At 42.2% G+C, this 137,705-nt stretch overlaps 6 protein-coding genes across 7 annotated transcripts in view; all 6 read left to right on the top strand.

Annotated features, from left to right (window-relative positions):
- gemin7 (gem (nuclear organelle) associated protein 7) overlaps nucleotides 1–110 on the top strand; it is a 4,579-nt gene extending 4,469 nt beyond the window's left edge. The window contains exon 2 of the mRNA XM_084558975.1: nucleotides 1–110. This exon is cut by the window's left edge and continues 2,056 nt beyond it. The gene's annotated coding sequence lies outside the window, so the exon portion shown is untranslated.
- A 29,578-nt stretch (nucleotides 111–29,688) lies between these two features.
- bmp16 (bone morphogenetic protein 16) lies at nucleotides 29,689–38,857 on the top strand. The gene is made up of 3 exons (XM_084559151.1): nucleotides 29,689–30,152; nucleotides 35,089–35,456; nucleotides 36,182–38,857. Exons 2-3 carry the CDS (start codon nucleotides 35,096–35,098, stop codon nucleotides 37,216–37,218), a joined length of 1,398 nt encoding a protein of 465 aa, XP_084415277.1. The 5' UTR covers nucleotides 29,689–30,152; nucleotides 35,089–35,095; the 3' UTR covers nucleotides 37,219–38,857.
- Nucleotides 38,858–61,450: 22,593 nt separating this feature from the next.
- LOC311498717 (histone H2A-like) lies at nucleotides 61,451–62,144 on the top strand. Its single transcript, XM_084559426.1, has 2 exons — nucleotides 61,451–61,508; nucleotides 61,674–62,144. Exon 2 carries the CDS (start codon nucleotides 61,681–61,683, stop codon nucleotides 62,095–62,097), a length of 417 nt encoding a protein of 138 aa, XP_084415552.1. The 5' UTR covers nucleotides 61,451–61,508; nucleotides 61,674–61,680; the 3' UTR covers nucleotides 62,098–62,144.
- Nucleotides 62,145–62,263: 119 nt separating this feature from the next.
- ppp1r37 (protein phosphatase 1, regulatory subunit 37) lies at nucleotides 62,264–109,854 on the top strand. The gene is made up of 13 exons (XM_084559421.1): nucleotides 62,264–64,701; nucleotides 86,046–86,143; nucleotides 92,405–92,450; nucleotides 92,623–92,723; nucleotides 96,009–96,128; nucleotides 98,088–98,238; nucleotides 98,350–98,505; nucleotides 99,727–99,839; nucleotides 102,732–102,873; nucleotides 102,981–103,147; nucleotides 103,764–105,450; nucleotides 105,560–105,640; nucleotides 107,878–109,854. Exons 1-12 carry the CDS (start codon nucleotides 63,945–63,947, stop codon nucleotides 105,634–105,636), a joined length of 3,615 nt encoding a protein of 1,204 aa, XP_084415547.1. The 5' UTR covers nucleotides 62,264–63,944; the 3' UTR covers nucleotides 105,637–105,640; nucleotides 107,878–109,854.
- A 14,644-nt stretch (nucleotides 109,855–124,498) lies between these two features.
- LOC311498864 (uncharacterized protein) lies at nucleotides 124,499–127,778 on the top strand (the record flags this gene model as incomplete). Its single annotated transcript, XM_084559632.1, has 5 exons — nucleotides 124,499–125,171; nucleotides 125,739–126,026; nucleotides 126,152–126,396; nucleotides 126,553–126,740; nucleotides 127,460–127,778. The coding sequence occupies exons 1-5, from the start codon at nucleotides 124,505–124,507 to the stop codon at nucleotides 127,776–127,778; spliced, it is 1,707 nt and encodes a 568-aa protein (XP_084415758.1). The 5' UTR covers nucleotides 124,499–124,504.
- A 2,813-nt stretch (nucleotides 127,779–130,591) lies between these two features.
- On the top strand, nucleotides 130,592–133,407 carry mrpl28 (mitochondrial ribosomal protein L28). Of its 2 annotated transcripts, none has more exons than XM_084558336.1 (6): nucleotides 130,592–130,726; nucleotides 131,176–131,489; nucleotides 131,631–131,783; nucleotides 131,859–131,993; nucleotides 132,103–132,192; nucleotides 132,914–133,407. In XM_084558336.1, exons 2-6 carry the CDS (start codon nucleotides 131,205–131,207, stop codon nucleotides 133,007–133,009), a joined length of 759 nt encoding a protein of 252 aa, XP_084414462.1. In that variant the 5' UTR covers nucleotides 130,592–130,726; nucleotides 131,176–131,204; the 3' UTR covers nucleotides 133,010–133,407. The 2 variants fall into 2 exon arrangements, with proteins under 2 accessions (XP_084414462.1, XP_084414463.1); XM_084558337.1 differs by having other exon boundaries at nucleotides 132,106–132,192.
- Nucleotides 133,408–137,705: the final 4,298 nt, after the last annotated feature.

Genomic DNA, 137,705 nt, shown 5'->3' on the forward strand with positions numbered 1-137,705 from the left:
AATACGTACATAAATTACTCACTAAATACAGTCAAAGCCAATAAAGGCACCAAAAGTGAATATTTACAATAGATGCATGTGTTTATCGATGTTTCATAAACAGATATTTCTCATAATTTGCGTCTGTATTTATTTGCCTTCATTTTAATTTAGAATATCTTGTTCATTTCTACATTACTTATATTTATAAATGTATTTATTTCTGTATTACTTTTCCTAATTAACCCAAATGTACTTAATTTATTCCATTTCTTTGCCTTCCTCATTATCCAGTTGAGTGGGACTAAACAAACAAAGCGGTTTATGTCGCATTTATAGTCTATTCATTTATTTGATCTTGGAAAGTTGGATCCTCTATAGATCAAATGTACAATCAGCTCATATCTCCTGAAAGTTTCAGCAAAAGCCGACACCGAGCACAGATATGATGGCAGCCAAGACATTAGTTATTTAAATCCTTGGTCGTAAATACAAAACACAAGAACAAGATTCATCATTGTTTAGCACCAGCCTCATCGTGAGGAGGGAGGGGGAGGAGGGGGGGGGGGGGGGCATCAATACTATTTAATCTTCCTAAAAGGTGTATTTTGCGAGTTCCCAATAAGTCATTTTATTTGAGTGCCATTAGGCGGTCGTGCTGTGCCTGTGTCTCTGTTTGTACCTGAATTATCTGACCACTCAGTAGAGACAGTCATCAATGAGGCAGTGACTCATCCACTCCCTCTCTCCCTCTTTCTCTCTCACCCTCCCTAATCCGAAATATGACTGAAACCTCGTATGACGTCATCGGGCCTGTGTGATTCAATCAGGAAGCCCTCAAGGACAACCAATGTTAATTTCATATTCACAGGCCTGCTGCTCTATGACCAGCAGCTCCTCAGCTCTCACTCTCACCTCTGTGATGACTGTCCGTAATGACTGCAGCAACACGTACCATGCACAAACATGCCTTTCCATTTTCTGGTCATTTATGCTTCTTTGCACACACACACACACACACACACACACACACACACACACACACACACACTCCCATACATCGTATAAACACATAATATATTGCACTGGGACGCTTATGCACAACGTAAATTGTTTATTGTTGATTACATGCATAGAAAACATTTAATGAAGAAATGTACACCAATCAGGCATAACATTATGACCACCTTCCTAATATTGTGTAGGTCTCCCTTGTGCCTCTAAAACAGTTGTGACTCATCAGAGAATGGACATGGGCCTTTTGAAGGTGTCCTGTGGTGTCTGGCAACATAATGTTGTTAGTGGGGGGCGTAGGGTCCTATGGTTTATGGGGAGGGGCCTCTTGATCATTTGGGGATCGAGTGAATTTGGAGGCCAAGTCAACACCTTGTGCTGTTTTTCATGTTTTTTTGAGTTGTTCCTAAAACATTTTTGTGTGTGTGCCTGTGTCAGGCTGCATCCTGCTGGGGATGGCTGCTGCCATCAAGGAGTGTCATTGCTAAGCGGTCGGGATGCCTGGTCTGGTCTAGGTGGGTGGTAACATCCACACGAATGAATGCCAGGTCCAAAAGTTTCCCAGCAGAACACTGAATTGTCACAAGATGGTCAATGTTACTTACTTCTCCTGTCAGTGGTTTTAATGTTGTGGCTGATCGGTGTATATCCAGAAAATATCAACAAATCGCACGACTTTGAAGAGGACATCCAAGACAAAGGAAGAAAGAAAAAGATATGTATTCGATATGTATTCAGTATTTTATTGCATTCACAGGTACACGGCTCATGGTCTGACTGCAAAGGGTTTGAAGGGCCCCCTACGTCCCTCGCGTTTAATTCACATTTCTCACTGGGTGGCATGTCAGCCTTTTCTATAATTTTACAAGCTGCAGTTTCTGTTCTCTGTAGTTTTACTTCAGTTTCTAACAAGCAAGTTTCCATACCTCCTGACCATGTTTCAAAATGAAACCAGATGTCATATGTGTGCTCTCTAACTCCAAAATAATTTAACTTCAAGCATACAATCGGAAATTTGGTCTGTATTTTTAACCACTGACTGTAAAATCTACAGTAGAAAAACAGATAATAGGAATCATGTATCAGGTCAGTATATCATATATGCTAGAGCCTATAGTACTGACTGGGTTTATGATGTATGTATGTATGTAAGTATGATGCCAGATTGCTCTTATTTCACTGCATCCACTATCTTTAAAGTTGCCAGTCATTATGTTTTTATATTAACTATGGATGAAATGACAATACAGAACATGAAATGGGTCGCTGCTATTGCTAAGCTCTTCTAACACTTGCATTGCCAACAGATCTTTGGAGCATTTTAGCTTCTTTAAGCTCATTGTTCTGGTTTTCCAATATGCAACTTACTGATTTAATTCATTTATCAGTGTCATGTTCCTCATGGAGCGACACAGTGACGAGGTGGTTAGCACTGATCCCTCACAACGAGAAGGTCCTGGGTTTGAATCCATGGGCGGACTGGGCCTTTCTGTGTGGAGTTTGCATGTTCTCACTGTGTCTGCGTGGGTTCTCTCCGGGTACTCCAGCTTCCTCCCACCGTCCAAAGACATGCTCATTAGGTTAATTGGTGATTCTAAATTGCAAGCGTAGGTGTGCATGTTGTTATAGACTGAAAATGTGTTACTGTGTTATCAGGGAATGGCACCCCGGAACCTTTATTAATTAACCCAGTGACCCCCAGGAATGTTTAGAAGTGTACCCCTCCCGGTTGATACGCTGCTACCTGTGTGATGCTACCTGTTTTTATGAGTGCTGTTGCAGACGAAGTAAAGTCCGTTAAGCCGTTCGAAGAGTGCGTGCATTATTAACCATCCAAGGTTATAACACTGGCGACGAGGATTAAAGTCGATTTAGGTCGAAGAAGAAGTTTTCCGTGTAGTTAAAATCATGGCGACTGTTGGTTCACTTAGTGAATATGTCGAGTCAGACGGGGACTGGATTGAATACGTCGAGAGACTGGAGCACTTTTTCCTGGCAAATGACATTACAGAAGAGGAGAAGAAACGCTCCATCCTCCTCAGTGTGTGCGGGGCAAAGACGTATAAATTGATACGCAACCTGGCCACGCCGCGGAGCCCAGGAGGTATTGGATTTAGGGAGCTGGTGAAGATGGTACAGGACCACCACAACCCGAAGCCATCTGTAATTGTTCAGCGTTTCAAGTTCCATACGCATGCCCGCAGGCCAGGAGTTTCGGTGGCGGCGTTTGTGGCGGAGCTGAGGCAGTTATCACAGCACTGTGAGTTTGGAGCGGCCCTGGATGACATGCTACGCGACAGGTTAGTCTGCGGCATCGGTGATGACGGTATGCAGCGCCGGTTGTTGGGAGAGGCCACACTCACGTTCAAGAAGGCGCTAGAGATTGCACAGGCAATGGAAACAGCGGCAAATAATACTAAAGACATTCAACAAGCTAACGGGAGTGTGCAGCCACGCGCCGTTCATCGGGTGTTCAAAGAGACAGGCAAGCCATCAAAGTCAGTTGAATGTTACCGGTGCGGAGGTGCACATTTTGCTAATGACTGTAGCTTTAAAGACGCCGTATGTCATAACTGTAAGAAAAAGGGGCACATTGCAAGGAAGTGCAGAGCTGCTAAAAATAAACAGAAAAAGGAGTGGGGGAAGTCAAAGCCCAAAATGAACACACATCACCTGCAGAGTGAGGAGGCTGAGGAGCAGGTTTCCTTTAACATGTTCAACCTCATCGACCTCAGTGAGCCCCGGGCTGAGCCCATCACGGCAACATTGCACATAAATGGAAAGGGGCTGGAGATGGAGGTGGACACGGGAGCCTCAGCATCAGTCATAAGTCAAGCTACATACCTCAACTTGTGGCGCTCGGAGGAGGCGCCTGCACTCAAAGAAGCTAACGTCAGACTGAGAACTTATACGGGTGAGTGCATTCCACTTCTTGGATCTATAGAAGTTAACCTTGTGTACCAAGGGCAGGAGGCTGCAGCTAGACTGTTTGTGGTTAAGGGGGAGGGGCCGAGTTTGCTGGGTCGGGACATCCTGAAGAAAGTTCGCCTGAACTGGGGGGAAATCAAGCACATGAGAGTGATTGAAGACATCCTAGGGAAGTACGCAGATGTTTTTAAAGATGAGCTGGGGACCCTTCGTGGCACAACTGTGAAACTATGTGTAGACCCCAGAGCACAACCACGTTTCTTCAGACCCCGCCCAGTGCCATATGCTATGAAAGCCAAGGTGGAGGCAGAGCTGGTGAGACTCCAGCAGCTAGGTGTCATTGAGCCTATTGAGTTTTCAGACTGGGCAGCCCCAATTGTGCCGGTTTTGAAAGAGGATGGTGAGGTGCGCATCTGTGGGGACTACAAACTGACAGCAAACCAGGCCTCACAGCTTGATACCTACCCTCTGCCACGTGTGGAGGACCTGTTTGCCACTCTGGCAGGTGGAAAAACGTTCACGAAACTGGACATGAGTCATGCATACCAGCAGCTGCTGTTGGACGAGGAATCCAAACAGTACGTCACCATCAACACCCACAAGGGGTTGTTCAGGTACAACCGCCTGGTATTCGGCGTCGCATCCAGCCCTGCTATCTTTCAACGCACCATGGACAATCTGCTCCAAAACATTCCCCATGTGGCAGTCTATCTGGATGACATTTTGGTCACAGGTAGAACAGAGGAGGAGCATCTGAGTAACTTGGACCAGGTGTTGAAGAGGATGGCAGAAGCCGGGCTGCGGCTGAAGAGCAGTAAGTGTGTTTTCCAAGCACCAAGTGTCACCTACCTGGGCCACAGGATTTCGGCTCAGGGTCTGTCCCCTGTGGAAGAGAAGGTGAGGGCAGTGAAGGAGGCTCCAAGCCCAAAGAATGTGGCAGAACTCAGATCGTTCTTAGGCTTGGTGAACTATTATGGCAAATTCTTACCTGACCTCTCCACTGTTCTAGCCCCCCTCTATCAGCTACTACACAAAGACAGCTCATGGAAATGGCAACAAGCCCAAGAGACAGCATTTCAGCAGGTAAAAGGACTGTTACATTCTGATCGACTGCTGGTGCACTTTGATCCGGACAGGGACGTCATCCTGTCCTGTGATGCGTCGCCCTATGGTGTGGGGGCGGTCCTTTCGCACCAGATGGAGGATGGCTCTGAAAAGCCAATTGGATATGTGTCGCGCACCCTCACAGCAGCCGAAAAAGGATACTCACAGTTAGAGAAAGAGGGACTAGCTGTGGTTTTTGCTGTAAAACGGTTTCACCAGTACCTGTATGGTCGTTCCTTTACCATTTACACAGACCATAAGCCCCTTATGGGTCTGTTCAGTGAGTCAAAAGGCATTCCACCCATGGCTTCAGCGAGAGTACAGCGCTGGGCATTAACCCTCTCAGCGTATCAGTACCGAATCGTGTACAAGGCAGGTAGTGAAAATGCCAATGCTGATGCCTTTAGCCGACTCCCTCTTCCTGACACACCCAATCAAACCTTCCTGCCCCCAGAGACTGTGTTCATGTTAGACAGGCTGTCTAACACTCCAGTGACATCAAAACAAGTCAAAATGTGGACTGAGAGAGACCCAGTGTTATCTCAAGTTAAGAGATGGGTGATGCAGGGCTGGCCAGCAGCGGTTGAGCAGGAGGTGTTTAAGCCCTACTTCAAGCGTCAGCTGGAGCTAAGCGTCCAGGATGGCTGTCTCCTCTGGGGAGCCAGAGTGATTGTTCCACCCCCAGGGCAGGCTCGGGTGTTGGACGAGCTGCATGACGCCCACCCTGGAGTGTCCCGGATGAAGAGCCTTGCCAGGTCATTTGTGTGGTGGCCGGGGATGGACAGCACTCTAGAAAAAAAGGTAAAGGCATGTGTACAATGTCAAAGTAACCAAAAGATGCCAGCACCTGCTCCGCTCCACCCATGGGAGTGGCCTGGTCGTCCGTGGTCGAGGCTCCACCTGGATTTTGCAGGTCCATTTGTTGGTCACATGTTCCTGGTGCTGGTAGATGCGCATTCTAAGTGGCTGGATGCACACATCATGTCAAACATTACTGCTTCAGTCACCACAGAGAAGCTCAGGAGCATCTTTGCTACTCACGGGTTGCCAGATACAGTTGTGACAGACAATGGGCCCACTTTCACCAGTGAGTTGTTCCAGGAGTTCATGGAGAAAAATGGTATCCGACATGTCCGCACAGCTCCATATCATCCAGCCTCCAATGGCTTAGCAGAACGAGCTGTGGAGACCCTGAAAGATGGTCTACGAAAGATGTCGGGACAGACACTGGAAACTAAGCTCTCCCGTTTCTTGTTCCAATACCGGATCACTCCACACACAACCACGGGTATATCCCCTGCAGAGATGTTAATGGGGAGGAAGCCCAAATCTAATCTGGATCTGCTCCACCCAGACGTTGGAGCGAGAGTTGTTCGGTCGCAGGAAGAGCAGAAAGGGAGGCGAGACCGACATGCTAAAGAGAGGCTTTTTAAGCCTGGAGACTGTGTGTATGTCAAGAACTTTTCCCACGGTCCACCCTGGCTGCCAGGAGTCATTTGCCGCCAGACGGGACCGGTGTCTTTCATGGTGGACTTGTGTAATGGACGGCAGATCCGCAGGCACCAGGATCACCTGCGGGTTCGCCATAGAGCTGGAGGAGAGAGGCCTCAGAGTGTTGCACACAAGGACAGTGTGGGCAGCTCTACGGCTGTTTTGGAGGTGCCAGTAGCACCACAGGACACTGATGGACTGTCTGTGCCCACTGATGGACTGTCTGTGCCCACTGATGGACTGTCTGTGCCCACTGATGGTCTGTCTGTGCAAAGTGAGGCTGTACAAGTTACCCAACCTGTCGGTAGTCCAAGCCCAGCTCGGAGTACACAACCTGATACAGAGCCTGTGTGTTCCACAGTTGGACTGAGGAGATCTAAAAGGCAGCACAAGCCTCCAGATAGACTGACATGTTGAGCTGTACAAAAGCTAGACAAGGTGTGAAATGTTCAGCTAGTAAAGAGCAAAGCACTTGGAGGTTTGTCGTTTGAGATTGTTAAATTGTTATTTTAAAAATGTTGTGTTATGCAGGTCAAAGACACAATTCTGTAAGGTAGCAATATGACAGAAGATATTTTAGTTTACATGAGTTTTGAAAAGGGGACCTGAACTGCTCAGTCTGGTTTGTTTAATTATATTGCATGTTTTCACTTAAAGGGGGAGAAGTGTTATAGACTGAAAATGTGTTACTGTGTTATCAGGGAATGGCACCCCGGAACCTTTATTAATTAACCCAGTGACCCCCAGGAATGTTTAGAAGTGTACCCCTCCCGGTTGATACGCTGCTACCTGTGTGATGCTACCTGTTTTTATGAGTGCTGTTGCAGACGAAGTAAAGTCCGTTAAGCCGTTCGAAGAGTGCGTGCATTATTAACCATCCAAGGTTATAACACATGTGAGTGTGAATGGTTGTCTGTTTCTCTGTGTTAGCCCTGCGATGGACTGGCCAGGGTGTACCCCGCCTCTCGCCCGATGACAGCTGGGATAGGCTCCAGCAGACCCCCGCAACCCTTAACAGGAATAAGCAGTTACAGAAGATGAATGAATGTTCATCATGCAGCTGGTCTCAGATGAAAAAAAAATATTGTTTTTAATAAGTCAAAAATCAGGCCAATGAATGTTTAATATTAATTAGATCAGTCTGTTTTAAAGTTATATTGTCAGTACTGTCTGTAAAATGAAGGTTGCAGAACAGAAATTACAGTAATTAACTACTGACAGGGGATTTTTAATTGTATATAATTTTTGCCTTCCTTGTGGCTTCACAAATCTAAAGAGGAATTACACGGGTAATATATGAAGTTTAATTCTTCTATAGAATTAAACTTGCAAACATGCATTGAGACAGCACTGCGCGGGGACACGCTGTCTCAATGTTATCTTCTCTTACTGTTTCTCTTTCCTGACAGTCTGCTTCTCCCTGATTTCAGTGGAAAAACATTCCTGCCTCTTCATATGCTTGTGTGCCTGTGTGTGTGTGTGTGTGTGTGTGTGTGTGTGTGTCAGTGCGTCAGTCATGATGGTACAAGGAATCTGCCCCGTGTAACACCACCGGCCAACAGGAAGCACATTCCGCTCCTTCCTGTTTGTGGCCCTCTCTCACTTCCTGGCAAGTGTCTGATAACTCACAAAACCACTTAATCACCCCTTTGCCCAAAAACTCCTGCCAGCAGACAAAAATAATTGGGCGGTGACCTCATGACTGTGTATTTTTAGCGCGTTTCATTATGGACAGAAGAGGAGACGATGATTCACATGTTAGCGCTCATCATTATGGAACAACTCGCTGAATAAAGTTGATCTGACATCTATTAATACACATGGTAATTATGAATAGCTTACATATCTCTGTGCTGTGGCACGAAGAACTCAAGAAGGCCGCATGAATGTGACACAGCCAGGCGATGAGTCAATGAAACGGCCTCTGTTCTACTCATTGACTCTGTGTGTCAAGTCATTTCATCTTTACAATAATATTTTTTTACACATGTCTCATTCTGTTAATTCCGAAACTGCTCTGGGTTCCATTTTCCTTTTTGCTCCTCCTGTTTTTCTTACTACGCCTCTTACTGTTACCAGGATGACTGTAAGGATGGCAATATTAGTTGGTTAGTGAATCAGGCTGCAAGACAAATATCTCACGGATGGCCATTCAGTTCTGTGCAGAAGGCCCCAAGAGGATGACTCATGTTTACTGGGTCAGCTGTTGCTCAGGTAGTAAAGCAGGCTCGCCATTAGATGCAAACGGCTTATTGGTTTAATCCCCAGCCCCTCCTGTCCACATGACTGGGTCCTGACTGGCGGTCAGGAACTGCTCCGTTGCAAACTGATTATGCTCCAGCCGGACCAGTCGGATCCTTTGGGCGGGCTTTATGTGGTGACGGACACAAGCAGCTACAGAACACGTGATCTGAGCGCCGTGGAGTTAAATTTGTTCACAACAAAATGTCTCTGATTGGTTGGACGTCAATCCAGTTGCATTCTTATTTTTCTCTATGTCACTTGAAACACACACAGTGTAATGAAATCCAAATACTAATCAAGTATGTCACTCTCTATTCACTATGTTCATACTTAGAGCCTTTTCATGAGGGTCCAAATTCTGATGAAACGGTGAAATTGATTGACGTAAATGTCTGAAATATCAATGAACTACTGCTACTTCAGAAAATTCTGTAAACTGTGTACATCAGAATACCGTACATACAGCACAGTCAGTCCTAGACACATATTTTCTGGTGATATTTGCTGTTGGCTGGAGGTGTTTTCAAAGCGGCCAGACGAGCAGACACAAAAGGAATGGCTGAGTCACAATCAGTCCCCAGGTTTGTTTGAGTTGCCACTGGGGGGAATGTTGGAGGAGCTCCAGCGATTGTGAGGGCCAGGCGCTGTGTGGCAGCCTCACTTCCCCAACTCAAGTGGCCAGGGAGATAAAGAGGCCAGCAGTGGAGTCTGCCAACAGGAGCCCACTGAGCAGCGCACATAAAATGGTCACAACAGTGTATTTCAAGCTACCAATTGTTTAAATCATAAACAGTTTTCATACAATTGTGACCTACTAAACACTTAATGGTATCAAAACATTGTTTCCTGCCTAAAACACTGCTCCTGCAACTGTTTCAAGTCAGTGAATGTCCAATTTGGATGGACATGGGAGCCGCGTACAAGATCAAGATGTTTCCACACCATCATATGGGGAAGGGGACACTTATGCACAACATAAGTCTAGACAGGAAGACATACGAGGAGGTGGGAGGAGAAGGGAAGTGCTAATTAGAGTGAGATTAAAGTTATCTTCATGTATCTGTCTGTAGGCTCCATCATGATCCACTCCCTTTCCCACAGGAGTAAACACAGGAAGATGCGGCTAATTAGTGTCTGTGATGCTGAGGACCGACTGATGTCAGAGGTGATTGGACAGATTCACAAGCGACAACCAGCCATCCCAACCAATCGGGCAGTGGCAGTGCTGACATTGGCTTTTTTTTCTCAGAAGAGTGAAAATGCAGCAGATGTTTATCTTTGAGATTTTATTTTCTGCACCTGCAAATGTCTGAAGGGTGAACTGACACAAATTGCGAGGTGGATTTTGCAAACATATCCCCGATCCCTGCAAAAAATAATCACGCTCTAATCGGCTTTTGGTGTTCTTTCGGTTTGGGTCGGTCAAATGTTAGCATGCTAACACGCTAAACTGACATGGCGTTCCTGACATTCCTAAAGAGAGTGGTTTAATGTGGGTGACCCCGACCATCGCCTTCTTGAATGAGAATGAGAAAAAGACCCAAAAGTTGCCACTTGTTGTGATTATGGTGAATATGGTATATACCGCCTAGCATTGTACGTTAAACATGCGTTCTCTGAGCATGTTGTCAAGCTAACGTTAGCATGGAAGCAATGCTACCTACGACACATCAGCCTCACGAATTCTCAATTTAGTTGAACGGTGCCTTAAATGTGATATACCAGTTATAAGACTCAAACATGTTCAGATCAACAGGTTCCATTAAAACTGACCAGCCGGTGTCAGCTGCTGAAGCATTTTAGTGCAACCACCCATTAATTACACAAAAGTAGGAAGCGCTCGTGCACTGTTTGAGAAGGGGTTTTCCTGCTAGAATTGGCTGCAGGCACAAAATCGATCCTGACTTCAGCTGTGTGTGTGTGCCCATTGTCAAATGAGATCAAATCATTACTATCGGCCTCTTATGTGGGAGAAGAAAAGAAAAGAAAAGCAAGCCACTCAGTGGAAATTCCTTTAGAGGTGTCTCAATGATCTTAAATGAGTACATTTCTATGTGCTTCGGGTGATTGTGAGGGAAGTTGGATGATGGTGTTTATAGAGCGGAGGTTTCCCTGGCTGAGGGGGTGGTTGTCTGGTACACAACTATTTAATCAGCAAGATTACATGCTTGTGAACGTTTTTCTTCCTGTAGTCATTAACTGAGTCTGTGGGTCTCTCAAGTGCTGCACTTAACAACAATTTTGTGTTGCGTAAGCCAGTAAATTAAAATAAAAAACTTAATGAAACATAACAATCAATCAATATTCTAATAATAATTAAATCAACTTATAGAAAATATTGTGTCACCATAATACCTGTGGGAGGACATGGAAAGTTCTATTTTGGATGCTTTAAATGCGTCACTTCTCACGACACTTGCATATTTTCACCTCTTTAGAAATCGGGTTAATGCCATTTCTAAGTACTTTTTCCACCCCTCCAACGCTCTCCTTCAGCCTTTCCTTTTCTCTTCCCTTTGCTCTTTTCTTGCCCTTATCCACCTCTGGAGTTTACCTGTTCCTTGCCTGGATTTAATACAACCCAGCCCACTCAACCTAAACAGCTTTAAGCACTTAAACTGAGTCATTTCACCTTCTCCGGCTTCTCTCCGTCTTGTTTTCCGTCTTCATCAAAATCGCCTTCCTACAGTGGGCGCAGAGGCTAAACTAATTGCTTATAATTTCACTTAGACACGCACTCACGTCCAACCCAACGCCTCACTTCTCCAGACGGCAATCTCAATCTCTGCCTCACTCGTTTCCTCCCTTCCTCTCCTCCTCTCGATCTTTTATTCTTTCCCCCAAGAGACATGATTTACTTGTGTCAGGGACAAGGACATCTGCCTATTAGCAAGTGGCACTGACGTAGGCATCACCATCCCCTCCTCCTTATTATCCCCTTCCTCATCCGCCTTCTTCTCCCGCTCCTCCTCCTCCTGCCTTACTCAAATTGGGGTCACCAACCTTCATCATGCGGGCTGGTGAATCATCAGTGGGGCTCTCGCCGCACCGGGAGGAGGGACTCTGCCCGTCCAGGATACTTCCGTCCTCCTTCCCAAATTACCAGGGTAACCCGACATTGTCTGCTCTCTACTGTCACACCACTCTGTCTCACAAAGAGAGGCATGAAGAAACAGAGGGAGAATATGAATGAGGGATGTGGTGATCAAGAGGAATGGGCGCTTGGGAGAAATACAGCGATGCCACGCCGTGTTTCTTTCTTCATCAAACAGCCGTTGTAGTTTGGTAATGTAGTCGTACCATTAGTCTGCAAAAACATTGAAAAGGAGCTTAAAGGGCTGGTTCACCCATTCATTCATTCATCTTCTGTAACCGCTTGTCCTGTGAAGGGTGAGAGGCGGGGTACACCCTGGACAGGTCGCCAGTCTATCACAGGGCTGGGTTGGTTCACCCAAATGTCAAAATATCGGATTAACTCCAGTGACCACCCATGATTCCTTAAACATATTGGACAATTCTGCCCCTTATGGCTGACAAGCAAAACAGGGGCCTTGGCAACTATGACCAAGTCATTGCAGTATAGCAAGTTGGTTTGGAGCATCTCTGCAATGACAACACTTGTGAGGTGCCCTGTTAACAGTGGGCCTAGGGTGACAAACGCTAGTCCTTCTGGTCTAAACTGACAGAAGGTCAACTATCGACACAGTCATGGAAAACTTCAATGATAGTTATGGAGGGAATGCATCCCAAAACACAGGGCATCACATCCAGCTGCAAATGGGATTGAGTAGTCAACAGAACAGTCATTCCCCGTGCTAAACTCTTCTGACCATTGAAATGTCATGTAGCAGGTGCATAAGTGTGTTTGCCTGGGGAAGAGATAGCACAGGATGCAATGTGGGCGGAAAACAAGCCAGTGAAGGAAGCATGATTTTCTGGGCAATCTTCTGTTAATATACATTGTACACTTCTTTCAGTATGTGCCACAGTGCACACACAAGAATTTCAAGGTGTTGCCCTCCCTATTCCCCATGATTTGAGCCTCTCGAGCAGATCTGCAGCAGCTTTAGATACCACAAGGCTTCATCGGATCTTTTCTTTTAGAGTCCGTGCCTTAGCAGGACTTAGGTACTTCGGCAGCACGTGGAGGACCATTACCACGTGACAGGAGGTCATAACGTTTCTAATCACGTACGTCCAGTGCCAGTGTTCAGTGCCAACAGTACATCTGGGAATAGGGGTGCCTGTGGTATCAGGAAAAAAAGGCATATTGTCTATTTGCCCAAAGTTTTGACATTAGATTGCTTTTTATTTCATCCTTGAAAGTTTTTCCTCCTTTTTCGGGAAGTTTCCATTAAAACTGTTATTCTCTCCCATATTTGTGCATCAGTGCTCAGTGGTTAGGAGGTTAGAGAGGATTTCAGTTACTTTGGTTGATCAGACCTCTGCTTAGGTTGAAGTTGGATGTACAATGGCGATATCACTTTATGTTTCAGTGGGGAAAGATAAATGTGTAATTTGTCCCAATTCATCAGATACAGCAAAATTAACAGAAAGAAAGAGATGTCTGTACGTGCCTGCACAGACCTTGGATTATTAGTTTCAAACACTCATATATTCCCAACTCTCACAAGATTTTTGTGTCTTTCCACATTAAGGCCACACTCCTACTTCCAGTGGCACTGAATGTCACCGGACATAAATCCACAAATAAGAATGCACCTCCTAAGAGCAATGGAGTGGCAAATCACATTTAATGTACGTGTAAAAAGTCATTCAGTCATTCTATATAATCCACACAAGATGCAGTGAGCTGTTTTAAGATCTGTTTATTACACCATATGGGCCAACTGCCTTTCTACTCAGCTGTCTCTGTGACTTTTGGTCTACTGACCTGCTGTAAAGAGAAACTATTAAATGTGCGAGTTTGACAGAGAAGCAGATGTAAAGACAGGATGTTTGCGGACGTGGTTTTCAGCACTTTGTGACAATTCCTGGGGCTGTGCAGTTTGTGTCCATGGTCTTTGTCTGGGAGAGCCGATGTACTACATATACATGTCTGTCTGCGTCCTTCCATGCTGCCACGTAATTACAGTACATACAGTACATGCATACGTGTGTGTGTGTGTATGTGTGTGGTCAGTAATAACAGGAAGCTGGCCCTCCATGTTGACACAAACCTGCCCGGTTGATTGGCCATTTGAAATAAATAAACAAGCAACCAAGTGACCTACTCAACCCACAAGCATGGAGTTCTCCATGAGACTAAAAATAAGAAACGCTGAGTGCTCCACGCCGTCAAACCCAAACAGGAACACCTGCAGCTCACCCCCCAACCCGGCCCGTCGTCATGACTACCAGCTGCGCTGCATGCAAACAGTTTATAGTGGGATAAGGATGGGTGGGAGAGATTTCGCAGATGCCAGAAGGCCTGGGAGAAGATAGCGGACGAGTCACAGCTGAACAGAAAAAAGAAAAAAATATAAAAAACAGCAGAGGTTGGAAGGAAGTCAAGGAGAGTGAAGAACGTGGAGAAAAGGAATCACGGAGATGGTGGAGTGGGTGACCAAAAAATAGATATTTTAATGAGAGAGGGGGGAAAAAAAGAGTCAGTCTGGGATGTGGTTTGAGTGGGAGTTGGTACTGGTTTTAGAATCAGCAGGTGGCTGTGGCGCACTGTGGCCACAAGGCTGACAGAAGGAATGCATATAAGAAAAACATTGATGTAAATCATGGCATAGTCTTTAGTCTGTGAGATGGGGAAGTGAGCGTTCAAGAAAGCACGTTATGTTTAATGTGTTAAAGCAATTAACAATGTCTACACTCTCAATGGCAATTGTCTGATCATAGCTTAGCAACCACAACAGCAAACCTGTTACTCTCTCTCAGTATACTGCTAGTAATGGGTGGAATGTATTTCCAAAACAGTTAGCAAACATGCATAAGTGTAAGGAATGGATTAAACAGTATGTTTAACTGCACACCTATGTAAAGATTATAGCTATCTGCATTATTTTGTGGTATCTAGGTCCGGACAGCGCTATTTATTTTCATTCAGGCCAAGCAGTAGCTTAGCATTAGCTTAAACTGGCTAACCAAATCTGATGAAACCATCTAGCAACAGCCAACAAAATGCAGGGATTGGCTAAATGTCTGGAAAAAATAAATGTTAGCAACAATATACGCAGGACTTAACAAACTCTCAGTAAATATTGTTTTTCACCTCATCCAAGTTGCCGATTTACAAACAAGGCTCCTGATCTCTGCCCGCTTGCGTATTTGCTGTCTGCTGTTACGGCGTACCCCAGCATACTGCACACCCTCAACAGCTTGGCTTGAAGTTGACGTTCAGACTCGTCACTTTCAGTTTACAATTTACAACGCTGTTGTTAACAAACATTTTTGTCATCTACGGATTATCTGAATTCAGGAAGTTTTTGTTTTCCAAATTATGGACATATTTCACGTCAATTCACCATTTCCGCCCAGTTAAACATGTTGACTGTTGTCTCTGTTGTCTGGGGGATGAATCGTTAACACTACATGTAACTATGTCAGCAATGGCTTTCATAGTGTGAGCTGTCTGATGATAGACCCCACCATACCAGGCATTGCTCTTGTATTCAGAGCTGCAAATGTAATTCACTGCCCTGAAAGAAGTTAAACAAGACAACTGTGTAACGGTTTGATTGCGTGGCAGTTGGTGTCTTCCAAATGCATTTAACATTACAGATGATTTTGTATCTATGGCTTGAAGCTCTGAGCTTTAATATGGGATGCTTCGTCTGACTTTGGGCTCTTCTGGGAGGTTAAAATGCCCTCAAAACATCTGCAGCACCTGCTCATATTCCTCTCTGAGACAGTGTGATAAAATGCATGTCTCCTTTCATACATAAAATGAAAACATAGACTCACAATTCATGAGAAGGTAGAACGGGACCCAGGACGGACCGGCTGCATCTGGAGTCTCTGTGTGTGTGTGTGAGAGAGATTACATGACTCGACATACATTTTGTTTTCTGCATACGTCTGCATTTAAATACACACAGAAACACATGTGCCAGGACATATGTTTGTTCTTTGTTGGAGAAGGGCATGCCTGTCTGCGTTTGTGTATTTCCCATGAAGAACATACTGTACATATGTGAGAGTGTTATTTATGCATCTCCTCTGTGTGTCTGAGAGTCTGCTAGCTCCAGATGTGCTGGGGTCAGAGGAGGGCTGGCCTCCACGCTCCAGATGCGTCCAGGTGTGGCCTGTTGTGTCACGCCATGCAGCGCAGACTCTCCTCAGACCCTGAAACAGGTTGTAGGGTCAGACACATTTTCTGTATAAGGAGAACAACATGTGAAATAAAAAAAATAAAAAAATAAATAAAACATGAACTTAGCTGGACCTCATGCGGACGCTCGGCTCTGTGGTGGCTTGTACAGAAGTGAATGAACATCTCCGGCTTGAATAAAGTAATCAACCGATTCATCTGTCTGTTAATATCTTTGGCAGGATTTGGCTGCCTGTCCACTCCGTGCAGCTGTGTCCGTTGATATCTTCAGCAAGGAGAACAGGACCGAGCTTAAGGACAGAGATCTGGCAATTTTACAACAGGAAAAGGGCACTCAAGTCTTACATTCTCTGGCACGGCTAACGGAGGCAGAGAAGGAACGAGAAGGCCCGAGAGATAGAAAGAAACATGGCCTTTTAAATAAAGATTTCACTGGGGAGAGATGTGAGACGAGGTACACGGAGGGATTGGTGTCGGTTAACTGTAACCAATCGGGCACCACAGGTTTTCAGCAGCAGAGAACATAAGGAGAAGGGGGAAGAAGGAAGATGTGCTCTGCTTGTTATCACTGTTTACTCAGATTCCTACTCGCAGATAGCATCAGCAAATAAGCTGCGGCCAAGTCGAACGTGCTGTTAGACCAAGCCAAAACTGACCTTTTGCCTCTGTGAACACATGCACACACATAACATATACACACACACACACACACGCTCACAAACACACACACAGCCGTGCTGTTCTCTGCATTCTGCTCAGTTATAAACACTGAGCAATAGTCGAGCCAAAGAAAAACAAGAGTCTCTCTGAATTGAAGAATACAAGCATGAGTTGTAGGAGTTTGGACTTAGACTTAGATAAACTTTATTGATCCACAAGGGAAATTGCCTGGTCACAGTAGCTTAGTTGCACACAAAACAAAAACACTCTTAAGAACCACAATTAAAAGATAGATTAAATAAAATAAAATGAAATATAAATAAAACATATTTTGTTTTTTTGAGCTTTTGGGGTCTTTACATGTGCAGATGATAAATATGAATCCTCAAATGTAGGTTTTAACCTCTGTAATGTGACATAACAGTTTAGTTAAAGGGTCATTTCAACTAAATAAAGTGCTTCACAGATGCTTGACATGCTCATAATAAAAGAACATGCACAAATCATTCATTCATTCATTCATTTTCTGTAATTCACTTGTCCTGTGAAGGGTTGCAGAGGGGCTGGAGCAGCCTATTGCAGGGCTAACACAGAGAGATAGACGATCATTCACACTCACATGTACACAATTAACCTAAAGAGCATGTCTTTGGACAGTGGGAGGAAGCCGGAGTACCCGGAGAGAACCCACGCAGACACAGGGAGAACATGCAAACGCCACACAGAAAGGCGTACCACCATGTACAAATCTAAATTGTAAAATAGGCATATAAAGTGAATCACCACTCAGTTATCATGTTTAGGACAGTTATGTAAATGATCTCATTCGTATGATAATGGTGAGTCATATCCGGAGTCCGCCCTCAACATGACATTTAGCATAGCACGATCCTGCAGAAACAGCTTCTGTCAGCCCTGACAGGCAGAGAAAGGGGGGTTTCTTGTTTCCTTTCCCTGGAAGAGGAAACACTTGATGTTTAGTTTTCTACTCATTATATCATCCACTCATCCTCTGTAATCAAGGCCGCCTGTGTTAAACTGTATAAGCGAAGTGTGTGCCAGCAGAGATTAATTCTTGCTTCTGTGTTGGCTGGCACCTGCTTTAAGAAATATACACGACTCTTTTTTTTTTTTTAAATACCAAGTCAACTGGTTCAGAAGCTCCATAAACAACAGGCCACTTACAATACCAGGCAGAGTTGAAAACTACACACTACACTAAGTAGTAGCACTATTTTCATTATTGTGATGAGTGATTGATTTCACTGTTTGTTTTTGTGTTGTGTATGGTCGATCCAGATTTTGTGCTCATGTGCAAAAATTGGACTGTTTCATGGATGACCAACTGTAATGCTGACCTCTAAAATGAATTTATACTGCATATAGGCATAAAGTTTACTACTAAAAGGTTGTTTAAAATAATTGAGGTTCAAGGTTCTCATATATTGACACACCATTTATTCATAGGCACATGTATTTTAACCCTTCATAGGGCACTCATTGAAATACTTGGAAATTCTAAACTTCAGCCCAAGAGTGTTATTGCAGGACATAGAAAGACTTTTTTTACTTTTGTGACATTTGTCAGGATTTTTTATTTTCATTTAAAACGAAAAAAAAATCTAGGTCAAAACAAGGTGGGTTCTCTCCGGGTACTCCGGCTTCCTCCCACCGTCCAAAGACATGCTGGTTAGGTTCATTGATGATTCTACATTGGCGATAGGTGTGAGTGTGAATGGTTGTCTGTCTCTCTGTGTAATCCCTGTGATAGACTGGAGACCTGTCCAAGGTGTACCACGCCTCTCGCCCGATGACAGCTGGGATAGGCTCCAGCCCCGCCTGCAACCCTTCATAGGAACATGCGGTTACAGAAGATAAATGAATGAATGAATGAAGTTACCAAATATGGTTCCTCGCCAATACCTTTGAAATGTTTTTGGGGTTCCTGTACTTTGAGATGTACTGTACTGGCTTCTGATTAACTTTGAGATTTGGCTGATCTTTACTTTAAATATTTTAACCGACTCATGATCTGCATGATCTACAACACTGTGTTTTAACAAGTGGGAATAATGCACGTAACAGTCACAATATGAGTGGATTTGTTTGTTTGCTACATGAAAAAACAGATCTACTGTGAAAGTATACACTTTAATCAAATGGGTGCTCTTCGTCCACAAACTGTAAACATCCACCGTAGAGCATCATCTAAACATAGCTCAATTCAAAAGATGCTAGAGATGACATAGTCTGCCTGGATGATGCTACTTTTCCAGTTTACACCAATTAAAAAAAAAAAGAAGCATTTTCAGTGATCTACCAGTCTGAATGAGTGTGTTATGACAGAGAGAGAGAGAGAGAGAGAGAGAGAGCAAAACTGAATTACTGAATGAATTTGTAACAGTAGTGCTAGTTTCCTGAGTAAGAGGGTGTTTGTCCTTGAGCAAGATAATGAATGCACACTAGCTTATATGATGCTCTCTCTCTCACACACACACACACAAACACACCCACACACTCCATCTCTGCCTCTTCCGTGACCTTGTCTTTAAATGTTCTGTGGTGGAGGAGTGTGACCACGAGACTTCCTGTTTCCATTTCCATTCATTCCTTATTTTATTTGTATTCACGGTTAGCTTGTGTTTGCTATCATTTTCGCATTTTTACTGGGTAAGCAATGATCATTTTCATTATTCCCGATTCAGTCCATAGCCTTCTGGACACGACAACATCTTTATTAAGGTTCTGTCTTTAAATTCCAGACAACTTTTTGAACGTACATTCGCTGGACAGACGGTGTAATTTAATACTAATTACAATTTATGTAATGATTGATTTATTACTGGAAACGCTCTGTGCGCCGAACCGTATCCGTCCCTCAAGACTAATCTGACATTTTTTTGTGTGTTTTCAGCTGACCTGCTGTGCGCTTACTAAATGATCTTCGGATATGCTAAGAAATAAATGGAATGATTTAATATGAAAAGCACCAGTTGAACATTAGGTCTAATTTCCACATACTTCCAAGAATAGTTTTAGACACAATGAGGAAATTATTCCAAGAGTTCAGGCCAGTAACATTATGTGTTATTTAAGTTTTGTTTTCATAGTCCAGTGTGACCAATACATAAATCCTTTAAATAAATATAAACACTTTTAAGTCACTTGTAAGTAAAGGAACTCTGGGTACAACTCACAGGGTTTTCAGACATTACAGGTAGGGGTTTGGCCCTATAGCTCTTTTGTGACCCTACACTTGGAGTTAGGTTATCTTAATATAAAAAGCATAACACATCACATTTTAGTATTCCCTGTAGCAATGAACTGGAGAAAATTAAAACAGTCTTACACAGATATGACTAAAATATCTAAAGAGAAAGCAAACAATATTTATTTTTTTTTCACACCAACAAAAACATACTTTGAAAAGGCACAGTTGTTCTACCGTGAAAACTACCTACATTCTTAAAGGGGAACTACTGTTTTTACAACCTGGACCTTATTTCTGGCTTAAAATACGATCATTTAATCACCCATATAACTTTTGTGTCATTTGGAGTCGTAGCGTATATCCATATAGTGGGACTGACTGGGGCACCAAAACGCAGCCTCTAAATAACGCATTATCTGTCGCGAAACTTGTTCATTTCACCAATATTTTGTTATGATATGCTAGTGCTATTCCCCGTTGAGTCCGGAGTTACCTGTTATCATTATCCGGGGTCTGTAGATTGACCTACAGACCCCGGATGATGTCTTCTGGCCTGGATGATGTCATCTCTGAGCGGTGCACACACCTTGCGCGGCTTGTTTACCCATAATTTGCTACTGTTAGGTCAATCTACAGACCCCGGATGATGATAACAGGTAACTCCGGACTCAAAGGGGAATAGCACTAGCGTACGAACAAATATTGGTGAAATGAACGAGTTTCGTGGCAGATAATGTGTTATTTAGAGGCTGTGTTTCGGTGCCCCAGTCACTCCCACTGTATGGATACACGCTGATCTAATTATCTCCCGACTGACTACAAATGACACAAAAGTTATATGGGTGAGTAAATGATCATATTTTATGCCAGAAATAAGGTCCGGTTTGTAAAAAAATAGTAGTTCCCCTTTAATTATTCATGTTTTTCCAGATTATTATTCACAAGCGCTATATTTTACAGCAATGTCAAAAGGTGTGGTGGCATTTTAAAGTCACTAGTTCAGTTTGTGCCGGCAAAAGATTTAATGAGATGCGTCCTGCTAACGATAGCAGTGATAGTCTTTGGAGTGACCCCTTTACGGATTTATAGTATTTGAGGAAATACAGTGAGTTAAAAACTGTTGTGAAAGCGCCGTCAGTGCACCCTCATGCTGAAGGCCCATTGAGGACAAAGACGCACTATTGTGAATGTGTAGCAGAAAACAAGTTTCAGGTTAAACAGGCAGGCAACTTCACAGCTGACACAGCACTTACTCTGGTCCCCGTGAGTACACCCCCAAAGCGTGAAGAAGATTGGATAAACAGTTGAAAAGCGAAGAGCAGACACAAACACCCACATACAGAGATTCCTTTCATTACAGCTGGATGAAAAGTACATATTATAAATAGCTTTAAATCTTAGGTTTGTGAGTGGTTGGGTTTAAAACTTCCCCTTTAACCGTCCCTGGAGTCTTTCTAGTGAAACGAAGAAGAATGGTTTGGTTTGGGTGACTCAGTGGGCAGCAGACGGGGTATGATGTGATGGCATGAGGAACACACACACACACACACACACACCCCCACACACACACACACACACATGCCTCTCTCCAGAAACACTGACCTCAGGACGAAAGAATGAAATCTTATCGCTGCAAAAACTCACTTTGGAATTCCTCTCTGGTGAATGAAAAAAGTCAGACCATGTTTGTGCGACTGTCTGTGTAAACTCTGTCAGTGTGTGTGTGTGTGTGTCCGTCTGTGTGTACATTCATGCAGGATGTGTGGCCATTTCACCGGAGTGGACTCTTTCATATGAACATCTAATGAAATCTAGTCTTCCTCTCCTTTCTCTGCTCCTCTCGTTCTGACATCCATTTGTCCTTGCTTGCACACAACACTCACAAATCATCCTGCTTTTTTTTTTTTCTTTTTTTTTGCAATGTCATTCCCCTCTAAAGCTCTCAACATCTAAAAACAGTGAAGAGTATGTAAGTATTTACTGGAAGAATCTGGTCAGGAATCTAAACACTTCATAGCATCTTGTTGTCGTGTCTCTTTACTCATGCATTTGATGCTTATTGGGTCTGTTCCAGCAGATATACACTACGTGTTTGTACGTGTTATAAGGGGGTTGTTCATGTCTACGCTACGAACTGTGTTTAACACTTAGACACTATTCGCATGCTTGTATTTTTCTGTTCCGTTATTGTCATTAGACTTTAATCAGTAATATTCCATTGTGCACAGATACCACTACAATGAAATGCAATGGAAAATTGATGTGCAAATATGTACCAATGGAGAGCATACAAAAAGACAAAAAAGCAAAATGCAAGCATCAATTACCGTATCTTGTCATGGTTTTGAATTTTGAGTATTTTCTGTGACCCTGTTTGGTTTCCCTTGTGTTTACCTGTGTTTTCCCCCCTTTGATTGCCGGATTGATTTCTCCTTGTGTGCTCCGCCCTCACTAGTTTCACCTGTGTCTTGTTATTTCCCTCCACCCATGTGTGTATAAATAACTCCGCCTTTCCCTTTGCTCTCTGTAAAGTTGTCTGTGATGTTAACCTTGTTTGTCCTCCACTCATGCTTCCTCGTGTTCTTGTCTCGGTTTCGGTCCTTATCTGTTTTGTTGACTTTTTGTTTACCCTGCACTCCCTACAGCGATTAAAGTTCTGGGTTCTGAGTTTGTATTAAAGTAATTGTGCTTCCTGGTTCCGCCTCCCTCTGTGCCTTGCACTTGGGTCCTTCCTCTCTTGCTGCTACACATCTGTGTTCAGTAATTTAAATGGAGTGTTTATACTATACTTCATTTACACTTCTTTTTATAAGTTTATGCCATATGGAAACCAATGAGTATCCACCTCTTAATAACAACAACGTATGTACCATGTAGTGTGAAAGAATATAGTTGAATTTGGTCAGAGTTGCATGGTTTTAGGTAAATATGGAGAAATGCGGGTGCAAACATGTCATTTCGAAGAATTTATTGTCTGAAAACCAATACACCAATGTAAGATATAAACACATAAAATATATGTTATAAAGAAGCATTTTTACTAGTTTGACCTTTGCTCCACATTAGAGTATCATCAGCATATAAGGAGATGTTATAGAAATGACAGGCTGGCATGTATCCGCTGGAAACCACAGATAAGACCTACTTTGGAAAAGATGAGTTGCCAAGTGGGTGGAAATATCCTGGACGTTAAGGAATGGGTTGTGATCTGGCACCGTTGTGTCGCTGAGTTTCTGGTAATTACACAAAACAGCCTCACATCTTCTTAGCAGTTGCATACGTGAAAACTGACACACATAATTGGGTGACAAATAAAAAAATTAACAGCTAGTGAAAGCAGTTCAAACACACTTGTACTTTCTTACCACTTCAGGTTGGGTTTCTCTGTACAGGACAACAGGAGAACTAAAGCAGTGCAACAAGCTGGGCTCCTTGAAAGACAACACACTCCTTACGTAAACATGAAGGGTTTATTCTAAGCCAACAAAAACACAAGATAATTATAAATGACGAAAACTTTATAATGAGTACTATATTCAGTTTATACTTAATCCTACACACTGGTCTTTTAAATGACAAATGGACACTTGATTATGTCTTGGATACCAGTTTTCTAGATGAGTCAGACTCTTAATATCAGGTGTTAGATGTCGCTCTAGTCGATTGCTTTAGTTTTATTATGGTGTTTAAGCTGTTTGCATTCCACCCCATGCATGGCTTTGACGCAATGAACCTGCCCTGCCTGATGTGTACAAAGATAACAACATTCTTTAAAACTGACAGATTAGTTAATAGAAGATAATCAGATTCATCAAGAGTAACATAATTTCATGTGAAGCTAAATGTACAGTAATCACAGAAATGACTCACCAGCTCTTCATGTTTGCCATTCAGGCTGTTTACTGCTGTGGCATCGATCACATTAAGCGTCCGAACATCCATCTTTGCATATTTCTGGGGCCGTGAAGCTTTACTCTCATGACTCACTCGGTTTCGTGCAGAGCTCTTCTCGGGAAAATTTGATTTTGGAAAAAGGCAACAGACGACCAAGTGATTAAGCCCCATTGTTTCCATAAGTTCTGTAAACAACACTTCACATTAGGTTGATGTTTATCAGTGTCACTTCACTGGTTACATTTTTTTTTACAGCCTCTTTCCAAGTCTGCGTCATGACGAGAGCTTTACTCACACATTCATTCATTTTTAACTCTTTCCACGTTTTACAGCAAAACAAGCGTCCTTTACATGCACGTTTATATTGCTTAAATAATTCAAGTTTCAGTGGCTTTGTTCATTTAAACTGAGACAGATTTGAACTTTTGATCAATGTCGGTTGTGCTGATATAATGACCTTAGGTCCAAACTACAGTGTTTTTTTGTTTTTGTTTTTCTATCACAACTGCTAACACCATCTTTTATGAAATCTGTTTTAAGTTCCCCTTTATTCTGTTTGGTGTGGTAACGTGTGGTGGGTGTTGTGAAGTCGTTTTTCATCATCAAGCTGTGATGTACTATGTATCAACTCTTGAAGCAACAGTTATAATCTTTTCAGCTTTAAATGGCTGTGGAAGTCCTTAAAAGGTCAGTATTGTTGGCAAACAGTTACAGATTCCTACATCCAGCAGACCACTAGCTTTCATAGCTGCAAAATATGACTAAATATGTTTTCTCCATTTAGCTGCTCTGTTAGCATTGTCTGGCTATGGAACTAAAATTATGCTGAGCTTCATTATTTAACATGCTTCTTAACATTTTACACAAACTGATCTGATTAATGTTTGCAAGTGAAACTGATCAGCATCATGATGGATGTGGTGTGAACACACAGAAACTGTCCATTAGATCAAGTGCAAACAGTTTGCTAGAAAAATGTTCTAGTGGTCTGTATTGCTCTTTTAAGGGTTAGTAACATGTTTAACCTACTTTAATATTAGAATGTGAAACTTTAGAAGTATTTTTTATTTTAAATGTAATCTTAAATACAGGTGTTATAGTGGATCTGAAAATGTGGTTGGAAACTTCCAGAAATTAGGACTACCATTAAAAGATGGTGAAAGTGCACATAGCTACAGGTGGAGAGTGGGAAGTCCCTAAGAATCCACCAATATATCTGGAAAATACTGAACTTAAAAGGCTGATGCTCACAGCAGTTTTTACAGTTGTTTCCCAGAAGCAGCTCAACAAATGTCTCTTGTTTTTGTTTTTGCCTGTTTGCTGAATAAAACCCTTCAGACTGTATCTCTGCCAGTATCCAAATGCTTTTTAGAGCACTTTGTGAAGCTGTTAAAGATTAATAATACGATTAATTATAATGTTGACGGGATGAGTTCATGCTCACTACTGTGCCCTTATCCGAGCGACTTCTACCCCATTAACGTCCATGCATTTGAGCCATTGCTGATGAAAAATAGCCACGTGTAGCTGGCAGCTTCAACTTGCTGACTTATGAGATTGTCATATGAACAGAAACTTCGATACCCAAAACATAAATATGTAAAGCAAACCTCCATCCATTTTCATACACTTTAATCTTCTGAAAAATGTGACAATTTAGAGGAACTGCTGGCGTAAAAATTGCCTCTACTGACAGATGTTAACCTTGGCTAAATTTAGATATTTTGACATTACATTAAGCCGCTTTCCTGGCAGCAACCCAAACTTTTCTTTATGCATCTCGCTCCATTTATTTCATAGACAGCCGTCCCCTCTTCAGCCTGCTTTCGATCCCATTGTGCAGTTTGAATGTGTATTTAAATAGAACTTCATTGGAATGATCAAACCTTAAAAGAAATGCTGTGTGCACCGTGAGATGTCGCCATGTGCCTAAAGGCATTTAATCCACGCAGAGCAGAAGAAGAACCCATTTAGAGGTTGCAGGTGCACATTTAATTCATGTAAATCAGTCGATCAAACTCACAACCTGAGCGCAGAGGCTGTAGGATTAATGGGCTTCATGCAGAGGGAATTGACACCATATACGTGATGACATGAGGACCGTTTTATTAATATCACCCTTATTACATGAAGTTAGAATGGCAATAACATCACAATCACAATGACAGATGACTCTGACACATAAGACTGGTTCTGCAGATGCACTCAACCATCGCATGAAAATAAAAATCCATTACCGTTATTATTTTAACACTTCTTTGTCTTTGAGTGACAATCAACGGTCAGCGCTGTGAAACGCTGGAGAAGCAGATGTTTAGTTGAGCAGAGATAATGTGGATGGTTGGATCATTTACTGACGGGATAAAGAGGCTCATAAATTCCCGCGTTATCAGCTTGGAAGTATTTAGTGCGCACACAAACACACACTTCAATGTGTGTGTGAGTGTGTGTGAGTGTGTGTGTGTGTTTGCTGCTACTATTGCACTGAGGCCCAGTTCCCTTTCTGTTCAGGCTTGCTGCCCTCCGTCCCACCGCCGCTGAATGACTGATGATCTCTTTGATCTATAACTTATTATGTGTGATACTGCTGAAAGAGAAAAATGGAGGAAAGAAGTAAGAGAGGAGGGAATAAATCCAAAAACCTTCCTCCTCCTCCTACTCCTCCGCCTCCTCTCCTGATGAGGCCTCGGTCTATGTGTCCATGGAGGGACGGAGCAGTATGGAGGTGGGAACGTTGGGATGCAGGACGGATGGACGGCTTGTTAAGAAGGCGGTGAGGTATTACTTTAAAGGTTTCTCTCCACCCCCGTCGGAAGTCAGCGGGACAGGCGGCCGACAGCTTTTCCAGAGGATGGGAAAGCTGGAGGCTGGGATCAGTGCTCATTTGGAGGAGCAAGGATCTCTGAAACCTCAATGTGTATTCACCCATTTTATAGAACTCCAGTGAACTTTCCATGTCTTAGTCCTTTTCTGTCCCCTTAAGTATTACTTTGAACGTTGAATAAGCATCTTAAAAGCAACAAAAGTATGTCATATATACTCTCTTTATATTCTTTTGTCATCTTATTCCACCTGAATGATGGTTACCACAGCTGAAACATTCAAACTAAGGGACTGCTGCGTTTAATCTGGATGTCTTCTGGATTATTTATAGCTACGGGCTTCCCCATTGGAAACTTAGGTTTAACTTATAGTTCTTAAGTTTGGTGGCTCAACATAAATTCGTAATGCTTGGCCCATCTGTGGGTCAGTGAGGTTTAAGAGTTTCTCCCTGGTGGTGCGTTCAAGGGTTTGTGAGATCGTGCTTTAATAGTGTCTTCTAATGTTTTCTTGCCGGGTTTGATCTCCAGGGCAACATCTACTTGCTCAAGGATATGAAGTTTCCTAAATACCAGATGAAGAGTTTGCCTGACGGCACCAACAATCGATAAGTATGATATTTGACAACGACTGTGACTGACAAATCTACTATTAGACTTCAATTTGATACTGTCTTTAAAGTCAACAACTGGACATAGGAAATCTAAAATAAACATAAAACTAAATATAAATTCATCAAGACCTGCAAGAAAATTAACTGGCAGAAAATGTGGAGACGGTGGGATGAAATGGAGGAGAGTCCAAGGGGATAAACGGATTGATAGTATGTCAGCTCAGGGACTTCACAGCTTCTCAGCTTCATTGCCAACCTTGTAATGAAACACAAGGACGGAGAGGAAGAAGAGAAGACGTTTGGGGAGGGTGGGTTTCAAACTGACAACAGTAAAAGCAGAAATACCTTTAAGGAGCCACGAGGTATTAGACTGGAGCAAGACCTGGTCGCTGTTCCTGAGCTTAAGTCAATTACTGGTAATTAAAGGACAGGCAGGGTCGTTGTAATAACCTAAAGTCAGACTTCTGGGTGTGGCTGACAACATTTCAGCTTGACCTTCACCTTCTAACCTCTAGCTCACTCATAGTAGAGGCAACATTTGGTTAAAGACACTCTCTCAGCAACTTTTATAACGGCGCAAGCTCAAGTCTGGAGTTGATCAGCTGCCGGATACAGGAGGGAACAGCTACCAAAGCACTGTCCAAAGTTCACAGTAGCTGCTACCAACACCTCTAAATCTTAGCGATTCACATATTTTATTTGTTTCAGAATCCACAGCAGTAACACAAACCGAAAAGTAAGTTGAAGTTGCAGGGAGCAATTGAGCTGCATGTTTCTACGTGTTTAGGCTGTGGTTTGGTGCATTAGCTGCTTCTTTCTATCTCTTACATTATAGTACTACAGCTTCATATATGAAGTGCAAACACGAGAGTGGGTTTGATCTTCTCATCTAACTCTCTGCAAGAAAGGCAACTAATGAAGATGTACACATGTCTGAGCCGTTGTGGCCCTGACAATAAAAAGAGCAGGTTTGAGTTATAATAGTGGGGTTGATGACCAAACAAAACTTCACTTGTATCTACAGTGAAACCCATCTAATGCCAAAAGAGACGATTTAAATTTTTAAATTTAACATTTTAAAAAACGGCATTGGAGAGGTCAAAGGTTAAGTACAGTTAGCACGTTTATGTTTATGTTTAGTTGCTTTAATCAAGGACTAACGAAGGACGTTTGATTGCATGATTTTAACGCCAGCTTAAGGTCAGTTCTGTAGGTCAGATGCTTTCCTTCCAGCTGCTGACAGCAGAAGAGGATGCATGAGAATTAACTTAATACATCACTCAAATTATTCAAATTTACTCTCTCACATTTCAAGGATTATTGTAATTGACAAACGTGTCCTGAATCAGATAAAAACCGCCACATTGTTAATGAAAAAAAAAAAAGGCCTAAACGCTAATGTGTGTGTGTGGCAAGAATAGATCGAGTGTGTGTTTGTGTGTAAAGTTGCACTGGGACAATTACTCAGCCTCGGGATGAATGAGGTAGATGAGTTTTTTTGTTTTTTTTCTGTGTTTGTACGAGAGTGGACTGGAAGAGCAAGCAGAGGGGACAGAGAGGCGGAGCAGAGGGACGTGGGCAAGTGATTCTCCAGATGAGATCTAATATGTGAGACGGTGCATCCTAAAGAGACGTTTTCTCATGGGCTCACCCCATGAATACAAATTCACCCCGCCACCCGCTCTGCTCTGCGCTGGAAGGACAGATGCACCTTGCCTCAACCCGTAGTGGAGAAGTACAGCCTGCTTTTTCCTTTTTCTTTTTTTTTTTTTTCTTTTAACGTTTACTTTCATCCAATCACGAAACTCAACTGTGGTGACTTCATGGCAGCTCTTATGACTCATCCATTCATACCTTTGTCTCGTAACCGAATCTGTTTGCTCTTATTCAGTGTGATGGGGTCTCGTATTTATAATGAGGGAGCGATTGTCTGCGAGAGTGTTGGCCGAAAAGTAAAATGTTGCCAATGAAACGCAGCAGGTGAGTTTGTTAAAGGAGGACACGGGGGAAATGATTAGGGTGCTCGTGTGTGTGTGCCGACCTCAGGGGGTTATCTCGGCCAGGTTGCTTGCATTGGTGTGTGTACAGGTGTGCTTTTGGTTTTGCTTTAGTGTGGCTGTATGAGAATTTCTACAAGTGTTTGTGTTTGTTTGTGTGAGCGTGTTAGCGAGGAAGAGAGAGATAACAGCCTCTAAATGTACTGGGGCCGGTCTTAGTGACATCACTATTCGAGAGGGTCTGAGTGGCCAGGAAAGTCAATTAGACTTAAACAGAGTTTACCAGCTGGACATTTAGTATAAGGGGAAAAGTATGCGTGTGTGTGTGTGTGGAGGTGTGTGTATGCGAGAGAGAGCAAGAAAGAGAGAGAGAGAGGAAAGGGGGAGGAGATACAAAAGGGAGGAACAGAGTGGAGAGGAAAGGAGAGAGACATAGTAAGGAGGTTTGGGAACAAGAGGGAGTTGTTGCGGGTGATACAGTACAGACAGACAAACACAACTCATTTTTCCTCCTGCAGCTTCCAGCCGCAGTGCCAGCCTGTTTAAAACAACCAGGAGTGGAAGTGCAGGCGACAGAGAAAGGGAGTTGCCTTCTAGCAGAGGTCAGGCAGGCAGGCAGGCAGAGGGGAAGCCGGTGGATGTTTTTAAGAGTTTGCTTATCTGACACTGACAACAGGATGAGAAGCTGAGCAAGGGAGCAGAGAGGGGAGAAAAACATGGAGCACGCACCATTACCTACAGTCCATTCACATAGGAGGCTTAGGAGAGACATGCGGCTCTGAGAGAGGTAAAAAGAGAGAGAGAGGTAAACTTTGTCCACTCTGCCCAAAGGAGCGGGAGCGAGAGCCGAGGGATCGTAACACTGGAGCTCAAGGATAAACCATGGACTCTGCATACATCCCACCACACCTGGACGTGAGTACTACATCCCTATCCCTCTTTCTCTCTCCCTCTCTCTCTCTCACACACACACACACGCACACATCTGCCTGTCAAGCCACAGGCCACAGGAACTGCACTGCTGAAACCATTAGTCACTCTGGGGAAAAACGCACACACACACACACACTCAGGCACATGCATACACCGCTGGCACACCGTATTGCTCAATCAAAATCTTGTCCGGTAAGCAACTTGTCAGAGAATAATGTGTCCATTATGAGTTCAAAGAGCATAACGTAACTCGCCACCGCTGCAACATACACAGTATGAATTGGCCCTCAGTGTTAACGCTCAGACGCTTTAATGTGAAAAGCAGAGGCGTGTTTTTGTTCTGTAATTCACATCGGTTCAGCTGTCAGACGCGCAAGCAGAGCCGTCTCAGGGCTTTCAGCAGTCACGGGTTAGATATGTCACTGTTTCCACTGATGCTATTGCTATAGCGCCCTGCCTCGGCGGGGCCTCCTGTTGACCACAATGCACTTGTGGCGCTGAGACCTCGGAGCATCCCGCGCTGAGGAAAAGACAGTTGTACATAGTGTTGATGCTCACGGTCGCACAGTCATATATGTTTGTGGACGTGACACCTGATCAGTCAGCAAGTTGTGGTTAAGCTGTGGAAGCAGGGAAGCGCTCAACTCAGTCCACACACACCGAGCCCATGTGTGTGTGTGTGTGTATTTAAATCTGTTTCCAGCTTGTCTCACAGTTTTACAACCCAACTCCTTCACACTTATACATATTGGCAGGTATTTACGCACAGGGCTGTTAGCATCTGTTTAAAGTGCTCTTAGTGTGGACACATGTTTTTGTCTGCGTATGGGTCTGGGTCATTATGCAGCTAATCAGTCCAGCTGGGATGAATTAGAGCGCTGTTCTAATAGAGTCTAATAAAACCACACGGCAGCCTACCTGGAATATTGTTCTAATGATTTCATCTGCTACGCCTCAGAACCACAGCTACACTTGCAACTGTTTTGGACATTTTTCACCGCACCCCCTAAATATATATATATATATATATATTTTAACTCCACAGCTCAAAGTCATGCATTAATGACTAGTTATGCATGTGCAGTATGGTGCAGTCATAACCTCACAGTTAATTATAGCTTGCATGCTTACTTTATACGTTACAGTGTAAGGGGCGCAGTGGAAAAAAGAGCAGCAGCGAATACAGATGTGTCCTCAGAAGTGTTCTCAGGTGTGCGCACCGTACGTCACATTCAGGTTCAGGAGGCCGCCCGACGTGACGTTCACTTCAAGTGTCTGCGTAATCTCAGAGCGCGAAAAAAAATAAAAAAAAAGAAGAAATGAACCCCGTGGCACGGATCGTGTTCTGAGAGAACGAGACGGCAGCACAGAAAGGAAAAAAAAAATGAGAGCTGGAGAGGGGGAGAGAATCAGGGAGAGTGAGAGGAGGAATTTGGGAAAAGAAACACAGGAAGAACAACAGGAAGGGAAAGCTGAGGGACCAGGCGTAACATGAAGACAGCGGCGGTGGATAAATCAGCCGGTTGCGGTGACACTCTGGCCCCCTGGCCCGGCAACAGTCTGCCGCACTCTTCCGCAAAAACACCATTCATTTGAGGCGGAGGAAAAAAAAAAGAGCAGCAGGAATAGGGGAGAAGGAAAGGGGGAGAGAGTGATAGGGAAATGGGAGGGTGATACAGAAAAGCACAAAAACAGATATTTTTGACAAGGAAGGAACCGGGGAGGGGAAGAAAGGAGAATATCGACAAGAGCGGAGGTCGAAATGAAAGAAGATGTGAAGAGAAAGCAGGCCCAGAGAATACTGTAAGACAACAAAGAGGACAAGGCAAAAGGCCAGAGTTCAAGGAATGCAAAGAGGAAGGAGGAAGGGGAAGGGGAGTTTGAAATAAACAGATAAAAAGAGAGGCATAGAGAGAGACCGATGTCAGAGGTCAGAGGTTTTAATCAGCGAGTTCAGAAAGACACGGGGCGCACCGGCAACGACACTCGTCTGCCACACGCCGGGGTCACGCTACTGTCTGCTCGGGAGTTCAGGTCACATCTAATATCTCTAATAGGCTGAGGCGCCTGTAAGTGCGGGAGGCGGGGGCCGGGGTGTACGCGGCCCGCTGAACTCCAAACCTTCATCTAACCTTATCCCTGACCCAGTCATTATACAGCTGCCCGACTTTAACCTCCTAGAGCATTTCATTAGTCCTTTTCCAAGTCAAAGAGGAAAAGAATAAAAATAAAAAAGTCAGATATAAAAGGAGGAAGCGGGGATGCAGTCGTAAACATGTCATTTTTTTTAAGACGGTGGAATGAGTCGACACTGGGATGGGTGGCACCCTTACGCACATGACACATAAAGATGCTAAATCGGGCCTGGATCCTCTTTGTCCGGGTTAAATTAGATAGAAACAGTCATATCACAGAAACCCACAGAGGGGCTGTATATGTCAGAGTGATGTAGGGCAAGATGTCCCGCGTCCCTTTCGTCTGCGTTTCCCTGCCTCAAACAGGCTGACACACCCTTATGTGCGACAACTGAACCTTTGTACCTCAGAGTCACCTGGGTGGTTTTGTAGGTGAGGAAAGTACAGGGGAGATGGGGTGTTGTTGTCCTTAATCTGCTTTACAAGCCTCCACAATATATGGGAGAGGCTGTCCCGCAGAGTGTCTAATCTCTAATTGTCCTCTGCTGCGTTGCCTCAGGTGTTCAACAACCCTGGGTGGGGCCGCTGGAGTTTAATGGATAGCTAGCAACAATCCCACGCTTGGAGGTGGCTCATTTTCCCAGGACTGCTCTTTGAACCACCAACCGTACGAGCAACACACATCCGCGTTATCAGGCACACATAAAAATATGCACACCTTCACACCTGTGACCTCCTTTTAAACCTTTTTCTGACAGTGTGGTAAGATTGGCTGTAATTACAGTGTCATTATATGCTCACTCGGCCGTAAACACCTCGGTTATCTCACTGTAGAAGGCCTGATCGATCCTCTGTCCCACAGGGAGATGAGATAAAGAGATAGAGGCGAGAACCGGGGAGATATGTGAGCGCTCGGACAAGGAAAAGGATAACGCCAGCCTTAAACTACTTCGATAGACAGAAATTCAGACGCACTTTCCCACTTTCCTAGGATGACAATACATCATGATTCGTCTCGGCTGTGTAGCAGCTTGAGTTCATTTGCAGTTCAGATTGTCTTGTCTGGTCGACAGGTTTTACGCCTTTGCTCTGACCCTTTAACGCCTCACCTCAGCCTCTTCAGGTCGCGAGGGCTGTTACCTTGCTGGTTTCTAATTACCCGCTCAGTTATTAACACCTGCACTAAAGAGACGTGGGGTGTTAGCCAGGTCGTGCCGGTGGCTGCGCGACCCCTGTCTTTGGTCATGTTCCCGCAGGGAGTTGAGCGGACATGGCATCTGCAGACTTTGGATTAGGGGGAGAACTGAGGGATCACATAATACAGCCAAGTTTGGACAACGCATGCAAATGGGAAGCTGCAAATAATCATCGCTCTTGAATAATCCATTCAGAGGATGTTTAGGTAACCTACAAATGTTCAAGAGGACCAAAACTCAAACCGCAGAAGTATATCTTTGTTTAATAAAATAACAGACTATTAGGCGAGGACAGATTGACCGCATTATGGCATTTATATTCCTGTTTCTGCACACAAACCACTAAAACCAGACCGTGTCAGTTTTCAACATACTGTAACTGTAAAACTCACCACGCATTGCAGACCCAAGTTCTACAGCATGTGCAGCAGCTATATGGCAGACACCTTTGCACACACTGGCAAAGACCGTGCAAAGGTATCTGACAAAAAATGATTACTGGCCGGGATCATATATTTTCATGATTCGTGGGAAATGTAACTTCAGTTCATAGGTTTTATCTCGGCTTTTACAGCCAAAGACACTTGCCACGTTTCATCCTCAATCCTCTAGAGAAGGTATGTTTATATTTCTTGTTGGAGGGCAATTATCCACTTAGAGCGCAGTCCAAAGTCAATAAGCAATAATCGCTGCAATGCAATGGTTTTGTAGATTGTTAATCCGAACGTAAACACAAATTTAAAACGCCAGGTTTTCCTCTGATATCACGCTAAACTCACTCGTGGACATAAAACCGAAAATTGTAAACTATAACTGTTTGTTTATATTAGTGTCAGTTAGACCTGGGCTTTCCATTAGGATCTATTTTTGGGCGCCTTTACCTAAACTTAAAGGGTGAGTTCACTCAGACTCTGTCTTCGCCATCACACTCACGCAGAGAGAAAAGCCGTGCAGAGCTACAGACTGTTTTGATATGTGTATCCTCCGGTGCTTTGAAAAGGAAGAGAGATTAAGTCAAATCGGGATATCTGTCATTGTATCGGACCTCAGCAACTCCATAACATGTCACTATAGCACACAGATAGATGTATTTGATGCACGGCGTGATTAAATTACAGACTGAGACTGTTTAATTGCTCCAGCTTCGGTGTCCTATCAGATATATGGGCCTTAGGGGTAAGGACCTTCCCATAAATTAACAAAGAAAAAACAAAGTAGCGCAGTTTGTGCAGCCAGGGGCAACAAGCAAACAACTTTGTATGGATGTGTGGATGGTAAATTTCTTGAACATATGCCATATGACTGCTGAAGACTAATGAGAAACTAGTGTGTCCAGGAAGGAGAAGACATGAGCATGATATACAGAGTCCAGGAGCATCTCGTAGCGGCTATTTCTTTTGCAGATTTCTCAACCAATACTTTATATTACGTCAAATGATTTACATTCTTTTAGTATAAAATACAAAGAGAGAAAAGTGCTGCACAGCCTGGCTTCACATAACCTGCCTTGATGTTTTAGGTTTACCATTTCCTTTCCTCTTTTCTCCCCCCCTCGCCCTCTCCCCCCATCTCCCGGCATCCCTTCAGGTCCACCATGTTCCCTGCTAACCTCCTGCTCCTCATGGTCTTGCTGCTACCTCAAGTCTCGTCTGGTCGCCAGGGTGGAGACACCAGCGAGATCGATCATGGCAGGGTGTCCCCCACACCTTCCCCCTTGTCACCCCTGTCATCCCTCCTGGATCCCAGTCTGGCTCAGACCATCCAGACTCTCCTCTTGAACCGGCTGGGCCTGCAGTCTCAGCCCGACCCACGGTCTGGAGTGCCGGTGCCGCGGTACCTTCTCGATCTATACCGCTTCCACCGGCAGCAGTACCATCTAGTGGAGGACCCTTCATTTAGTTTCCCCAGCCAGCACATACAGCAGGCCAACACTGTACGCAGCTTCCACCACAACGGTAAGCCTACAGACAAATCAAGAAGCCATATTGGCAACTTATGTATGTGGATGTAAAACTGCAGTTAACATGTCTGAATTATAATAGTTTGAGGTAAATTTCAACAAACTTCTATAAAAACAGGTGTGAGAAGACTTAAACGTCTTGTCGTGGCCCATCTGATTGTGGCTAGATTAACCTGGGGCACTCAGGCTAACGTTTGCTGTTAGGACCCCTTCAAATCAAGTTGCCATTAATTCCAGTGAAACAAGAACCCGCAAAGTCAACACAGTTTGTGGCGTCATTATCAGCAACACGATAATGAACTAAGACTGACGATGCCTGTTTGCTTCAAGTTGAGAAAGTGACCTGAGTCATTTAATCTAATCAGGAGAAAACTGTCTCCAAGGCCTCGAGTGGGCTTCAGGGAATTCACAACAGCTGCCTAATGCCAAATGCAAAGCAGCTTATAAAGTAAAGGTGGATGTTAGTTAATGTTGCACTTCGGAGGTGAGAATCAAATCAAATTTAAAAGAATTTAAAAAATCAAGGGGTGCATGAATAAGAGGAAAAGCTGCACATTTTACCTCATAAATTCTTGTATTGGTTCATTTTACTTGGGGTTCAAAAACATTTCCAAGTAAAAAGTTAAAATCTGAGCTATGCATCTTCAGTCAAACAAAGGTTAAAGCCTAAACTCACTAAACCACACTAAACTCTTATATTCCCATGTCTCTTCCTCTCAGACCCCCTTGGAGACCGTGACATTGCAGAGGATAATACCAGAGTGCACATCTCCTTCAATATCTCCTCCATCCCTCAGGATGAGAGGGTGCTCTCTGCTGAGCTCCGGCTCCTCCGCAGTGACAGAGCCTCTCTGGGCCCCGGGCCTCACAGACTAAACCTATACCTCTCTGAGCACCACGAGGACCCTGAGCCCACCCTGCTGGAGACAAGGTTACTCACCAATGGCGTCCACAGTCATAAACCCAGTGGTTTCTGGGAGGCTTTCAGCCTAAGCGCGGAGCTCTTCCACAAGGCCCAGGCTCAGACTGGCAGCCTGGGCTTCCTCCTGGAGGTCAAACCTGAAAACAGCAACACCTCACATCCTGACCAGAGCTTCTCATCTGCTGCAGGTGGGAAGGAGGAAGAGAAACAAAAACAGGGACACTTGAGGGTATGCAGGTCTGTGGGGCAGGATGATCACAGCTGGGCTCAGGAGAGACCCCTCTTGGTGACTTATAGTCATGATGGCCGCGGGGAGCCTTTAGTCAAGCATGGAAGGAGAACGCCTGGTAATGGCCAGAGGATGAAAGGTAGAAAAGGGACAAAAGTGAGAGCCAGGAAAAGCAAAAAAATGGGGTATACCATGCCCAGCTTGGGCAACGGTAAAGGAGGAGTCAGCTGGAGTGAACCTGGAAGGGTGAAAAGAAATGGTGGCCGCGCTGCAAAACTGAAACGCCTCTCTCGTAACAGATGCCGCCGTCATCCCCTATATGTAGACTTCAACGACGTGGGCTGGCACAAGTGGATCATTGCACCCAGCGGCTACGACGCCTTCTTCTGCCTGGGAGAGTGTCGCTTCCCTTTGGCCGACCACATGAACTCCTCTAGCCACGCCATGGTGCAAACTCTGGTAAACTCTGTGAATGGAGCCGTGCCCCGGGCCTGCTGCGTCCCCACCTCCCTCAGCCCCATCGCCCTGCTCTACCTGGACCACGAAGACCGAGTGGTCCTGAAGAACTATCAGGACATGGTGGTGGAAGGCTGCGGCTGCCGATAGTGTGGGCCGCAGAACTCAAACCCAGAGACACTCACATGGACAGAGGGAGCATCGTGGGAATAGGGGAAAAAGCAGAAGCATGAAAAGGCAGATGGTGGGAAAAACGAGGCTGTGGCAGCCAGCTAACTGCAAGCAGACTGATAGAGACAAATGTAGCAGCATAAGAAGGATGAGTGGAGAGAAGGGAGATAAGGGAATGGATATAGCAGCTAAATCATCATTATCAAGAGCAAGAAAAGAGGTCAGACATAGAAAGTGAAGGAAGAGAGCGAAAGAAACAGACAGCCTCTGCCACTCAGCAAGATAAATGATTAGACTGATTATAACGCAGAGGAAGAAAAGCAAGCAGAAATTGTCAACACAGCCAAACCGCAAGGAATTACTTTCATTTTTTTTTCCTGTTTTGCAAAGACGCAGCTGTGTACATCATCAACTGACAGGCTGCTTGTTCTCTCACGAGGACCCACCGCTGGAACGTCGGGAAGGTGTGCATCCGTGTTCGCCACTCATCTACGTAGCTCTGACAAAGTTGTCTCGCAGGCCCATGCGCTTAGCTTTTGTGGAAGGCAGCTGAAATGGTAAACCTTCAGTCGCGGACATATATTTAAAGTTTTGGAGCAGAGTTTACACAATTCTGTATCTTTCTGACGGAGTTACCGATGATCAACAGCGTTAGCAATACGACAATGGCACCAGCATGGCATCTAAAGTTCGTGTGAGTGTTTTTTTTGTTGTTGTTGTTGTTGTTGTTTTGTTTTCTGCAGTATTTGAACTGAGGTTGATCTGTTTTTAAGGAAGCTAATATAATGACAGACTGTCCCTTACTGGCACCCCTACATCACAAGCTATTTAAAACCACGACAATAATGCTGAGGAACTATTATGCTATTATTTGAATGTACTACTATCACTATTATTTAAAAAAAGAGAGACTTTTTTTTTGTAAATTTCTTTTGCAGACGTGAAGAAAATCCAAGTGATGGTCGTCTTGTGATTATACATAATTCCGCTGAATGGCGATTCTAACTTAAAGACACATTATGTATTTAAATAGCAGCAATATGGTGTATTTAATCTTGAAAATATTTAAGATACCTGCACTCAACAGAGCATACAGCGAAAGTGAAAGCCTGCCGTCCACACGAAGTAAGTTATGGTAGCTCTACGTCCATACAAATGTTCAGTGTATTGAATTAACAGCCTGTGTTACTTCTCACCTTATCATTGCACACATTTTGGTGTACAATAGCAGACATCAGTGGCGTCGCCTTTAAAAAAAAAAAAAAAGCTCAACTAACAAGTCAATTGAAAGCTCTGTGTATTGTAGCTACTGAAGTGTGTAACAACAGGTGTCTTTGCTAGTCGTGTCTGCATGTGTCGAGAAAAATAAGAGGAAGGCAGATATTAAAACTGGGACTTTAGTGCCTTTTAAACAGGGGCTTTAAAAGTGTTCTCTGCTGAGCTTAGTAATTGTTTTTCAGTGTTGCATTTTTCTCTCTAAGTGGAAACATTTAAGCAACAGCTTGTAAAATGTTTGACAATATACCTCTAATAAACAGAGCAAACAGCACAACTGTCACGTGTCTCTTCTTTTCAATTAAAGATTTCCTTTTTCCGGGGCCTGAATGTATGAAACGTGTTTGCGCGCACGCATGTTTCTCTGCCTGGACTGAGAAAGGGAACCACAACTTCCCACGGAGAGCAACAATCCACAGTTTTGTGTATGTGAGACTGTAGCTAAGGAAGCAGCTTCAAATTCTTAAGGTGAAACTTGAGATGGAAGTTAAACAAAAATGTTTTCTCTCCGACACACACCCTGTGACAAAACCACTGGATTACCTCACACCAGCGCTAATGAACAGACATCCCTTCGAGCCCAGACATCAAGAAAAAAAAAAAAGGGAACTGTAGATGAAAGAAAGAGACAGGCAGTTTGTGCACGGGGTCGTTCTTCAATGCAGAGGTCAAAACAACTCAACAGATTCGTTGACCTCAACATTCCTGTGTGTTTGACCCCGTCCTCTCAGAGTACATCCACGTTAAGCCACTTCAGTTTGTAAATTCATAATTTTCCCTTTGTTTAAGCCCTCAATTTCCAGACTCACTAGGTCTGATTTGTTCAGTCCGGATACGGAAACCATATTAATAAAAACACCAACAAGAGGAGACTGAATGGAGACTCTGCAGAGCAATGTGCAGGTACAGGTAGGCGTGTGTGGCTACAAATAAAGAAGATAAGGCTATTTTTAACTTTATTTATCATCATGCATTTTAAACTGCCGGGATGTGTCAACAATGACAAGCACCAGTCTCTGGTGGTTAACAGAAACAAGTTAGGCAAGTTTCTGATGGGTTACCCACAGAGTTTCCTGTTTAAACCTCAACTTCCCACCAATTCTTTAGAATTGAAGAAGCTACTCGGATGAGTGGTGAAACGTCTTCTCAAAAAAGAAAAAAAAAACTCTACAAGTACAGTTTTGTTTTTAAATACTTCTTGGATATGTCTTGTCAGAGACTGCACCACTTCCTGTCATACTTCATATGTGTCTATGATACAGTTTCATTGAGAAAAGACGGCAAAAAAGAGTTTATTCAGGTGTTTTACTGCGGACAGGGGTCTGTAAATGCTTGTATGGGTTGAAACCATTTAAATTTCAAATTTAGATGCCATAATTTCAACAACCCGCAGTTTGTAAAAGCGGCTCACATGTGAGTGACGCCCACATTAAAACAAAAGACAAAGGAAAGGACAGATTTTATAGTGCTTCAATCTCACAGGAATTGTTTTCATGAATGAAAGATCAAAGTGTAAGTGTGTAACTCATTACCGTCCAACAAGAAGGCTACGGGAGAGGCTACAGATCCGGATGATGTCTTCTGACCTGGATGATGTCATTGATGTTTACCTGTAATTCGCTACTGCTATGATTTGTCCACAACCTCAGAATCGGAAAAATATTCAGCTTTGTTGCAAAAAAACTACGTGGATATACGCAGATCTTAATATCTCCCGAAGGAATACAAATTACCAAAAGTTATATGGGTGAGTAAACGACCGCATTTTATACCAGAAATAAGGTCCAGGTTGTAAAAAACAGTAATTTAAATGATCAATACTGTAGTTACCATAAGCAGGTATTTTGTTGTGAGTGAACATACTACTGATACGTTCAGTATCAGCCCCTGGTGTCAAAACTGTAGCCTCTTATGATATTAGAAAACACTGTTGCGATGATATTTTTTGCAAATAACTTCCACAGAAATAAATCACCAAGAGAGAAGACTTCTAGGAGATTTGAAGATGGTGTGTATGACTGATCTTTTACAGTATATCTTAAGTAGTAACATAATTAGTTCATGACTTAACTAGTGATTATGATTTACCATGACTTGTTTATTGAGGTCAGTCAATCCCTTTGAGAGTGACAGGGTCTGTGTTTGTGTTTTCAGTTTTAAAAGGCAGTTGTCTGCACCTTGACCCCCTCCCATTCAAAATCTATTAAACTATAGGCTGTGCTTTCCTGTTTTTATAAAGGGCTTTCTTCACTGGAGGAAAATAAACTGAGCTTGCACATATTTCCCAAAATGTGTTGACAGTTAAACACTTCACTCCTGATTACCGTTATAACCATTACAGACGCATGCATTTACACCTGTAGATTCAGATATGTTGAACGCATTAAAAGAGTGACAAAGTGAAAGTGTGCTCGGCCCAGATATATGTGCGCTCAGTATCTGCTCTGGATAATGTTACACATTCGCATTTGGTGTGAAGGCGCTCTGCTGCTGGGCTGTTGGCGGTAACTGTCCAGAGTATACAGCTGGAGCTCTCTAAACTTCCTTCCCCTGCATATTTCACCTCTCAGCACCTGTGTGTGTGTGTGTGTGTGTGTATAGAGGGAGAAGAGAAAAACAGAGCACATGAGCTGTATCATATGATATCATGTTCACAGATGGTATATGCCTCTGCTGCCTCTCCAGAGTTCTAGCAGATAACGCTTTGGTTTGGTGCCCGTACATTTCATCCCGTGTGCTGTAACACATCATTGTTCACTTCGTCGTCGAGCGATAACCTCTGGCCCTCTTCCTTCACGGCCCCCGCTCACTCTTTCACCTACAACCCATCCTTTATTCTGTCTTTCCCGACTCATCTATCATGCTCATCCGTCAGCGTCCCCTCTCCCAATCGCAGTTTATTCAACCTCACTTCTGTCTCACTCTATTTGTCAATCTTCTGCCCATCTTTACACAGTTCTTGATCGCCAGCCTTTTCTTCTCGCTGCCTCATCCGTCAACTTCTTCTTTTGGGTGCTAGATTAGAAGCAGGTGTTAAACCATCCAAGGATTGGAAGACGACTGATAAGCCCAGAGTGGGGATTTCTGGCAACGTTAATCAGATATGTCTGTGTTCTTCTGTGTAAGTTCTCGAAAGACAAAAAGTGATTTACTTTTTACTCCCTGTGTTTAAGGATTAAATCCTGCTGGAACCGAGAGACACTGTCGACTCTTCCCCTCACAGGTGCTCTGGATATGAATCTTTAAAGGTGATGTTATTGGGCGCAACGACAGGATATAACCAGACTTATCTTGTCAGGTGTGCGCTGTCTGTTTGAGGCTGGGTAGCCGCGGCCTTGACCCAGTCAACCCGGAGGAACACCTTACCTCAATCTATAAATCACGCAGAGTGGAGGAGTGAAAGGTTACTCCCTGTGCATGGTCGCACTTCTGACCAGGTGTCTGGATTTATCTATAAGATAAGAGAGAGCAGAGCAGGAAGGAGTAGGAATGTTTCATATTACAGAGAGATCTTCACACTAGGAGTGGAGGGGAGTGTATTAGATCATTACAGCTGGAGTCCTGTTCACAAAAAACAGTGCAACCAGGGCTATACCAAGGATCCTAGAAAGTCCAAAGTCCTCCAGAGAAATGTCAAGCACCAAAAGAATTTTTTTGACCTTTGCACATTTTCTAAATTAATTTCAAATGAACTATCACCCTGAATCCAAATTGGGAACAATGTGAACCAACATAATCAACTTAAGCTGCAGATTTTGGTTTTTAACACACTATGTCGTATAACAGAATTTGAAGCTTAATGACTATTACCAAAATGTAATTTTAGGACTTGTAGTTACCTTTTTAAGGACAGTTTCAAGTCCATCCAAGCCATGAATATCACTGTACAAAAATACTGTGCTTTCAGATCCAAGAGTGTCCAGAACAACTCCTGTTACAACTCTTTTAAAGCTTTCCTGACAATAACGAAATAGAATTCAGAAGTTACCTTGTGCATTTGCCAAAAAACCTTCAAATTCAAATGCTCAGGCTTAAACATGTGCTATTTGTGCGTTAATGTAGACTCCAAACTCCTCCTTGGGTCATTAAAAATATATGGAGCAGCAGTTAGGACTTAAAATGTGTCAGCAAACGATGAACTTTGGAGCCCGTCCCAGTTGCTTTGCACCATATACCGGTAACCGTCAAATAGGAGCGATGACATGCAGGTATGGGGACTTCTTCCTGGTTCACCACAGTGCAGAGTGATTGTGGACAGAGCTGATGAGGACTGGCCTGCCATTCATCCCACCCACACAGCCTGGTTGGTCTCTGGTGGCTCTGCAGACTGACAGCCTGTCCCCTACCTGCCGGGTCCACAGTTATACTTTGGTAGAATAAATGCTGACTCAACTGTGCAGCCCACCCACTGTACAAATGATACATACAGTGACTCCTGTCTAAGTCATGTTTCAGAATAGCTCAATTGATATTTAAATATGATGATTGAAAGAATTGAAAATTATGAAAGCTACGTTTCAGAAGGAATATCGGTTTGATTCGTGAAATTCTGCCCATTTGACAAAGAGGCAGTGACAGTGTAGTCTTTTTTTTTTTTTTTTTAACAGTGATGATAAATAAAATCCAAGATGACATTGATATACCAGCAACAGAGGAGCCAGGGCATCACTTATACTGCCGGGGTCAAAGAGCCTTAATGGCTGCGAGGGGTTCCCATTTGGACATCAGAAACTGTTTTCAATCATGCTAACCCCTTAAGTACACTAAATTGCAGTTTGATACATATAGTGTGTCACACAATAAAATGATAGTGTCCCAAATCGCTGTAGCAGATGTGGATGTATCTACCAGTTGTGTGCTGCTGCGGCTGCTGCTGCTGCGGCTGTTGAGTTGGTGCTTTAAGTCTGGAACACATTAAACAGATAGCGAGGGGTTTTGGGTTTCACTTCTCAGCTTCAAAGACGGACTCGTGCCTCTGGGTCGCAGAGTGAGGCAGGTGCAGCACATCAGATCGGCGGGCAGGCCGGCCCGGAAGCAGGCGAGTCGCAACCAGGACAGTGACCCTTGAAGTCAGGCGTAGATGCTGTGTCCATCTGTATGCGTTTGTGGTTCATGTAGCCAGAGGTTGCATGAGGTCCAGCTTACGTAAGAGGTTTCTAACTAACAGCGCGTGCAAGCACTAGAAAGTGGCTTAAAAAAAACAAATAAAGTTTAATCAATCTGTCTATAACACACATTCTTGCTCTGGTCCATCTCTTGATTTTGGTTTCTTCTCATCTCCATTTTCCCTCCTCCCTTCCGTCACGATGTTTTCCCAGGTGTCTTATGATGCGGATGTTTTTCTTGCTTGAATGGAAACTGCATTTCTGCTATTCCTCTGATTTGCTTTCGACGCTGGAGACACGCATTCAGGGAAATGTACCGATGAAGCTGAAGAGGAAGGAGATGTTCAGCTGCTGAGGGTTGAGGGATGTGTTTAGAGTCTGTGAGGTCCTTACCTCCAGTTAAACAGCCAATATTTGACATGATTTCTGGTTTGTTACAAGGTAAAGTGCAGTGAACACGGATGTGGAAGCGCAACAATATCACTTCAATTATATGGCCAGACAGAGAAAGTAACAGAGGAAGTCACATTATGACACAGGCTATAAACACCTTTATTTGGAGGGGAAACTGAAACTAAAACTGTTGCCAAAATTCCCTCATTCAAACCATTTAAAGATGGGCCAACCCTCAGAGATGTCACCCAAAGGATCTTTGAGGAGTGTCTTTGGAGCTCAATGTGACACCCGCCATCAGCATGATAACTTTCAGCTAATTCAAAAACGGGGGGGGGAGTGGAGCTAAAACGGGCTAAATTACATGTAACATGTGAGAATTACAGTTGTCATCAATGGATAAATTAGCTGGTCATGTTGTTTCAACCACCACTCGAGGAACTGCAATTTTAGGAACTTACGGCTTCCTGTTTGACCCCGGAGGTTGCAGCTTGGACTGAACTAGAATTTAACTGTCAGTCTGTAAATTATGGTAAATGTTGTACACTGATCAGGCACAACATTATGACCACCTGCCTAATATTGTGTAGGTCTCCCTTGTACCTCCAAAACAGTTGAGACTCATCAGAGAATGGACATGGGCCTTCTGAGGGTGTCCTGTGGTGTCTGGCAACATAATGCTGTTAGTGGGGGTCTTTGGGTCCTGTGGGTTGAGGGGAGGGGCCTCTGTGGATCAGGCTTGTTCCAGTGCATCCCACAGATACTTGATCAATCTGAGATCTAGTGAACTTGGAGGCCAGGTCAATACCTTGTTGTGTTTTTCATGTTTTTTTTTAGTTGTTCCTAAACCGTTTTTGTGTGTGTGCCTGTGTCAGGCTGCATCCTGCTGGGGATGGCTGCTGCCATCAAGGAGTGTCATGACAATTTATTAAATTAATAAGTTATTATCAACTGAAATGGAAGTAAAAACTACAAAACTGAAGAAGCCAAGCTGCAAAAAATTGCATAATCCTTTAATTCTTGAACAAACTCCCAGGAAACTATTTTATTGCACTCTGCTGTTATCAGTCCGTCTGTGTCCTCGGCGTCCTCCATCTCTCCGATCACAATGCCCACAACAGCGAGGATAAACACATCCATCACCGAAGCCTTGCTGTTGATGAGCCAAGAGACGATAAACAAACAGAAGACAGAGTGACCTGGCCTGCGAAGAAAAGGAGAGAAAAATAATAACGAGGAATGAAGCAATGAAAGAAGAGAGAGACGGCGGAGGGAAAGAGCTGGTTGACAGCTGTTGGTCTGTTTACTCCGAGCACATCACTCTTCTCCAGATGTTCTGCAGCACACGGAGGAAAAGGTAGAGAGACAGAAGAGCAGGAGGCGGAGGAGAGAGAGTGGCAGGAGGATGTGAGTGATCGGAGGTCCAGCGGCTGCTGCCAGGTTTGACTCATCGTGGTGTATTTTATGACTTGCAGATTCAAAGCGGTCGGCAACCAGGAGTCAGCGTTAGGATGACCTGTCAAACGTTAACACAGGAAACAAACAGCAGGCTCAGCGACAAGAAATCACATCCACAAATTCTCTTACATTTCCTCGAGAAGTATATAAAACAGTAAGAAGTAAGATGAAATAAATAACGTGGAACAATGTGGACGTGATGTGTTAAGCGATTAACTACGGGTGTCAAAAGGCGGCAAAATATTAGGGCTTTATTTCTTCTCACGCTTAACATGTTCCTCTAATCTTGAGCTATGTTTCCAGGTTTTGTGACCTGGGAATTTGTTTCTGGCAGTTCCCCCTTTGTTTCTTGTGTATCGTGTCAGGAGGAAGAGGCTCAAACCACAGGACTTGCTGTTCAATTCTGCACAGTGAGATTAATTTGAGTGAGCTGTCAGCGTATGTTGAAGGAGTTGCTGTCTGACAGAAAGACCTCATATCAGACAACAAGAGAAAGGAAAAACAAAAACTGAGGAAGAAAATGACAAGTGAAATATATGAATAAAATTTATGAGAGGACAACATAATCCTTATTTATCATATGAAGTCATATAATGCCAATGCAGCTCACTTTTGGCAGGGATTAAATAACAGGCAACGTCTAGACCAATAATGTGTCACAGTATAAAACAGGAAGGTCATAGAACTTGATGAATTATCACCGTGGGTGATATTCTCAAAGTAAAGGACCGTCCCCCCTCTTGCTCCTTCGTCTGCCTTTCATTCTGTTTTACGGGGCAGCTCTGTACAAAATTATTTTTCATTATACCTTTTCTCACTTTCGGATTCTCTGATTCATGTGTCTGAGGCTGAAATCGGGGTCTGATTACAGACGCATGAATATAACCGGGGCCCATCACCGAGCAGCAGCAGTACATGATGCTCCTGAGATGCATTAACAGAGGTTGGAGCGTTTCCAGGATCCCTCCAGAAAAAGTGAAAGGAGGAAAGAAAAAAAAACTGAGATGCCGAGAGGGGAAAGAAAAGGGAGAGAGGATGGGGGAAAGGCCTGGCATAAAGATTAGATTAGCACTTTAAAACATCTGTGAACTCGTCCGGCCCAAGCTACCGCTTCCCCACAGATTTGAGCCAGACCTCACATTTTCTTTCCTCCACCCCTGCTCTTCACCTCTCCTTCCTCATCCCCCTTTTTCTGTCCCGGGCCTTTTAATTTAAGGGTAAAGCAGAGTAATAATAGAATAACACCAACTGTCTGTGCAGACTGATTTCATTAGGCATCTGTGCCAGATAAATCCACTGTCGTCTGAAAACAAAATCTCAGGGAGAACAATTCAGATTACTGGAGACTGTTACCTCTGTACGTTCAAACGTGTTGCAGTTTGACCTCTGCTTCAACAGAAAGACAGAGGTAAAACGTGTTATTTCTGTATAATAAACATATATATGTATATGTAGGTCTGTGTTTATAGGTATGCACACTGTTTAAGCGTTTGTGCACCCTTCAGAATTTTCTTCATTTCTGCATAAAAATGATTCAAAACATCAACGGATTTTTCACACAAGTCCTGACAGTAGACAAAGAGAAACTGAAATATTCTACTTGCACATTTATTTATTAAAGAAAATTCATCATTTGTTCGTGTCTGTGAGTTGCAAAAGAAACACTTGAACACTTGTTTTCAGTATCTGAAACCAATAACAGCAACTAAATATTTCCAGTAACTGCTGATCCGTCGTCTACAGCAGTGGTTTTCAAAGTGGGGTCCGCCAGGGGGCGCTAGGGGGCCTCAGACAATTGGAGGGAAGATAAGAAAAAAATTTTGCAAAAATAAAAAAATATAATCTAATTATTTTTAATTATTATTATTATATAGTGAATAAAAGTAAGAAAAAAAAGATTATAAAAGTTGATGTTTCTTTACATATTTTGTAGCATTGTCTGTGGGTTTGCAAAGGGGGTCCTCGGCCAGAAGCTATTGCTGTTTGGGGGACCTTGGCATGGAAAAGTTTGGGAACCCCTGGTCTACAGCAACTTGGAGGAATTTTAGAACAGAACTGCTTCAGTTGTGAGATGTTGGTGGGTTTCACAACATTTCTATTGGATTAAGGTCAGGACTTTGACTTGGTCATTCCAAAACTTTAACTTTTGTTCTTCCAATTATTCTTTTGCTCACGAACGGATGTCCTGACATTTCTTTTAAGAAATACACTTAAGCAGAGGGTAGTAGTTGAGCAGGAGGTCCTTCAGCTTGTCCCAGGACACATTCACCCCCACACTTCTGAAAGTAGATCAAATGCCACAGACCACCTCGAAATCAGGATCCCCCAAAATACATGTTAATGCCTGGTGTGAATGAGCTGTTGGACAGTTCCACAGGCACTATTGTTAAAGCATCCCTTTTATAAGGGATCAACAAAGGACGTCACATTGGTAATAGTAGGCCACTGTTAGCACCTTGTCTCCTGTCAGTGTTGGTGCAGTCTTGGCCTTGGGCCTGATCTGGATGTTTCTCTAACATCAATGAGTTTTGACGTCTGATGCTTTCAAGCTTGAGTTTCAACCTAACCTAACAGGGATGACAAATTCAGCCTGAACATCTACAGTTTCACGTCTACGGTGCAAAATTCACACATTGGTAAAGGACATGTGATATGTCCAACAGGTCTACAACAAGCAAGTAAATACATCTTGGAGTGGAGACTGTTTGGTCAGCTTAACCTTTTCCCTACTATGAATAAGAATCTTTAATTTCCTAGGCCTAAGTGCATCGGCATTTCAGGTTAGAAAACTGTTGATTAATTGTTGTAATGGTCCGTTGTAGTGGTTTTATGAGGGCGCTGACAGATTATATATTATCCTGTCACAGTTTGTCGCCTCTGTGTTTTTAACAAGCCAGACAAAAGTGGAAATGATAAACACACTCTTCCAGACCATCCGTTCAAGTAAAAGTTAGACTCAACAAGCCTAACTCTGTTCCTGCCACCCTTATGCACAAACTGGGATGAAAGTGAAGGGTTTCCTCCCGTCCTTTCCCTCTATTCCTTTCCCCTTTAGTCATTTTTCCAGCAGCCCTCGCTGTAACTCCAAAGGGAGGAAGGGTGGGAACAGTATCAAGACAAAGCGATGGAAAGACAGATATATACCCTCTAATCTCCAGTGGTGGGCTGGTGGAGACTCAGTTATGTAGGCTGATAATGAAGAGATGAGCTGAGACTCTTTAGGGACCACAGGAATGCTAAACCAAAACCACAAATGTGGACTTAATATAATCTTAAATGACCAGCATGATTTCTCATGAAAGCCTCACACAAGCCTGGCACAACCAACAACTCTCTAAACTGTAAACTATTGCTCAAAACATGACATTTAGATCACTCTATGAGGTATGTAATGTATAAAAAAATGTATAAACAAGACATGGTTAATATTGGTGTAATTTCCCTCGTTGTAATACAAAACCTTTACCACAATTGTTGGAAAGTAAGTCATACTAATAATGAGAAGATAGTTTTCCCTTAAACAGCAGTAGTACAGTCCTAGATTAGCAGTTGCAGCAATCCTGCAAAAGGCATACAAAGTGTGCAACGTATTACTTCCAAGTTCTCAAAGCACATGAAACTCAATCACAATTACATAGAGCTTACTGCAAAAAGGACTAGCAGATCCATTAAGTGTTAGCCCATTGTAAAAAGTAAATCCTAGATGCTTGGTTTAAGGTAACATTTTGAGCAGGTACTTAAAAACATTTTAGAAAAGATCAGTGAATGTCATTCATTCATTCATTCATCTTCTGTACCCGCTTATTCCTGTTAAGGGTCGCGGGGGTCTGCTGAAGCCTATCCCAGGTGTCGTCGGGCGAGAGGCGGGGTACACCCTGGACAGGTCGCCAGTCTATCGCAGGGCCAACATAGAGACAGACAACCATTCACACTCACATGCACACCTACGGCCAATTTAGAATCACCAATGAACCTAACCAGCATGTCTTTGGACGGTTCAGAGAATGTCATGTTATAAATTTCAGCCTTGTAAAATTGTCTTTTAATGTGTAATTCATGTTGTCTCTTAAAGGGGAACTAATGTTTTTTATAACCTGGACCTTATTTCTGCCATAAAATATGGTTGTTTACTCACCCATATAACTTTTGTGTAATTTGTATTCCTTCGGGAGATAATTAGATCAGCGTATATCCATATAGTGGGAGTGACTGGGGCACCTGAAACGCAGCCTCTAAATAACACATTATCTGCCACCATTATTTTATTATGATACGCTAGTGCTATTCTCTGTTGAGTCCGGAGTTAGCTGTTATCATCATCCAGGTCTGTAGATTGACCTACTAACCTCTGACCTGGATGATGTCATCTCTGAGCGCCGCGCGCACCCACGACGGTCGGCTTGTTTACCTGTAATTTGCTACTGCTAGTTTTTTTTGCAACATGGCTCAATATTTTTCCGATTCTGATGATAACAGGTAACTCCGGACTCAACGGGGAATAGCACGAGCGTACGATAACAAAATATTGGTGAAATGAACATGTTTCGCTGCAGATAATGCGTTATTTAGAGGCTGCGTTTCGGTGCCCCAGTCACTCCCACTATATGGATATACGCTGATCTAATTATCTCCCGAAGGAATACAAATTACACCAACGTTATATGGATGAGTAAATGACCGTATTTTATGCCAGAACTAAGGTCCAGGATGTAAAAAACAGTAGTTCCCCTTTAACACTATCATACATATTTTTTCCAAAATACTGTATTTGTTCTCACTACTAAGAGAGCTGGACTACGGCACATCCGCTAAGTTATGCTGCCGCTTTATTCCCAGTGGCCACTTGCACTATTGCAATAATAAAATAAATCCTCTGCAGCTCAAAATGATTTTTAGACCATGAAATCCATACACCCCTGTTAGAAAAGAGACATCTGTGAAACATGACAGGACACCTTCAACTGCAAAAGTTTTAATAAACTGAACTTTCGTACTGGGAAAACCTCTAGAAAAGTGAGCTCATTTTCATTTTCAGTCATCAAAACGAAATTTCAAAATTCAACAGGCAAGTCATTTTCATTCAAGAGTGCAGGCACCATGTTTGAGTGTTGTATCCTGTTCTCCTTAACATATCGATGGTTGCCAGGTACGGCCGGGCCATATGCGGCTGGCTGCTCTAAAAATAATGTTTTTGTTGAAGCACATTATTCTTTGTGGCATGCTATAAGGTTCCTCTTATTTCTTTAGCAGTTGTATTTCCCCTCCCTGTTGTTAATGTCTACGTTTCTCTGGCTCTGCTAAGACACAAACTTCACTTTAATTCAAATTCCAGCTTTTACAGACAATTTCACCATCGACCAGATGTCCAGCCGAGATCAGTGGTTTACTGGAAGCTTGTACCCTCCTTAAATAAAAACAAGCCACCACATGGCCCGGCAGATTCCCAAAACTTGGTCTGAGTCAAGATCAGGTGTGTGTGAGTGTGTGGGGATGCTATGTACCTCACATTTGGCAGATTGCGGCAACAGCTAGTAGGAAGGAAGGGAAAAGAAGGCAGCCAAGAGGCCATGGAGCATTTCCATCTGAGCGCTTACGGGACATCAACAAAGCCTGTTGTAATAACAGTGAGCACTATAGCAGGTGTCCATATCATACTTGTTTTGAAGATAACTGGCAATAGAAATGAGTGAAAATCGTTTCCAAAAGAACGCACCTAATGTGAAATAGTATTGGGTTTTTATTTGGAAAGAGAGAGGGACATCCTGATTGTGGTTTGTTCACAGCATGGAAACACTAAAAACACGTCTTATAAACATCCTTCACACTCCATTTAAATTAATTTATTTAGGAAGCTGTTCAGGAACTGAAGGCTGGGAAGGTTGACTCCATTAAATCGCCAACAATAGCGACCACATCGGGAGGAAGTGTGAGTATATCCATTATATCAACATATACAATAGGAATATTAAGAAAACAAGCAATTGCAGAACATCAGATTTTATTGTCGAACATTATTGTGCAACTGCTGTCATTTGTGTTAACCTTACTAAAACAACTTTGGGCTTTTTAAGTGTCTGTTTAAACAGCCACCGCTACAAAATTTGCAGCAGTTGTTATTAATTTAGTAGTTGACGTCTAATTTAACAATTCGTAGTGGTCATGTGAAATTAAATAAAACGGAACCGTTATCGTTTATTTCCTGCCTTTCTGTTTGATTTCATTCTTTGTTCTTGTGGGAGCGTCTTTAGTTATATCATGCATAGCACATCTGGACTAACTTATTATTGTTTTAAATCTTCCATCAGTTCATACAGTTCTCACAGCAGCAGGAGTGGCTTTTTAATTCTGTTTTGAATTAGATGTGCTTTAGAAAACTGCTTCCTGTTGTTTTGCCATTGAGTGTCTTCAGCGGAAATATACAAGCAACGATGATATGATCAAGACGTGAGGTGATTGTTTTGCATAGTTTTGCCATTGGAGTGCCATCTGCGTGTGAATTTATTTAGGAAGAACAAACACCTACCTCCCAGAAAGCACATTTCCCTCAGCCATTAGTACAACCATAAATATAAGTATTCTGTAATGAATGTATTCGGTAGCAGTGATCAAGCCAGGACCAACAGTCAACATCTCAGGTTTGTGCCAAGCCACAATTGAGCAATCGCCACTTTCCCTCACACCTTTACACCTGGCCCTGCCCCCCCATCCCTCTTCCAGGTTTGTTTTGGCCAAAGCAAGAGCACACTAACATGACAAATGAGAAAACCAAGCCTGAAGCTGCACAAGGGCGTCTGTTTCTTACCTCACAAACTTCCACAAAAACAAACACAAGTCTGAGAACAGCCTTGAGCTGTCAATACGGGGACCTGAAATCTGCAGCGGGTTATTTTTACATCAGACACGGAGGGACGGAGAGCTACGGCATCAAGCGGTTCAGATGGGAGGAAGGGATGAATCCGGGGGTAGGGCAGGAAACGGCAGAATCAAAACATGACGAGGACAGGAAAGATGCAGAAAAGATCATAACGGGCAATGACGAGAAAGGAGATATTCTAAGATGAAGCTTTGTGATCTCTCAAAGCCTCAGTGTGTTGCAGAAATTAGACAGACAGGATTTAAAATGGAGAGATTTCCAAGAGAAATAAACTCAGTCCAAGGGAATCCCTGCAAATGCTAGCTTCACTAATGGACGATTAACTGAAAGCTTCTTGTTGAGTGATTGGATTTTTGGCAGTTTGAAAGGAGCTATATTTTACGGCTTTGTTTTTCACCATTCAAAAGTATCCAAGTGTATGTTTCTCAGGTGATTGAGACTCTTTGTGGACAGTCAGCTTTATCGATATGTGGTCGGAGTAGATCCAAAGGTAGGTTGCTTCATGATGCCCATCTATCTAGACCAGTCGTTTACGGATAGTCAGCATACGAGGCGTTCAGGGAACATCTGTCAATTGTGAGCCAAATAAAACTACACTCTTGCCCTCCGTACTTCGTGCACATGGGTCACACACTGCAGCCTCAACCTATTAGAAATTGCAGTGAAATCTGAGCACAACAATCACAACGACTGCTTTCACCAAAGCCAAATCTGGTTTTATACCAAATAGCCCTTGAAATAAATTGGATCGTTTGTGAGGATAACATCACTGGAACCTTGGTAATAGCAGCCCCACAGATTAGCGCTACTGACCACTAACAAGACAGTGCACGATGCAATTATAGCTTATTAGCTGAGCTGCACCATCTACTTTTAGCACAAGATGCACACACAAACAAAAAAAACACGACTTGTAGACTGTTATTAGAGCTCAAGGTTTCAGTGCCTTCAGTTGCCTTAGTGCTTGCTCAGGAGGCTTCAGGCTCTGGATTCTGGAAAGCGTCCTCAGATCATTTGGTTACGTAAATAGAACTGAAGCAAATTAGACAGGAATTGATATCACAAATACATCTTTTAAACAAACTCTGTGAACTCCCTGGTAACTGAGCTGATCGACTTGCTAGCTCGTTATTAGCAAAGAGTTATCAAAACAAACCAGCTTTATTGGCCATGCGTACAGGTGCACACGCAAGGAACCTGTTCTCTACTTTTACACGCACAAGATTCAGATTCAGAAAACTTTATTTGTCCCCGGGGGGCAATTAAAGACACATGTGAGCAGCATGACGTGCAAAACGAGACAGTTTTAAAGAACAAATACTAGAAACAATACACATTACGTACAAAAATGGTCCATAGAGGATGTAAACACGTCAGCACATTTGGAGCAGCGGGCAGCTATGTATAGTGCACAGTGAGCAATTTGGGGGGTTTTTTTGAGTGGCTTGCTCAAGGCTCTTCAGCAATGGAAGTGGAGGGGATTCAAACCTGCTTCTCTGACCTCCAGTCCCCATGTCACCTTTATCACAGTAAAACTTTTCATTCAGTGAAATAAAACCTTGAGAGCAAACTGTGGGGGACCAGGGCACATTGCCGCAAAGAAGCTAGTGACTATATGTATTCCTGGCACTCCAGCTTGTTAGCAGTCAGACAGCTAGTGTACTGCAACAAGCTTCTAAAATAAAACACTTCCCTTTTTTATTCTGATGAGACTTTAAACCTTAAAAATGAATGAACAGCAAAATCTCTCGCAGACTATAAATGATGTCGTGTCACTGACCTCTCGGCAGCGGAGGTAGATAGAGACCACCGGAAAGAATCTGGAAATGTAAACGTGACCGAACAATCACAAGTAATTATTCTTTTGAGTGTCAAAAAAAAAGTCAATACTTTCCAGACTGAAACAAACTATGCAGATTCAAGTTTGCGCTGTTTATGTTGGGGGGAAACATGCCATTGCTTCCTGAGTGACAACCTGGGATTTGTTTCTGTCAAAAGGATCAGAGAAATTCTGAGAACCCTCCAGCTGTGAAATACAGTAATATGTTGAGTTTATTAGCGAGCAGAGTTGTGCAGTAAAAGCGCTGATATTGTCTGGGAAAAGGCTATTGCACGTCGAATTTTTGCAACGGAGTCCAGAAGCCATTAATGTTAAATGGACAGTAACCTCTGTGGCGGAGGTCCATCGCTCTCCTTCCCTCTCTTTCCACGTCTGCCGGCCTCTGTGAGGTGGGAATGTGACGAGTCGGAGGGGCAGGAGGAACCACTGCCAGAACTGCCACTTCCTACATGACGGTTCTCAGGGAAGCTGAAGGGCTGGGAACGGGAAACTCCACTAAACACATCACAGACAGACGGATATTTAAAGAAATGAAGTGTGTGAATGCCTCTGCCTGTGTGTGTGTTGCATGATGAGGTACCATGGGTGCAAGGAGGAGAGAGAGGGAGAGAAAGCGAGAGGGCAGGAAGAGAATTACATAAAAAGAAAAAAGAAAAAAAACCAAAACGAGTTATACAGTGGAGAATAGTGTGAAAGAGAGCCAAAACAAGTTATGGCTGAAAAGAAAAAAGAGGCAGAGAGGAAAGAGAGAAAACAGATGGAGGAATTAAAAGTAGGGACGAATGGGAGTTTCGCACAGGTGGGATGAACGGATGGGTGGATGATGGAAAGGCTCTTTGTCCTTCGTTCTTCCTCCTTCCTCTAATGACGTGGCAGTGGATTTGCGGTGCCTGTCTTCTTCTGGTCAATCCCCCTCCCGCCCCCCACACACACACACACACACACACAGGTGCTTGGTGCTAGATCTAATCCTACCCTGACTTTACATCTCCTGAGGTCCACCCTGTGTTTTCATTAAGGTTAAAAAGGGAAATGGTTTCTATTGGGAAACCAGTATGAACATATGGTAGCCATCACAGCTGGATTTGGACCTGAGGAGGATACAAGATGATGCAAAGGACGAGGAGAGGATGGTACAAGAGGAGATTCAGTCGTTTTTTTTTCTCATTTAACTCCCAGCTGTTCTGCCCCCTTTGAACGAGTATACGAGCTGTTTTATGAAGTATTTTTATTTCAAACATATACCATTTTCACACAGTGCCATTTGCCCTGTCGCCAGCTGCGAATATGAACCTGGTCTGTTACATATACACCGATCAGCCACAACATTAAAACCACGGACAGGTGAAGTAAATAACATTGGCCACCTTGTGACAACACAGTGCTCTGATGGGAAACTTATGTCATTTGTGTACCACCCACCTCGACCAGAGCAGGCACCCCGACCCCATAGCAATGACACTCCTTGATAGCAGTAGCCATCCCCAGCAGGATGCAGCCTGACACAGACACACACACAAAAACAGTTTAGGAACAACTAAAAAAAAAAAACATGAAAAACAGCACAAGGTGTTGACCTGGCCTCCAAATTCACTAGATCCCAAACTGATCAAGTATCTGTGGGATGATCCACAGAGGCCCCTCCCCTCAACCCCCAGCCCCCACTAACACACCACAGTTACACCCTCAGAAGGCCCATGTCCATTCTCTGATGAGTCACAACTGTTTTGGAGGCACAAGGGAGACCTACACAATATTAGGTCATAATGTTTTGCCTGATCGGAGTATTTATTTTCTTTGTTGTTATTCTCACGGGTTCCTTTCTTTCACACTTGTGCCATTGTGCGTTCTTTGCCAGAAAAGAGATTAAAAAGTCATTACTTAAAAGTCAGATGTTGACTTTATTTGGTTTTATCTTGTAGTTTTAACTATCTGTCTTATCATTTATACTGTTTATGTCATAAATTTGATTTATTGTCGATTTTTTTTTTCTCTTATAATCTGCTTATGGCTGTCTGTAAATAAATCTGCAACCCAGTGACATTGAAGCTCTCCACTCTCCCCACTAGACATGCCAAGAGGTAAAATAAAAGTCAAACACTGAACATTAAGTAAATGCTCCCACGTATTATCATCTAAATGTAAGTACTTATTATGCACGGATAACAATTTCCAAATTATAGTACTGGATTTCCTAGATTATGGAGATGCGGTTATGATGATCTCCTCCTGCTCCAATATATTAACAGAGTAAAGTTTTACATCATGTTCATAAAAATAATTAATGCATGCCCTTGATGCACGTGTGCATTCCTGGAGCTGCAAAAACAGGGCGTGCTGTGCATCGATTGATACACATCACGGCCAACAAACTGAGAGAATGCACCCGCTGTGGGTCTACTCATTCATTAATGGTTGATATTAATCTGAATAAACTGTCTGTGTTTTAGTTTTATTAACATGTCAGGTCAGCATGTTCCTATTTTAGGTCATATTTAATCTTTGAACAACTGTACTAGCCTTGCAAAAAAAGATCCTAACACAAGGTCCACTTAACTCTGGAGCTTTCGACTGCATCTCTTTTCAGGAAATAGCCAAATCATCTTAAAATTGGTCGTTTTTCTTCTGTCACAGGGGAGTGGTAATGCATAGCGAGACTCAGGGGAGTTGAATTCATGTGACATCAGTATAAAACATGCAGCTTATGATACATGGATAAATGGAGCTCATAGAGTCTTCTGTGTCTATTTCGTCCATTGACCTTTAGTGCAGTTTCTTTCTACTTTTTTTGTCTTTAAATGTATAATGTTTGGAAATACACTTATTAGTTTTCTTGTTGAGAGTTAGATGAGAGCGCAGATTCTGCTCTCATGTCTACACTGTAAAGAGCTTTGCTTTGCATAAAAACTTGAAATAGGAGGGAATAACAAGCACTAGGTCTCTCCATGGGTTCTTGTCTATCCAGATCTTTGTCCATTTCCTTCTATTTAAGAGTTTTTATTTTCTAAAGCGGCTTCAGAGCAATGAGATTAATTTTAATGTGAATTAAAACATTCAAACACTGAATGAGGAGAAAGATTTTCACTCAGGAAATAGCTCCGTTTCTCAAAGTGGTTTCTCCTTTATTTAAAGGGAGTGCGTCCAGACTGTTGCTGAAGTTGTGATGGAAAAATAATCACAGCCTCGCAGGCATTTCTTTCAGGAGGTGACAGACGTCCTGGGACCTCTGGAAACCCCACTGCACCGTGTGTGTCCATAAGGTTTCATAATTAAAGAGGATCCACTCGGAGAATGAATCGCTGTCCAGTTACTGTGGATGCCTCGCATTAATTGTCTTTTTATTAACTTCAAATTACAACAGGGGCCAGGTGATTTTTTTTTTTTTTTTTTTCTGCTGTCAAAGTGCTGTGTGATGCTAATGTCGTTGTCGAAGGGAATTTATGAATGAGAGAAAAGTGGTTGATGATGTATAGGCTATTATCTGTTGAAGGGGGTGAACAGTCACAATGATAGATTTCTCAAGATTTGGTCATTTTCTGTTATTGACCTTTGAAAAGTGGCGCTAACTCAGACGTCTTCGATTGAATGAGTGCGTCTGCGCGTATAAAAGAAGACACTGACCCTTCGAGTTTGCTGCAGAAAGATTAATTACTTTCCACTTTCTTGTAGGCCGCCGCTGACATCTCCATAAAGCTGAGGGAGAGGGGAAAATCTAGAAGTCAAAGTAACAGCACAATCCTCCTAAAAGCCACATCTACAGATTTATTGCCGCTCGGGGGAAAGAGAAGGAGGCCTCCATGTGTCAAAGAGAGTGAGGCAGACTTCATTATTTACCTGTCCACCTGCATCGTGCGAAGATGGAGGAGACGGAGGGTACCTGGGAAGTCTGCAATTAATTACATGAGAAATGGCCTACGTGTGAGCAATAATGTGTGTTATTTAAATCATCAGGGGCGAGCAAACACAAAGGGAATCTTGTTAGGAGCTTCGTTGTCTGGTTTTGTCTGGTTTAATGGTATGTTTGGATACTTTCTGGGCTTCCTCTGCTCCTCCTTTCATCTCCTCTCTTCGCTCTGCAGCAGACTGCAGACTTCATTGTTAGTAGCTACTGTTGCTAATAAATACAGAGGACCTTCAGTTTTCGTCCAGACTGAGATCCCCCGGAGAACTTCGCAAAAACAAATGGTTTTCCTCAGTAATGACAACTCACATGATGAAAAACTGCAGTCTTGCGCGCGGATCTGGTCTCAGCTGAGCGCAAATAAATCGTGTTAGGAACCAGTTTTAATGCGTGTGTGCTGGTAAGGCTTGATATTTGAAAGTCAGGCTGCAGACACGCTGTATGTACCAGTCCGTGGCCAGCCTGTGAGCCCCGTCCCGTCCCTTCCTCCTCGTGTCGGGAGGATGTTGAGAGGTTAAACAGAATCGCATCCAATCTGTCCAAGGACGGCCTGCTGGGAAGGTCCCCGCTTAATTTGTCTTCCCGCTGCTCTGCAACTGGCCCCTTGCCATGCTTTAAAGTGAATACGAACAGTCAAAATGTCTCTCTCTTGCTCTCTTTTGCTCGTCCGTCTCCCACTGTCAGTACGTGGGGTTGAAGGCAAATGGTTGCCTTCAAATTTGGCAGCGAAGACACTGGCAATGACGGAGCCGCCCGCTGTTGTTTTAAAGCGAGAGGAAACAGAAAACATCCGAGGCCACTTATATTTCAACAAGGGGAAGTCTTCTTTGTTCAATTTGTGAGTGCCATTAGCAATTTATGCCCTTGTTAGGTGCCATAAAAATAAGTTAAAGTGTCCTGACAACTGCTTCCTAGGCCTTTATCAGGTAGAAGACAGTAAATCTTAAATAAGAGTCACTTTGCATTTACAGTCTGTGTACATACTGCATACATATTACTCAAGCATTAGCCCCTGTGTTCATTCAGTGAAGCTGTTTAATCAGCAGTTTGGCAACGATATTACACAGTCTTTGTCATTTCTTTTGGGAAAAGGTCAGCTGACATGCAGCTGAAATATGTACTGTTTGAGGAGCAGCTCAACCAGGAGAGCCATCCTCTCTCTCTCTCTCATGCCATCACTTCCTGTCTCTCTCCACTGCAACCAAAATAAAATAAAAAGTAAAATAATATCTGTGTGAAAAATTAACAGCTACTGAGGGCACGCTAAAGGGCCAACACGGTTGAAAAAGCCAGAAGGTGGACCTTGATTGAGCCCTGTTAACTTAAACCTCTATTTCCAAGGTCAAGAATGAACTACGATGCATAATTTAACCAGCGGTTCACCTCTAAAATTAGAAACAACCAAAAAAAATTAAACATTTCAAGAAATGCTACAATAAAACATGATCAGTTAAGCTTATTTGATTGCCTTTGAGGCATTTAACCCTTAACAACACCTGTTTATCTCTGTCTGTTGTGGTGAATGTTGCACCTGTTACTGTATTGTAGTCACTGCTGGGAGATGAGTCATCACTCCCCCAAAGCAGTTAGTTAGAAATCACATCAGGCACTCAGGGAGACAGTCACAGCAAGCGTCTAATCACAAAGTGGAGGCCCGTGACACCGCTAAGTGTGGATTTATAAGAGCTCTGTCATTAAGAAAGACACATTTGGAGTTTAGAATAAAACAAGTGAGACAGGCTGCAACTTGAACCTGTGCTGCCACCTGCTGTCGATGTTTTCCCACACCACCGTCTCCTCTCTTTCTCCTCGCAATCACTTTCTTATTATTAATTATGAACATGGATGTAAAATATGTATTGGATGGACCTAATCAGAAATAAAAAAAATTTAAAAAAAAAACATATAAAGGAGTATAAGAATTGAAAAATGTGAAGTAGTTTAGTTCTCATATTTTCATTTTAATTTTTAGATAGCATCTAGATTGTTTCAGTTTTGCTCTTGTTTGGTTGCGGTTTATTTTTTTATCAGTTTCGGTATTACTTTTTTATGATATCATTTTTATTTGTCAGGGGTGTTCAGAATATGCACTGCAATATAAACACAACCCTTTCTGAAGAGATTTGACGTACAGTAGACATCCCGGTCTTGATCAGTACTTATGCACCTCTTCGTTGCTTGTTGTGTTGACTGATTTGACCAAAGATGAAAACTAAATACAGTCATGTTATTTTAGTTTTGCCGTTAGTGTAGTTCTTAGTTTTTATTTCACCCACCTGAAATCTTTTCACTCCTACATTTATACAAAACCTAGTTTATCTATTTAACTTTAATAACTTTGTCCGTACTGATCGAAGCTATCCTGTTATATTATAGATAAAGTTTTTGCTTACATTGTTGAAACCTTCAATTTGAACTTCTAATCCTTTATTTATTCAGTGCCCCTGAAGCAGTTCTAGTAGAAATTTAAATTATTATTATTATTATTTTTAATTAAACAGACTTCATTCATTTAAACGTGTACTCTGTTAATCTGACTGCTGCTTTCATTATAGACTATAAACTGTGTTTGGTGTTAAAGCTGAGGACACGCTACAAGATTTTTTGTCAGATTTCACCCACGATTCCCGGTTGGGCAAAGTCTGCACCAGTCTGCACTAGTGGGGTACAGTCAGCGTGAGTAGTTGGCATAAAGATCTCAGTCCCGACCTCAGTCACAGTCAGTCAAACATGTTTGAATTTTTTTAGCCCTGAGATAGACTGACAACCTGTCATGGGTGTCCCCTGCCTCTCTCCCAGTGACGGCTGGGATAGGCCCCAGTGACAAGCAGTTACAGAAAATGAATGAATGAATGGATGGATGCAATCGGGCAGTGTGAACTGGTTACCGACGCATCTGCCAATGCGTGTTGCAAACAGCCAACGAAAAGGAAATGATGGGAAGCAGCGGAAATATCAAAACAGTGATCGCGAACAGCAAGAGTGAAGATTAATCGTTTTGTGGCAAGAGCATGAGTGCATATCAGATGTTGGTTGCAGTGCACACCACAATTGTCGCCCTCATGAGAGTTGGCACGAGAGTTTAAAGTGTTCAGTTGGTTTTAGTTGGTTTGACAGATCATGTAGTCTGTGATTCCACATCAGGCGCAGTTGGTAAGTGTGTGATCCCCGAGCTTTCAGCCGTCTGAGGCCAGTCTGTTAGTGTGTACTCTGACTCTTTTCAAAATAAACACTGTGAAAGTGTGTCCCCAGCTTGAGTCATAGTCTTTTCTCTGACACAGTTTTCAGGCAGTCCACCTCACACAGGTGCAGCAGATGAGCCAGATGTCTTTAATTACCCAATCACTGCCTGACTCATATAAGGAGTATTCTGCTTTCCAGTGTTTAGCTGCTGTCTCGAGTTTGAGAAAGTGCAGAGCATTGGTGAGTGTTTAGTTATAGTTTGATGTGGTTTTCTTTGAGTAAATGATACTTCCCTTAAATGCTAAGGCTATATTTATGGCCTTGTTTTGGCCTTTATTTTAATTGTCACTGAGGAGTAATCTGTTTTTGGGTCACAATATTTACTGCCTATTCCTCTGAACTCAGAATCAAAATGTCTGGCCGCGGAAAGAAAACTGCACCCAAACCCAAGACTTCAGTGTCCCGGTCTTCCAGGGCAGGGATCACTTTCCCGGTGGGCCGCATCCACAGGCTGCTCAGGAAAGGCAACTACGCACAGCGAGTTGGCAACGGCTCTGCAGTGTACCTCGCTGCTGTCCTTGAGTACCTCTGCGCTGAAATCCTGGAGCTGGCAGGAAATGCCAGCCGCGACAATAAGAAGCACCGCATCGCTCCCCGCCACATCTTGTTGGCGGTGAAAAATGACGAGGAGCTCAACAAACTGCTGATGGGGGTCACGATCTCGGAGGGTGGCGTCATCCCGAACATCCAGGCCACCCTTCTTCCAAAGAAGACCAAGTCGAACAGAGACGAAAGCACTGCTAAAGATGTCCAGTCACAAGAATTTTAGTTAAAGCTTTAAATGATTTTTAACCTAATAAAGTGACTTTTAATTTATACTTGTCATGGCGTGTGTTGAATGGTACTGGAAGCATGAGTCTCTGGGGAAAAGCGGCACCGTTTACTTCCAAGAAACCAGATCCTGTGGCAGTTCTAAAAGTAAATTTCTCTGAACGCTAAGGAAATGTCCTTCATTTCCTACTTCCTGTAGCCAGGGAATATCGTCAGTCTTGGGCTTGATCTTCCACAATGATGTGAAACAAAGTTTAACTTGTCTGTCCAACTCTATCTGGCACAGAAGCTTTTTCATCACTTCCACAATCAAGCAATTATATTGGGGAAATGCACTTCTACTCTTGATTGTTGCAGCAAGTATTAATAGTACCCTGTGTACTGGATGATGCCTTTTTAATGGCTGACAAGTAGTTGCCAGGGGATCTGGGGTTGTAGCTTAACTAACATGCAAATTAAAGGCCTAATTAGTCTATAAATATAAACTTCAAACCCCACTCCATACTTTGGTTAACGGGGAAAAGAAGTGCAGTAGTATTGTTAAAGTGGTTTATTAAAAAGTAGGGTAAGCTACATCCCATTTGTGTTCCTTGAATACATCCTTGTAATTAAAGGCCAAATAAAGGGAATATTTCAACTGTTTTGGATTTGCACGTGCAATACAATTTAAAGTATACTCCTTTTGGAAATTTTTTAATTAAGCAACACATTTCTTGACGCCAAGCAGGCCTGTGTAATCTAATTATTATTCCTCTAAACCGGTAAAACGTTGCATATTTCTGCAGCCCTCTGTAACACTGCGTCCGCTGAACGCACCCTTTGTGGGCTGCAATGACGTGCTGACGTAAGACGCGTGAACAACAAACAGTTGTTGGACTTCAACAAGCTAGCGGAGGGGAACGCTAGACAAAACAGGTCCAGCTGACTTCTCCCGGGGAGAGAGACCTCTACAGGACCCGAGCGGCTGGAATATTTTATGTACGATATTGTAACGAGCACTGATAAGCAACGACACGTGTGGCCCCGGCATTGTTCCGTACGCAGCGCCAACGTTAGCCGCTGAGACATGCTCATTGCTCCGAGTGTGACGCCTGTTTTTTTCCTGGCCGCCGCTGGTCGACGGTTGTGATGCGAGCCGAGTTGCAGCACGACAGAGGGTGAGACGAGAGCCACGGTCGGGATATTTATTTTCCCTCGACGCGGAAGAATGGACTTTGTCACGGGGGAACAGACGGGTAAAGAAGCAGGCGTGCGACCGCACACGGGCCCGGACGTCATGGTTGGACAACAACTTTAGCAAGCTAGCAGCCGTTAGCTCGCTTTAATTCATGCAGATGAAACGGTTTGGTGTCGGGGCAGTTAAGCTCACTTTGCTAGCGTAATGGAGGCGCCCTGAGTGGCTTGTTCGTTTCAATTGATTGTCCTGTTCCTCCTAAATAATGTGCTGACGACCAGAGAGCTTTTTTTTTTTTTTTTTTGGTCAGGTCCCATTTGGAGCTATAGGTTTAAATAACTAAGTGATGGTTACCTGCCCGGGTGGTTGTTGAACAAAGTTGACTTGTTTGATACACATTTCTAGTGTTGACATTTATGTGAGATTAATAGTGCACCAGAGTCACTTGCAATTTGTGGACCATAATTCATACCCAATACAACGAACGAATACACATTTAGGGATAATTTTCTCATTCCACTTGAATATAATTTTGTATATTAAGGACCAGGATAGGACAAGAGAAGGCAGAGATAGTCTTATCAATGTCAGTTGGTTCCTAGTCACTGTTTAACCTAATACCCTAGCTGTGTGGCACAATTACAAACTAGAGTGTCCCTGGAAATGAAAACATGAATATCGAAGAGCAGTGTCTAGATTTGTGCAATGTCAAGACGAAAGGCAGCGTGGACGATGATCGCAACACTACCAACAGCACAGAAGGGGTCACCCCCCGGATCTCCGAACTGATGACGGACAGCGGCACGGACAAACCAAACACCGTCTCCACAGAGGCCTCCGAGACCTACCTGATGCCTCAGCTCACTGACAACCTGCCGGCTGCTGAGGAGGACAACCACCACCAGGCACAAGACACACTGGAAATAGATGAGGTCAATGGAAACGGAAAGGGTAGCATCCAGGACACGCCTGCCACAGTGAATCCTACTGACTTGATCTTTTCTAACGATGAGCAGCACAAGGACAATGTCGTGGAGGAGAAAATGAAGGACGATGAGGGCGGTGATCCTGCGAAGCTTGTTGTGGAGGAAGGGGACGATGGTGGGGACATGGACATAGGTGTGGACCTGAGTCTCGACGAGAGCGGGGTGCTGGAGGCTGAATCTGCAAACGTTAAAACATTCTCAGACAGTACTTTAGACTCGGAGCCCCCTCCTCAGGATGTCCCGGCTGGCAGCACGGCAGAAAGCCAGTCCGATGAAAACCAGACGAGCAGCACAGAGGCTTCTTCCTCGGACCAAGCTGGACTGTATCCCTCGGTGCAGGAGGGGGACGATAAACACAAACCAAGCGGCAAAAGGGTGACGTTTCCCTCAGATGAGGATATTGTCTCTGGAGCAGTGGAGCCCAAGGACCCCTGGAGACACGGTAATACTTGTTTGTTTCTGCATGGCTGTATGTGTGAATGGCATTCTGTTTATTCCTCTTTGTTTGCTGAGCCTGTAGGAACACGTCCGTTGACTGTGGTTATCCTTCAAGGCTTACATGACTTCACATTGAGTTGAAAACATGCCCTGTCACGATGCCATATTTTCTGTGCAGTCATGATTGGGTGGATGGATGTTTTCATTGATAAGAGGTGTGTCAGTGCGCCGTTTTTTTTTTTTTTTTTTGAGATGAGCTTTCTTTTGTCTCTTTCTCCAGACCTTGTCATCTCTTGCAGGCGCACTTGCACACTACAGTCTTAAGTAGTCCTCAGGCAGCACCCGTGTCCACGCCTGTTTTTCAAACAAAAGTTCAAATAGTCAGATAGTAAACATCGTGGCTTTGTCTGGCTTTTCACCCCCCCCAACAGTAAAACTGTATATCTAAATATAGGCGCAGGTCTGTGCTGTGCGCAGCAGTCAGAGTGAATCCCAACACTCCCTGAGGTGTGCCATTTTACCACAGTAGGTTCCTGTTTGTTCAGTGAAAAGCATGTCTAGGGAAGCTCATGAAGGACATGGCCTTTACTGTGTTGACATAAGGAACTCCGTCTTTAGAGTTGAAATGAAATTTAAAGTCGGCTTTAACGCGGGTTGATCCATCATCGTGATTAACATGAATAAAAATCTTAACGCAGTTTAGATGGGTTAATTGCGTTAAAAGTTTTAATCAGATTACCGTATTTTCCGGACTATAAGTCGGAAAGTTTTTGGGTTAAATTTATTTGATAAAATCGGAGACCAAGAACACATTTCATCTTGAAAGGCAAGTTATAGTACTAACAATAGAACAACGGGCTGAATAGGTGTCTGGTATGTTAACAGCTATTCAGATAACTGTAGCATAAACAACATAACATAACAAGTTTACCAAACTCTCGATCTCACTCCAAATCACTAAATCCATTGAATTCTTCATCCTCTGTGTCACTTCTAAGCAGCTCCGCGAACTTCGGAGGTAGACGGCGCACCGCCGCTATTACGCAGGAGTAAAAGAATTAGTAGCAGATACTGGTACACAAGCCTAGAGCGCCCTCTCGCGGCTGTCAGTGTGAAAATAACGAACACGTGAAATTATATATTTTAATATATAAGTCGCACCTGAGTACAAGTCGCAGGGCCAGCCAAACCATGAAAAAAAGTGCGACTTATAGTCCGAAAAATACGGTAATCGTCGGTTTGGTGATAAATACCAGATGAATAGATATGCATACTAATATAACCAAGCATAGGGTCACACATACAGTCACTTGCCAGTATATTAGATACACTAGTGAAAAGAAATGCATCCTAACACAACAGTCTTGCACTAAATCTTTTCTTATTGATGGTTACGGTGTTCAGCATTTGTTTAAAATAACTGAGAGAGCTGTTGATTCAACTGTGTTTTCATTTTGGAGCTCAGCGGCACCGTAAACTACCTCCTCCACAATGATCATACAGTTGAATCGTTACCTGAACATTATAATAGTCATGGAGATAATATTTAGTGCAGGGCTGACTAAATTCATTGACACTATTATACCTAATGAACTGGCGAGTAACTATTTTTGTTTTAAATATAAATATATTTAGCCATTGACAAGTTCAGAAGATGCATGAATTCCATTTTTTTTTTTGTCCTCCATCTGTCGTGCTCTTCGCAGGTCCCGTTTGTTTTGGGCTTTGTTTTTATTGTCTTGTTTTAACAGTCTCGTTCTCCTTGTGCATAGTTTTTACAGCTTTAGTCCACAGCTTTGTGTCTTGTTCTTTTTTTGGCTGAGCTGAAAAGTCGTGTGTGATCACGATCCTGATCTGACCATGACTCACACTTTCCTTCATCTGCTGTGGACAATAGACACCATTTTAATAAACAGTCCCACGGTCCTCGGTGTGAAAACTGGTGCTTGCTCTGAGTGCCGTGACGGCAGTCGGCGTCGTTACGCAGTTGACCGCGGTCCGAGAAGATGACGAATTTTGTCAAGTGTGCTGCCGGCCTAAGATGTGTTTGTGACCTGTGTGGGTCAGGGGTAAACCAGTGACAGTCCTGTTTTGTAAAAATGTAGGCCAGGCCAAGGCAAGGGTCAGTGATGCGAGATGTCCAGATGGAGGGAAGGGAAGTAGAGAGGCACATGAAAGCAGCAACGTTAATGATATGTATGAACGATGCACGGTCAGCTGAATTTAAATCGTTCTGTGAACACCCCCCTACTGCAGTTGATCAGACGACCAAATAATGCTCATGTAGCTTTATACTGGTACCAATCGTGATCTGCCAATTTAAGATATATTTTATGTCTTTATAGCTTCCATTTCAGTGTCTGGTTGTTGCTTAACCCTGATGCTTTATCGCACTGTCTCTGTATCAGTTTGCAGCTTGTCTGTACGCCGTACATGAAATAACTTTAGCCAGACTCTTATGGGGCAAAGTTCAGTTCAGTTCAGTTAACCAGTTTTTCTGGGCACTTATGAAACGCACAAGGAAGAGTGAAGTCTGTAGAAGACTGTAGTGTTGCTCTATGTTATTTGTCAGCGGTATTTATGGTCCAGCTCATTGTGCTTTTTGGTATAGAGGTAGGTAGCATGATACAGAGCGTCCTTTTTTTTAATGTGGATGAAGATAACACTGCATTTATTTTATCAAAACATCTTTGGATAAACATAATAATTTAAACTCCAAAACGTTTAGATTAAGCTCCAATTGGATTTTACACTTACTTGCCAGTTCATAAGGGACGCTAGTGAATATTAATGAAAACACGACTGTTATAATGTTCAGTTTGTGTTGAAACAACATCAGAAAGGTGGTGATTCAACTATAGAGCATCACAGTCCCGCCCACAGCCGATGCCGGAAGTAAGAATCCAATGCAATTTCTCCATTGACAGTTCGGATATAAGCAATAAAAACTTAACTGCACGTGGTTGACTTAAAACCAGCTACAGCTGTACTAAGCGATTGTATATGCTCATGTAGACACCAAAAGTTCATGGGGCACTAACCTTGTTTTGAGATAAATGCCTTTTATTCGCGATGTCTTGGATGAGTACTTCATTACCCACAATCCTGAACAATCCCACAATCCCACAGTGATGCATCTGATTGGTGGAACTCGTCTGGTTAAACCCCGCGAAGGTCCGAGAAGACTGAAGAGTCTGTGCTGCTGTGTGGGCTACTGTAACGTTACTGTCTACTGTACGATCACAAATAAATAAATACGATAAAATACACGATGCTAAATATAAAATTCAATGCACAATACCTATATAAAACGCTATTATTGACACGATTACCGCATTTTCCGCACTATAGGGCGCACTGGATTATAAGGCGCTCTGTCAATGAATGGTCTATTTTCGATCTTTTTTCATATATAAGGTGCACCGGACTATAAGGCGCATTAAGAGAGCCGAAGTCCCGCCCCCTCTACTTCCGGGTTATGGGACCTATCTTTTGAAAAAATATGAACGGCAGTCTATGGCGAAAGATAAATTATTTTCTGGTCCCGGTCGACTTGTGTCTTGGATTATACATATGTTGTTTTTCAGAATAAAAAATTATTTTACATGTCAAGAATGTCACAGTTTGTCGCAAGATAGTTAAGTAAAACGCTATGGAAAATACGTAATTAAACGAACTACAAGTCCCGCATGCTGGCGCGTACAGAACCGACCAAAACTCCCTTCGTGTAACTACAGCTCTCGACATGACCCGATTTATAATGATTTTCACCTCGTTTGATGCTTCTGCCTTCGTCCTGCATTGCTGAGCATTGCTCCGTGATTCTCCTGACTACGGTACCCGCAATGCTGCAAGCGGTGCGGCTTTGAGCGCCGTGAGCGCCGTGTACGACACAAAATCGCTTCGAGGTCAGTAAACACAACCAGAATGAATCCATATATAAGGCGCTCCGGATTATAAGGCGCACTGTCGTTTTTTGAGAAAATTAAAGGCTTTTAAGTGCGCCTTATAGTGCGGAAAATACGGTACTACTTAAAGAACTGATATTAACTGCACATTCACTATATAAAAATCACTGGAGGAAAAAGTTCGCGTGGCCGTCGTCAGATTTGGAAGTCGCTGAAAAGGCTCTTTCGAGGTTGTGGCTTCGAGTCGACTTCAGTGAGGCGGTGGTTTATGGGATGAGTAGTTCCTTCTCTCGGAAATGAAAATATGTACACAGCCTTGTACCTTTGACTTTTTTTGGACTTTCTCTTCGTTTTTTCACTCGAAATGATATGTTATATGCTTATGAGTTCAGCCGTAGCTGGTTATCCTAAGACATGCTCTAAAACTCTTTAGATAAAGATTTTTCCAAAACGTCAATGGGAGAAATGAATGGGAACCGTACTTCCGGCACCTCCGCTCTCTTTGGCTGTGGGCGGGACTGTGACGCTCTATATGATCATTTTGGAGAATATAGTTTGCAGTGCTGCTTAACTGGGTTGAATTAAACACAAACGTGGTTCAGTTATTTGGCCCGCTGACTAAAATGGAGTTGTCAGAATAATAATAGTAACATGCGTCAGTACAACTCGATACAGTTCAATATTACTACAACCCACTGCCTCCAAAATGAAAACACGATTGAATCAATAGCTCTCTTAGTTATTATAAACAACTGCTCAATACCATAACCTTGATGAACCTAAGATTTAGTAGCAGGGCTGTTATATTATGGAGAATTTGTTTTAGTTAGTGTATCTAATGAACTGGCAGATGAGTGAATAGTTACAGTTGTTCTCATAAAGATATTAGATTAATGTAGAGCTGCAACGGTTGGCAGAAAATTAATCCATATAGGATAATTGAGGACATTTAAATTCCCAAACTTTTACATGTTCCTTCTCAAACATGAGGATTTGATACTTTTTCCTTGTTGTTCGTGATAATAAACTAGACTTTGTCCTGCTCGGCAGACAAATAAAGACATTTAAAAGCGTTACCATGCTTTTGGGGAAGTTATACAGACATTTAATTAGCAAAAAGAATCCCCAGGTAATGTAGAAAAAAAATATGCCTGCCATCCTCATTCTTATCGATCTTCTAGACTTTGATTCACACCACAACCATAATTTCATTCAGCAATCCAAAAAGATATTGAGTGAATGAATCTTATTGGTGGCACAAAACTGAAAAACCTTTATGAAACCCTGCACGATAGAAACATCAAACGCCTAAAGACTCAGTGGCCCCAGACATGCAGATACGGGCAGATAAGATCAGCGCAGCTACAAAGGTTGGTCTTTGGAATCAGCACATTTCTTTGATTGACGTGGCAAACACGGCAGCTCCTAAATGCCAGTGCTGCAACTTCTGTGTTGTCTGGAGATGAGAGAGAGAGACATGATATATTTCCATCAGACGCAGCCGGTGGTTACGGTTTTACTGGTTTGCAGAGTCAGACACACGCCAGCTTAAATGTATCAGGGCTTTATCAGACAGATTCATGAAATTATAGTTTGACTTAGCAAGAGTCTGAGTAGTGGAACAAACAGGTTAAGTGTTAGATAGACATGTAGTTACACACTTAAAAATATTTTATAACAAGTCTTATAACTAGTGTATACGATCAGTGATGCACCTCCTAAACATTAAAACAGATGACTGAGCTCAGGCCATGAGTCTAATGATAACTGGCATATTACCAAGGGTTGACGGATATTAAAACTGATAATAAATTAATTAAAATCTTTCCTCCAGTTCCCACATTGACCTCGTCTAGCCAACCATTTCTCAACCTTGAGTAGCCATCTGCTTTTGTTTTGTTGTTGTTGTTTTTTTTTTTTTTTCTCATGGCAAAGTATGACAAAGTTACGCAACTTGTTGCACCAAAGCCTCTTGTTTTGTTTGCATCATTCTCTACGTGAGACCGTGTGAGGTCATTGCTCCCCGATCTGGCGCAAAATCAACAAAAACAACATCCTGCAGTGTTTGTTCGCCTATTTTTTTTTTTTTTAAATCGTGCATCTATTGTGCGCAGTATTAGAGAGAACAATATCCGTGAAGCTTCTCCTCGGCTGCGTGGTGCGAACCGGTTTCAAAATCTTTTTAAAACTCCTGCGCACAGCTTCTTCTCCTGCCGTTTATTTTGAGGCATCTCTGCGTATCTCACCCGAGGCTCCTCAGGCGTCGTCAGATTGAGTCACAGTAGATCCACAATGCACCCAGACCCTTTATCCGCAGATCTAGTGTCAGGTTCACTGGGTCCCTGTCTTATTTCATCTGTCAGAAACATAACAGTGAAATGAGCTCACAAGGGGCCCGGAGCTTCTTCCATACACAAGCAGAGGAAAGAATATGGTAGAAGATCAGTATTTGGGCATTTGCAAAGAAAGCGCTGTCTGGTTTATTTGCTACCTTTTAAAATAAACACCTGTGGTGCAGGAGGGAGCAGTCTCAGGTAGTGGCGTATCATATTTCCATTTCTTCCACGCTCATTTTCCATAACCCATGTCCAGTTCAGTGATTCAGCTAGTATTCAGTATGTGTTTCTTAGGATTAACCATGAAGTATCAACAAGCTTTAGTTTAGTTTTTGGAGCAGCAGAAGCTTTTTTATTTTCCCTTTTTGCATTTCTCAGCGAAGACTTGAGCGACGTTTCTTCTGTGCCTTCAGGCCTGGACAAATACTGCATCATATCCTGAGATTCCTGAACTTCCCTACATGCTGCATAGCTCTCCCCCCCTTTATCCCTCCACATCTCCTCCCCTGTTCCTGCTCCTTCCTGACTGGTCAGATCAGTGTGGGTGCAGCTTGGGCTTCTATCAGCAATGCATGTAATTACAAAAGCACTGGAGGTTTGTCCCAAGTCATTTATTCTATCAGACTTATCAGTCACTGCAAACACTAATGCAGAGAGTTTGTTTTTGTTAAGTTTTTTACAGAAATCCAGGAGACTACAGTGATTATTATAAACAGAGGTTATTGTAATATCATACAATACTTTCACATTAACAGCAGTCTATTGTACAAGAAACTAAACTCTTTGAGCCTACGTGCAGCGCCATCTCATGTCATCAGATCCGAGGCCCACTTGGCACCGGGTTTCCGAGGCTCTGTGACCCATGAAATGTTATTTGTTGTGGCCGTGGACCAAGTTACAAACTGATAAGCGAAGCTTTCACTGGTAGAACATGGATGAAGGCACTGAAATCCTAGAGGTTAGTTCAGTTTGCACAAGCAGCAGACCGGTTGAAGATTTTATGGATCGGTGGAGAAAAAAAATATCTTCTCATATTTTTGGAGTCATCTGAGCCAAACATAACGAATTCGATAATCGGCTCATAAGGTCTTTAACATTTAAAGATGCTTTTTCATCCTGTTGGGAACAAATTGCAGCATTTGATATGTTTGAGTGTTAAATCAGCCAAGTTTAGATGTCGGCTGATAATATTTGGTGGCGTGTAGGTGTGATTAACACCCAGTTTCCCATGAATAAATAGGAGATATAGTGAGTTCACACTATTGCTGGTGCAAAGAATGCATGGAAATAGAAAAGAGAGACAGTTTTTAGAGCTAATGCCTTTCGTTCAGTGCTGTTGATGTTGGGATGTCGAGCTATTGAATGATATAAAGCATCATAATATATCTTAATTCAGGTTCGTGTATTAACTTTAATATCCTTGAAGGGTACAGCTACTGAATCTGTGGCAATATCAATTCACGATTACAACTTGGTTTTCAAACAAAGTAAAACTTGGACTATCAGCAGAATGATTACCAGCATGTGCTCAGCTGTCAAACTGCTTTTTTTAAGTATCATAAACGTAAGAGTCTGCTAGATAAACACTGTTACAGCGGCGATTTTTCCGTAACAAACAGATGCCAATATGTCTGTGATGCAAAAACATGTACTGATAATATCAGCGCTCTGGGTCCAGCTCTAGTTTGTACATTCATCTGTTGTGCATGTGTACCTTTCTGTGCCACACATGCACCTTAGTTTGCCTTGTAAATCTAAAAAAAAAAAAAAAAAAAAAATAGTGTGCATGTGTGTTTGTTTTGTACCGAACCTTGACCTTTGACTTTGCTTGTGTCTGTACTGTAGAGCTAAATCACATTAATTTGTATTAAGAAGGTCTGTGACTCATTGTGAATGGTCGGCGAGACATAATAGTCTGAATTAAATTTGCTTTTTTTTTTTTTGGCTGGCAACTGATGTCTACTTTTAATCCATGTACCTGTGCAGGACTATTCGTACCCGTCAAACAGGAATTCCTTGCTCTTTCTCTGCCGTACCTGCTCTTGTCACCCATGAGTGTGTGACAAAACATTACCTACGCCGTCTGCCCGTTGCACAAAATGCTCCCTCGTTTAAAAACGGAACATACAACTGTTGTTCGCTCATAAAGTCGCCCTCCATCTGGTCCTGCAGCTTTCTCTCTCTTAATGTGGGAGATGGTTTAAAATGGCTGCTCTGTTTTTTTTGTTTTGTTTAGTTTTTTTTTTCATCCACAGCGTGCCAAGAGATAAAGAGAGAGGCTACTGTTGATAGGCAGTTATGTTGTGCTATTTATAAAGGCATGAAATCTTCATGTTGTGATATTATAAAGCGTCCAGTTGTAGCTGCTGTGTCTGCAGTGAAGTGCAAAGCAGACCTGAGGTGCTGCGGAGCTCTGTGTTGTGCAACGACCTGAAATCTGAGGACTCATTTGGTGTGGGATATTGTGTGTTTTCTAGGAAGCCTGGTGTGTGCAGGTGTTGAAAGTTTTTTTTTTTTTCCCAGATTCTTTCTCAGTCTGCCTCGAGTGCTGTCTGTTAATTATTGATCTGCACGCAGTTACTTGGAATAAATTCCTGGGTTTGGGCATGATCACGCTGTTGTTAAGCCATTTCTTAAGCTACTCCATTAGAGGCCATCAAATCTACTTTGTTTACTTCTGTTCTTGTGCCGACTTGTACTGTATAATTTAGGTTATATAAATGGATTTAAGTGATGGTCTTTGCGCCCATCTGTTTTTAGCAGACGGCACCTCCTTTCTAAAATTCAGTCTTTTATCTCCTCTGTGTACTTCACCTACTGACACCATCTTGTCATGCGGGCTTGTACAACCGCACAGCAGCAGAAGTGCCACAGGCCTCGTCTTTTTCGCCCCACCTCTGACGAGCCAGGCAGCCAGCTGTCATGTGTGAATGACGCCGCTGCCACCATGCACGGCACGGCAGTGTGAAATGGCAGGGAGACTGGGACAAGGGGGTTATTTTGAACGCTGTCACTTGCACGTTAAGCAGGAGCTGGCAACACGTCCGTGTTCCCGCCTCAACATTTGCACCCGTCTCTGGAAGTTTGCCTAGAGGTTTGACATGTTCCTTTGTACACGTCTGCTGTCGTGTGTAAAACCCACAGGTGATTTTTTTAAAAGGACGCACACACAGGAAGCGACCTGCAGCGTTGTGGTTGTAAGACGACACAGTGAGTTGTGGTGATGACTAGTGAGAAGAGTTTGGCGACATGAAGAGGGTTAACAAGCTGAAGTTATCTCATCAACCAATGATATAGTTCTGATATAGCTGATATCATGTGTTGCAAACATTTACCAGAAACGCAAGAAACAAGAAGCCATCTAAAGCTTAAAATGCAGTTATTATCAGCATTTTCAGGTACAAGGCAAACCTCTGTGAGACCTGAATGTTTTTTGTCAATAGTCCACAAGTACTGTTAGTGGGACATCTGGCCTCCATGTGTCCTGAGCTCTGTATCCAATCTTCTCTATTGGTGTAGCTCTTTTTGAACTACTCGCTTCGAATAATTTCTCGAAGCGTGTAACCTGTCAGCACCGGTTTCTCGGTTGCCATCTTTGATTCTTCTTTCAGCTTAATCGATGTGGTCCAAATGATCAACTCAAAGTGGCTACCATTTCCCAGAGACCTTAAGGCTGGATTATGCTTCCGCGTAGTGATCACGCAATGGTCACGCAATGGTCACGCAATGGTCACGCAATGGCCACGCAGTTGCTTGGACGCAGTTGCTTGGACGCAGTCGTGAGACCGTGATGGTTCTGCGTGGGGTTTACGTGTCGAAATGCATGCCACACCGGTAGAGGGCGCTATGATTTTTTGTGACCGACCGACCGAGACTCTTGTGACGTACCTCGCCTCGTATAGTTATTTACCTTCCGGCTTTTGTCGTAGTCACAGTGTACGATGGACACCGAGACAGAGAGACTGGCGTTGGAGCTCCAAATTATTCAAGCAGAGGAAGAAATACTTCTATTGCAAATTAGGGCACGACAAAGGAGACAATTATGTTTATGAGTGGAAACCGGAAAAGCGGTCTCCAGCGGATGTAGTTAGCGGACCAATCACAGCCAATGCCGCTGCGTTGCTGCTGCGTTGCTGCTGCGTTGCTGTTGCGTCGCGGATTTTTGGGAGGTGCACGTCTGGCCCTTGTGTAGGACGCACGGGGGTCCGCAAGGACGCACGGGGGTCCGCAAGGACGCAATAGGTCCGTACGCACGGACGCGCTGTGTCAACGCGGAAGCATAACTTGGGCTTTACTGTGTTGCTAAGCTCCCCCCCCCCCCCCGTCAGCATGCTAATCCCTCAAGAGAACCGGTTGTGAGTGGTTTGGAGGGTAATATTAACCACCACATAACAACTGGTCCAAATATAAGTGCCTTGTTAGTTAGTTAGTTAATAAACAGACTACCATTTCTGACCGCAGTCATGTCTTCAAGTCTGTGGTACGTTGAAATATTTCAATCTGCAGCTCCAGATGTGTGCAGATGGCAGGTCAGCTGTTTTATCTACAGTAGCTTGGCAGAGGCTGGTACAGTCCTCACCACACATTTCACAGTTTTGTTTTTCCAGCTCTCTACAGAATACGCCGTTTCAAGTCAAACAAATGACATCCGAGACCTTATGCGGGTCAGTGCATTTCCATTTTCTGTCATCTTCTGTCTGTACAAATTGTGTCACCTCTTCCTTACGCAGACTCTTGTCTTTCCTTGTTTCTTCCTTGGTTCTGGAGTGAGACGAGAAAGCATAGTATCTGTAGACGAGGTGTTTTCACTTTGGTTTACGTCAAAGAATAAGATTTAGTGATGACGATGGAAAGGTCTCGTATGTACAGTATATTTATCATATCCGAAACATTTTGGTGACCACATGTGGAGCTAGCATTGGGTTGTTTTGTATGATAATTGTCTTAAAAGTCACTGCAGCTCCTTCATATAACGGCTGCTTCTAGGCAAGTGAGATGCTAGCCCCTATTATGCACATTGAAATATGAGAATTTCATGTGTATACAGGCCCTCAAGGTTTGGCTTCAACATCAAGAGCTCTTGTAGAGCCTCATAAGAAAATGGTTGAGCTCTTAACGTCGTCCTCGATGTTTTTCTAAAGCGGAAGCAAGCTCTGTACAGAAGCTCGGAGAATGGAAGATGTGATTGTTGGCCAATGTATTTTGTAACTTTCCAAAAACCAACAGTGTGACGTTCGAGCTGTTTCTGCAGCAGTTCCAGCAGTGCCAGGTGTGAATAGGTTAGAAAAAAAAAATGGGCAGAGCTCCTGTTGCCGCACAGACTCCTTGCTTCATAATCCTCACACTCCTACTTCCACTCCCTGTTTTGAATTATGACATTGCACAGAGTGGAGAGAGTGAAACAGACTTGTCTGTAAGTGGAACAGAATCTGCCAGTAAGAGTGTGAGCAACTAAACAAACACCTGCTGATCAAGCCGGACACAAACTTGCGGGAATGCGTCATCTTCATTTGCTTCCCCCACAGTCAAACTGCTGCTCTCTCTCTCTCTCTCTCTCCAACTACTGCTAAACAAACAACACCTGTTTTATTTTTACTCATCCAGGCAATTCAGATTGAGATTCAGAAAACTTTATTTGTCCCCAGGGGGCAATTTTAGGCACAAGTGAGCAGCTTAACGTGCAAGTACAGACATTTTAAGGAGCAAAAAAAAAAAAAAAAACAGAAATGAGATTAGCAAATTCATTTCCTAATAAGATGTGGCCAGCAGAAGACGGCAGTATGGTGACAACGTATGAAGAGAAGGAAAACAGCCGTAGAAAGTCAAGATGAGCTAACAACTCATTGAGTTTTCGTTGAATTCTTATTTGAAACGCAACAGAGAAGTTGCTGAGTCTAGAACTGAAGCCCACGCTCACACTGTTGGCGCTCTGTGGGTTGATTTGTTTTGACCTTTTGTGGGCAGTGATGGAGGCTTTGATTGCAAATATGTTATGATGTTGTGCAACTACAAAGGGGAAGAGATGTATTTTTAGCCACTGCATTTAAAAATGATGCATATCTTGCGATTAGATGTCATACTTGCATGGCAGGCAGCTTGTTGAGGGTTTTTTTTTTTTCACTGCTGATGCTTCTCTTATGTTTTATACTAGTCAAACAGAGGGTTTTATAAGACAAATTCACATCAATTCAACAGGATTACAGAAATGGAAGTTGGATGAATGTTGTTTTAACTTGTTAAAATATTAACTTGGGTGTTTACTTCTGGTAGATTGTTATGTAAGTGTAATATTTCTACATAGGAGAGGTTGTATTGAATTGCAGTATGCTGAACGGTATAGCCAACTAAGAGTTGCGTTCGTGCGTTCCCAGTCAGTTAAGGTGTGGAAGTGAAGTAGCAGGTTTTGAACTGATTGTGCAGCGGCCCACGTTCAGTGCATGACAGTTGAACGTGCAGCTTTATGCTACTGTAAGTACGGTGCTCTCCTCTAAACATATGTGCCTGCACTTGTTGCCGGCGCTGCCAGTTGTTCAGGTTAAGTAATTGATTTATAATTTATGGCAGCTTCCTCCTTTGTTGCCTGCCTTTTTTATTTTTTTTTTCCCTCGCCCCAAGACACCGAGCCAGCTGGCTGTGTGCTGCAGCAGCAGCGCTAACATTAGGTACTTTAGCTATATTATGCTGAGAAAGGCAGGGGAGCAAACTGTCAATCACAGCTGTCAACTCATGGCCTCACTGCTGACATCCAACCCTTCTATAAGCCTTTAAATCTTATTAAAAACCTTCTAAAATGTCCTAAAGCAAACTTATTAGCAGGTTTGAGCTGACCCCATAATGACTTTCAATAAACTTTTATCCACTTTCTGATTTCTAGAGCATCAAGTGGCTTGTCAGTAGCCTGGTCGTTACCATCCTACGTTTCCGCCCGAAATTTGATTTCGGTCTGGCACGGAGTCTGGCCCAATTGCACTTCCGCGGTTCGCGTGTAACCGCGCCAATCAGCGAACAGTTGAGTGATGACGCGGAACTCGCCTGCCGAGTTGCTTGTCGTCCAGCGAAGCTTGTAGTTCAACAGCATAGCAACAACGGCGACGGAGGAAGAGACGCTAGAAGCCATCCGCGAAGTTGTCTCAACTCTCGAGAGCATCACGGAATTAAAACCAGAACAAGAGGCTTGTCTTGTCAATTTTATAAATGGCGAGGACGTCGTAGCTCTCCTTCCAACTGGCTTTGGGAAAAGTTTGATTTATTTAACTGGAAGCGGAAGTGGTAAGCGTAAGAGCCTGAACTCCGGCGCACAATATACATCATTACCAAACGTTGCTGATTGGTTAAGGGAACTCCAATGATTTTAAACCTCAAAATAAGCATCCGCCCATTACGGAGACAGATTCCTATTACATTGGGCCAGACTAACGTGCCAGACCGAAATCAAATTTCGGGCGGAAACGTAGGATGGTAACGACCAGGCTAGCTTGTCAGTGGCATTGCTCTTTAAAGTTCTTCCACACTGGCTTAAATATCTCAATAGACAGTTTTAAGTTATTAAACTGAAGCTGGATTCCATATTTGGCACTAGTCTGTTAGAAGGGGGCATATCCCAACAGATTAGATTATCCTGAAATGATTTTGTCAAAATCTGTTGCATACATATGTCTGAATTTCATTAGATGGATTTATTTTTGATTCTTTGCAACTCCATCTAAATCATGATTGGAAATACATCAATCAGCCACAACATTAAAACCACCTGCCTAAAATTGTCTCTCTCTCGTCTTGTGCCTCGATATCCATTCTCATCGGGGAATAGATCCTTCTGTGGACGTCCTGTGGTGTCTGGCAGCAGGGCTTTGGTAGTAGGAGCCCTTGAGTCCTGTGGGTTGAAGGGAGGGGGCCTCTGTGAATTGGGCTTATGCGAGTTCATCTTGCAGATACTCAATGAGCTTGGGATCTGGGGAGTTTGGAGTTCGGGTCGGTACTGTAGGCTATTATATTTTTTTTTTTGAGCTGTCCCTGTAGTGTGCCATATTGTCCTGCAAGCGGTGCAGGGATAATCATTGCCATGGGGTTGGGGGCCTGGTCAGTAGCAATATTTAGGTGGGTGATATGTGTCTTGATAACATCCACATTAATGCCTGGACCAAAGGTTTCCCAGCAGAACAAGATGATCAGTGGATTTAATGCCGTGGCTGATCGGTGTATGCATATAAGATTTACAAATGCATCAACAGCATCTCTAGACAATGTCAGTATAGCATTGCTTTGGCGTTTGGGTGAGTGACTGATGACATTGTTCAAATGTTTGCTCTACTAGAGGGTGAACCTGCACCAGCAGTGCGGTAGTCAAAAGAGCATCATTCTTCTTCTTAACCATAAAGCCTGAAGCAGTTAATTTATGTTTGAGTCAGCAAACCACATGCTGTTGTAGCAGCGTCCTACTTTTCTTTTTTTTTTTTTTCTATCTTGCTCGCAAGCTCGGCAGTGGCTGCAGCAAGTGATTTAGTAGTGTGTGTTGCTGTCGTTGCAGCAATGTAGATGGTGGCCAACCACAATAAGGGAAGGGGATGTACATTCTTGATTGTGTCGCTTAGAGGATTCAGTTATATCAGAGATGGTTCCTCTCTCCTGTCATCTCTACACCTGAAATGTCAAGGTTGATAAATGTCTTGTCTCTCATCTGTCATCTGAGGAGACAAGCTGCTGAGCGGCGGAGATAACCGGCCTGCCTCACTCAGCATGCAGACCCTTTCATCTCTGAAAGCGGTGGAGCAGATTTCAAATTTGGCCTTAGATGGGCACAGTGGACACAGACTTGTTTTGTTTTGTCGTTTTTTTTTTGCCTTTATTCAGATGAAATTCTGGGAAAGGGGGGAGGGGACTGACATGCAGCAAATGTCTGGTCAGCTGCGGGTCTAACTTTATTTCACATGCACCCTAACCGCTTGGCCATCGGCTCACCCGCACATACAATATTTTAATTCAAACTGGCTTTGGTTTTGTCAGCCTTTAATGTCCCTGCTTATCTGGATTCAGTTCATTCCCCTCTCTCTAGGCATCCCGGGGCACTTCCGGTAGCATCTGTCTTTTTGTTTTCCCTATTTGCACTTTGATTTCAAGATTTGGATCTGTGGTTTCCGTCTCTGTTGTGTGCCGTGTCTTCTCAGGGTATGTTTTGCATATCATCAACCTGGTTTTCGAAGATGTTGTTCAGAACAGTAATTCCCCCTCCCTCTCTCTCCCCTCTCTGCCCCTTCTGCGTACCTCCACATCGCCACTCCCTCCGTGCATGTACCAGCAGCACCGTAGGGAGTGCAATAAAACAAAGACGGAGCAAGCAGAAACACAGGCAACAGCTGTAGTTCAGCTCTTAATGATCTTGCAGTTCCCGGAGCTTGCATCTCTTGACTTCTGTTTAACACTAATCATTTGAGTCATGAGTAACTGTTTCTTTTTTCCAGTTCATTTCACATGCATTAAAAGAACATTTGTTTTGTGTTGAGGTGTTAAACCCAAGTCTCCATGCATAGCGGTGATGGATTATTTGTCATTTAAACAATAGCCCCTTGTTGTTTTTACTCCATTCATCTTATTCTCTCTCGGTCTTTAATTAATGAGTTATGTGTGAAAATACGGTGTAGTAGGCACGAGACCCTCCCCGCTCCAAACCCCACCTTCCCTCAGGAAATGTTTACACTCACACACTTGCTCAACAGCGACCCTGCACAATAACACTTTTCCAAGGACACAGTGTTCACTGGAACGCACACACTGTACTGTACAAATTTACAAGACCATCCTCTCTCAAATGCTACGGCGTTTTGGATAAATCCACAAAACTGTGGCACAAATAATAAATATGCATCACGCAAAACTCTTTAAGAGGGGCATTTTATTACAACTGATGTCCAGGATATAACTGAACTGCAATAGAGAAAACCTGGAAGTGGGTTTGAGTGATAGCGCTTCACCTTGAAACGATCACAGCAGTTATTAACTTCCTTTTTTAATAAAGGCACTACTTTACCCCAATCATTTTGCCAAAAGAGGCCTCACCATTAAGTTGCATTCTACACAAGCCTCAAATGCTTATGTTGGTGCCTTCATTTGGATCACAGACCTTGATGTGATCTTAGGGCTGGGCGATAAAACGATAATGATATATATATCGCGATAGACACGTGATCGATATCAATAGAAAATACGATAATTTCACTCGAACTCCGTTAGAGAAAAATAGGAAGAAAACCCCGAAGAAGAACTGCAAGTCCGTCTGGGGGATGTAGGCAGAGGAAAGGCTTCAGCCTCTCGACCTATCACAGCCCAGCTAAGCCAGGTTGGTGGCATCGACAACAACAACAACAAAGAACGGCGTGGAGTGAAAGGAGAATATGAGTGCGACAGCGCGAGAGGAAATTGTAGATAAAAAAAAAAAGAAAGGTCACGTCACCAGTTTGGTAATATTTTGGTTATTTTAAGTCTGACAAGAGTCAGATCGATGTTGTCTGCAAACTTGGTGGCGAGTGAGCATATTAATTAGCTCTTGTCTCTCTTGATTAGTAGTAAGAGTCGGTTAAGTTTCGTTTCTCTGCCGGCCGGGTTAAGCAGGGATCCACGAGCAGCGGTTGTGAGTCGGTTAAGTTTCGTTTCTCTGCGTATTGAGTGAGTGTCTGAGTGCCTTAGTTTGCTAGTGGTCAGGTCTGGTAGTACGTTTTGTTTCTCTGCCGAGATGTAAGATGTTTGAATGGTGCAGTTTATTGGTTATATATCAATCAAACGTGGTAGGACTCAACTGAGCCCGTTAAATAGACTCTAGATTCATGATTCTTGAGTCGTCTTTGATGGCCGGTTATATGAACCGAATCTTTTTTTTCCACCACTACTAAATATTAATTAAAAATGAATGAAAATGAAATGCCATTGAATATGTCATTGTTATCGTTTTAAAAAAAATTAAAGTGACGGGTAAAAATGGGTTATGACGGGATTTTTATGACCCTGTCAGTCAAAATGACAGACAACGAAAAAGTCTAGCGCTACCTCTGATCAACAGGTACACGGCAGCAGTGCCATACGACAAAACATCAACAACAGCGATATAAAGAAATAACGGATGCAGTGGCGTATCATTTAGCGAAGGACATGCTCCCGCTCCATCACAGTTGAGAAGTCTGGGTAGAATAGGTTTAAAAAAAAAAAAAAAGGAATCAATAATTATCGAAATCGACTGATATGAAACACTTATATCGTGATACATTTTTCAGCCATATCGCCCAGCCCTGTGTGATCTTTATTAGTTCATCTTTGTATATTGTTAATTCAGATTGATATCTTTTAGTTGTAGTGATTCATATTGCAAGACCACATGTTTATGAAAAGTATTTAGTTTACATGTGGTAAACATTTCTGCCGTTCTCGTTTTGAGATATACACACACTTGGCAGCCTCTATATGACATTCCTACACTAAATCTTAGCTTCAGGAACGTTATAGTATTCAGCATTTGTTTGAAATAACCGAGAGGGCTGTTGATTCAACTGTGTTTTCATTTTGGAGGCTGTGGTTTGTCGTATTGAACCATTATGTGTTCTACTGATACTAGGGCTGGGTATCACCAGGTACCTCGCGATACCATACTATCACGATATTTTGTCCACGATAACGATAATATCACGATACAGCGATTCTGCGATAATCGATATATTGCAAGAAATTTCATCCACAATACATCACGATATCTGTGTCTGAAGAAATTCTGAATTTATTAACAGAAATTCACAAAAAAAATGTACATTTCAGTGCATTATGATAACTGAAAACAGCTCCTCTGAGAGCTGATTATGCCACCTGCAGTAGAAAAAACACGTTCCGTACACTGGTCACTGGGACACACAGATGTCTGATGACGGAGATTGTTGGACTCTTCTCCTCGCATTAGAAGCATGAATTAGAATTGAGGCATGCCTCAATTTCTATTTGAGCAAAACGAACTACCAGTAGAATGAATAAAAACAAGATTTGTGTCTATTTGAACCTATAAAATACTAGGTTCATTTATTGAAAACGTACAGTTACCATAACATGGTATGCATACAGAACATTAACAACAAATGAGCGGCGCGACGCGGTCAGAGCGCACTGAGGACAGTCCGCTGCCGGTCGGAGGTAAATACACAAGTTTTTCTCTACCGCCTTCCGCCATTTTCTTCTTCTTCGGCTAACTTCTTCTTCTTTGTTTTATTGGCTGCTTACATGTTCAGCGTCCTTGGCCGCAGCACCCATTTTTATTCATGCTAAGCGCCATCATGTGGTGGCTTGAAGTAGTGTCAAAATTGTAGCAGGTTTTTGTGAGAGAATTTGTTTAGAACCGCTGTATGTTTATTGTTTAAATATCGATATTTGGCGTCAGTGTATCGATAACGTGCCGCAAGACGAAATAACACGATATATCGTAGTATCGATATTTTGGCACACCCCTAACTGATACACATTTCTATTATTTTGACAACCCTGTTTTAGTCAGCGGGCTAGGCTAAATAACAGAATCACTTAACAGCACCACAAACTACATCCTCCAAGATGATCATACAATGAAATTACCACCTTTCATGTTGTGTTTCAACATCAGCTAAATATTGTTATAGTCATGAAGGGGGATTTAGTGCAGTGCTGTTATAGTATAATGTGTTGTGAGTGTATATCTGTAATTCACGCTGTTTCTCATCTCAAATTCTACTTTCGGCTTCTGCCTGAAGAAAAGGTTTCAGACCAATTAGTGCTGAATGTGTGCTGAATATTGTTGTGACTGAAGTCCAGACTTGAAGGTAATGAAAGGCCATCCTCGTACAAACGTGGAGTTCTGCTTTTAACAGCAGTCTCGTGCATCCTGTGGTCGCTGGCTTTACTGTGCTGCAGTAATTAGAGTGAAGAAATCTGTTAAGGGCCCATGAATTGAACACGACTTAAGCTCCCATCCTCCACCTCAGAGATCCAGGAGTCGATTCCTGGTAGCAAAACCACTGAGTTGGTCATGTGGTCACCAATCAAAACTGGCGGTGCACCAGTGATTTGCACAGTGAACTGAGGCACCTTTAACTTACATAGGTTGTGACTTTCTGTAAATTGAAGTTAACTGTGGTTAGGGCAACATGGCAAAAGAGAACCAGGCACTTCTGACTTTCCCAGAACAGACAGAAGATGTAGACGTCCATGTTTACATAGCAGCTGCCCACGCCGCGTTTGCTTATCATGCTAGCACCAAAGTGATTCAGTAAGTCTTCTCTTCCTCACAAACAAGCAAACAATAAGTGACCTCTTCTCTGTTTCTTTCTTGACATGCCTAAAGACGGAGCAGTCGGAGGTATTTTTTCTGTAAATTGTTGACTAATGCCGGGTGTATGACCTTTTATGGCTGTACAAGGCCTGTACTGTTCAGTGCAGATTTCAAAGAACTAAGATTCGTAAAACAAAAATATGTCAACTCTTGGCGTTATGAATCCGATGCAGAGAGTACTTCTGCTTTTGTGTTAAATAGAAGTTTTATATATTTCTGAATCCTCAACCTTACCGTTTTTGTAGTGCGTGTTTGCAAATATATACACTTTGGACCAGGCGCTGCTGCAGGATCTGGTTTGTGTTGCAGACACTGCTTAGTCTGGCTCTGAGAACAAGGGAAATATATGTTGCGGTAGTTCACTGTTTTCATGTGGTTCTGACTCGCTCTTTCATGTTGTCTCACACGCACACCATACCCAGCGTTCGTTTCTCGCAGTAAATTTCAGGAAGAGTCTTGACTACGCAATTCTTCACACTGCCGGTGCTGGTGCTGCACCTCTCTAATGCTTTCTCAAGTTCATCACACACCCCTGCTAGCGAGTAAAGCTGATGGAGACACTGGGGGAGATGAATGACACCGGAGATGGATGAAACTAAACGGTGAAGCGGACAAGTTCTCACCTCGGCGAGAGAAATCAAAATGCTGACTGCAGCGAAAGTCAGATTCACACACAGACGGAGCAGCTTGTGTGTTAGTACAGCTCTTTCAGCGGTGTCGATGCATAAGTAGCGAATGCATATCAGCCTATCTGTCCTAACTCTTTCAACTTCCAGTGTGCATGTGTTTCCTTCCTTCGTTTCTGTCATTATTTTCTTCTGTCCTTCTCAGCTTGAGTGCCTCACTCCTTCTCTCAGCTGAGTCTCTTAACCAGAACAGTGGGTTTGAATGTTGCCCAGTCATCTGACTGGAGTTAGCCCCCGCAACAGTCTGAGATGGCAACAGCGGCTGACCCACACACAAACCAAGAACAATACGTCCTTTTTGCTGACTTAAGTAGGGGAGCCCTTAAAGGGGTTACGATTTCTGATCCTCTCTGTCAGGAGAGTGCTCCTCAAGGCAGAAGTGGAAACGGGTTACATAAAACAAGTACATTCTCCCAGACCTAGACTTTATTATGCTCATAATTTTCACTCAGGCATATCCTGTGTTTATTTGCAGGAGGAGCATCCGTACAGATTCAGCCATGTTGCAGAGCTTTATAAATCTTTTCCAGATGCTTTATTTGTTTTGCTTTGCAGTGGTGGCTATCAAAACCACTGTGCTATTTGGTTGTGCTCATGCAACAGCTTCATAATTAAGTGCAACCAGTGAGCGAACTGCCAAACAGAATTAATAGGCATCAGTTAACTTAATGATATGACAACATGCGCCAGCAAGTAAATTTGGCACGGCCGCTTTTGCATGTGTGTGAAGATCTATTTGAACTGAAAACACCTCCTGAAGTGGTTATTTGAACTTCAGTGTTGCTGTAGATGACGAAAGAGTCCAACTCCTGACCCAATCCTCCTGACAGGTTATAAAAGCTATTATAGGAAACCAACAAAGGAAACCTGTTACACGTGGTTAAATTGGATTGCTAGATTTGATTTGCTTCATTATGTCAAAAAACAAAGTTAATCAACAGGAAAATAACTTTAGGACATACTTGGTCACCTTTTCATTCATTTTCTTGTTCGCTTTGATTCTTTGTTGTGGTTGTGTGTGTGTCTCTACCTCCTACAGAGCGACAGAAGACACAATCCTAACCTTTTGAATTTCTTGTGTTTTACAGCTCAGAATGTGACGGTGGAGGAGATCCTCTCTTCCTATAAACAGGCCTGTCAGAAACTCAACTGTAAACCTATATCCAAAGTGCTCAAGCAGATACAGGTAAGGTCCAACTGAACACAAACACAGTTGTAACAAATGCTCTTACAATTGTTATCGTTTTTTTTTTTTTTCTTGGTCTTGAGTTCGTTGTTGGAAAAATGTTCATCTCATCCACTGAGGAAATGCTGAGAACAATGTCACAGAAAGGGAGATTAATGAGGAGGCCCGTTTCCTCTAGATATTATGTTATTCGTCAACGCTAGTGGAACGTCATAATCCCCTCCTAAGTCTCTCGGCAGAATGGAAGAGCATCACAACCCCAGCCCCATGTTGAACGTCTGCTTCAGTCCTTGTCACTGCAGACAATTGTGTCATAAAGTGGTCAACAGCTGGGTTTTTATTTTTGTTTTGTTTTTTTGATGGCAAAAGTTTCAGCAGGTGAAAGTCCCAAGGGCGTGATGATCCCTCACCTGCTTCCCACCTAAAAAGCCAGAGGTCAAAGCCAGGTTTTTGCAGTTATGGCATTAACCTTTTCCTTAGTTTAATTAAGTCATGTAATCACTGTATACTGCATGTTGAATGGAGACAGATTTCTTAATTATATTACCACTGATTCTTCAAGGAAATCATTTACAAATTAATCAAAGCATTCTTGTAAACTGTAAATAGTATAGACAGTCTGTACATGAGCACAAGACATCTTTTCAGAGTGTGGATCTTGTTCAAAACCACTGGGGTAAAAATAACCGTATCACAAGGCCATAGGACATACACAAGACAACTGAAGGTTGTCAAGTTATATGAGCACTGTGCTATACTGTGGACAAGCAGACTGTGAACAGTTAGGAAGTGTTTTAGGTCCGCCCAAAAGTCCTTTGTAGTTTTCCTGTTTGTGAGGCTGAACAAAATTTATTTCCAAGAATTACATCCTGAACCTTTTCTTCTGGGCATGAAAACACATCAGAAGTTTGTTAATGTGGTTTAAGGGCATGGTATGATGCAGCCTGGCATGACTTTGGACATGTGCTGTGATCCCGCAGAAGTGGGCCTTTCTCTTTTTTTTTTTTTTTTTTGCTCCTTGTTGCCTGAAAGGCAGGCGGGTGTTGTGTCTTTTCTTTTTTTTCCCACTACCATCTCCGGTGGGTTAGCCAGCACAGTCATGTGTCCCATAATCCCTCTATATAAGCAGTTCTTCAAATCCGGTGGGGGAAGCCTCGGGGCTGTTTGTTTTTAAATTTCTGCCGAGCTCGTGACTTTGTATGTGAATCGGTGCACATGCTTGATTTGAAATGCTACTGTTAACATGTTCGGATGGTTCCTCCTGTGAGAGCTGAATGTTTGTCTCAGAGGAAAGGAAATATGAATCAGAGGGCAGCGAAAACCAACAGGGTGTTGCTAACCTTCTACCTAATTTACCACTTATGTCCCAACTTTAACGATGCTAGAGGATGGAATATGTAAAACATACTGTATATTAAGGAAGTACCGGTCGGTATTTTTTGAAATTATCGGATTGGATCGGTATCTGGCTTCAGCCAAACCCGAGCTTTTGTGGTTGTTTATTTTAGGTCTGCCATAAACCAAAACCATGTCCCTGTAATGTAGCTGCCAAAATCAAAACGAAGAAGAAGTCAACTTCTTCCTCTTTTTTAATGACAGTTGGCTGTCATTAAAACATAGACTGTGTAGGGCTAGCGTTGAAGAATCTTCTTCTTCTTCTTCTTCTTTTTCTTCTTCTTCTTCTTCTCCAAAATCAAATGACTAAGCATCTCTGTGGAAGAACTTTTCTCTGGAAAAATGAAGTCAGTCAGACAGAAATTTATAAATTATCCAGTGTGGATGTTTGGCGAGCTGGTGGTAGGCAATCGTCATTCAATGCTACCAACTTGATTCACCACCAAAAAACAAAAAAACTGCACCGAAACAACAACAAACACTGAACTCTACTTTTAAAAAAGAGAAACGTTTCCTCGGGACGGGGTAAAGGAGAAAAAATTTCCAGAGTTTATGGCGTTGCATGACCAGCCCATTTCTGGAGTAGAGAACACAGGCTTTCTGGAGCCAAAGTACAAGCTACGCTTTCCTCGCTACATTAGCTTTGACGGGGCTATTTACTGGACTTGCTACAGACACACGGTGCATACGTGATCTAGGAGAATACAAATAAGATAAGAAAAGACTTTATGAATCTACAGGAGAGGAAATGCTGTTTATTTAAGATCGGATCAGGACTCGGATCGGCCGATGCTAATATTAAAAGATCGGTATCGGATTAGGGCGCACCCTAAGCCTTTTTCTGTTTAGGTAAGGGAATGCCCCAACCGTAACTGGAAAATGTAATGGTTGATCTGATAACTTTGATACTTACTGTGTATATGCAAACGTCTATGTGCGTTCTCCCGCATTGTACTTGTGTAGGAAAGTCCCGTCACCAAACCAGTTTCATATTGGGTTGGCAGTGCTGGTATTTGCAGCAGGGACACATTAGCACTTTCTCCTGTTTGTTCTGTCCCTGCGGCACACACTATAAACCCCCTCACTGGGCCTCTCCGCTGGAAGTTTGCACATTTCCACATGCAGGTTTGCAGGTTAACGATGACCGATGATGATGATGTAGTTAAGAGGGCCTCAGATGGAAGCACATTTGTTGTTCAAGAGACACTGCAAAGAAATCCCCTCACGCCTGGTCAGCTGAGAGAAAGAGGTTGGGTTAACATCTCGGCTACTTGTGGAAAGACACATCCCCACGCTAAGCTGCCACCGCTGCTGCTGTAAGCTTCATTTAGTCTTATGGCCTCGGTACATTTCCACTGGCAGTTGGGATTCTTCCCCTCCCCTCTGCTTTTTTGTGATTGCTCATGTTTGCAATGTCTGGCCTCGCTCCATCCCTCCCTACCACTTTAGTTTGTTGGTCCACTACAGACCCCTCTCATTTCTGCTTAGTCATCCTTGCAGTAACCAGCCACATAAACAGACCAAATGGCTGGCCAGTGAAAGGAGGGGGTTAGCAAGAGGTGCTCAACCGTTTACAGTTTTTTTCCTCCCTCACTCTAAATGCTTTCTTTATTAAGTCCAAGTGGATTGTACACGTGGCGCCTTGCCAGGGGCCCTACAGGTTATGTACATCTCTGTCCAGTTGTTTGTGTGTCCGTGAGTTTATAAGTGTCACTATTTAGCAGCTGCATGTTGAATGCCTGTTCTGCAGTGACTCCCACCGGAGTCTTAAAACCTGGACACTTGGTAGCCTTGTGTCACATTTCTGCCACTGCAATTCCCTCAGGGACAAGTGGTTTCCCAATTATGCAACGTCTCACACGCAGCCTGGGTGCAGACCTGCTTTCTTTGAATATGCAGAAACATGCTTTCCCTGAATCCTGCTACAGCATATCTAGAACAAGGTTGGCACATTCTGCAAGAAATATACAGTAAATGACCAGCAAAAACGTATCTAGCGCATGTATAGTACATCAGCAAGTGCTGCGTAAGCACCTGTGTCCCCATTTCAAGAATGCACCATCCAAAGTTCACATTTGTACATTACATATGCCAACGGGCTCTAAAGCATCTCCAAACATGGTTGAGAAATGCAGCCTTCTTGTGTGTGAATTGCTGCCAGGAATGCAGAAAATGACAGCAAAAGCCTGAACTCAAACTTCAAAGTCTGCGAATACTTTAAGCAGAGACCCACTAGGAAGCAGGCTTTGTAAAACTAAACTAAATAGATTTACATTAGCATTACTGAAGTTATAAAGTCAAGAAATGTGACAAGGAGGAGTAGATGAGGACTGGGTGTTTCTACTGATTTCCTGATTCAATTTGATTCCAATTCCCAGGGTCTTAATTTGATTCAGTATCGACTATATTATGTAAAACTAAAATTAGTGTTGTCATTGGTTCCAGAGATTTGTGATATTTCCACAATAATCTACCTCTAGTTGGCTCATATGGGTTTACTTGATGACTCTTTTCTGTCATCATACTTTTTTAAATCCAATCAGCTTTCAGCCCTGACATTGATCTCAGGCTTGTAGCTTCGCTTCGTTGTGCAGTCTCACAAGATTTCCAGCAACGTGCACCACCCAAGAAATGTAACTACGGGCTGCGGTGACGCTGACCACAAGAGCTATGATTGGTCCGCTTGGTGGTAGTGTGTTTCCGCTTCAGTATTTCCAGCTGCTTCCCTCCCACCTCCGCAATTTTCAGTAAAGATGGAACTAATCGAGGAAAGGTTAACTGAGGAAGTTCAGAGATAACAAACATTTGTATGACTCGTGTTCGGCGAAATTTCAGCCAAAGTTTCAATCGCCATCGTTAAAAGTGAAGCAGGAAGTAGAAACAAAAGTTAACCTGACTGGCAAAAAAAACAAACAAAAAAAACGCAGGACTGTCTACTGTTTGGGTGGCATTTTTAGAGTGCGGGCCAGACTGATGAGGGCACATGTATAAATGGCTCGCACTGGCGTTGGCTACGTGCGTAGGTTACGGCGTCTGTTTCCCGCAGCACTCTGAAAGAGCCTTGAGTCGTTATTCATAGAAAATCTGAAGTTTTGCTGATGCATTTACCACAAAACATTGTTCACTAAGATTTTACATGATGAATTCATGGTAGTAGCAGTTTCACCACCAGAATAGTAGTTTAATTCACAAAGACCTTGTAGGCTCCATTTTGAGAGGATGTGGTGGCCAAAGGAGAATTCTCTCATACAGCTTTCTTTGTTGATTTCATATTGACGGGAAATTTAGTTTGCAGAAAGTCCTCAGACTACTTGACTCTGTGACGTACTCTAACACGCATTTAATAGTTTCCGCATTATATAATGAACAAGATCAGATTTTGAAACCGTTGCTCGATGTCATCCACCCACAACACACACACACACACACACCCACCACCACCACTCATGCAGAGGCGCCCTGTGCGTCATGCACTATTTTGGGTGGTGGCATCTCTGTCAGAGAGGAATTTGCACTGATAAAGTCATTGTCACTGACAGGTGCTCAAGTTAATTGTAGCTGAAGACTGACCGTAGGTAAATTGGCCCAGATATTTGTCTGCTTGTGTTTAAATAGTCACGGCCATATGGAAGCTTAGAAATAATTAGTCATATTTCACAAAACCTTACATACTTTTTCACCTTATGCCGCTTGTGTCATGCTGCTGAATGTATTATTAAAGAGCAGCTTTTAGACGTTACATAACATAATGATGTTTTTATGGACCTCCTGAAGAAGCCATGAACTATCACTTCAACTAAACCAACGTTATCATGTGCAGACACACACACAGATAAGTAACAGCAGAGAGGCATTAGCGCAGGGGTTAGCAAGTTCACGCTGAATGGGCTGGCCACTGGGCTGGAGAGAGGGATTTGCCGGTACATAGTTTTGAGGGCAGCACTGTGTATGTTTTCATGTTTGTATAGGCAGTTGGGTGTCAAGAGGGTTAAATCATTTTCCACCTTTCCATCTGTAAGGGCCGTTGACTACATTACGGAATAGATTATGGTCAAGGTGAACACACACAAATGTACATGTTCATATTCAAAGAATCAGATAACGCATAAACAACACTGGTACATTATTTGCATGGTCAGGTCTCGGTTAGTCACATACACGTACACAATGTTTCCATTGCGTCACATAGACACAAAACCAGTCCACGTTAGGTCTCTGTGGTCAGAGGAACTGATTCTCTCTCAGTGCTCTTGTTGTTTCCAAATTAATATTTGTTTGTTGGAGTATAGTTTCACTCTTACATTCCTGTTTATACTTATATTTAAAAAACATATATCAGAGTTCTATTAAGTTACTGTAGATGCTAGCTGAATATTTTATCTTTCCTCTGCTTCACTTTAAGGGTTTTAAACTAATAATCCCATTGAAGAATTAAATTGTCTAGCAAATTTTCTCCAATTTGGCTGAACTCAATTTGGACTGTTAACTCTAGAGCTATAGACAACAGCCTCAACAATAGCAGCTTGTGCAAGCCAACTCAAGTCATCAAGGATTGTGGCTCAGTTTCGTACATTGGCACAATATAGGTTGGGCACTATGAGCACGTTTCCCATCAAGGTTGCACATTTAGAGAATCCTAGAACTCACTGGGGGAGGAATACACTAGAGGTGCATTGATCTAATAAGTGCTGCTGATATTTTCCCTTGCAGTGAATGTTTATCTTAGTTTGCACAAGATCTTTGTTTTATCTCCAGTACTAATTTATTGAATTGTCTCCTATGTCATGTGAAAAGCATAGTTTGTTTCAGTGAGGAAATGCACAAAGTGAACTCTTCCTGACACCGCTCTACTTGTTGTTTCTCTAGGAACTGAAAGACCTGACACAGCGAAATGACTGCTTAGATCTAAAAGGTAAGCACCAAATAAAACTACCGCAGTCACACACACACGTTATACCGCACATTTAACTTGTGGGAATCAGTTGTTGCCTAGAGATGCATTTTACACAGCCCTTTTTAATCAGCAACATGTAATGCACTGCGGGTGAATAATTAATTGACCAAGTGTGGATGCATGTCTTCAGGTGAGAAGCTGGACTACAAATCATGTGAGTCCCTGGAAGAGATTTTGAAGAGGGTCCAGTTTAAAGTCATAGACCTGGAGCAGACCAACCTGGACGAAGATGTAAGACGCCTTAAAAAAATCTGCTCTCTTCTTTCACTGTTAACATTCAATAACCTAATGATCTTCTTTTCCACTATTACTGCCCTAGTAGGATATGGAGTGTTTGTCATGGGTTTTCTGATTACTCCAGATGTCCACTTGTGTAAACACCATTAGAGATGTTTGGAGCTCTAGACATGCAAGGACAGACAGTGCTGCAGTTTGGAGGAGAGGGACACCAGTCCTGACCACTTCCTGTCACACTAAGCTCCAGATATGCTGCACACTACAGTATCACACACAGCTCTGCTTATAGTCACACAAGACAAGTTTCATTGGGGCCAGAAGGTTGACTTTTATTTCTGTCTGGCTAATCCATGTCAGTAATTTCATGCGTCCCTTGTGAGACCTTTTAAATTTGAGAACATTTTGGCCGCTGTTGGCTAGGCGTGCTTTAAGATTATTCTTTTACTTCTTTTTTTTTTTTTCAATCACCTTTAAGATGAATTAAAGTTACCTTCATTTAGTTTATCATGTGCACACTTACAAAGAAACCGATGCACATGATTGGATCAGCCAGACCAAGCACATATTGTGATTGGATCAGTGAAACGGTTTAAATTCAACTAACAAGAAACCTGATAAACTTATTTAAAAGTCGCTTAATTCCACCTCTTAAGGTTATACTTAACCAAGCCTAGCAAAAGCTATAAATTAAAAGATGTCCATTCATGGCTTTGCCGGTCTTTAACCGGGACTCACCACGTCCCCTGACACTGACACTGTCCTGTTACGGTAACAGACATAACAAAGCAACATTAAAGAACAACCTTCAGCAAAGATGTCCCCTCTCGTCTCAAAGTTGTTATTGAGCGCACCGTAAAGACTCTGGTCACCTGTCAGTTGGCGCATACACTCTGTATGAAAGAAAATAATATAACTGTTAACTGGTAGACTAGGAAGAGCTACAAACTGGCTTCTCCCGACTTGTTCCGACGTCGATACAACATGCTGAGTGGGCGTAAAAGCTTTAGACAGGGGTTCGATAAGTGCCAATGGTGCAGGACACACCGCCAGAACTAGGACCACACGCTCACTGACAGCTCAACACCAGAAAACAGCCAACTGCCAGCTTGGTGTGCCATGGTCCTTTGACATAAAGTCATGTGGAAAAACATCAAGTCCTGGTCTACATGATGATGTAACATGCAAGTTTTTGTCTTTATACATAAAGCAGTCTACCAGTAACGTTCCTTAACAATGCTGGACATGTACTTTACTTAATAGGATTTTTGTGAAGCTTGAAAAAAACAATCAAACGCAGAGTGACGTATGCACTGTTTTCAACCAACATGGAGCACTGCCCCGGAAATGTGAATGAAGCGGCCGAGTGAGTCAGTCACTGAGTCACCAGAGAGCGGCATTTTAGTCTCAGACAAGTGTCTCGCCTTGGGCTCGGATAAAATGAGACTTTGAAAGGAGAAAACATTGAGGAAGTGTTACTGGTTGAGCTGAGATTAGAGGAAGGTTGGGATCGAACGGGGGAAAGAATGGGTTCCTTTTTTGAAGTGGGCGTGTGTGCTGTACAGTAGATGTCTGGATTTGGCAGACACGAGTATCTGCAGTAGTGGCGTCTTGCTGAGAATGATATGGGAAGATGAAAGGAGAAAAATTGTTTTGAAGAGATGTTTTAAGAATCATGCGGAGGAGCAAACACGCAGTGCTCTTTGAAAAGCTGGTTTTTATTGGACTAAATGTGACTCATCCTCCCCCACCCTGTAGATAAACACACTAGTGTATACTCAGTACCGTCTCCCAATACACACGCACACGAAGCGGGAAAGGTTAGGAGACGCTATGCAGTACCCTGTCTGATTCTGTTACTTTTCATCAGCCTCACAAAAGGATAAACTCGCATTTTAATCTGGATCACATCCTGCAACTCCCTGCGCGAAAGCAAATCCATTCAAAATAGTTTTTTAATTGTTTTCCGGTGGGGAAAAAAAGAAAAAGAGGAGGACAGCACACACAACAGCAAACAACCAGTACCGTGCTATTATCGGCCATGGTTCTGGGGCAAATTAAATTAATATTGAAAAGCAACGTAACCATCCATGTGTCACTCCAGTATCAACAACACACTCACATAGTCAGTATATCAGTATTGGATGAAAGAGACACACCCCCACAGCTCTACCAAAATGAGATTAAAACACTCTGATCACATGAGTGCACTTTGACTTTATCTTGCATCACTCGGTATTTGACTTTAGTCCCACATCAGCTCTTTACGACAGTTTTGTGTCCCTACATTTCACACAGCAGAGATACTTTTGTTCCGCTTTTCAGCCTGTGATGAAAGACGGTCGTCACATTACCGCTAGAATATACATCTGAAATAACTGCGTTGATGAACCTTTTACTTGTTGGACATGGAATTAATCAATGGACTTTTTAAGATGTCAACTCCGGATCGGATCTGGGAAATCATGAACGAAGTTTTCTTAGATTATATAGAAGAAATTATTAATTAGTTAATACAAAATCAGTTGCAGCCAGTTGTGGAAAAAACATTTATTCAGATACAGCAGTTCATTATAACTATAGCATCAATTGGGGCTCATTGCCATGTTTCTCATATGTGAGTTGTTAGCACTTCCACTAAACAGATATATCCTCAGTAAAATACTCAGATTATTTTTATTTAATCCAATACGAAATCATCATACACGTCTCCAAAAGTCACCCCAGGGTCCTAAATTGGACATAAATGAAATAAAGTAGAGAACTCGCTGAAACACAGCAAGTTATAGTATGAAAATGCTGCTTACACATTGATAAATCTGCATTGATTAAGTATTATATATATTATAATAATGTGTCAATCAAGGGACATTTTACCTCAGAACAAGTATATTCTTTTAATAACGCTTCTACATATTTACTTTATGTTTATTTTATTTTTATTTATAATGGATTATTTCTAAATTGTGGTATTGTTACTTAAGTAAATAATTTCAATACTTGTTCAATATTGTTTGAATCCTGCTGAATATTAAGTTTATTCGTCCACCTGTAACAACCACAGGATCTCGTCCTTCCAGCCACAGTAGCTCCTCTCTCACCCTCATGGAAACACCTCGGCACTTCTCACCTGTCCCGAGGTGCCGTTACCCTGGCAACAACAGCTTATTATTATATCTCTTTAAGGGTTTGACACTGACCAAATGTGATTTTAATCTTTATTATGGCTGGTATTTTGCTCCTAATCTCTTTGTCTCCTGTTTCTCTCTCTGTGCTTCTCAGGGTGCATCAGCTCTCTTCGACATGATAGAGTACTATGAGTCAGCCACGCATCTCAATATCTCCTTCAACAAACACATCGGCACTCGGGGATGGCAGGCGGCGGCTCACATGATGAGAAAGGTGAGAGATCACATCCCCCCAGCACAGAAATAGGGCAAGGTGATCTACAAAAACACCACCAAGCCATCAGACGGCATTTTAAAGCAAAACTCTTCTTTCCATAAAGACCTTGAGATGTTAAAAGACAGACAGAGTCTCAAATACAAAGCCACACCAGAATACACAATATAATAGTAAAAGGTTTACATCAAAGTAACAATTCAATTAAAGCCATAAATAAGTGGGATTTCATACATGAACTGCTCCGAGAGCAAGAAAACACAACAATAATCTGTTGAAAACTTGTGGTTTTCCTGTTGTTCTACTTGAGTTTCAGTTCCCTAATTTCTTTTCAAACTACATTAATATATTAATTGTTATTTCTCTGACACAAAAAGCTTTATGTTATGAATTGACACAGGTGAAGGGCATTGACTGGTGCTGAGAAATGTGTGAACAACCAGGTCACTACTGTCGCCAGAACTTGCATTTGTTAAGCTGTATTAGGAAATTTGTAGAAGCAGTAAAATATTCTAACTTTAAACACATTCATAAGAATTAATACCTGAAATAATAGTAATAACAACAAGGTGACATAAAACATAGGGAGAGTAGGGGAAGAGAAAATCTAAGTCCTTCCTTTTTCAGTCATCCTGATAGTTGATGATTTGATGAGATCATGGAAAGATTCTCTTTCCTTTGAACAGCCACTGAAGTATTTGTAAAATTAAAAGGTAATGTCTGTGTCTGTAGTCTTTAGAGAGAAGGATATCAGTCACAAGGTTAAACTGTCTCCTTTCGTCTCTTCCTCACTTCTATAGTTTACCCAGAGAGAGAAATAAAAAACGAGGACCTCTCCGCTGTTTCTTATCTTCATTGTCATTCAACACTGCTGTTTCCTGTCAGTGCTCAGACGTACGGGTCAGCCTGTGCTCGCTCACTCTTTGACGTCAGTCATCTCTTATTACTGTTAAGAACACAAATGAGTGGCAGGCAAACACATTAATGGATAACCTTTCAAGCAATACATGAGAGAAAACTCTGGGATATGAACAGCTGCTGCAAACAAGCCATGTGAAGGAACTGTTGACTGTGTCCGAGATGTAAAAGATGAAAACCAGTCTATAATAATACTGCAAAACCAAATGATCTTGAACATAAATCTGATGGAAAATGTATTTTATTTTCATATGTATGCTAACTGTGGAGTCTGTAGCCTCTCCTGTCAGTGTACCTCACTTTTTTTTTTTAATATTGTGGCCTACATATTTGTTTTATGGTTTTATGGATTTGGACAATAACTTCCATCCCAGAGGGAAAAGACAACGCATACTTAATCACAGTAATGTTGCAATAACGCTAACTTTTATTACTACTTCTCTCAGTAATCACAGTGTGAGAAGCTCATTTGATTGTCATCTGATCAGTGTTGGAACCTGAAGGCTTTCCTCCTGTCTACAAGCGTTAAATGCCTGATGAATAAGAGACACCGCACATGTTGTCAGTAAAACACTGTAACTCATTTCAGCAAAGCAAACTGGACTTAATTAACTAATCCTTTCACAAGTGTATGACCTTGAGTCCTTGTGTCGCAGAGATGCGGACTTGGATTCAATAAGTGAAAAGAATACTGTCACTGGGTTTATCTGGGGTTCAAATGTCATGTTTGTTATGTCCACATATGAGGACATTACTCCATTTATTAAAGTTAAAGTAGGTATGGTGTTAGCAATGATCATCAGAAGCCTCCAACTGGAGCGCTGAGAATGCAGAAGTGGAAAATGTCTATGTTTATGTGTGAGTTAGTCACCTTACTCTAGAGTCTCCTATACACTTATCCTCCCTGGCCTCTGCGGTGGTGTTTCATTGTATTTCAAGCACCATCCAAAGATTGTTTTCATCACAATATTGACTCTCGATACCTAATTTGGCAAAGTGCATGTACAATAATTTGTACCATTGTTGGTATTTCCCCCTCAGACGAGCTCCCTGCAGTATCTTGATGCCCGTAACACTCCTCTGCTGGACCACTCGGCTCCCTTTGTAGCGCGAGCGCTCAGGATCAGTGGCAGCCTGGCAGTGCTCCACCTGGAGAACGCTGGCCTGTCTGGCAGACCGCTCATGTTGCTGGGTAAGATGGGCCGAGTGCCAGGGACTGAGGAGGATGTATTACTGACTTTTGTTTTCCTTTAACATTTTTGCCCTCCCATCCGCTACTTTTGTCTTTCGTTTCTCTGCTCAGCTACTGCCCTGAAGATGAATATGAACTTGCGGGAGTTGTACCTGGCAGACAACAAGCTCAACGGCCTGCAGGACTCGGCTCAGCTCGGCAACTTGCTCAAGTTTAACTACAACATTCAGATCCTGGATCTGCGCAACAACCACATCCTAGACTCTGGTACAGAGTGACTAATGATCATAGAGCACGAGCACACAATAGGATTGTTTTCTTAAGGTTTAGTCTAATAGTTTTGTTAAAGAGATTTGATTATTTTATGTACGTATACCTAAACAATAAGTGATGAGAATTTATTGGGGAAGTGGGATAGTCTGAGCAAAGATAAAGGACAAATGGAGCATATGACATAGTAGTTAAGGACAAAAAGAGGAATCAAAACTCAAAGTAAATGAGAAGTGATTCACACATTCAAATGGTTTGATTTCTACAGAAACAATTGGGCATGCTGCTTCGTTCAAACCAGTAGAGCAACCCAGGCAGATATTTTTAGAGCCTCCCTCTGTGTTTACCAGCTGCAAGACAGAAGTGTTGAATAAAGGCATTAGTGGGTTTTATTTTGAAGAATTTAGTTTTATTTAATTCAAATTCCTTTTGTCAGACTATTCTGTGCTACATTTATCACAGCTAAAAGCAGTACTTGCATTTAAATTTGGATTTGAAATATTATGTTATCAAACCTTTTTCCTATATATTGTCCTCCGACATGTTGTTGTCTACACTTGATTTTCAGATGCACACGCTAAACTATTTTGACTATTTAAGCTGAATCAAGACCACTGACTGTATATAAACACTGACGAAGCCTCATTAACCTTCAGGTTGCCCTAAGAGTGGGTTTAAAGCTTATTGTAGGTGCAAATGGTCATTGATATCTTGGCAGTGCGTAATTCCAGCTAGCTGCCTGTGATAGGCGCCCACCTGTCGGTTAAAGCAGCCATGTATTTATACATCCAGAACTTTTAGCTGTGGTATGAATCAAAGGTTTGACTTCTGTCAAAACCAAACCTCATACAGAGTCATCAGAGGAAGAATAACATTTTATTTCCACCAAGCTGGGGATTGACTCACTTTTGAAGCCCCAACCCAAAGCTCAAAGGCTTGATCATTTAAGCAGACACTCGTGTTGCAGTGTGCTCATTCATGCTACTATCTATTGTTTTTAACTCGACTAAAACATGATATGTTTTCTTGCACAGGAAATTAGGTTTGATTAGCACATCGCAAAAAAAAAATGGTGCTTGCAGTAGAAAACAAGAGTTGCTTCAAGTTGCTGCTGCTAAAGTTAGACCTTGTATTTAAGTTCACATGATGTTTCTTAAAGCAGTGATATCTTTAGTTGAAATAAATAACAGCTTTGTCTGTTTGTGTTTGTCGCCACAGGTCTGGCCTACGTGTGCGAAGGACTAAAAGAACAGAGGAAAGGCCTTGTCACTTTGGTGCTATGGAACAACCAGCTCACACACAACGGCATGGGCTACCTCGCTGCTGCACTGGTAAACGCACACACACACACACACACACACACACACACACACACACACACACACACACACACACACAGACACAGACACACACACAGACACTAAGGGACAATAAAGCCAGTCTGCACTCACACTTATCAGGGCTTTAAAGAGGATAACACTGGCTGTGTGTGTGTGTGTGTGTCTCAGCACAGGGAGGCTGAATTCAATTTTCTCCTCATTACTCTGTCAGAGAAGTGATCAAAATAGAACCAGGCAGCGTTGTCCTCATGTTAGGCGGCTTACTTCCACATGTTCACGTTGTAATTTTACCTCAGTCACCTCCTGTGTCACCGCCATCCGCGCGCATCAAGTCAAAAGAATAAGAGGCTATGAGGATTACAGTATATCCTTGTTTGTTTTTTGTTGAGAACAAATAAGAACGAGAGCTCAGATATGACTCGTATTTGTATTTCAGAAGAAAAAACACTAGTCAGTTACTTAGTGTAAATTTGGGAGCGACAGTTGTGTGGATATGGGATTGCTGTGTAAACAGGTGCTATATGACACCTGATTTGACTGGACATTTCCACGCCGGCTTCCTATTAATACATAGATCACGCTGAGTGAAATGGATGTGTGCCCAGGTTCTGCCTATACAAATTCCTGCAATTTAATCTGGTTTGATTTCAAAGACCTCCGTTATATACGTAATCCGTTGCTGAAGTCTCTGGTCACCTTTCTGTCATGGCATCATTATCTCGTCCACTCGGCTTTCCTTGTCGGATCGCAGTTTATTTTTGACGCTGTTTTTCTTTTAGACTCTGCTGAGTCATCAGAAGAAGATAAACTTGTTCTGCTGTATTTAATATTCAAATGTCTCATGGTAGTTTAGATTAACAGAAACACTGCCTACACTCTTGTAAAGGACTTTGTCAGATTGCTGCTGCACCGTGTTTGTTGATCTCTGTAGTGACTTATTTTAACAAAAAACAACAAAACGAACTTATAAGACTCTGAAGGGCTGCTGCACCAGTGATTGTATCCGACGCGTCCTTTTCCGTGGTGGATCCATTAAATGAGAGGACGTCCATCCAGTTGCACCAAACATTTATTCACAATCTTCATTTTAAATGATCCAAAGGCTTTGTGACCTTAGAACACCTGCCTGAGTAGTTAACACCTCTCCTTTTTGTGCCTTCCCACCTCCCACCGTACAGATCGCCACCCAGCGTGGCCCATAGGGAATTGCACAAGACAAATATAAACAAAACAAAAATGTCTCATTAATCCTGCCTTATCGCAGCTTTTTTTTTGAGAGTTAAGTTTGTTGATTCAGTGAAATGTCTTCAAGAGTTTTGCCCAAAATAAACCTCCAGTAAAGCTTGGCGTTGCTCGTTTTGAATGATTTGGTTATTAACTCTATTGTGTAGGTCTTCTGAGGGTGTCCTGTGGTGTCTGGCAACATAATATTGTTAGTGGGGGTCTTTGGGTCCTTTGGGTTGAGGGGAGGGAGCCTCTGTATATCAGGCTAGTTCCAGTGTATCCCACAGATACTTGATCAGTTTGGGATCTAGTGAATTTGGAGGCCAGGTCAACACCTTGTGCTGTTCTTCATGTTTTTTTTTAGTTGTTCCTAAACCATTTTTGTGCGTGTGCCTGTGTCAGGCTGCATCCTGCTGGGGATGGCTGCTGCCATCAAGGAGTGTCATTGCTATGGGGTGGGGGTGCCTGGTCTGGTCTAGGTGGGTGGTACATGTCTAAGTTACATCCACATGAATACCAGGTCCAAAAGTTTCCCAGCAGAACACTGTATTGTCTTTAGGTGGTCAATGTTATTTACTCCTCCTGTCAGTGGTTTTAATGTTGTGGCTGATTGGTTTTGATTCATAATAGTAAAATAATCATGTTTATGTAGAGAAAAAAATGGAGCTAAAGAAGTCAGTGATGCTTTGGCAGACAGCTAGCAACCTGTAACAGGCACCCACCTCTCAGTACAAGAATTATAAGATATAGTTTAAAAGGGTCAGTTATGTAAAACTTCACCCTCGTACATTTGTCCTGAACAGTGGAAAACATGTTTGGTTTTTTTACCCGGCTGTAAACATATCAACAGTCAAGTGAAGTGACATTTAACGAAGCCCTCACCCTTTCACATGTTGTTAATTATGAAATCCACAGCAGTCCAAATATTTTTAGAGAAGTGGACATGGTTTTGGTTTTGTATTATTTAATGCTGGATTTTTCTTCCAAGGAATCTCTCTGATGATGTTTTTCACTAAGGCCAGACAGACGTCCACACTCATAAAGAAGATCCTATGACTGTCCTGGCTGCTGATTCATAATGCTGCAGATAGCTTGTGTACTGACCTAAATGTAATGGTATAATTGGGCATTTGACAGTAAGCAGTGTTTGGAGAAAAGCCTTGCACACTGCCAAAACTGAACGATTTCCAACATTTCCATTACAAGTGAATGTTTTAGGCCAAACTATCAGCAGCAAAGTGCTGGCACTCACTCTGGGGTTTAAATGGGCAGTCAACATGCAAGCATTAGCTAAAAGGGTAGATAGAAGGTCTCTAATTAATCAGCTCATTAACTAGTGAGCTGAGGCCTGCAGCAATATACACTGATACCAGAAGTGTCTACAGTTAATAAACTCAAAACTCATAAATATAAAAGCTGCTTCATAAACACACACACACTTACTTCATTGCAAATAAAAACAGAAAATATAATATTATTGCAGAAAATGTCTGTTATTCATCAACAAACACAGCTACAGTTAATAGACTTAAAAGTTCGTTGTATTTCTTGTCGCTATGGACAAACGCCAGCTTGTAGAGCCTCTGCATATTTTAAACAATGTGATTTTATGTCTGATTATTTAATTTCGACTATTAATTTGAACATTGTTTCTCTCAGCCATGCACCCAGAGTCTGGAGACTCTGAACCTCGGCCATAATTCAGTGGGTAACGAAGGAGTCCATAAGCTGAAAGACGGACTGATTGCCAACCGCTCTGTGCTCCGGCTGGGCCTCGCTTCCACCAAGCTGTCCTGCGAAGGTGGGAATTAGTGTGTTTCTGTGACTCAGCTGCAGTTTTTGTGCCGGATTTTGGCACTTCTGACTTCTTCTTCTTCTGCTTCTTCGGTCTGTTACTTTGTGCCTCAGGAGCTGTTGCTGTGGCCGAATTTATTGCTGAGAGCCCCAGACTGCTGCGCTTGGACCTTCGAGAGAACGAGATTAAGACGGGTGGTCTGATGGCGCTGTCGCTCGCCCTGAAGGTTAACACGTCTCTTCTGCGTCTCGACCTTGACCGGGAGCCCAAGAAAGAAACTGTGAGCACGGGAATAAGGCATGGGGAATGGGGATTGAGGAGAGGTGGTGAAAGGCTGAATATAGTCGAAAACCAACGTGTGCATGTTTGTGTTAAAATAAGTGTTTAAGTGTCAAATTGCCATTTTTCTTTGTTTAAAGAAGAATAGAATCAGCTGCATTTACCAGCAAGTTAACACCTGATTGAGCTTATTGTACTGTGCCATAGACCTCCATTGTTGTCCAAACACTATTAGGAACAAATCAATGAGCCACAGTCTGGATAATATGTCTCTTCATTGTGATGAATGCAGGCATTGATTCAAGATAGTCCCACAGACTCCATCTTTAAATACTCACTAGAGCATAACGGTTGAAATGAATCCCAAACAAAAGCACAAAAATCACTCACCTCTGCCTTTTGTTCATGTTTTTGGGGACGTTTCAAGATCTTATTAGGTAGCTGAGCACAGAGAGACAACATGAAATGAGGGTAGAAAGGAATGGAAAGTGACATCAGATGTGTGTTCTTAAAGGACAGATGTTGTTTCTGACTAAAATGGAAAATTTAAGGAAGTGAGAAACTGTTTGATAGTCTCCTTTCTGCTGCATATTTGAAACATATTTCTTGTCTCCTAGGTGAAGAGCTTCATAGAGACACAGCGTGCCCTGCTGACTGAGATCCAAAATGGCTGCAAGAGAAATTTCATCCTAGCCAAGGAAAAAGAGGAAACCGAGCAGAAGATGAGGCTTTCTGCCTCCATGGCTGAAATCGCCACAGAGGACGGAACCAGGGAAGAGGAAGAGGAGGAAGAACCAGCATCACAGGAGCAAGGGGGAAAAGAGGGGGAGGAAGAGAGTGGAACAACAGGAAATGAAGGACAGGCGAGCAGCCAGTCAGGAGCAAGTACCGAGGCGAATGTTCCTCAGACAAACCTGGAGTCTGACTCCGACACTGAGGACGAGGAGGAAGAAGTAACGAAGTCTTCCTCTGCTTCAAAATCCTCCACTCTATCTAACCAGACTGCTCCTCAAACCCATGCAGGGGTTGCACAGTCCTCCGTCAGTGCCTCACGTACGCTCTCACCCCCGTCTGCCTCACCTGCTGGACTGCCAAGTGTAATCTCCGGCATCACAGTGACAGAATCTACGGCTCCACCCGGCACCCCTCCATCTCCTGGGCGCTGTATATCCGTCTCGAGCCCGGGTAGGGGTCATAAGATTTTCATGGTAACCCGGGTGGAGAGCCCCCCTGAGCAGCCGCTGCTGAAGCTCCCTCCCAGCCAGACTAACAAGGCCTCAGATAAGCCTGCCACGACACAGCAGACACAGCCCCCACAGCCCCCGACCACATCTCAAACAACTACCCAAACACAACTGACACAGGAAGATGTGAAGGAGAGCTCACCTGCTCCGTCAACAGACTGTAAAGTGACAAAGCAGAGTCCTGTTACACACTTAGAGTCCATAGTAAATATCACACAAACCCACAACCTAGAGCCACAGTCTAAAACTCAACATACAGACAATGTGACAGCCATAACTTTAGGCCCAGACGCGACAAATCCAAGTCCACAAGCACCAGCCCTGCCTTCAGATTCCTCATCAGTGCAGGCAGTAGCAGTTCAGGTCACTGAGGGGTTGACCAAGAGCACTAAAAGCCCCCAACCTGAACTTAATAGTGTGGAAGGAAACCAAGAAGGCCATGTAGGAGAAAGTAAGCAGTCAGACGAACTGGATCAACCCCAGACGAGTTTACCTGAGCAGCAGCTACTAGTAACATCTGCACTTGAGCAGCTACAGAATGACCTCGCATCGGCGTCCAAGGAGGTCCAGGCACCAAACCAAACAGACGAGGCACTTCCACAAGAGGACGAGCAAGAGACAACAGTCGGCTCGTCAGAAAATGAACAGCCCAGTTTAACAGAGAAAGAGGGACCAAGTCCAAAGCAGCAAACGGAGGCAGATAAACAGGAAGTAGAGTCTGTCCTCTGTGTCCACACTGATCGGCAACCGCCATCTGTCACTGAGGGTCAAGCACAGGAGTCAAATCCTTCAGCAGAAGAGGCTCCACAGAGTCCCGACCCGGCCTCGACTGGGCCCGAAGCCGTTGCTGAAATGAATCCAGATTCACCGTTTGAGGAGGAGGAGGAGGAGGAGGAGGATGAGGATGAGGATGAGGAGGAGTATGAGTCGGCTGATGAGAGCTCCGCAGACGAGGGCGAAGTGGTCAGTTCAGCTCTGCCCAACGGCTTGAAGCCTGAGTTCTCCCTCCATCTTCTCGACACTGAAAGCCCCAAGCCTGGCAGCTGTGTGATGGAGCACGGTGAGTCCCCTGTAATCACCGAACCTTGCTGTTGAAGAAAAGCTCACATGCAGTTGGTTTTGGGTGTGAAAAGCCTTTTAATAATGTGCGTTTTGTATCGCTTGTGTAGTGAGCGTCAGCTGTGGACAGGAGCTAGAGGAGCTGCTGCTAGAGGCCAGTTTGGAGACGGGGAGAGACGCACCATGAGGAGGTGAAGTAAACATTGATCCGTATGTACATGCAATGGAGAATCACTAAATAGACAAATAGTTCTCATCATACTGTTGATCTCCTGTAATGTTTCCATTAAGCAATAACTACTTCAAAATGTTCACTACTTTTTTGTCTGTTATCTAAACCATGAATAAAACATCTAAAATTAAAATGTATTTTTATTCTGCGGTTACACGGGTAACTTTTTCCATGTTTTAAAAGAGACCCTTTATTTATCTAACCCTCTACACAGTCACTCAAGTCAGCCTCTATCTTAACCAGGCTGCCGTAGACGCCTGTCTCCTGAAGATCCCACTTCAGCAGACTTCAGCACATCCAGAACAATATTACTCTTCATTTTTTCCCTCATTCTTTACCCAAACTGTCAACTTCTCAATACATGAATACATGTTTGAGCCTGAATCCAGCCTGACATATGCAAGCAGAGCACACAGACAATGTGCAGACAATCTGGTGTCGGTCCGACGGGGACATCAGGTGTATTTGTGTTACGGCTTTTAACCTGTAGAGAGTATTTCTACACACAGTCACCTCATGGTTTGAAACTTTGACCACATATAACAGAGACTGACCTCCTGACAGTATGTACCTGATAGAAAATCATGAAAGATGCAAAATGTTCCCTTAAGAAAAAATAACTTTTTGTGTCTTTAAACTTTAATTTGTTATAATAATATTTTACTTGCCAATGTAAATCCTCGGGGTTAATAAAATACCTCAAACACTTAACATAGATGTATCCTCCTTAAAATATTTTTCAAAATGTTTCATTAACACTGTGTTTTGACAACAATCAAATTTATTGACTGTTTTCTTTCCCTGAAAGTTCAGCACCACAACGGTTTTCAAATGAATGTTGTGACATTTATTTTCGTTGTTCAGACATTGCTACGACATGCTTGTTGAGTTAATTGGTGATTCTATAATTGGCCGTAGACGTGCATGAGTGTGAATGATTTTTGTGTGTGTGTGTGTGGGTCTGTGTGTGTGTGTGCCCCAGTGACAGCTGTGTTAAGCTGCAGCTGGTCTGCATATTAATTGTTGCACGGTAGCAGCTATGGAAATGAGCTTGGAATAAACCAGAATGTATATTCCTATAAACGAGTGCAGTTTCCTCCCAAAACACAAAATTTACATAAACCAATACATAAACAAAATAAATCATTAACAAAAAAAAACAATTAAAAATAAATAAATAGAAATAATAATAATATGTCTGCATGTATCTGTGTCTCTGGATACATAATGAAATACATATGAACAATATAACTGTTGATTGTCATAGAAAAGCTGCTGGTTATGATTTGAAAAAGGACTAAAATTCTGGTTTTACTTGTACATAATAATATTATTTATATCATATTATGTGTTGACTTAACTACAGGTGGAGAATGTGTCGTACACCAAATCACCAAAACCTTATTTCATAATAAAAGCCATCTAATTGAAACAGGAAGTAATATAACGTAACATAAAAAGGTATCAAAATAACTATTAAATAAGCTCTTTTGGAAACTGATTCAGCAGATCAACATGCACTTCGTCTGAACGCTGTTGAATTGATTGGTTGTAGGTTGTATTTTTCTTCTCTGTATCCTCTGAAACATGCCCCATAATGAAATCCAAATGATGTGTTCCGAGTTACTTTTACCAATTAACTTGCTAATTTAAGTTATTTAAATTCAGATGATAATTGAGGCCAGAATCATGCAGTAACACTAGCATTTCACAAGTATAAATGCATACAACGGCGTAGCCATAAAAAAAAAATAATAATAAAGTACAAACCAAGCTTTATTCTTGCTACAACACAGCTATCCTTCTCTTTGGTTTTACTTCCATCTTCTCGTTGATTTGAACACACATTTATAATGACTTCTTCTAAATGAAACAAAAACATTTACTCAGATGGCATGTGTGACTACTCTTTTGTCCATCACTGCATAAAACCTGCCCAAACATTTTGACTGGACCTGCAGATCTTCACTGGGCTTGATGAAAAGAGAGTTTATAAAACTAGAGAGTTGATCTGTCATCATTAAAAGTGAAAACAAACATGCAGTTTGAATGCCATTAAATAGTGTTGAATGCTAAAATTTTATTTTTTCCCCAGATGTGCATCTAAAACAACTCTTGGAAAAGTTACAACATGTTTGAATTGTGATATTTGACGTTGTAAAACCCTAGCTCATCTCCTCTCTCCTTCCTCCACAGGTCCTGAGAGGACAGGTGAAAACAGCACAGACAGTTCGTCATGCTCTACTACATGACCGGTTGCCCTACAATGTTTTCGTCTCCTTGACTTCACCACCTACTCGACTTTTCCCACAAAGGACATAAAACCCAGCGCTGCGGTTCGAAGCTCGACTCGTGAAAACACAAATTGCGGAAAAGACACCAAACCTGCTGAGCTCGGCTGTTAACAGATAAAGAAACCTCTACATCCACACTACATCTACCATAGAAACACACGCGCGCATATACGCACTGAATATGCGAGAGAGGAGAAATAAAATCACCCTGTTGTCACTACATTTTGTCAATCTGAGATCTTTACACACAAATGACTGCGAGAGGGAAGAGAGACGGAGAACAAACACTAACCAAAGACAGAACACACACACCTTTCTCACAGCCTCTCTTACGTACATGTCCACTGTAGTCGGAGAAGTAACTAGCAATTGAAGTTTGTTTTTTGTTTTTTTTTGATGATGATGATGATGATGATGATGAAAAGTGGGGTTCACTCAGAAGACATAATAAGGTTAGTGGACCCCGCTGAGAAGACCTGCTGGCTTTAAATACTTGAGGTCGCTGTTAAAGGCTTTTATATCAAAGGAAGCTGAAGATGTTAACGTGTCTGTTTAAACATTTTGTGTCTGTGTCCCCCAAACCCCGACCTCCTCCGTCTTTTCCCCCCTTGGATTTAAAAAAAAAAAAAAAAAGAAACTCTTATTAATGGACCTCTGCCAAAGTGACCTCCCTCCTGTTTGTTTTTCTCGTGCTCTGCTCACTTTGGCCCCCTCAGGAATCCCCACCTCAGATCTGACGTGGAGGAGCTGCGACTGTCTCCCGCTTGCCGCCGCTACAGTAAAAAAAACAAAACTGCTTTTTGAAAGTTGGTGATTTGCTCCCCGCTGAAACAAAAACCGAATTCCTGCGAATGTCAGAAAGTCAGACCCGGAGTTATTTACAGTAGTTATTTTCTGTTGATTCTTCTTCAGGTTCATCAGTGATTTCTTCAAACGGTCGTCGTCGTTGTCGTTGCGCGAAACTCTTTACAGAAAAAGCAGCCTGCTCTCTGTCCTCATCCCTCCATCCTTCCTGTCCCTCAGTCTTCCACCGGTACTTGTGCCATCTCACCTTTCTCTGCTCCTCCTTCGTGTTGCCTTCAGTCTCACTGCTTCAGATTCAGTCTTTTGGCTTTTTCTTTTTCCATTTGGCTGCTTTGAGAATCAGTTATTTTGTATTTATTTTATAGCTATATGATTTCTGATTTCCCCTTCTTCACATCCTGCTCATTTTATCTTTTTTTTGTTTGTTTAGGGTTTGCTTTTAAAGAGGACACCCCTTTTTTTTTTTGATGTACATTTCATATTCTGACTAGAGCAAATATTTAGGGTATTTTTTTTTTTTTTTTTTTGGGCGGGGGGTAATCTGTACTGGGAGGAAAGGTAAATATGATTGAATGGTTGAGTTTTGGCAGCAGTCGGGGTGCAGCAACGAAAGCAAACTTAAAAGAGTCCTCATCAAACTCTGTTGTTTTAAAGCTACTCTGCTGGGTGAAGCTGTGGCCACAAGGGGGCGCTGGTGGTTGTGTTTACCTGAAGAAGAGTAAAGAAGATCAGCCTGAACAGCGTCACGTGTTGATGTCTGTTTAAATACAACAACTGTCCTGAAGTTTCCAGATTAAGGCAGTGATGTGAACTTCATGTCTGTCTGTGTGTAGAGAGCTTTTTTTTTTCTCTTCTTCCTTGAAGAAGATCAGACACAAGTGTTTTCTTCTAAGACGAGCAGCGTTCAACCCTCTTGCTCTTCTCCACCCAACAGATAGTTTGCCCCCCACTGTTTGTAATGCTTTAATTTTTAGAAATTTTTAATAATAATTTGTTAACTTAATTGAAATGTGCTGGTAATCACAAAGATATGTATGGCGAAATTTGTTCCTCTCAAATAAATGCATGTAATGACTACGGACGTGTCTCGATGAAATCGCTCAGTTTGGTCCAAACACTGAACGTGAAATGTGTTTGGGTCAAGGTTGTGTGGGACTTTTGGAGACCTCTAAAACGTTTGAAGGTGGTCGGAGTCAGTGGCTTGTAAAAAAATTAACTGAATATTAAAAAGTATACTACATTTCATTAAAAGAAGTCATAAAAATGAGTTATACACACAGTTGAGTGAGGATGGTGTTGCAAGTGCAAAATGATGGTGTTTTTTGACGCTCACAAGTTCCTCCTTCCTGACAGTATGTTTGCATGGACAACATATTATTTTTCCAGTTGCATTGAAACCCGATTAGAGATTCCACATTCATTTACATGGACCTTAAATAAAAGTTTTAATGCCCCAAAAGGTGGTGGCGAGGTGGTTAGCACTGATGCCTCGCAGCGAGAAGGTCCCGGGTTCAAATCCATGGGCCGACTGGGGCCTTTCTGTGTGGAGTTTGCATGTTCTCCCTGTGTCTCCGAGTACTTCTGCTTCCTCCCACCATCCAAAGACATGCTTGTTAGGTTAATTGGTGATTCTAAATTGGCCGTAGGTGTGAATGTGAGTGTGAATGGTTGTCTGTCTCTCTGTGTTAGCCCTGAGATAGACTGGCGACCTGTCCAGGGTGTACCCCTGCCTCTCGCCCGATGGCAGCTGGGATAGGCTCCCGCAGACCCCGCGACCCTTCACATGAATAAGCGTTTACAGAAGATGAATGAATGAATGAATGTCAACAAGGCACTGGCTGCCTATTAACCTGGGTTTGAAGTCCATTCAGATTGCATCAAAGGCTAAATGAAACTGTTGACATGCATGTTGATGACCGTCACCTTTCTCTTCTCCCTCAATCTCAGTCTTGTGGCTCACTTCCTGTCCCTGACTTGTGGCAGATAATTTCTTCTCATCCTCCGTGTTGGTCCTGATCAGAAACCCCTGTTGCAGCATCACACCAGTCAATAAATATGAGTTAGCAGATCAACATATGAGATGTGTCACTGGTTGAGCATGTATATGATTATATTTCCACTATTTATTTCATACATTCCAACAATACTAATAGCAATTTAGTCTAAGATAAGGTAATCAAATCAAATCAAATCAAATTTATTTATATGGCACTTTTCATGCATTTTAAAAGCAATACAAAGTGCCTCACAGAGGCTTAAAACAGCAAAAACAAAACAAAACAAAAAATCCAACCCTCCCACCCCCATAAAAAACACAGACACGAGACACACACATACCCCCCCCCCCCCCCCCCCCCCCCCCAACACACACACACACACACGCGCACACACACACACGCCCCACACACACCCACACGAGAGAGACATGGCCGGGCACCGAGACGAGCAAGGAGAAAGCTACCTTTGGGGGCCGACCACACCGAGAGGGCCTCCAGCCCACGACTGCAGGGAGCACCGCCACAGAGACAGCCCCGACCCGGGCAGACAGGAGGCCCCACACCAAGGTGCAGAGCCCTCCAGCCACCAGGGCCAGAGCCGCCCACAGGACAGCACCCCCGTCAGTAGACCAGAAGCAACTCCCAGTGTGGTCGGCCCCCATGAGGAAACACTGGGGCTAAAAACCGAGGACTAAAACTGTAAAATAGGAAATGACCAATATAGATAAAATGCTTTTCAGCTCATAAAATTAAAACATGTAGTTATAACATATAACTAAAATAAAAATATAAAAGGAAATGATAAAAAGTCTGATAAAAACTACTAAAAACCAAAAAATGCTAAAAACTGAGGGACTAAAACTAAAACTGTAAAATGGGTAAGAGAATCAATTAAAAGCCTGGTTGAAAAGGTGGGTCTTGAGCCTCTTTTTAAAAACATCAACAGTCTCTGCGGCCCTGAGGTTCTCCGGTAGGCTGTTCCACAATCGGGGACCATAATAACTAAAAGCCGCCTCCCGTGTGTTTTTGATCTAACTTTAGGTATGGTTAAAAGGCCAGTGCCAGACGACCTCAGGGTCCGCGAGGGTTGATATGGTAAAGCATGTCAGATAAATAAGAAGGCCCAAGACTGTTAAGACACTTAAAAACAAGTAAAAGAACCTTGAAATCAATCCTGAAGCGCACGGGAAGCCAATGCAGCGATTTTAAAACCGGTGTAATGTGCTCCCGCCCTCTGGTCCTCGTCAGCACTCGTGCGGCTGAATTCTGAAGTAGCTGAAGATTAGAGATACTTTTTTTGGGAAGACCAGAGAGCAGGGCATTACAATAATCTAAACGACAAGAGATAAAAGCATGCATCAGTACCTCCGTGCTGGCCTGAGAGAGAAATGGGCGGACTCTGGCTATATTCTTAAGATGGTAAAAACCGGTCTTTGTTATGTTTTTGATATGTGGGATAAAACTAAGCTCAGAGTCAAAAATCACGCCCAGGTTTTTTACAATTTGAGATGGTTTAAAATCTTGTAATTTTGTTAAAAGTTTCTCTCTCTGGCCTTCAGGACCAATGACTAAAAACCTCTGTTTTGTCCTGGTTGAGCTGCAGGAAATTCGCTGCCATCCATGACTTGATGTCTAAAATGCAATTAAAAAGGGCATCAATAGGCCCTGTGTCATCAGGAGACACGGCCACATACTGTACAGTTGTGTATCGTCAGCATAACTATGAAAACTGATGCCGTGCCTCCTGATGACATCCCCAAGGGGAATCATGTATAGATTAAAAAGAATTGGACCTAAAATTGACCCCTGGGGAACCCCACACTTGATCTCATGGGTTCCTGAGGAACATGTATCCATACTCACAAAAAAGTGGCGATCTGTGAGGTAAGAGACGAACCAGTCGAGAACAGTACCAGAGAGGCCGACCAGGTTCTTCAATCTGTTTAATAAAATGTGATGGTCTACTGTATCAAAGGCGGCGGTTAGATCCAGTAGTACCAAGACTGTAAGTTTTAGGTTTATCCAAGTTGAACCTGATGTCATTTAAAATCTTTAAAAGGGCTGTCTCGGTACTGTGGTTCGTCCTAAAACCAGACTGATGCCTCTCTAGAATATTGTTTGTCTTTAAAAAATAATTTAATTGGTTAAAAAACAGTTTTTCTAAAATTTTACTTAAAAATGGTAAGTTGGATACAGGCCGGTAATTATTAAGAATGTTATGGTCTAGATTGCTCTTCTTCAGAAGGGGCTTCACCACCGCCGTTTTGAAGGAGGTGGGGAAGACACCCGTCTGAAGAGAGCAGTTCACAATGTTTAGAAGCTGTTCCTCAAGGAGCCCATAAAATGTTTTAAAAAACGGTGTGGGAATTGGATCTAAAAGGCAGGTTGTGGGGTTTACCTGGGAGAAAACTCGACCAAGTGTCCTTGCATCAACCAGGGCAAAACTCTCCAGTGTTTCCTCAGGTAAAATCACAGATCCAGGTGTGGCGACAGTTAAAATCTGCTGAGGTAAAAGCCTGGATCTGATATCATCAATTTTACCTCTGACGTCCTCACGGAGGCTATCTGATGTTGGTTTGTGGGACTTGTTAAAATCACTGTTTGTTAAAAAGTCTATGGTGGAGAAAAGGAATTTAGGGTTATTTTTGTGGTCGGAGATGAGTTTTTTGAAATGAGAAATTCTTGCCTGCTTGATTGCGTTGTTGTAGATTTTGAGTTGTTGGCGTAAGATTTCGTAGTGAACCGTTAGTTTAGATTTTCTCCATCTCCTTTCAGCACTCCTGCAGCCTCTTTTCAATTTCTTTATCTTAGACTTAGACTAAGACTTAGACTTAGACGGGGGAGGAACAATAAAACATCTGCTCAGTCTGAAAAGTTAAGTTTGTATGTACTAAAGTGAAATAAATAACATGCAATTCGTACCAGTAATATTCAGACCAGTAACAACAGTAGTCTACCATAATTTAAATTCTCAACACTGCATTGCATTTGCACTTTGGAAATGTGTTGTGGCACAATGTGTGTTCATTGACGTTTATTGGACGGTATAATGTCCCAGTGAAGATATTACACATGGAAAAAGGGTGATCAGTTCAGGTGTATCTGTGGTCGACTAAGACCAGGCTTGGTTCAGGAGTCTGAAAGTCCCATGCATGTGGTCAGACATTAAGGATGATAGTTCACAGGTAACGTGGGAGAGTGTTTGCACCTAGAGAAGTCCACCACCAGCTCTTTGTTCTCCCTGCATTTGTCTGAAGGTGCTTCTGCTGGTACTGCTCTGTTATCCTCATCTGCGGCCGACGACTGCAAAATCGTGGGAAAACTTGTGTAGGTGACTGTTGGCTGAGTGATGTGAAACAATATCTCCCTACAATATGTATAAATAAATAAGATTAAACACAACAGTCAATCTCTCCAATTCATTACTATAGTCTTATATCCTCATGTGTAACACACATTAAAATACGATATAATTAATCGAAAATAATTTATTAGAAGTATAAGTTAGTTAAATGAATTGAAATGTGTACACTTGATTAAATAAGTTGTTTAACAGCAGCTGATTATAAGTGAACGGGCACACTTAAAAAAGTGGGCCTTTAACGCTTCCCCTTTAAGAGACTCACTCGTTGCCTTGGTGATGACTAGAGGCAGCAAGCAAGAGAAAGAAGCAGAGATGTCGAGTTGGGAAAACACAAAGTAACCCACGGTGATTTTGGTGAGTTAACGGACTTAAAATTATTTTCCTCCTTCTGAATTTCCTTCATTTCTTCTCCTGTTATGTTCACCAACCCAGAGGGTCACTTGTGGCCAACCCTTCCCTCATTCATCTGCAAAAACAAAATGAGGCCTATAAAGATGGCAAGGGGATGAGGAGGAGGAGGAGGAGGAGGAACAGCGGGTACCGCCACTCTCAAAAGAGATGGATAAAGCAAGAGGCCTGCTCACAGACCGACACTAACTCCAGTGGCTACCAGCAGGAGTTAAACGAGCTGAAGGAGTTGCTCAGCCAGAGAGGGAGTGAAATCCTGCTTCTAAACACGGAGAAGAAAAGTGTCTCGGATGAACTTAATGAAATCCTCACAAAGGAAAAGAAGTGGAAGAGGAGAAGAAGGCGCTCCAGGAGGGCAAAAACAAACTGGAGAAGGAAAAGAAGGAAACTGAGGACGAGCACAATGAGCTGGAGGAGTCCCAGAAAGATCTTCAGGAAGTGAAGAAAACGCTGGAGGGAGAGAAGAAAGCGTTAGAAGAGGAAAAAACAACTGAAGTGGAGTCGACAAAGAAAGAAATGGAGCAGAAGATTAAGAGGAGGAGAAATACCTGTCAGAAGAAAAGAAGGAAGTGGAGAAGGAGAAGAAAGCTCTGACAAAGCAAAAGCAAGAACTGGAAGAAGAGATGAACGATCTTGAAGACAAGAAGAAAGATCTGGCAGAGGAGAAAGGAGAGCTGCAAGAAGAGAAGACAGATCTGATAGAGGAGAAAAGAGCTGGAAGAGGAGAAGAAAGATCTGATTGATGCCAAGAAACAGCTGCAACAAGAGAGGAAAGACCTGTCAGAGGCAAAGAGAGAACAGGAGAACAACGAGCTGAAGGCTCAACGGACAAGAGACAAAGACAGAGAGAAGAAGAAAAGAAAGAGAAAGAAGAGTGAGAGAGAGGAGCGTAAAAAGAAAGCCAAAGTCCAGAAGAAGGGGAATAAAAATGAGGACAAAGTGCAAAGACAAATGGACGTTCTGGAGATCTTCTCACAAAAACAACTGTGACATCAGGCTCAACGACAATCGCTCTTCCTCCTTGTCCATGAAGATCTTCTCCCTCACTGTCATCCGCCATCCCTCCATCCTCCCTCCACCAACTCCACCCCTCAATTCCTACCTCTCCTCTGTGTCTCTCCTCCCCCTTTCCTCACCACCTTTCCCCTCCCCTTTCATGGCAGAAGCACCTCCACCACCATCACCTGTGTTTCTGTGTGGCTGTTCTTCATTCTCCCCGTGTTGCCGTGGGTTTACTCCAGGATACTCCAGTTTCTCCCAAAACACAAATTTTAGACTAATTGTAAACTCTAAATTCTTTCCAAATGTATCCCCAATGAATCATAATCCTAGAAAATATTTAATTTTTTGTGAGGGAGGGAAGGCAAATATGATTGAACGGTTGAGTTTTGGCTGCAGTCGAGACGCAGCACTGAGTCCTCCTCAAACTGTTTTAAAGCTGCTCTGCTGCGTGAAGCTGTGGCCATAGGGGGGCACTGGCGGTTGTGTTTAAGTAAAGAAGCTCAGCGTGAACGGCATCACATTATGATGTTTGTTTAACTGCTTCCTTGAAGCAGATCAGACAGGTGTGTTTTTATCTAAGACAAGCATTTTTTTTAAAGGCACTCCCCACATCGATACTGACTTGGTTCAAGCAAGTGTTTCTGTCCTTCAGGAAACTTATCAGGTCATCTGCGGTTTACCCCACGTGGGGCAATCATGTGTTGAAAGAATGTTTTCGTTTCAGATCATGTGTTTGCAGTGATGTGAGGAGTAAATATTTTCCTATTGAATGTGTTGTCAAAGCTTTACACCACGCTTCTCAATGTTTATTAGAATTTCTCTCACGCCGGGGCCCGATCTGCTCTGACTGATGTGGCAATGGGAGGCGTTTTTATTTCAGACGGGCTGTAGCTGAGTACGAATCGGACTGTGTTGATGCATTCACAGGTTGGAGGTGGATGTGATGAACAGTCAGAAACTCGTACAGTAGTTGAAGACGCTGAAGACACTAAAAAGCTCTAGTCCTGTGTCAAGGCGTTAATCATGTATTTGTCTCTCACTGTGAGATAAATGTTTATAAGGTGCTCATTTTTTTATAATTTATTACATCCCAAAATTCCTAGAAAAGGCCACAGAGATTCAGCATCTGGGAAGCGTAAATTAAACGTCGTGGCAATCCGTCTGCTTGTTCTTGAAATATTTCAGTCTAAAATGGACAAAAAATTGACAAAATCAACACATCTTTTCTCAGAAGGTGTACCCATTCAATTGTTTGCCGACACATCCTAGGGTGATCTCCACGCCTTTAAGAATGAGAGACGGCCACACGGCGATGCAGGCCTTTTGCAGAAACTCTCCACCACCACATCACAAGGGGGGGAGGAAGAGGAGGAGGTTGTCCTGGGGTGAGGGCGTGGAGTACGGGGTGAGAGTTCTGCTCTCCGTGTGTTACTGTAGGAATGCCAGATCGCACTAATCCGCCCCGCCGAGTTATAATACCAGGAAGGGGGATTACAAGAAAGTCAGAGGTGGTTATAATGTGATGCTAATTACCCTGAAATGCTAAAAGACAACCCCCAGAGAGCCAAATGTCCTGAACATATTAATCAGAGGCCCTGCTTTTCTAATTAAGCCATCAGCTCTAATCCTTTTGACTGAAACTGCTGAAAGGAAAGCAAATGTCTTGTGTGCCCTGGAGCTTTTGAAATTTAATTAAATACGGCTAATTCATTTTGGCACTTACTTTTTTAAGGCATATGGGAATGCTACCTAGTTTAATGACAAGAGTAATGTGTTTTGGGTTTTTTTCTGGTGAGGACCTCAGTTTCATGTTTCTGATCTGTGGTCCTGGTCCCACCAACCTCAATGAACTTTTCTTATAATAAATAATTTAAATGCTGGCTCTATCCATTGTGTATCTTTAAGGATCACATGCTCTTGTTTGTATATAACTTAACCTGCTGTATATATACTTAACCCTTTCCTCCCTTCTCTTTTATCTGAAACGTCTCAGCTTATTCCTTTTATCTACTCATACCCCTGCAACCCCTTTTAAGGTTTAAGCCCCAAGCCTAAAACCTTTAAAGCTACTTAAATGCATAAACACTAATCTTTAAAATCACCAGTCATTTTCTCTTCTTGTCTCTTGTTCTTGTCATCAAAGGCTATTGACTCATTCTTGAATACTGTCCGTTCAGAGCTCACACCAGACGTCCAGAATCCTTTATTCATGCCATACAGAGAGTGGAGTTTCTTTCTGTTCAGTGGAGGTTTTGTAGATTGTGTGTTTTGTCTTGATTTGGACACAGACACGGTGCTGCAGCTCAAGGCTCCTGTCAAATTCTGGTGAAAGTGAAACTTCTCCCGATGCTCTGTTCTGGTTTTGTTTTCTGTTTTTCACGACTCATCATATGGCCAGAGAAAAGGCCAGAGGCTTGTCTCTCTCTCTCCACACAAGGATGAAACATGTGACTGTGCACCTCGAGGTGAACGGCTCAGAATCTTCTTTAAAATGCTCCTCAGACGTTCAGTCCCCTCATGAAGACTGTCCTCAGCCGGGAGTCACGCTGGACCAGGATCAAGCATGTTCTTTGTTAGATATTAACTGGTCTTAGGCTGCATTGTTCTCTGGAGAAGATTTTATTTTTCATCTGCACAGAAGAACACTGGATCCAGCTGGGCAGATATTACACCAGCATCTACTCACCAGAAAACAGTAAGGAACGATTTACACCTGAAAGGGTCGTAACTATAAAATTAAGACATTCCTGAATAGGTATTTGAGGTTTTACTATGATGATCTTAACAACCACTGATATTAGTAATCCATATAATTAATTGTCTGCAACTTTTAGCATTGGAATGTGATTATCACTTGTATTGGGAGAAATCTCAAAGGTTACTTGAACCCACTCAAAGTCCAGCTGTTTACGGGGGGTGTATTACACGTATAACCCTATACATAAATTGGAAGTTAACACCCTCAAATGAAAGCTGAGATTTTGCACTTTACAACTGTATTCATTGTAAGACCGTAACTTAAATATGTTTTGGTTAATAGCTAAGTAAAATTTTTAAATTGTCTTAGTGTCCAAACAGTTATGGCCCGACACATTATAGTGCATGAGTGATTTATTTATCACTACATGTGTGTCTCGTTTTCTCTTAGGCATAACATGCAGGAGTTTCTACTGAAAACTGTGTCTGATTAAGCATTAAAGTCACAGCAATGTTTGAGCTGCTGTGACCAGTATCGATCCTCAGTTATGGGGGGGGGGGGGGGGCGTCTGCACAAACTTTCTAATCGTGTCATAGGGTCGATAGAAGGGGCTATCGTGTAGTACTGTCAATGCACTGCAATGCCTTCGTAAGTTAAGGGGTGTCATTGCAAAATATGCATGAGGTTTATTTATTTGTTTTTTTCCACAGACCTCTGAACAATGACAATTAACCTAGTCTCTAACCAACTTTTAAAGTTTCCAGATAATTTTTATTTTTTTCATGAAGAGAAGTTGGTAAAAGATAAGTTAATATTTCACTTGCCGGCAAAATACTTGATGTAAAGTTGATGCTAATGCTACGTATGCCAGGTTAAAAGTTAGCATCCTCAGACATAGAAATAAAGAGCATGTGCAGGTTACAGTTATAGTTTGGGGACTGCTGCATAAACCTAAAACATTTTGAGACTGGCCAGCTAAAGAGCTACATATTTCCCTCAGGAGTGAGCAGCAGCCAGATGCGTGAACCACGTTATAAAATAAAAACGTGTCAGGTTTGCATTTTCAATTTGCCCCCCCAAAAAAAAGGCAGCTTTGTGGGTGCTCAGAGTTTCACCGAGCTGCCTGGTCTGCGGCCCCTCTTTCTCTTTCTGTCTGGGGACAAGTGATCAAGTGCTTCCTCGCTCGGTCTTTTCCTTGGGTTTAGCCGCGCCTCAGGAATGTGCTGGCATGCTGGGAGAACAGTAGGGATTTATCGGCGGTGTCAGCCCCTATCTGGCCTGTTGGTCCGCAGTCCAGTGGACTGAAACAAACCGCTGCACGTTGACACATGGGAGCTGGGGCTGATGGGACCTCTGCGTCGTTCATGGGATCATCAGAGGATGACATGGTTAGCTTAGCATAAACAATAGTAACACATTCAATATCCTGTTGCTGTTGGAAAGTAAGAAAGTTGTTATTTTTTTCTTAATGCTAAGAAAACTGTTTCTATTTCTCTTCAAACTGACCCTACACACTCAAGGCCTTTAAGACATTTCTGCTCTTACAGAGAATTGGATTCTTAATAAAATGATAATAATAAAATGTCTTGGTACTCTCTTCAGTGGTTCTGTTAAATTAATACACTGGAAGATCCCCCATTGCTCTGTAATTTGTGAACACAGTGGTAGCTGGAAGTTTATCATCTCAGTCAAGATTAAAAAAAAAAAAACACATTCGTTTGACCGTCCTGACCATGGGACAGAGGGAACAGGAATTCAGGACAGCACAGCAACAAAGTAATTTTGCTTTTGGAGACGTTGCAGTTTAAAATTTAGCAACACAAAGACACAGAGATACCTTTAGCCACATCTGGCCCTCATGCAGAAATATTTGGCTGCATGACACAAGCTCAAGTTTCACATACAATCTTAATATTCCTCAGCTGTGCTGTAGAAGGAAACGTAAATGTAGAATCTATTACAAATGATTCTCTCGCAGCGCAACCAAATAAAATGCTAATAAACTATGTTATTCTTAAATTAGTTGAAAGAAATGAAGCAAAAATAAATAAATAAATAAATAAATAAGTATACTATATAACTGCATGTTATAAATAAACGTATTAAATTCAATGCAAAGCAATTATCATAAGTCAGCAAGGAAATTATCTAATGGTTTCACCCATTATATCCACATAGTGCTTCCTGAATTCAGTCTCACTCAGATGTTAATCATAGTTTATTTCTTCTAAATTAAAGAAAGTGTCCGGTAATCTTCATGTTCATCTGTTCTGCAGCTACAGGACTGCACTGGATGCAAATATTCCAAATCCTTTGAGGGCTAGTGGACCTAAGAAGGTCTCACCTTCTGATGTGATCCGGTTATGTAATCCTGACAACACAATGGGGATTTAATTAGAGCAATTTAGCTTCACTTGATCTGCTCAGGGAGGGTATGGAGGCTGGGTGGGCTGTGTGAACGTCCGCGTTTCCCTCCCACCGGCGAGCCGAGGAGGGAATCCACACAGGAATAATAACGGGAGGAGAGGACGACACCGGCCACCCCCTCCCCAGCTCACATGACTGTGATTAGAGCAGAGGAGGGGTGCGGTGGGACAGAGGGAGATCGTGAGCACGATGAAGGACAGTTCTCTGATTTTGGCGCAAAGTTCACATCCAGGGATCCAACTTGCATTCGAGTGCCGGCAGAGGCTCGTCCACATTTCTGGGGTAATTAAACTTTAAAGTACATCTGTGCTGCGTGTGCAAAATTTGTTATGTGTTACTTTATTATTGGGGAAAATGCCCACACGCACAGGAATATTCATTTTAAAAGTTCAACTTTTGCAACGTTTTACTTGAATAGAGAAGTTTCAAAAAAGTTTCCCACGGGTTCGGTGCAGACACAGCAAGCACTGTTATGTGTAAATTCAGTGAACTGACCTTGAGTAACAGATGCATTTGTATCCAAACAACGTGCAAGAAGACATTTGAGTGTTGGTGTGTTCAAGGAAAGAGACCTCAATGGTTTTGACTGCTGAGTGTTGAGTTCATTTTAAAATATGATCCTACCAGGGGTGGAAAGAGTACCGAAAAAAATCTACTCAAGTAAAAGTACTGTTACCTTGATGAAATTTACTTAAGTAAAAGTAAAAGTACTGGTGTAAAAATCTACTCAAGTAAATGTAAAAAGTATCTCATTTAAAATGTACTCAGAGTAAAAGTTACATAGTTACGTCTTAGGCGGGGTGTATAATCTCTCCCCATGCAATAAAATAGTACAAGCACATACACAAAGCTTAAACTCACTTTTTTATTAAAGAAAACACACAGATCACAGATTGATGCAGAGATTACAGATCCTCTTTAAAGTTCCTCTCTTCTTTCAAAGCAGGTTGTTCAACCACAGAAAATGGATGAAGGCCTTCACAAATGAAGTTAATCAGAACCTTGTCAACTTTTGCTTGCGACACACGTTTGGTTCCACCTACTGCCACCAAGTCAGATATTTTTCCTTGCTTGAGGTTTTTACTGGTTCCAGGGTCCACTTGCGTGCTGCAACGAGGTCAGTGTAGACCAGGGGTCACCAACCTTTTTGAAACTGAGAGCTACTTCAAGTGTACCGAGTGATTCGGTAGGGCTACCTTTGATACAAACTTACTGAATAAGATAGTCGCAAAGTTCACCTTTAATAATAAGAATAGTAATAATAATAATAATAATAATAATAATAAGGCTGTCTGCTCAAGTTAGTGGTTGCTGTTATATCATATTGTTGTTAATGAATCTTCACAATAAATATTAGTAATGATTTACATGGTAGAAACCCAATTATTTAAACATGCAACATTTTTCATTATTTTTGTTCCTATAATTCAGTTTCAACATTTGAGCTATCACATGTCTCTCTGACTCATCTGTCTTTCTGGACTGCTCTGTACAGGGTTTCTGCAGGTTTGAGCAAGTGAAATTTAAGACTTTTTAAGACCTTTTTAAGACCTTTATAGGTTAAATTTAAGACCTACTCGAAGTACAAAAAATAAGAAAAATCAGAGACCCAGAATTACTTTCAAAATAACAAAATGTATTGTCATTCAACTATCAACAACCCTCCAGATGTGATTTAACATGCATTGAGACCTGTCCAATCCATCCAATGTGCCATGCATAGTTTTGTAATGTATTTCAATGAAATTAAGTGGCTTTGAAACACATCGCTGTAGACCGCTCCGGGAGACTTTCTTTGTTGACACCGTCATATTGGCAGGAAATCTGAGGAAAATTTAATAGAACCAGTGGTGATTTTACTGCGCACTTTAAACAGATTCATCACGGATCCCTATCATGCCCCAGGTGTGCTATTTTCGAGCATTGAAACAGCCATCACTTATGATGATGAGTCAGCAGAATCGGTAGTTCGCCTCATAAAGATTGTTCAGCATGTTTCAGCCACACAACAAAATCATTTTGTTCAAGCTGTAACAGTCAGAGTAGTACATGGAGCAGTACCAGTTTACGCTACTTGTTTTCATCGATTAGTTCAGCACGTGTCACTCTTGTTGCATCAGAGCATTTCTTTTAGTAAAAAAGAAAAAAGTAAAAAAAAGAACGCTTCTTCTCACTCACTGGGACGTACCACAAAATGGTACGTTTTCTTTCGCTTTTTTTCCATGTTTTTATGTTGGTACGACCCTCATCTAGCTCCTCAACCTAGCCGCAGCCGCTTCCATACATCGGTAAAAACAAAGATGGCGATTTGTCTTGCGCGTGATATTGAACTTTGACACCAGACGAGGTCAGAGTTCCTATATACATAAAACATAACTTGTAATTTTATATTAAATAATACCATGTTCAACTCTACAGTAATGCAAGTGTTACTGATATAAAAAAAAAAAACAGCGACACAAGTAAATAAAAATTTTAGAGGCGCTCGATGGCGACAAGTGCTATTTTTGGAACATCCCCTGCGGGCCACTCACATGGTCCCTGCGGGCGACCAGGTGCCCACGGGCACCGTGTTGGAGACTTTCATCTTTGATGGATGTTTCCTCTGTGAATATAAAACAAACATCATCAAATAAAAAATCAATACCATGTTTTCATTAAACATACAGTTAAAATATTTTTTATATCAATAGATTAATTCATATTTTTCAAAGTAACATGTAGAAAGCGTAGACAATATCATGGATAGGTCACTGGCAGACTTTAAGTGTGGTCCCAGATCACCTGGTTTTATCCTGCATATAAGATTACTGAATGAAAAACATTCACCAATATATTAATCAATCTTTATTTATATAGCGTAAAATCACAACAACAGTCATCTCAAGACACTTTACACATAGAGCAGGTCTAGACCATACTCTTTAATTTAATTTTAAAGAGACCCAATACTAGAACAACCCCTAGAAGATTTTAGCCAAAACTTAATAACTTTTTGGTGCATTTTTCAATGTGTTAATACACTCATAAGAAATTTTCATCGCATATCATAGCAATATTACTATAATTTTGAGTGAAATTAAGGAATGAGTCAAAATGGATTGTTTAAAATGAAGCTTACTCGATCACCAAGTTTGCTAACGTTAACTAGCACATTAAAGCTGGCTGCTAACACTGACGTTAGCATACCATGATTGAGTAAAGTTATTAATTGCATGGATCCATGATTAATTGCATGTAACGATATTTAGCTTCAGGTGAGGTTATCTTACCTGTACATGCTTGCGCAGGTTGGAAACAGAGTTTTTGTAGGTGGGTAGCTGCGTCTCTTTCGGCATACAAAGTTTACATTGCATGATGAAACTGTTGTCATTCGTGGACTTGAACTCAAAGAAGTCCCTTAAGTATGGCCAGGGATTGGCCTCACGTTCTCCGTGCGTGTCTCTCTGTCCCAAATTCGACCCTTCTCCATCAGTACACTTGTCTCCATCCGCCTCCATCATCTTTTAGCTAGCTCCTCTGTGGCACCACCAACGTCTCAACGTTTCTGACCTTCTGGCGCTGCAGTTGTCCAGAGCCAATCAGATGGACAGTTAGTGGTAGTTTTAAATTTGATTATTAAGTGTGAATTTGTTGATCTCAAACAAATCTTACAAAGAACTTCAATTTCACATCAAAATATGTGAAGAACCACTGCTCTCCAAACATTTTCATTTTTTAAAATCATATTTGCCTCCACGTTTTTTAACTTCTTATTTACTTATTAACTGATGTTGTCTGAGCAGGTGATTCTGTGTTTTTAAACTTCTCTGTGCTCTCAGTTGCAGGTATGAGCGTGCTACACTGGTGCATGCTGGGAGTGACCCTGCTGCTGCTGATGTGCGAGGTCGCGATCAGTCAGCTGTGCAAGTCTCTCATCACCCTGGTGGATGGTTTCCACACGCTCTTCATGGTCATGCACATGGCTCTTCCTCTTCCCGAGACTGAAGTCAAACCTTCCATCGCCTCGTTTGTCTCCTCTGCGTTTCCTCCACGTGGTTCCTCCTCTTTAGCTGCGCTTCCTCCCTCCCCGCCTGCAGACGCATCCATCAAACCTCTACCTGCCTCCCACACTGTCACCAGAGATTCAGCCACGTCAGATCAGCTTCCATCTGCTCAGCCTAACCATGATTCAGCTTCACCGGTCAACTCACATCAACGAATCTCTCCTGCAGCTTTAAACTGTGGCCTGTCCTACACCAACAGCAGGATCCAGGCTGTGGGGGTTTTCATTTCCACCCTCCTCCTGGCCTCTCTGTGTACCTCTTACATGATTGAAATCATCAGCTTTTCTCTGGCGCCACACCCAGTGCAGCGCCCCCTGCTGCTCGTGGTGGTTGGAGGTGTGAGCCTGCTCCACAAGATGCTGCTGTTCTGGCTGAACTGGGATCAGCTGCAGGAGGACAGGTCCGGGGGAAGCAGGGAGCCAGAATCCTACCTTCAGGTCAACCACACGGGTAAAATGAAAATAAAAAGACTTGTTCCTTGTCTGATCATCAGTTGAATAAACGTACACATCAAACAAAGAAGGAGGGAAGTCGTATGAGATTCACAACAAATTATTTTAATCACGTTGGATTTATCAGCTTGCAGCTATTAGCTTAGCTTAGCTTAGCTTAGCATAAGACTGGAAACAGGGCGCAGCTGCTCTGAAGCTCACAGAGGAACTCATTTGATCTAAAGTTAATAAAAAATGCTAAATATAAAAACACTGTCATCATGCTAAGCTAACAAAGCTAACAATCAATCCTAGCGCCTAGTTTTTATTGCCTAATCTTGGATACAAGACACCCACTTTGAGCTGATAATGATATAAATCTGGACAGTAGTTTGGTGGTGTTTCAAACAAATTTAAGTTAGCTAGTGTACGTCTATCCAGGTGATGATTTTGCTCTGGATCATGTCAGTGATGAAGCCTCTCTGTGTATATTCAGCTGTAAGGAGGAGGAAGTTTAAGCCAGAGTTTAGGGGAAGATCAAACGGTGTCCATGTTTGTTATTCATTCCTCTATTCGACTCCCACAGTCTCGGCCGAACAGGAATCCATAGACCGGGGGGAATCCAAAGAGATTCACCAAACAAAAGTACGGTCTGCGGCGGAGGAGGACTCGCTCCAAAGAGGGGGGGTGCTCGTCCTCCATAACCCGGGAACCTCCAGCGTCCCTGGCAGTGACTCTGAGGCACCGCAACAACAGATGGACGTCCACCTGAATGATTGTGAAGTGCAGAGCAGTGTTGAAGAGCTGATGTGTGAGAATCATTCAGAAGACACCACAGGGAGTCATAAATACAACACATGCATGGGACTTCTTGGTGAGAGAGTAATTGTCCCATGTCCAATGTGTGCTTTTGTAGTTCCAGTGAAATATGTATATGTGTTTAGATGGACAGCCTGTTCTCTATTCCCACTTATATTTGCTGTGTTCTCCCTTTTTCAGACGGTCAAAAGCCATCACATCATGTTGAGAGACCCTGCGGTCGATGGGCGATCTGCTTCTTTTCATTTATCTTTGTCATCCAAGGACTTTTTACTTCCTTTCTGGCTCTGATCAACAGCGTGGTGATGCTGCTGGTCAACCCACACTTCCCGCACAGCACTGAAACATGCAGCCTCCTTGTTTACCTGGATCCCGCCCTCTCTGTGCTGGGTGTGATCACACTCCTAGCTGCAACTTTACCACAGGTCAGGTTCTATGTGTGTTCATGTCATGATGCTTTTAAGCATTTAGCTGAAGCCTGCTTATGAGATAAACCTACTAATTACAGTCGTCCCACAAAGGATCGTTTGAAAGTAGTTATCACTGTTTGCAGCTGTTGATTCTCCGGTTAACTGCTGCAGGTGTACAGGTATGGGCTGCTGCTGCTACAGGCCACGCCTCCGCAGGTTTGTGTGTCTGACCTTGGTCGGAGGATCGCGAGCGTGCCCGGAGTGCAGGCCGTGCACGACCTCCACATCTGGCAGCTGACTGAATCGCTCATGGTGGCCTCTGTCCACGTGCACTGCTACGCCGGCTTTCCAGCACACAGGTGAGGTTTGTGTTCGCACCGGAGTTTATCGGAGATCAATAGGTGGTTTAAAATGTAACCATCCTTTTACATAAATGTGTGTTTTAGATTTTAGTGGTGCTCATTGATGCAAGCCATACTGTACATGGAAATGTCATGCCTGTAATATGCATGGTATTTATAGAAAATGTCTAACAATAAATATTATATTATATATTTTATGATGATAAAGGCCTTGCCAAGAATAAGAATGATTGCAGGTTATGATTTGCTGCTCATGTCCACTGGCGAGAGATGATACAGGGGTTGTTCTTTCCTCTTTAGGATAAACTCATTTATTCATAGTAGAATCAGCAGAGGGCGCTGTTCCGCCATGCTGCGAGGAAAGGAGGCCTTTTTAACACATCTACATATAATAACTCATCATTCATATAATAACTAAAGTCCTAATTCCGTACAAAGAAAGTTAACTTTCAGCTACCTGACTTAAATGAATCTTTTAAGTCTTTTTAGATCGTAGTTCTCTTCCTTTCACACGTCAGACACCATTTATGTTGTACATCATCACAGACAGTCTGAACCTGCCCCAGTTCACACCGGGTAACTGTTGTTGTTCACTTGAACAGGTCATCAGTCTGTAACCAAACTGACCAATTCTCAGAGCAGTTCTTAGATTCTTTGGTTGCCTTTTGTCCAGGTTAATTATTTTATTAATGCAGGATGTGTTTCCCTGTGCCCAGGTGTGCCGATCTGATGTCAAGGGTCACTAAAGTGCTGCAGAGTGTGGGAGTGAGCTGCTGCACCGTTCAGCCAGAGTTTACTTCCTGCTCCGGGTCCGGCCCCTCTACAGACAGCGGGGCCGACGCCTGCCCTGTCGTCCACAGAGAGGACCCCTCCTTGCCCCCTCTCCTGGCCTGCAGCCTCGCCTGTGGGAAGGCCTGCGCTGGGAACATGTGCTGCTCTCTTCTAGAGGAGATGACCCAGAGCCCGCTGACGCCACCAGCCGGCGAAACAAAAGAGGAGCCTCAGACTCTGGTGATCGAGAACACCTTCGTCTGAAAAATATTACAGTTTTTCTCAATTGCTAAAACACAATTTCTGAAACCTTGCTCCATTTTCTCAAAACCTTAAACACAAAACCTCAGCTTCAAGCACGATTTACAAAACCTCTGACTCCTCTTGCAAAATCGAACTTTTGCCTCAAAACAGTTTTACGTGTGCCCAAAATGAAACTTTTGCCTCAAAACAGTTTTACGTGTGCCCAAAATGAAACTTTCGCCTCAAAACAGTTTTACGTGTGCCCAAAATGAAACTTTGGCCTCAAAACAGTTTTACCTGTGCTCAAAATCAAACACTGCTCTCAAATAATAAACAAATTGCTCAAAATTACATACACTATCAAGCAGTCAGTAAACAATACACCAAAAAATAGAAAACACATTGTTCAAAACATATAGTTCTCAGGGAGAAGTACATTTTTAATCTCAAAACAAATTTCATATGTTTCTGTCATTATACAAAAAGCTCAAAATTTATCAGAAATTACTGTTTTGCTCTTTGCATTTTTTTTTTGTTCTTCCTCCTTCTTGTACCCTTATTTTTACAGTGCTGTACCCTGCATCTCAAAAACTTTATCTCTGTGATACTGTAATTCTTGTTCTTTGATGATATGAACCTGTAACCAGTCGAAATCTATTGAGCAGTCAGTACTGAAAACAAATGGAAAGCACAATGTTCAGGGCCATACAATTTGTTTATTGTACCATATACAGCCAACAACATGGTCTATGATTGTTGCTCGAATTTCATCGGATATTTCCACTCTTTGTCTTCCTCTTCCTCTTCCTCTTCGTCCTCCTCTTTCTCTTTCTTGCCCTCCTCCTCTTTCTCCTCGTCCCCCACCTCGCATACCTCGTCCTCGTCCTCTCACATAAATTCTTCTGTCCATTCTCACACTTTCTCATTCCCACTTTCAACAACCTGTTTGCTCTCTGAACTGGCTTATATTGGTTGTCACATCATTTGAAACAAGTGAAATCAGTTTTGACTGATTGTGTTCAATCAATGACATTTCTGCTCTCTTTATATGTAATTGTTGCCACTTGTGTTTACCAGTATGGATGACATGTGCATTAGAGTGCAGAATGTGTTTTAAGAATGAGAATGTGTTTAGAGTTTTGCTAAACCATGTGAAATGGTTTAAGGTATTGACAACAGACTGAACAGTTAGCTTAATGAGTTCAAGCAACTGAGAACTTTCTTCAGCCAATGGATTTTAGTGTTTTAGCAACTGAGAAAAACTGTAACCAAAGAACCACACTGCAGGGAATGGTGCTTCAAAATTTAAAGTTGCAGTGAAGATGGTAAATGGAGAAACAAACTGATCTGAATAAACTTCTCTCTTAAAACACTGACTGGTCGTTATATTTAAATGTTTTTTGTTAGTTTTGTCACATTTTTTTGTTGTGTTGCATTTGTACCTGGAAACCCTGTATTCTCACTGACGTTTCTATTAAAATTAAATAAATGATCATACGTAAATGTGTTTCCTTTCTTCTAAGAAGTATTATCTCAGATACTAACTACAGTATCTCACACAGATAAACTGAAGTGTGTTAGATGATAAAATATGACAGACTGTTATAGATTATTCTTCCCCACAGTATAGAAAGAGTATATAAATTAACTTCTATCTCAAACAACTACTAGTACACTGACAAAATGTCACAAACAATAATGAAGAAGATGAAATGAATCAGACAAAAATTAGGCACTCTTGAAGGACTGGACTTTAGTGGTGGATAAAATATCTTTTGGTAGCAGATATTATTCAAAACAGCAGAAAACACAGGCCTGCATGAAAGTCCTTTAACTCAAAATTAACCAAGAAGGTGAGTTAGGTTGTGACAAATGCCTCAAATCAAACATCACTGAGATATTTCTCGTGGAAAACTGACAAACAGGTGTAACTACAACAAAGACGACGGCTCATCATTCATAATAACTGTGACCACTCGTACCACAATTTATATTTTATTCGTAATATTGAGCAGAAGATACCTCTTACCTGTGATGGCATGCTCCACCTTTGTTTTTTTCAGACAGCCAATCAAAATGAGTCTTCTTTGCATAACACAGCAAACACCCAACTACATGCGTCTCTTTTTGTGTTTATTTGAAAGAAACATTACGAATAGCATATATGATGTTGTTGTAGAATGTATACGCAATGTGTCTATGATAAATACGGGATAAAGGAGTAATAATGATCACACCATGAGTGAGACTTGTCTTTTTCCTGTGAGGTATTTATAAACCCGAAACGGTTTGTGATAAATGCCCGGATGAGCCTCGGTGGTCCGGGGTGCAGGCTTCAAACCTGTAGCTGCTTAGCGGCAGAGTGGTTCAATTCCACCTTTCGGGCGACAAACTCTGTCTGCATTGGTAGGAAAAACGGTTGTTTTGTTAAAATTAAATAAAAAAAATTATTTAATCCTTTCATTTTTTTTTAGCACAATCCGTTACTTCCGTATTTTGTTTTTACAATTATCAAAAACTCCTACTTCCTGTGAACCTTTGTTTTTGCTCTTCACAATAAAAGCCCTTCACTAACAGTATTTATTTATCTATTTATTTTATTCGCTATTAATCTACTTGAGATCATTCTAATTAGATGTTTATTGGAATCAGAATAAAATAAAATACACAACATATATATTAAATAACCCAAATGTATTTGAATCTACAACCTAACCATTATTGCGAATCTACATCCGCTTTTCCCGGAAATAGAGATTGATTGACAGCGTTCTTAAGCCAATCATCTAAGAACTTCCGGTTCGCCAGCCAATCATATTCCCCAATCGACGTAGGCGGGCGGATCATCCCGGAAACCAGCGTAGGCAGCGGATAATGCACGATGTCCTTGCCTGCATGATTTTTGCTCCTAACGTACACTAAAAATATAAATGTGTGCTATTAGAAGGTCACTTTTTTCTTATTTACTGGTAAGAACTTTTAAAAGTTTTCCTTACAGAATCGTAAAGGACTTGTTTTAGGGGATAATCCAAGGACTAGCTCTGTTATTAGCCTATGTCAATGAGCGTCCTGCTAACGTTATGAAAGTTATTCAGCTGGAATTATGAGGTTTTTGTAAAATAATATTTTTTGAATTAAAAATAGACAGCAAAATGAATCAGGAGCCAATTTGTAGCAAAAACTATTTTATTGTTATATCCGTACATGCACAATTATTGCACTTGTTCAGTTAGAAAACTAATACTTTAACCATATACCTTAAAGAAAATAGCAGTCACTTGTATCAAGCTTATAAAAAAATAATGCAGTTTCAGGCTTTAGAGTAACCTTAGGAAGGACTTTCAGCTCAGGACCAACATACTAGACAGATTTTCTCATCCATTGCCAAGAGTAATTAAGTCCCTCCTCTGTTCTCCAGGTTTGACTGTCTACGCAAATTACTACATCATGCCTCTTCATAAATACCCTCCCAAAATGTGGGAGGCCTTGAAGCTGAAGCAGGGCATCTACAGTCGTCTACCTAAGCACTTCCTCAAGTCCCTGGAGCCGAAAGAGCCCACAGCGGTCCACTGGAAGCCCCTGGGAGTAAAGTACAGAGCCAACCCAAAGACGGGGCTGAAGGAGCGGGTGCAGGACGTCCCAATCCCTATCTACTACCCTCCAGAGTCCCAGGACGGCCTGTGGGGAGGGGAGGGCTGGGTATCAGGATACAGATACGCCAACAATGACAAAGTCAGTCTTTCAGGAAGAGAATATAGTATTTTTGTGCTTTTTTTAGTGTCTTTGGGATAATGCGCTTACTTTTAGGTGTTATTTAGAGATCGTAGTTTGACATCAGATTTCACTCCATGGCTGAATTTTCTCTCTGTCCAGATGTCCAATCGTTTGAGGAAGACCTGGAAACCACAGCTGTTCAAGAGGGAGCTGTACAGTGAGATCCTGGACCACAAGTTCACAATCACAGTCACCCCCCGCACTCTGGATCTCATCGACGCCGCCTATGGCTTTGACTTTTATATCCTCAAAGTGAGAAGAAAACAAATGTAACAAATTGTTTTTGATGAAACTTTCCCCGTGACTCTAGTGTTCAACTCTGTTTAGACGCCAAACGAAGACCTGAACTCCAAACTGGGGATGGACCTGAAGAGGGCCATGCTGCTTCGCCTGGCACGGAAAAACACAGATCTTCACCCCGACGATCCCGTCAAAAGAGAAAAGGTTTACAACAAATACAAGGTTGGTCAGAAAGGTTTTAGTCCATTGAGGAATATAAAATGTGTTGGGAACTCTAAACAGGACACTGAAAGGTTTTGTAATGGTTGTCTCTTGCTTCTTTTTTTCAAAGCAGCAGTTTGAACTCCCAGAGGAGGAAGCTGAGTGGGTGGGTCTGAATCTGGAGGAGGCTGTGGAGAAACAAAGGCTACTAGAGCACAAGGTAAAAAAAAAATAATGTTTTCGGACTCTCTGTTAAAGTGATGCTTATCCATACATGACACTACAGTCAGCAAAATGCAGGATAGCGCAGCTGTGAGTTAAAATGTCACAACTTCAAAAAAGAAAATAGTTTTCTTTCTCTCTCAGGCTTTTATTACTGATGGAAGTTTCTCACAACATTTTTAATAATCTCAAAGTGCTCAAGCTTTGAATGGAGCTAAACCTGTTTTGATCCTTTTTGCTCACATATTTTATTGAAAGTGTTTTGTTACGTATTTGTTATGTTGTGTAGCTGACATGAAAAAACACTGAAAATTTGAAAATATAGGGAGATGCCATCTGTCATATTAATATTAATATTCCCTATGGTTTCTTAACCATAGGGAATATTAAGAAAGAACAATCTCCTCAGCAGCTTAAAACAGCCTCATTGAGAGTTGTATTGTATTTATTAAGCAGATTTTATTTCATTTGTGAATAAGAGAGACTGATGGAGAAATTACATCTGAAAAACTGTCCTGGGCCCAAACTCTTACTGTCAAGGTTTTTAAACAAAAGTAACATTTACTGTGACATGAGACCAACGTGTTAAATTATCATCACAGTCACATTATATACCAGAAACAAAGCAGCAAAGGTATTTTTCTCTTGTAATAATAGCACCACGTACAGACTGTGGTTTCATGACCTATATGTTCTGACTGTTTCTTGTTTTGACTTAGGAGCCTGAGCCTGTGTTTAAAGAGTGCGTGGACAAACTAGTCCAGGAGCTTCACATGAAGAAACTGTTGGAGCCTCATATAACAGAGGAGAAGTGACTCTCTGAAGCTTCTCGGCGGGACAGAGGCTGAAAACCTGAGTAGGTCGAACTGTCGAGCTTCTCCAGATGGTGGTTGGAGTTGGAGTCACCAGTTTCTGTTTCAGTACTGAATGCACACCTGGGAGAGCTCCTGCAGTTTCTGCTTTTATGTCCTTCTGTGATCAACACAAAAATAACAATGCTTATTTATTTCAGTTATGGTTTATTTTCTTGTGCATTTAAGAGCCTTGCATAAGACAAATAAGGGAAAAGCCTCTGTCCATGTAAATGCTTCCTGATCGGCTGTGATATATGGCACGTATATAGAATATCAAAAAGATTAAAGAGTCCCATGTTGTTGTTTTTTCTTAAACCATGTTTCTTCTCATCTGTTTCCAATAATTAATAAATCAGTTTTCTAATTAAAAAGTTTACTGAATACTTAATCACCTGTCTGTTAAGCAAAATAACTTCAAGATATATGTTTGATGAGTAGCCCGTGTACTTTTTTGTTGAATCATATGCAAAGAGAAAACAAAGTTAGCTTAGCTTAGCTTAAAGACTACAAACAGTTAGCTTGGCTCCCTCCAAAGGTAACAATATCTGCATTCCTGCATCTCTAAGCGTATCAGTAAAAGTCACATTAAATGTTTAGGAAAACCAAAGTGTAAAAAATAAAATTTGACGTTTTTCACAGGGTTAACACACACAAAATAATTTATGGATGGTAATTTCTTGGAGTAGTTTGTTTCCAGTTTAATTGCTAATCTTGCTAACCACCTTGATTGTATATATCACAAAGAAATTCTGCATTTTTAACTTGAGACCTTTATTGATACCTAACATACTTCACTGGCTAATAATCCGTTTACTTTAAATGCATGTTCAGTTTATAGTCTACAATAAGGACATGATTAACATATTAGCCTTCCACGACAATGCTGAGCAACAACACAGACACAAAAAGTGTCAATTTACTGTATTATTGAAATATTTCCAAGTATTTCCTGAAAATTGATTCAATTGTGATAATATCAAATATTAGTAAACTTTATTATTATACTCCAGATAAGCAAAATGGTAAGTAAGAGTAATTTCTTATTTGGTAGCAAGGTTAAGTTTGACAGTGGGATTATTCATTTCACACCACTTTATGCCTCTACATGTACGATTTTATAACGTATTACAATTTCACACAACAAATGTTGTATATAAAGGGCTTCGGTTTTGCTCAAGCAGCTATATGTTAACCTTAAAATAATAACGTACTTCTTAACTTTTACCTCTTTTGGAATATGTTATGAACGCGTTCCTGCCAACAGATGGCGACAAACGCTTTAAATTAGTAAAGTCGTGACAAGTTGCCATTTCAGAGAATTGAGACCAGGGTTTGTTTGAATTGTGGCGGCAGCTGTGACGTTATCAAAATTAAACAATAAAAGTTAATTATTAATTGAGTTAAAAATTAAGTAATCAATATATTTAATATAATAATAAAGCTCCACAACCTGTGAAATTAATGTTTATTTCTCAGCTTTCCTTATTGGACACTGTCAAAACAACTGGTGCAATAAGCTGCACATCTGCCCTGCAAACAACCTTATATGGTGCTCACGTTGGGCACATTGATAAAAAGATGTTGGGGTTTATGAGAATAAAAACAATTGTTTTTGGCCTGGTTTCGCTTTCAACACTCAGTTTTTTTGTGGATCATCTGTATGTGTTGTGTTTCTTCGAGGTTGCATGTGGTAAAGTGGCGAGTCCCTACTGCTGTGGGGACTCCCGTGGGTGTTGTAACCAGGCAACAGAATGCAAAATGACACCTGAGGTGTGTAAACAGAGTAGTTCACTCCTTATATAGATACAGCGTCTACGTGGAATTACCCGCACACGTTTAGTTAAGTAACAAAAACAACCCCCTGAAACTGACGAGTCAAATTTGGTGATTTGTCCTTTTTTGGAAGGAAGAACATCACAAAGGAGCATCTAGGGTTCATTCTCTCCTTGTTTAAGATAAATGAGGCCTTTAAGTTAATGATATTATACCTTGTGTCTTTATTTAAAACCAGATGATGAAGATTAATTTATGTGACAAATACGTCAAGACATGTCCATTTAATCAGAATATACAAATAACGTCTGATTCCTTTTTGTCTATACAGGGCCTCATCTCCCTCATGTATCTCTCACCAACTATTTCTAATGGTGTAATGTTGTCAGGTGTAACAATCATTGAAAAGAATTATAATTGTTTTAGGGCTAATGTCAGTCTGAGTGGTTAAGTAGTTAAATAGTCCCTACTTTGGCACAGACTCAGCAATCTCAGTAAATATTAGAGCCCAAGAGGATGAACCCTACTCATTTTGGGGATCCTTCCTTTAGCACCACCACCTTTTTGAAACAATGATTGATGAACAAACAATGAACAATGAAACAATAATTTTGACAAAATCAGTTGAAATGAGGCATCATACTGCTTTAATAAAGGTTAAATATTTTTAAATCACCTAAGTGACAACTTTTTACATAGCGCCAGCATCCGGTCAAAAATCACTTTAGCCAACACTGGGGTGCTAACTAGCAAATATTAGTATGCTAACACCTGGCCTACTTTTAAAACATTATCATTTTGAGCACGTTAGCATGCTAGTGTTAGCATTTGGTTAACATAAACAACAACTCCCACATCCAGATTATATCTTCATGCAGTACATTAATATCAAAACCTTATCTAAAGATAAATATTTCTAATTGCTGTTTTGGTAGCTAAGTTAGCCGTCCCCCCTTTTTCTAGTGTTTGTGCTAAGCTAACTATATAGCATTTGCGTTGTAGCCTACTTTAAAATTGGCATGTCCAAATTGTAATTTTGAGCATGCTAATGTCAAACAAAAACGTTCAAATACAGTTTGTTTTTGTCCTTATGAAGTTATTAATGTAAATGTCTACAGGTATGTATTCCTCATTTTTATTTAGTAGCTGAGCTAGCTGTTGAACCCTGTTTCCAGTATTTCTGCAAAGCTAACCATAAAGCTTCTCTTTTGTATTTAGTTGGTGTTTATGGATATGTCATATTATTTTCCTTCTTTAATAATAACAAACTAATACTATAATCATGTAAATGTGTATAAAGTGTCATAGAATGTGCTACAGAAACCATTTTCATTGTAATATGTCCCATTTTAGTGATTCTGGGAATATTGTTGTTTTTTTTTTTTTGCATGATTTCATGTTATAAATTACCTACATTTGCAAGTACACCCCATAATAAGTATTATAACTATTATACATTTTAGCTAAAGTTTGAAAAGTTACTTAAAAATAATCAGACTATCGAAACGTTGCAGCAAATCTATCATTTACCAAAATGTGTGATTAATCTGTTGTGGTCACACTTCCTCCCAGCAGAGAGATGAACTTTTCAGTTGAGGTCGAAACCCTTCACGGCCGTCCTTTTGATCTGTCCTTATTATATATATATTTCTGTCTAAATGTTTCCATCACACATGACTCATCCTGTCTTCTCAGTATTCCCCAGAGACAAACCAGCCAACACTTCGACCAGCCAAATTGTAAGTTTGAACCAGGCAACAGCAGGTTTGCAGTCTGAACCTGGCAATAAATTATGTTGGATGATAGAGCATTTTCAGCTACTTTCCAAACAGAAGTGTAATGTGTTTACATTTTTACTAAAGGGTTTCAGGATTAGTGAACGATTACATTCTCTATGTGGAAAAAAAAAAAATCAAGATGAGTGCAATAAAAATTGACACTTGATGACCTATAAACTTTTCTTCTTTTAGCAGAGAGGACGATCACGTGTTAAAATTGTTATCTTGAACATGTCCGGGCAGATCTGAGTAGCAGGGCAAGCTGGAATCGTTTTACAGGAAATAAAGTTTATTTCTCTCTGTCTCAACAATGGAGAAATGGCCTTGGAAATCATCCCAGTGTGGAGTTTCCCAGTCAATTGAAGCCATGCAAGTCAACGATGACGGACAGAAAAGAACACCTGCTCTAACCAACACGCTCTAAATACATGAAGTAACCTGAGCATGCACACAGATGGCCATCTGCAAAATACTCAAATTAGTCCCCACATTGTTCTCACAGCACTACTGTATGTTAGTTTAATGCTCCATGAAAACAGGTCTATGGGTGTAAAACATTTAGAGTCTATTACTACAGTGACAAAACAAAAAAATGCATTTAGGTATAGTTGATAGTTTCAGCTTTCCGAATGAAAGCATGTTTTCTGTTATATATCAGAGGACATCAGTTCGGCTTGGTAACGATCATGGCCTAGACTAATTTTACAAGACATGGATGTTCAAAATTAACAGCTAGAATAATTAGCTGGGTCTCAAACGTCTAGATGTAAAATTTTAGCACATTTTAAACTCTAGCAGGCTTGTTTTAACATTACTATAGTAGTATTGTTTAATTAAACCTGAATGAAGAGAGTTGATGACTCTGTACTTATGTTTTTACAGTGTGGCTGTCTGATTTGAATAAACTTACGAAGCGAGGTACTTCTGTATACAGATGGATAGTTATGGACTGAACTAAAAATATAAAAGAATGTATTAACAATAAATGGCACTGAAAAAAATAATGTGGTATTAAAGGTCATGACTGCTCACCACAATGACTTGAAATTTAGGAAAATACGTTTTCAGATATATTTAAGAGAGATTTCCCAATCTGTCACAATCTT

The sequence above is a fragment of the Chelon labrosus genome, assembly GCF_963514085.1.
Source record: "Chelon labrosus genome assembly, chromosome: 13".
NCBI classification, from domain to species: domain Eukaryota; kingdom Metazoa; phylum Chordata; class Actinopteri; order Mugiliformes; family Mugilidae; genus Chelon; species Chelon labrosus.

Coding starts and splice junctions, on each gene's coding strand:
- LOC311498717 (XM_084559426.1), top strand. CDS start 61,681: ATGTCTGGCCGCGGAAAGAAAACTGCACCCAAACCCAAGACTTCAGTG.
- mrpl28 (XM_084558336.1), top strand. CDS start 131,205: ATGCCTCTTCATAAATACCCTCCCAAAATGTGGGAGGCCTTGAAGCTG. Junction 131,490..131,630: donor GATACGCCAACAATGACAAA/GTCAGTCTTTCA, acceptor CTCTCTGTCCAG/ATGTCCAATCGTTTGAGGAA. Junction 131,784..131,858: donor TTGACTTTTATATCCTCAAA/GTGAGAAGAAAA, acceptor AACTCTGTTTAG/ACGCCAAACGAAGACCTGAA.
- ppp1r37 (XM_084559421.1), top strand. CDS start 63,945: ATGAATATCGAAGAGCAGTGTCTAGATTTGTGCAATGTCAAGACGAAA. Junction 64,702..86,045: donor CAAGGACCCCTGGAGACACG/GTAATACTTGTT, acceptor TGTGTTTTACAG/CTCAGAATGTGACGGTGGAG. Junction 105,451..105,559: donor CAGCTGTGTGATGGAGCACG/GTGAGTCCCCTG, acceptor TCGCTTGTGTAG/TGAGCGTCAGCTGTGGACAG.
- bmp16 (XM_084559151.1), top strand. CDS start 35,096: ATGTTCCCTGCTAACCTCCTGCTCCTCATGGTCTTGCTGCTACCTCAA. Junction 35,457..36,181: donor ACGCAGCTTCCACCACAACG/GTAAGCCTACAG, acceptor TCTTCCTCTCAG/ACCCCCTTGGAGACCGTGAC.